The 142,997-nt window shown below is 42.5% G+C and overlaps 4 protein-coding genes and 1 long non-coding RNA gene across 6 annotated transcripts; 1 reads left to right on the forward strand and 4 right to left on the reverse strand.

Moving 5' to 3' along the window:
* Positions 1-260: 260 nt before the first annotated feature.
* On the reverse strand, positions 261-17,531 carry DHTKD1 (dehydrogenase E1 and transketolase domain containing 1). The gene is made up of 17 exons (XM_088526290.1): positions 17,387-17,531; positions 15,498-15,653; positions 14,534-14,745; positions 12,637-12,831; positions 12,060-12,329; positions 10,635-10,806; positions 8,479-8,677; positions 7,703-8,015; positions 6,577-6,661; positions 5,788-5,927; positions 5,129-5,279; positions 4,511-4,617; positions 3,316-3,480; positions 2,815-2,897; positions 1,776-1,945; positions 1,243-1,328; positions 261-556 (listed from the first exon to the last, which is right to left on the reverse strand). Exons 1-17 carry the CDS (start codon positions 17,529-17,531, stop codon positions 455-457), a joined length of 2,751 nt encoding a protein of 916 aa, XP_088382416.1. The 3' UTR covers positions 261-454.
* A 4,711-nt stretch (positions 17,532-22,242) lies between these two features.
* Positions 22,243-73,060, forward strand: UPF2 (UPF2 regulator of nonsense mediated mRNA decay). The gene is made up of 22 exons (XM_088526317.1): positions 22,243-22,322; positions 26,868-27,247; positions 28,303-29,082; positions 34,188-34,348; positions 35,263-35,460; positions 35,726-35,875; positions 38,660-38,722; positions 42,022-42,125; positions 42,634-42,719; positions 48,737-48,845; positions 49,942-50,055; positions 50,824-50,940; positions 54,696-54,881; positions 55,391-55,594; positions 56,187-56,462; positions 57,776-57,959; positions 61,566-61,705; positions 62,760-62,864; positions 63,971-64,069; positions 64,842-65,009; positions 70,579-70,720; positions 72,936-73,060. Exons 2-22 carry the CDS (start codon positions 26,886-26,888, stop codon positions 73,058-73,060), a joined length of 3,873 nt encoding a protein of 1,290 aa, XP_088382443.1. The 5' UTR covers positions 22,243-22,322; positions 26,868-26,885.
* Positions 73,061-87,108: 14,048 nt separating this feature from the next.
* Positions 87,109-100,976, reverse strand: PROSER2 (proline and serine rich 2). The gene is made up of 3 exons (XM_088526308.1): positions 100,780-100,976; positions 88,987-89,239; positions 87,109-88,101 (listed from the first exon to the last, which is right to left on the reverse strand). The coding sequence occupies exons 1-3, from the start codon at positions 100,900-100,902 to the stop codon at positions 87,125-87,127; spliced, it is 1,353 nt and encodes a 450-aa protein (XP_088382434.1). The 5' UTR covers positions 100,903-100,976; the 3' UTR covers positions 87,109-87,124.
* A 19,904-nt stretch (positions 100,977-120,880) lies between these two features.
* On the reverse strand, positions 120,881-122,433 carry LOC148594448 (uncharacterized). 2 transcript variants are annotated; one of them, XR_015913486.1, is made up of 2 exons: positions 122,031-122,433; positions 120,881-121,185 (listed from the first exon to the last, which is right to left on the reverse strand). It is a non-coding gene; the product is annotated as an uncharacterized LOC148594448 (long non-coding RNA). The 2 variants fall into 2 exon arrangements; XR_015913487.1 differs by lacking the exon at positions 122,031-122,433 and adding an exon at positions 121,830-121,929.
* Positions 122,434-124,860: 2,427 nt separating this feature from the next.
* Positions 124,861-132,972, reverse strand: ECHDC3 (enoyl-CoA hydratase domain containing 3). The gene is made up of 5 exons (XM_088526312.1): positions 132,821-132,972; positions 132,278-132,399; positions 129,724-129,821; positions 126,935-127,135; positions 124,861-125,264 (listed from the first exon to the last, which is right to left on the reverse strand). The coding sequence occupies exons 1-5, from the start codon at positions 132,970-132,972 to the stop codon at positions 124,935-124,937; spliced, it is 903 nt and encodes a 300-aa protein (XP_088382438.1). The 3' UTR covers positions 124,861-124,934.
* Between the last annotated feature and the right edge of the window lie 10,025 nt (positions 132,973-142,997).

Here is a 142,997-nt window from a genome sequence, read left to right on the forward strand (position 1 = left end):
AACGAGAACCCCACGACAATGCCACAGAAATGGCTCATTCCCAGGCAGGGAGCAGCATTTATTCAAACAGCACTAGCTCTGTGGAAACTCCACACCATTCTACTCTTGTGGAGACGAGACACCATTTCCACACATGCACCATCCCAGCGAGCTGCCAAGTGCAGGGAAGCACCCTAACCCAGGGTATTCTAGAGCTACCTCAGTGATCTGCGCTGGACTGGATTTTTTCTTTTAAAAAGATCTTCTATAGAAAATACAGGAGGACAACAAGAAATATCTAGAGTAACAGGCATCAGCTGTCATCCTCGTGTATCCCCACATGTAAAGATTGGTTCATCATTGTAAAATTTGTTCCTGTCTCGGAGATTAAGAGTCTGGCTTTTGTTCTTCTTTGCAGGAGAAGGTAACAAACTTGACCCACAGTGGAAGCAGTTTGTCTGTCCGTTGAAAGCCCTTAGACAAATGTGTTGGTAAGAATGTCCTCCTGCTGCTGCTGGTGCAGGGTTCCAATGCCAACTGCTGGGGCTGGTAAAGGAGGTCTGCTCACAAGATGGAGCTGAAATCAGAGTCAGGAGGAAATGATTAATTAAGCACAAACACAGGATTATCTCCATGTGAGGAAGAACTTCTTTCTTGTGAGGGTGCCAGAGCCCTGGCACAGGCTGCCCAGAGAGGCTGTGGAGTCTCCTTCTCTGGAGATCTTCCAAACCCGCTTGGATGCCACCCTGTGCCACGTGCTCTGGGTGTCCCTGCTGGAGCAGGGGGTTGGACTAGATTATCTCTAGAGGTCCCTTCCAACCTCAGCCATCCTGGGATTCTGTGTGTTGTGTGTGTCATGCTGATACTGACTGTCAGACATTGGTCAAGCTGGAATAAGTCCGGAGTTATCCTCCTTCTCCCAAAGAGATGTTTGTATACTGCAGTCTGCCACAGAGAACAGCAGCTTTGGGTTCTCCTCCTACATGTGTCACCTCATGTGTGTTATCTCCTACCTGGGATCTTAGTTCATCCCGTCTACTGAGACTAATTTTTACTTTCAGACTAAACACCTAGTGAAAGGAAGCTCCTGGGCTGTTCATCACCAGTAAATGGCGCTATAAGAAGCTCAAGTAATTTAAATTACAACACAATTTTGGTGTAGGCATTAGCATTAGTTTTATATGTCTGTACCACAGAATTTCAGTTAAAGAAGAGAACATCAAACTGCAGTTCAAATAGTAAAGCACCAAGTGGACATCTTACCTTAACTGCCAGCTGCTTTTCAAACCGTGGCGACACAAAGGACCATGGACCCATGTTCTGTGGTTCTTCCTGACTCCAAATAAAGTCTAAAGAAAGGATAAGGGCACATTACAAACACATTTGTATTTTCAGCAGCTCAAGAAAACCAACTTGTGTGGCACCTCTGAGTTCTTTTATCTATTTTGATTTACTGGCACCAACTTTGAAACAAAGGCTCATGGAGTTACATTCCTTTGCAAGTCATAGTTTGCTGCAGCCAAACCAAAAAGTATGACCATCATGAGGGCATAGGGTGGGCATACTCTTTTTTCCTTCTGTTTTCAGAAGCTACTTTCTCTGGCTCTCCATTTTAAAGGACTAGACAGCGGAGATCAATGCAAAAATGCCCCAATAGGTTTGCTCTGATTTTTAGTAGCAGTTCACAGATGTTAACAACAGTGCCCATACAAGTTCTTTTAGCACAAGGGGTAAACATAGGAACACTAAATGTATGGGGGAAAGGAGGTAAAGTTGAAGGCAAAAGTCTGTCTGACCTTTGGCACGGCTGTATTTGCTCAGCTCCAGCTGTAGGGCTTCCAGGGGGAAAGGACAGAGTTCTTCAAGTCTCACAATAGCTGTGCTGTGTTGTTTCTCTCCTAATGTCTCCCTCTGTTTTACCAAAGCATAGTAATGTTTTCCAGAACACAGAACCACTTGGGTGACCCTGAGAAAAAAACAGGAATGCCTGCATGTTTACTGTTTTACAGAAATTCTGTGCAAAACAGTCCTATTCTTCAAACAAAAAACAACCATCCTTTAAAGACAGTTTTATGGAGCTAATCTGACACCCTCGAGCATCCCTTTCTTCTTTGCCCTATCTTTCCTTCTTGCACAGAGTTGACAAATGAACTTCTGAGCACAGTGCTCCAGGGCCCAGAGGTTCTGTTTCCTCAGCAAACCTGGGGAAATTATATTCAGTGGGATTCAAACTCTTCTAGCTTTTACTCTCTAAAAGCTAAACATGTAGTCTAAAAGCTGGTTATCTTTTCTGCAGAGAGTGAACCAGAGGGAGAGAAGAGCACGACCAGAGGACACTTCTCTCACACCCCAGGGAGGGACTCCCGGAGAGAATCTATTCTCTCCAGCTGCAAAGGAGGACTTGGTGGCCTAACCTTAATGGACAAAGGCAAGAAGAGAAACCTCACTCTGTCTCTCGCCACCTCATTTAGAAATACAAGATGCAAAGACATTTACAGCCTTCTAATTAGGGTGAGGATGTGACCATTAAACATGCTGTCAGACCTTGCTGCTACTGGGACGACAAAGGTCACGTTCTTACCCTTGGGAGCCAGGTTTAATGGCCCAAATACTCAACTGTCATGCACCCAGATATTATATAACTAATAAGAAGCAAACAGAGGAAAAAAGAGAGAGGATTTGCTGTTTAGAAACAAATAAAACACCATATCAGTCACTCTACAGATGCCTCTTCCCCCCAGATGTCCTATTTTTCACATCACCTCAAAACTGAGCTGTTAGCTAGCAAAAGGGAGGATTTAATTTTCGGGCTTTCCTGCAGGAAAGGGAAGTTACCTTTTAGGATCTACTGAGGAGTCCCCGATGACAGGCTTAAATGTTGTCCTTGGAGCCATTTCTTCAAAACTGGACACAGCAGCCTGGATGGGAGATGGTTTTAAGTTACTAAATCTTGTTGCCTTTTTCCTCTGGCCAGTGTTAGAGCAAATATACTGAGACAGGGCTTGACAAATATAATAATAATAATATTTAATTAATAATAATATAATAATAAAATACTATTTTTTCCTCTCCTCCCCATTCCCATTCCCATGGGTGAAAGGTTCTCAGGAATGCAACCAGTCCTAACCCCATTTCTGGCTATTTTCTACCCAATTGTTTATCAGTCTACCCTGCCCCAAACAGACAAAACCCCATTGCTATAATACCAAAGCAGAGAGGACAATAAAAAAAAATATTAATAATAAAAAAACACAGAAAAGGGAAGAGAACAGAAATGAAGAGGAAGGGAGCAGGAAAAAAAAAGAGAGAAAAGAAGAATAAAGTTTTCCAGCTTACAGGGAGCCTGAGTAACACTTTGGGAGATATAACAATCAGAGGTTTCCTGAAGTTTCGGACCATTTGCCGCCGGAGTAAGTGGAAATACTGTGCTGGGGTGGTGGGATGCACAATGGACATGTTCACCTGGTCTCCATCAACTCCCTCTTCTGTGCTGTCACACATCTACAGAAGCAGAACATAGTCATAGCTTTTTGAGAACAAACAGTGACCCAAACATCCAAGACACAAGGCATGCTTGCTAGTGCCTATAGGAGTGGGAGAGCAAATATTTTTATTCTGGCACTGACTGAAAAGGAAGCAACTTCAAAAGAGAAACAGGCTCTAGCATTTAACTGATATATCTTAACCACCAACTTCAAACAGTTTTTAACCAGGACATGACCATTTTTACAACCAAGATAAGGTTGTGACTTTTTCATTAGAATGGCAGCATCCCTCTAAATGTGTAGCAAGCATCTCCTTTATAGCAAGCCATTATTTAGGTGAAACATCTTTCATTTAGTTACTGACACAGCCACCAGGGCACAACAGTGGCTATTTCCCGTCAAAACGTGGCACAGATTTACGTACCAATATTTAGTTGTGCCCAACTTTCTGTAGGAGCATCTGAGAGTGGCTTTCAGATTATAGCTGCCTGTTTCTCAACCCCCAAATAGTTTACGTTGAGAAGTTTCCCCTTAGAGATCTGCTATTGGCAACACAAACATTTTATCTTGCTACAAATTCTATCGTAAAGCAACCCCGCTGAAAAACAGCAGTGGGAAAAGGGACAGCAAGCAGTACTGAAGCACATCCTACAAGGGGTATCTGCAAAGGCCATGTAGCCTGTGCAAACAGCATGCAAATTTAATGTTACCACACACCAGTTTGGGAAGATAAGTGAGATTTCAGTTATCTACAATGGGAACAAGAAGCTTTTATTTTATTATTCGGTCATGGTGTTGCATTAGAGCTGCTATGGCAGCATTTAAACAGGAACGGCTTGCTCCCCATTTCCAGACCTGCACCTTCCTCCCGTTCCAGGCCAGCCCATCCATATCTCATCTCAACAGAAAAAAAAAGTGGATAAGGCTCCAGCTTCTGCTATCACCAGGAAGTACATTGGAATGTGACATTTAGTGGCAGGACTCCCAGAGCACTGGATGCAAGTGCTGCGAGAGGGATATATGAATCTGAGCAGCATGGCAGGCACCTGCAAGAAACGCTCCATCCGGCAGGAAGAGTGTTCAGGGCCTGCTCCGTCGTAGCCATGGGGAAGAAGAATTACTATTCCACTCTGCAGAAGCCACTTTGCTTCACCTAAAGAGACACAATGATGAAGAAAAATTATTGCCACAGAACACACATACTACCTTGCAAAAACTAGTGGGGGCGGTCAGGAAGTTATTAAATGCAACCTTGGAACATGCTGGCATTTAGTCATGAAATTCACAGTCGTGACTCAGCCCACAAGATGATCTGAAGCTTCCCATATTGACAAGTAACTTGGGACTTTTGGAAGTTTTTTTAAGCCTTTAAGTGATCAAATACATATAGAGTAAAATATGCAAGGGGGAAAAATAAAGACCTAATCAACTGTTCTTTTGGAATTATCATCATCTGCCAAGAGGATATCTTTCATTTTGTATGGATTGTCATCACAGAACAGTCACATACAAGCTGGGACAATATAGGCAAGCTAAGGGACTTTTGAGAAGACAGATTTCTTTTCTTGACACATTGTACATTTTCTTTAAGGTCAAAGGATTTTCTACAGATACACTTACTCAAAATGCCATATTTTAAGGGCATTAGCTCCTTGCACACTCACCTCCAGAGATGAAAGTGTCAAATATTATCTGGGCTCCGTTAAAGAAGTCTCCAAACTGAGCTTCCCAAATTGGTAGCAACTTGGGGCTCTCAATACTCATTCCATATTCAAAGCCAAGCACAGCTTCTTCAGACAAGGGACTGTTGCTCACCTAACAAAAGGAAATTGTTGGGAGAAGCCAGTGAGAGAGAAGACAACACAGGATTTACAACCTTGGGAACCAGGCATTCCAGTGTTTTTTTTAAAAAAAAAAAAAAAAAAAAAAAGAATTTTTGAACTAAGACATTAAGAAGAGGGAAGAAGAACTATTGACCTCCACAGGAAAGCAGAACCCATTATTAAATCTTTTTAAGAAGAGTAATTAACCATATACTACACCTATGGATGTACTACAGTAAAACATAAACCAGCAACATCCTCTAGTGAGGCTCTCTGTAACCAGAATGAGGTGCAACATGATACACCTAGATGCTGTGCACATAGATTTCTTCTTCTGATTTACTCAGGGTGTGAGTGCCTTGTCAGTTTGTGCTTCTGGGATTTCTTGGAATATTCAGGCTACATACACAGCCTGGACACACGTCTCAGACGCTTTCAAATATATGCATTCTGTTTCAGTGCAACTTAAAGAGGGTTGCCCAGTGGACCACAGAACCTACCTCTAGGAAACCCTTCTGGTCTGGGGACATATGATTCAAAGGTATGTAGGTATCATCTGTCTCTTGACAAACCAACATTGCGTGTCGTTGGCTAAAGGTTCCTCTGCCAACATCTTGTCCGCTTAGTCTGACATTAAACCCTTGCCAAGCAACAAGCAAAACACTAGATTAGTAAATCACTTAAGGAAACAAATATGCAGGACAGTAACTTCCCACTTCTAAATATCTGTTTCACGTTAAAACTCTTCTTTTGGCTTCACAGCTACATCAACACTGAGTGGGAATTTTTAACAAACAGCAGCTCCAACTCACAAGCACAGGCATTCTTAGACATTTCTCTTTCCTCTCCTCTTCTCTGCACTTGTCTTAGTGATAAGTGCATAAATTTGCTGAAGGAAATTTTGAGGTATGTACACCCAATGTCATACATAAATGGGCATTGGAATTCAGGTGAAAGAGGAGGGAAAAGAAATTCTAGTAAGATGCAGGCTCTTAAAGATGAGCATACCTATATGGCCCCGTTGATGCCAGCTGCAGTGCTAAGCACTATTTTTGGGGAGAGAACGTGCATGTGTGTCAGGGCAATAATTTTTGAAGATCCTGAGTACCCACTCTATAAGGATTAGTGACATATGGGACTGGTATTTACCTTCTTTTAGGACCATGCAGATGCAAGCTGTCTAAAACATACATCACATCCACTACTGGACTTAGAAACGCCTTGCAAGGCTAGTATTCTATTTTATTACCATCAAGAAAAAAAAAATCTCTTGTCAATTTGCTGCTTACCTTGACTCAGAAGTGAACCGAAGGCTAAAGCTTCTGCTGTTGCCCAGTCCAGTTTTTTTCCCTCCTCCACTTTTTGTACTCTTGACTAAACAAGTTAAAAAAAAACCCCACAAAGTTAGGGCTTTGCCTTTTGCCATTTCTATCTCTGCTTGTGACAAAGTGACATTAGAAGCTAGAAAAAGGGTAAGGAGAAACATGCTGTTTTCCTGCAATCAACTTGGTTTGGTCTGGAATACATATACTCTATTGCAGCACATGCTGAAGAAGGTTGTCTGCAGATCACAGACCTGAAGATGATTCGTGTGTTCACTTATACAGTCAATGAACTTTAGATTGACAGATTAGATATTAAAAAATCTAAAAAAAAAAAAAATTCAAAATTCTGTAAAAAAATCAATAAAATCTAAGCACAACAGGTTTAGGCCTTTCAATTCCCAGAATTCTCCCATTCTCTGCAGAACAGAGATTCCACCCAGACAAGGTTTTCTTGCTTTGGGCTGAGGAGACAAGAGCAGTCAGTCTTTCAAAATATTCATTCCATGGCCTCTCTATTGCTGCCAGTCAGACACCAGCCCCTGATCTCATTCATCACAGGGAAACATTTAGTATCAGACCTAAACCAATCTCAACTTTCCAAACAAATTTATCGATATTGGACATAGGGCCTTTCAAACCTGGCCACATGCATTTGTTCATGTATGTATAAACATCTACTATTGGCTTCAGAAACCAATTATTATCATTTTCCTGACTGACTCTCTCACAAGATACTCACTATAATCATGGAGTACAACATTGTAGCAATCTACTGCAACGGTTTCCATTTCTTCCAAGAATAAGAAACTGTATTTTCTACACAATTCTTTTCTTGACTATGACAAAATACTGTTAAGATAACAGTATCAAGTATTTGGTCTGTTTTGAAGAGAAGATAGGGTTTTCTTCAAACACAGGATAAAATGGCATCATCCTAGCCTCGAGGTGGGACAGGCAGAAGAGTATTCCCCTTCATAAGACTCTTTTTTTTTTTAATGACAACCTGTTCCAGAAAAAAAAAGTCTACTCTAACAAAGAGATATCTTTGAGCAATGGGACTAGAGACAGAACATCATTTTGTTCTCCCGACCTGTGCATAGGTCTTCAGAAGATGGCTGTGCATCTGGAGCTCTTCAGGCACCTCTACAGACTTGATGCCAATGAACTGGAGGAGCGGCACCGGCATTCCTGTGTCCCACGTGGTGATTTTAGCAGAAGGCTCAACCAGGCCTTTCCAGTGAGCCTGCAGGTTGGTGGGAGGTGGACTATACAAAGTCATGTTGGCAAGATGATCATTCAGTTTAGAATAGCAGGTTGTCTTTATCTCAGATACTTCAGCCTCAGTCATGAGCCCAGCAGCTACCAGGTGTTCTGCGTACGTGTCTGGGATACTCTTGCGTGATCTGTCAAGAAGGGAATCAAACTCCATAGACATTGAGCCCAAGGACAGTGTCATCAACAAGAAAATTCCACCTTATTATGGCAGATACTATGGAAATTTGAAATAAAGGGTGACTGGGTACATTCTACTCATTCAGGTGAAGTTTGCTTTCCTGGCAGTTTAAGACTGATAATGTCTTAGATGTCCTTCATTTAAAAAGCGCTTGCAACTGGTAGCTACAAAATGTATAAAAAAGGCTTCCCAATCAGAGTGACTCTGCCATCATGCAAATATTTAATCAAGAACTAACATTTTGTTTAAAAGTCAATGAACGTTCATGTAAGAGCTACGCTGACATTAACACTAGTCAGTACAGCAAAGGGTCTTCATTATACAGAGACTTTCTAGCACAGTTCCATGCCACACTTAAGTAGTATAGATACAAGGACATTTTGGGTTCCTCCATGAGGTGATGTAACCTTTACCTGATGATTTTGTACATGCTGGGGTTGGTGAAGAACGGCTCATCGAGCTCGTTGTGGCCCCACTGCCTGTAGCACAGCAGGTCGACTATCACATCCCCACGGAACTGCCGCTGGTACTCAACAGCCAGCCGCGTGGCACGGACAACTTCTTCAGGATCATCCCCGTTCACGTGGATTACTGCACACCCAACAATTTTACCTGCCCAGGGATTCAAAACAGCAATCAAAGAAATGCAAAGAAAATGGACCCAGACAGAACTCAGCAGGGAGACAGACAGCTTGTATGCAGCATGTTTAAGAAAAATGAAAGATGTTCTTAATACAGCTGGGAAAGGAGCTAAGGGTCTTCCCTGAGAGAAAGGGCAATGACGCAACCTGTTGTATTTGGTACGGTTTGAACTTGAAAGTGCTGAATTCCTAGAGTACTTTCTACACATGGCCCTGGAAGTCTCTTCACCTGTAATGAAGGGAATGCCAGCTCAAGGAAAGTGCAATAATACCACACGCTGTCCATTTTAGCAAATCTAAAGGATTTGCCAGCTGTTTGCTCTGATGAAAAAGACAATCATGTGAGGCTAATCTCAACGATATTTGCTAGTGTGTATTTCACTCTAGGAGATCTTGCTGGTTATAAATTATCTGTTAGTCAGGAAGGAAGAACAGTCCAGAACACCAAGCTTCTGGTTTAAGCTTAGAAATGGCATCAGCCTCAACTTCCAACTAAAAGCTGAGTAAGATTGTCTAGTAATACCCAAAATAGAAAAATAAAGGAGAATCTGACTTATAAACTCGCTCAAAAACACATCAGGAAGGTTTTCATTACATTTAATATGCTATATTTAGTATACATCTATTATATATGTTTTAAAGCTTGTCAATGACATGGCAAATGTTAAATGAATATAAAGACTTTGCTATAACCTGACAAGTATTTTATAACATCCTGTAAAGATGTGGCAAGATTTTCCATTGAAATTTAATCTTTGTCATGAAGCAGAGGAGGAGTGCATATTTTTAGTATTTAAATTTTTGCTAGTAGAAGGTAACCATAGAATCACAGAATGCTTAAGGTTGGAAGGGACCTCTAGAGATCATCTAGTCCAACCCCCTGCACACGCAGGGTCACCTAGAGCACGTGGCACAGGACTGCGTCCAAGCGGGTTTGGAAGATCTCCAGAGAAGGAGACTCCACAACCTCTCTGGGCAGCCTGTTCCAGGGCTCTGTCACACTCACTGATAAGAAATTTTTCCTTAAATTCATGCGGAACTTTTGGTGCTTCAGTTTGTGGCCATTACCTCTAGTTCTGTCAGTGGCCACCACTGAAAAGAGGCCAACACCATTCTCCTCACTGCCTCCCTTGAGGTACTTGTAGACACTGATCAGATCCCCTCTCAGCCTTCTCTTCTCCAGGCTGAACAGGCCCAGCTCCCTCAGCCTCTCCTCATAGGGCAGATGTTCCAGGCCCCTGACCATCCTTGTGGCCCTGCGCTGGACTCTCTCCAGCAGCTCCACATCCCTCTTGTCCTGTGGGGCTCAGAACTGGACACAATACTCCAGATGTGGCCTCACCACGGATGAGTAGAGGGGCAGGATCACCTCCCTCGACCTGCTGGAGATGCTCTTCTTAATGCACCCCAGGATCCCATTGGCCTTCTTGGCCACAAGAGCACACTGCTGCCTCATGGTCACCTTGTCGTCCACCATGACACCCAGGTCCCTCTCTGCAGAGCTGCTCTCCAGAAGGTCAGTCCCCAGCCTGTACTGGTGTCTGGGGTTATTCTTCCCCAGGTGCAGGACCTTGCACTTGGCCTTGTTGAATTGCATGAGGTTTCTCACCGCCCAGTTGTCCAGTCTGTCCAGGTCCCTCTGGATGGCAGCGCAGCCCTCTGGGGTATCGGCTACTCCTCCCAGTTTGGTATCATCAGCAAACTTGCTGAGGGAGCACTCTGTGCCTTCATCCAGGTCATTGATGAATACAATCAATAATAACTAGAATTCCTACTCTATTATAAAAATGAATATAGACTAAGTCCCTAGGACCCGCGAGCATTTGCTAAAAAAGCTCAGATCATGAGAACACAAAGCAGATGTTCACACTCAAGTTTTAAATCCTAATGTTAAAATCCAACATTAGACCATTTCCTTTCCAACATACCAATGTCACTACAGTACAGAGATGATCGTCCTCGCTCTGCAGGAGTGGTGTAGCCCAGCTGATTATTTACAATCAAATGGATGCTCCCACCAACTCTGAAATGTGGTAGATTAGAGAGGGTCAGTGTTTCAGGAACAATCCCTTGCCCAGAGAAAGCAGCGTCACCATGAACCTACATTAGAGAAGAAGATGGAGAAGTTATTAAAAAAGGAGGAATAGCAAAAATCAAAACAACTTAATATGTAGGACCTTTTAAATGGAGTAGGTAGAATGCAACCTACCCGGTTCTTACCTCTCATTCTGTCTATTGTTTTAATGATTTGAAACCTACAGTACTGTAACAAATGCAAGGTCATAGAAACAAACACCTTTCCATGAAGTGCGTGACCTCACATCTACTTGGAACAGACCTATAAATTCTTAAAATCAATCCATGAGTGTATCACTAGTACCAAGGCTATAGCAAAGCTGCAATGGGTGTTAGCCAGCACTGACAATGAATAAAACCAAGACAACTGCCACAGTAGGTACTACATCCTGCTGGAAGTTAAACGGTGGAGATGAACTGTAAGTGACCTGTGCCTGCTCACACCTTACTAAATAGAGACAAGAACAGATACATTAGGAAATGGAGTGGAAAAGAAACTGAAGAAAGCACTTAAATCAAATGAAAGGCCTCAGAAGGGCATAAAAGCTAAGCTGTTAGGTTTATAAACAGCAAATAAACATCACAAATTAAAAAGAAATGGATTGGAAGGGAAAGGGAGGCAACTGTGACATCCAGACCAGGTTTCCAAGGCTAAAAATACTGGAATAAATTGACGACTTGCTTTGAAACTAGGGCTAGTTTGCCATTGATGTTCATTACATGTGGCAGGAATACAGTTTTGTCCCAAATTCTATTTGCTTTAGACTTTGCAAATGTTTAAGAGAATGACCACTTGTATTTCTGAATGCAAGACAAGAAAAGTTATCAAGAAACAGCTTCCATGATTATAAAAGACAATTAAAGGAGCAAGAACTTATTCCAGTAGGCAAAAAGAGACTTATTTTAACAGTATCATGATAAGATGGCTAATTGCTAAACTTTTCTATAGATTTTGCTACCTGTAGAAGTTGCTACCTATTCTTTACCTGGTACCTTTAATTTAAAAGAAGGCTAGCAGTGGTAGCTTAAATGCAAAAGCAGTCTAGGAGGAAAAATATACACACAGCTTTCAGTGCAGAGCATCCTTAACCATGATGCAGGCATCAAAATCAGCTCTCTAGAAGTGGAATTGTTTGAATACCAATATTGCCATTTGTATCAACTAGGTATCTTCCTTTCCCTCCCCATTTCTTAAAATAAAAACAGTTCTTCACACTCTACATCAATACACATTTGATATTATATAAACCGTTTCTGTTCATATGTGAGCAAAATACCTGCAGACAAATGACGCTGTCCCCAGGCTGTGCAGAGCTCTCCGGGGAGTAATCGCCATCGAGCAGCGTCTGCTGCCGGCCCCGCGTCTTGCCAACTGCCACTGGATTGATGGCTTCCAAGTGCGACGGGTTGGGCAGCAAGGTAACATGCACTGGCCTGTGCGATCCAAAGTCGAGGTCTACAGAAGACGTGAGGTGGGAGAGAACATCCCCGATGGCCGGTGAATTCTCCGGAAACTCGCTCAAACCCCGCATCTTACGAAACATGAGCTGCATGGGAATAAAGCTAGTTAAAAACGTCCTCTTTCCATGTTAAAAGAAACACATTTTCAGGATTGTATGCCCTCCCACTCCTTCCATTGTGAGCATGCCTCAGGAAAGAGCACAAGCATCTTTCTTAGGCTTCTTAGCTGTCTCCTGGGGAGAATAGGCTAAAATACTGACAGGAAGGAATACGTTCTCACGTAAGTAACTTACTTATTGCTCCAGCTTTGGCAACAAGATACGCCTATGGTGTTAATTCATTGACAAATAAATGAGACACAGACCAACCGTCAACAAGTCTGTAAACCTCTACCTCAGGTGGAAGCTGAAGCAAGCCTGTGAGGAGGTTAAGTCTCCCACGATGAGGCATTCCAAGGATGATATCCGTCACGCCGCTGTACGCGCACATCTTGAACAACTCATGGAAGAAGCCCATCATACTCTCTGCTCCTTCACCACCATATCTCTTCACTGTGGCAAACTTCGTGGCTAAGAAGCGATCAAACTCCTATTAAAAATGGGAGAACTTGTGCATTAGCCTATTTTAAACAGCAACATTCTGTTTCTAAAACACAAACATGATTTCTGCTTGCACCTTTATGGCACACAAAGGTGAATGCACCCTTGAAGAGTCTCAGCTCTTTTTCCACTCACACTTTCTAAAGACCAGAAGCTATAATGAATGCCAGAAATCAGCTAACACCTCTTCTAAGATGCTAATCCAATAAAGACTGCATTAAGGATCAAACTTTCTCTACCTAACATGAAGGGACAAGCAACACTAAGAAAAATAGTAAACTCCTTAATAATTTAACTGTTTTAGATGCTAGAGAAGCACAATGTTTCATTTTGATTACTATCACAGTCCTTGGTACATATGTAGAAGAATGCTTGAGAGAAGGAAAATATATTAATCTGGATTTACTTCAGTTTCCTCTCACTCCTCCCACTACACTCATCTACTCCTAGAGAGCTTTCACAAGTGACAAAGTTTTGGAGCACTAAATGTGTCTACAGTGTTTTGGAGCTCAGGACTGAAAATAGACTAAGACTGTAACTGAGAAGGGAAGACTGAGCAACAGCCAGAAACCTGTGCCAAATCCTGAACACTTTCTAGCTAAGTAACCCTCAATTCCAAGAAATAATGTACACAAAACTAAGCACACACAAAAGCATTTCTTTTCTTTTGGAGGTAACTTGGACACTCTGTGTGCTGTGCTGAAGTCAATATGGGATTTATCAGAGTCCTGATTTCACCTTTCTGCCTCACTAACAAAACCCCCTTAACTGCAAGAGGCAAGAAAGCAATGAAATGTGCCATATACTTCTATTTAGTCACTGGTAAGTATTACATTTAATACTCCTTCCATTTGGAATACTGGAAACAGGGACACCTTCACAGATCCTGCTCTTCTACCTTTGCATCCTTCTGGATAAGGCGGGGAGAGAGAGGAGAAAAAAAGAAAATTTTTCACAGTACAGAAATATTTATATTAATTCCCTAAACCACTTAGATCTATGCATGTTGCAAGTAAAAGTCTCTCACTGTCTTTATAGACTGCATGAGAAAATGGTTCCTTTGCTGAAAACTTGAGCTTTAAAGCTCATAAAACAAAACAAAATGAGGCTGGCAGTAAAAGCAAAATACACAACGTCTAAACTGGAGCACAAAATTTCATAGGGTTCTGGCCAATCTTGTCTTCTGGTCAGTAATATTTAAAACAAGCTGTCTGACCATTGGGTCTGGGAGAATTTCACTTTCACTTAATATTGATCACTCTTGGGTTTGTACAATCTTTTTCATGTCTCCATATGCTGCAGAACATGTTGCAAAAATATGCATTACTAACAGTATCTGTTCTCTTTAGTCATAAAAGCTTGAGTTTGGCACTGGCTAGAAATACTTGTATAGAATTAACTTCTGAAGCAATTAATACTAGCCAAAAGATACTGTTATTTCTTTCAGCAACAGCTGCTAAGTAAACTCAGCAACAAATGCAGTGACCCAAAACCCTGCGTTTGGCAGACAAAACCTTGTACTTTTCTCTCTGACATACTCATATTTCTCAAAGTCTTTCAGGATAGGGATTGTTCTTTTTGTTCTCTGCTTGGATAATGTTCATGACAGTGGAGAGTCCATGATAGACTCCATAGCTCTTCAATTAATTACAGTAATGACTGTAATTGTAAAATAAGAGTGAATATGATACCTGGGACTCCAGCATCAGCTTGCATAAATGCTTTTTCTCTTCAGTTGTAAATGCTTCCTGTTTTAGCTCCTCAAACCTTTTAGCAAACCATTTTCTCTCCTCCAAGGTTGGAAGCTGGCTTGTTTCTATGGAAATATGCCCGCAGTATATATGGTCAAGGTAAGTCAACACATCCTCCAGGGAAGCCTCTTCTTTCCCCATGTTTAGAAGCCCTAGTCAGAAGGAAATGCATTAGCCACATCAAGAAGAGAAAATGGCACTAAGGACTAAAGCGTTCTCTTGCAATTTCACTAAAATTTTGAGAGTAAAATTTCATATTTTATCTATCCTTTATTAAAAGCAAACAAACAAAATCTTTACAAGCACACTCCAGTATCTTAAAGCATAGGCCTGTGATTTACAAGGTGTTCTAAATGCTCTTCTGGAGCATCTTCATGAAGAGCTTGCCATGAATGACATCAAGTCAATGTTTTTTGCAACTCGGGGTATCACTCGATATCTTGAGAGATATCAGCGACAAGATAATGCAATCATGGTTGCATCACAAGTAAATAAACATCCAGTTTGCAGATGGAGAAAATAAAGCATGGAGAGAAACTCCTAATTGCTCAAGGCCACAGTGAAAGCCAGAGAGAGCCAAGAAAAGACAAGAAATCTTGACTTCTGTTCCAGTGCTCTGGCATCTGCCCTGGTGTCAAGTATCATGCTAAAATACAGAGTGCTACAGTAACAAAAGCAATTAATGTATAACCTCAGTAGCTGTAAGAACAAGTGAAAATGTTCATGGTTTCTACAGATGCTAGAAGGTAGCCACTCATTACACCATGACTTGTGCAATAAGCACATAAGCAGGCTGAAGTTAGCAGTTTTCTGTTCAGCAGTTACTGATTGAACGGCTGTTCGATACTTGGCTCCTCTGCAGAGGACACAGCTTCATTTTGTTGTGATAAGATCGCAGACTTACCTGTGGTAACGAAAGGCCCCTGAAGAACTTCTGTCAGCTCTCGAATTTCGGGTACCATGTTCATAACAGCTTGGCCAGCAAATAAAGGATTTATTTTTGCTGCTTTGTGGCCATGTTCGGAGTATGCGGTTATTAAACGAGCAAGACCATGGTCAACTGAACATAAAAAGAAAACAGCAGTACAGCACAGGTGCTCACACTCACAGCACTAACAGAAGAGGATGCTGCCTACTGATATTCATCAAGGTTGTGACTGGAAAGATAATTCTTCCAGTCAGTTGTTTTCACTGCAGTGTCCCACTCACTATCCTCCCTTTTCTTTACAGCATCAAACCTAAACTGCTGGTCTCCATCTTGGTCCATTCCCACCCAAACCATGATCATCAGCAGTCCTGAGAGGTCAATTTATACCCTGTCTCACGACAACAGCTCCCATCATTTCTCCTGTGGCTCCCCTCATAAATAACCCTCTTGTAACCATGCACAAACCATTTTCCATGAAATCTGTCTACAACAACCTGAGAGTGGCCAAGGTATCAACGTGTAAAGTCTTATTTCCTTAGCTGACTCAATCAAGGGACAGGACAGTAGAGTCTCAACAATAATTCAGTTCCTAAAACCTAATAAAAGTGTGGCCAGAAGCCACAAAACAACAGTACGGACAACCAGCTACCATTACAGTAACCACAAAATAGTCTTGGACAGTGGCACAAATATAGAGGAGTTGGAGTTCCTGAGGTGGTAGAAAGGTTCGGGAATGGAGGTTCAGCCCACATCAGCTCTCCTGCACACAGAAATATTGCTCAGGTCTCACATTGGACTTGCTGCAGGACAAACAAGAGGAGAATCTGGATGATCACACAGGATGACAGTTTGATGTCACCTTAAGACTTTGCTCAACACAAAGAAGCTCCTCTCAAATACTATTTCTTCAAGCTATCCATGAAGCAAGTTCAAGGTTTAAAATGGCTTTAAGAAAACAGTGATCTCTTCAAGGACGAGTTTCTAGTAGGAAATCTTGCAGATAACGACCAAGATACTATCCTGATACCACGCTGGGTCAGACATATCACAAATCCAGTTATGTGAACACATTTTTCAACAGACATCGTAAACACAGCGCTGAAACTTTGCTTTGACGCTGAAACATTATCAATGTGAGCAAAACACGACCGACGGAAAGGTCATGGGCACCACGATGCTACCAGCAGGCAGAGAGCACAGACCAGCAAGGGAACCGATAACCAGTAACACCGCGGGCAGAAACTTGCTGATTGACCCACGTGAATCAGTTCATGCTGCGTTTCGGATGGTTTTAATGCTTTTTTATTCATTCCCCAATAAAGCCGCAGCCTTGGCAGCATTCAGGTCTGAATCTGGAACAATAAATACTGCTCCAAAACAATCTTTACTTCTTCGATACTTATTTTTGAGTGACTTCACATGACAATTCAACCGCTCTCCTCCTATCACCGCTCTCCTTCCCTGCCCAGCAGGACGGGTTGAGCTACCCTGGGCGCTAAGGGGTTTCGGTTGCTGCCCCTATGCCGATCATGTCCACAAGGTGCTCGAGTCACATCAGCCACCCCAGTCACTGCGTGGGGACAACGCTCCTACCCTACAAAAGGGAGCTTTCCTTTGGGAAAGATTTTCCCTACTATACAACTGCTAAAAGTGTCCCAGCGAGTGCTGGGTCTTGGCACACTTTCCTGAGAACGGGAAAAAAAACAACCCTGCAGTTACAACCTGAGGAAAAAAACTCCCGATTTGGGGCAGGCAAACCCAGGCCGCGGCGCCCCCTCAGCGCGGGGAGGGGAGGGAATAAAGGGGAGGAAAGAAGGGAGCGAAGAAGGGAAGGAAGGGAAGGAGGAGGACGGGGAGGCCCCGACCTGCTGTGCCGCGCGGCTCGGCCGCGGCGCCGCCGCCCGCCGCCGCCTTGCGCGGCTTGTAGCCGTAGACGCCGCGCTCCGTGCGGTACCAGCGCCGCAGGCCGCCTCGCCAGGGCGCGCAACGAGCCGCCAGAGCCGCCGCCATGGCCGTGGCCGTGGCGCTGCCGAGCGCCGCCCACGGCTTCCCCGGGCAGCGCCGCCCCCGCCGCGGGGAGAGCCCCGAGCCCGCCCGGCCTCCGCGGCGGGGAGCCCCGAGCCCGCCCGGCCACCCCGGCCTCCGCCGCGGGGAGCGCGATCCGGAGGGAAAGGAGCCGCTGGCTCCGCCATTTCCCTCGGCCCCCACACGGGCTCCTCTGGCTGTCCCTGGCGCTCCTCAGGGCACCGGACCATATTCCTGAGGTCGGGAGAGGGTTGGAAGTGTAGCCTTGTCTCCTGATTTCCCATAGGAAGGTCGTGGCGGGCTCCGTGGTCTCTCCTGGGGATCCTCACGGTTCGACGTGAGCCCACCTGGAGTGCGCATGAACCGAGCCGGGAAGAGCCCCGTAACCTCGTCACCTCACAAAACTCATGAGTTGGGTTTTCCATGAAAAAGCTAAGATAAAATCTGTTGCTAAAAGCTTAAATCTCTCTCTCTCTCTCTTTTTTTTTTTTTTTTTCCCACCCATTTTGAGTCCTTGGAGCTGCCTTGTTGCCTCAGTGCGCCAGGAGACGCACTGCTAGAAGACAGAGGCTTTAGGAGCTTCTGTGGGGATCACCATCGTTCCTACAACCTGAAAAAACTATTTTTCTTCTTCAAATCAAACAGTGATTATACGGTTTTGAGATTGCCAGAACTGATTTTAGCCCCTGAAATGGGCATGGCACTGCAGATAGGCAGGGATTTGGTGGCATTTATAGGTCTTGGAGACATTCGTATTCCTCAGGGCTGGCATGGGGCTGTTTTTATGCAGATCTGTAAAAGCCAATTTGTGAGGAAAAAGGAGCAAATGACCTTTAATGCTGCAAAGAAAGAGAATGGATAGTGCTATTGGACAGCTAATGTACGGCCAATAGGGCAAAGCCCAGTAGAAATGTGCCTTCTGGTCTTATTTTTTAATGTATATTGAGGACAAGGGAACTTGAAAATAATGTTGCTGCATCACATGCACGGTACAGCTAAGTTGACAATAAAAAGGAAGAAAAGCTTGATATAATCCAATATTTCTGTCCTGCACTTGAAATACTGCAGACAGATCACATGTTGAAATACTTTTCCACAGTTCTTAAGCAAATATTTGTCAAATAGCAGATATAATGCTTTTGCCTTAAAGCAGACAGAACACGAATTGAATATTTCTCTTCTAAGTTAGCACTGACAGGAAGAGGTCTTAAATATTAAACATCTAAATGATAAAGCTAATGCTACCAAATGTTTAGAAGAAACTAAAGGAGGTGGTTCAATAACAGACTCTTGATCCAGGGAAGTAATTGAATGTTTGTATATATAGGTTCACTTACTGCTTTAATCAGCCCTAAGCACAGGCTCATGGGATAAATACCAAATCAATCTTTTTAGTTTAGAGATTCAAAGTTCAGTCGACTGAGATTTAAAGCACTGAATGTTACTTTGCAGACTTGCCAGCATCAGCATCTTCCCTGGGATACGGCTACAGATGGCAAAACTGCTGTAACTACATCTGGGGCAATAGCAGAGCTCTTTCCTTGCCTTTGGTTCCTGAGATATTAAAAAGGCCCAAAAGGCCCTGGCCGAGAAATTAGGAATGGTTCAAAATCAAGTATAAAACTGTCCACCCATTGGAACTAAACTTACAATATTTTTAACAGAAAATTTGTCATCAACTGGGAGTATTTCTAAAGGGATTCAAAAGGGATTGCAGTCCCTGACGCTGCTGTAATTATTACCAACCTGGACACACTTCCCAAAAAGTAGGTAAATCCCAACAAAGTTGTCAGCTGGAGGTGAGGGATGTCTTGGATCTGAATCTCATGCTTGTCTCATACGTAAGCAAATGAGATTATTTTAACAGAATCAGGTGTGAACTTAGACACCTGGGGAAAAACAAAAGAAAACAAAATGTCCACTAAAATGTAGTCCCTTCTTGGGAAACAGTGATCGTAACTAATCTGTGAAAACTATGGGAATAAAGCAGATGGGAACGCAAAAACTGTTTTGGCTACAAGGCAATATTGAGTACACACACAGATTCTAACTTGATGTTAATGTGACTGCTTGCTAAACATTGTGTCCGTGTTTTGCACTGGTAATTCAGGAAACATTGAAAAAGTTGGAAAGAAGAGCTTGAAGAATTAAAAAATGAGAAGAGGCACTTTATATCTGAGACTCAAGCAAGGACATCTTTTGATTAGTGGGAAAGCTCTATCAGTTTGTAAGTAGGCACCTAGCTATGAAACAGGTAATCCATAAGAAATAGGGTTTTGACCTGCCAGAGCAAGGTAAAACAAGATTTACTTGCATGGCCTTTGCAAAAGACAGTTCCAGTATAGCTGTGGTTGGTGGGGAATGTGGGATGGTCTCTGGAAATAGTAAAGAAGGAGCTATTGTTTTCTTTCAAAACTGAAAACTGAAATCTAAACCAAAGATAATGTTGAGCCTGCCTTTTCAAACTGGAACAAAACAGCTTTGGCAGCACCAACATTTAATCTCCCATTCTCTTTTTTTTTTTTCTGTTTTTTTTTTTCCTCTCTCTCTGCCCTTTTTTTTTTTTTAAAGCACATGGATCTTCTCCATTGTGTTAAATCAAGTTAATCATCACAGTAAATCAACCTGATTTGGAAAGTACAGAAAATCTTGGGATAGCAAGGACACTTGGATGATCTATGTAAACAACAAGCATGACTTCAGCCTTTCAAACATGCATTAATAAACTTTTCCAAAAAGAGATTTTTAAAAGTGTCTGTAAAAATAAGCAACGAAGGAAGAAGGAGGAACAACAGGAAAGGCGAGGAGCTCTGTTATGGAAAAAAAACCTGTCTGGTCCTGTAACAGTTGGCAGAGGAGACCTAAAACTCTGCCTCGTTACACAGTAAACAGGGTATTAAATTTGGGCACCCTCTTGCCTGTGAATAAAAGGTGGCTTTAACTGCTGAATAACCTCGTTATGCACATGCAGGCCCGGGACTGATGCCATGTTGAGTATTTTTGTGCACTTGTTGGGGGGTGTAACCACTGCTGTGACTATGGAAAGACTCCTATTGGAAACCTCAGTGCTTGGAAAAGGGATCGGGATTGTCAATGTCAACTCTGCACCAGATTCATATCCTTAAATTCTGGATTGTGCGGAGTGGGCTTTCTTTCTTGGGTTTGGGCTAATTTAGAGCGGGATGATAGTCAAGCTTGGCCAGACTCGCCGATTATGAGCCTTTCATGTCAATTTGGAGGTTTTGTACAACTAAATTAACAACTATAAATGCTTCCACATATCCAGACAGCAGTACTGCCACCGCAGGAGCACAGGGTGGAGATACCGGAATTTTGCAGTTCATTCTGCCAACTCACACTGGGAATCCGAAAATGAGATGGTTATTTTTGGTGACTCGTTTTGGTATCAGGTCAGATCATCCATGTAATTCAACAACTTGAATTTTGCTTAATTATGGCTTACGGCTCCCCTCCCTTCAAGGCATCATCCAGGGGCAATCAGACTCAAGCAAACACTGCTCAGAATCATAGAATCACAGAATGCTTAAGTTTGGAAGGGACCTCCAGAGATCATCTAGTCCAACCCCCCTGCTCCAGCAGGGACACCCAGAGCACGTGGCACAGGGTGGCATCCAGGCGGGTTTGGAAGATCTCCAGAGAAGGAGACTCCACAGCCTCTCTGGGCAGCCTGTTCCAGGGCTCTGTCACACTCACTGTTAAGAATTTTTTCCTTAAGTTTCTGTGGAACTTTTGATGCTTTAGTGTCTGGCTGTTTCTTCTAGAAATATTAAATCAGAATGATTATTATATTTACATTAACATTTTAACATACATGCCAGTTTGATACACAGACTTGAAAGAGACTTGGAGCTTTAACTACTTAAAAACTACTATCCTACTACTACTGCTAATTGTCCATTAGAAATAATATGCTATACTATAAAATACAATAGAGAACATCCATAACATTACCTAACCACGTGATTTAACTCAGCATTAGGTCATGGTCATTATTTTTTTCATCACGGTGAGGACTAAAGACGTAAAAACCCAGGTTTCCCTCTTGGTACTCTAGGCAGGCAGGATCGTTTCCAGTCTAATTAAGAGAGGAACTCTCCAAAATCGGGGGGAGAGATCACCAAAGGGAGTGCAGAATTGCTTTAAAACATCATTTTGAAGCTATTTTGGGGAAAGTGCCACAGATACCCTGTTTTTTTTTTTTTCACTCAAAACCGTGCTTTTAAGCGTGTTTGTGTTAACAACGACCGGGGTGAGAAACGTTTCCCCCTCGCCTCCGGGCAAACGGCACCCCCGGCTCCCGCTCCTCTCGCCGCCGCCGGGTGACGTCACGGCGGTGACGTCAGGCGGCGAAGAACCGCCGCAGCGGGTCGGGCGCAAATCCCTTCCCCGCCCTCGGCCACTTCCGCCTCCGCAGCCCCCGGTAGCGCGAGTGGGGGCCGTCCGCTCGTAGGACCCCGCCAGGGGCTGCCCGCCGTGCTGCCTGACGCCGGCCTCCGGAATCCACCGCTGGACGAGCGGCCCGCAGCAGCGGCCGCGGCGCGGGTAGGTGACTCCTCGTTGGCTTTCGGTGCCGCGCGCTGGAGAGGAGGGCGAGTGGCGCAGTCTGGTGGGGAAGCGGCGGCGCGGCGGCTCAGGCAGGGTGGCGGGGCGGCCGAAAAGGGCGGTGCGAGGCGCGAGGAGCGCGGGGTCCTCGCGCGCCAGGGCGGGCGGTGGCGGCGCTCCCAGAGGCCGCGCTCATGTCGGCCCCGCGCGCAGGTACCGGAGTGGGGGGGATGCGGCGCGAGGCGGCCCTGGCGCTGCGGGGCGGCCCGGGGGACGCGGCGTGAGGCGGCCCCGGCGCTGCGGGGCGGCCCGCTGTGGGCAGGGCCGCGCGGCGGGGGCAGCTCCGTGGCCGCGGGGCCGGAGAGGCGCCCGAGCGGCCCGCGGGCCGCGCGCGGGTTCGCTGTGCGTTGCTTTTCGTATTGTGCTCGGCGTTAAAGGAAGCGTCTGTCGCGTTTCGGTTCTGAGGAGTGTTAACGTGCCGAGGAAGGTCGGAGGCGTAACGGACAGGTTTCGCCGCCGTTAAAAAGCGTGTCGCCGGGAGCTCCCGCGTACGCTCGTTATCTCCCTAACCCATTTTGTAAAACAGCTGCATAAAGGATTGTTTAGGCGGCTAAGCCGACTTCTAATAGCAGTACAAAAACAGTGGGGGAAAGTTTAGTAAAACAGTCGTTTTTTTCTCTGTATGTGATGCTTATACCGTGATGTTTTGCCTCCCATACTTGTGTTTGTGAGATTCCAAATCACGGATGTTCTCTGTGATAATCTGTTTTTGTTGATGTGAGAGAACTAAGCAGCTCAGGACAAGGTAGTGGTGGTTTTTGTGCTTGTGTTCTGAATGGCAGTTACGGTAACGATACTGGTCTTTAATACCGTGTACTAACTCCTTGGGTGCCTGGAGAATAAGCCTTTATGTCAGTATTTTTCTGCTAAATGTTGTATAATTGTATCGTGTTTTCACAAAATGATATTGATGTGAAAAACTGAATATGAATTGAAAAGCAATAAGTAGTGTTTAATTAAGCTTCAGTTTCGGCAGGAAATAATATTAGAAAAAATAATATATTTTTTCACTAGGGAAATAATCTCTCTGGGTGATGAAACTAATGTGCTGCATATACAGAACTTCTCAATAACTGTATAGATTCTGATAACAGACTCCAAGAGCATGTTGAACTTGTGTCTTCTCTCTGTCACCTCTGGTCTATTTTTGATCTGTGAAGCACTAATTCCTCTGCTCTGTTGGTTTCTGAAGTTCATTTTGCCTTCTCTCGTTTTCACCAGTAACTCAGAAAAGTATTAGGTACTAAATGAAAGTTTTTTTTTTTTTTTGATAACTCCTTGCCATTCCCTTATTTGAACCTAACTGTGTATCTTCAGCCTGTCTCTTTTTTCCATAGGTTTCCTGTGAAACTGAGACTTAATGGTGTGCTGTCTCTCCGTTTGCTTCTTTCCTTCTGTGTCTTTTAACTTCTGAACCTTTTGGCCGGGTTCAGTCAGATCAGACAGCTGGAAGTTTCAGTGGGATAACCTTTCTAGAGATCTTGTGATAATCAGCAGTTGAGGAGAAGGAAAACAAATTAACATTTGCACTGAGCGAAGGCAGCAGCGGCACTCGGTGAACAACTCGCTTCTGTCTGTGCTCCCTTGGCACGGGTGTCCGGAGCAGTGAATCAGTGTGTGCAGCTTGGTGACAGCCACCACGCTGGCTGCTCCATGTAGTCAGTAGCTGCTAGATGCAGAGATACCCAGTGGGCGGCACGGAGTATTGCAATGCATTTTTATTCTGTGATAGATGATAGAAATCCGCTGGAAAGTAGGTTTCTGTAGCACCAATGTTCATGGCAGGGAGGGAGCAGTGCTGTTGCTTTGGGATCAAAATTGAAATGTGCCTGATTTTGCTCAATTCTCTTTCTCTATCCAATCCACTCTCTCTTGCTTTTATAAAAGTAAATATGGAATGTTCCTTTAAAACAGAATTCTGAGTTTCTGTAAGTGATATTCACCTTCTTATTTACCTCTCTTATTCAGTATTCACCCTCTAATGGTGAAAACTGTTTTTTAGTAAGTGACCATGATGGTAAAAATTGCATGTGTAGCTGATTTCTCCCTTCTTCCCCCGTCATTTTATTCCCCATTAAGTTGCTCAATGAACAGCATGTAGGGAACAAAGATAAAACCTCGAGTATTGAAATCATAATGTGCTGGGGTTGTTTGTTTGTTTTTCAGTATTTCTTTAATTAAACAACCATCTTCTCCAGTGTTTTCCTTTTAAACTTAAGCAGAACTTTATCTTTCAGAATATAACACTTTTTTTTTTTTTTTCCAAATGAACATATTGCTTTGTTTTTGTGTTTAATAGGCTTCTTGGTGACCATAAACCTTTAAATTTAATAAAACTATCTTACGGAGTCCCATGCAAAGACTTTCACAGATATAGTCTTGTTTATGTGATCTTAAAGCAATGTTTGAATGTTAAAGCTTTGAAAGCCTTTATATACAGAGCTACTGTAGCTGACTTGAACCTGTACAACTTCCAGTATGTACTCGGAGTGAGAAAAGATCAGTGACAAACTATTAATGAACTTTACTGCTGAGTTTCAAACAAAATATTTAGATGGTTTGAATCTTCTGGATGGATCTTTGAGCACCAGGCCCTATTTAACTTCTGGTTGTAGACTAAAAAGAGTACTAACAAATTTGTTAGTACTTGTGTAACTGAAACCACTTAAATCTACATAACAAATGAGTGCACGAAACATCTTTTCATTGGTACTGTTGCCAGTTGCTATTACAGAGACCAAATCATTAATACATTCTCCATTGATAAGGCTTCACTGCTTTCTTTTTATTTGAAGAAAACTTTCAACTTTTACTCTATCTGAATATTCTGTCTTATTAATTTTTGTGTGAATGAAATGTAGAAGTTATACAGTGATAGGAGTGGTAATTGGGAATTGAGCAAGTATTAGGAATAAAGTCGAGCAATGCTTCTCTAGGAGATTTTTTTGCATGCAACATATGTGCTTAACTCAATATAAATTTGTGCTGCTCATGTATTGGGTGGCTCTATGGGCTGTTTCAGTCTTGTCTGGCCCTCTCTGATCCTGCATATGAGTGTCCAGCAGAGCATCCTTGCTTTAAGGAGACTAATTGTGTTCTGGACTCTATATGCAAGAGTTATCCAGCAGGTTGTGGGAAGAGATTCTTCCCCTCTTTTACAGACTTGCAGGATCACATCTGGGTGCTAAGTACCAGAGAGGCCGCAACTGCATGAGACATGCATTGATCCAGTGCAGTAGACTCAGGAGGACCACCGAGACACTTGGGGTGGAAGTACAAGATGCCTGAAGAGAGGCTGAGAGGACTTGAATTCTCCAACCATAAGAAGAGAAAGGGAGGTCTACCGCTATAAGAAGGGGAATGGAGAAGATGAAACCAGGTTCTTCTCAAGGTTGCACAGACAAGGAGCAAAAATCACAAGCTGGAACTTGGCATATTCCATTATGATATTACAAAAACCTTTTTCATCATGTGGGTGCTGGGGTGTTGGAATGGGGGCATGGAAAGGCTGTGAAATATCTGTTCTGGGAGATATTAAAAACTTAACTCTACCAAACTCTGAGCAACTTCATCTAATTGCACTTCCTTTGAGAAGTGTGTTGAACTAGATGATTTTCAGAGGTCCTTTCATACCTAAATTATTCCATGATTCTGTCCTTTTTTTATTCAATATACTATTAACTCTTGGATTCTGAGCCAAATGCAAACACAGAATAGAAGGCTAGAAATCCCAAAGATGATAAAACTTCTACAAGCCTTATGGGAGAAAAATAAATGACTAGAAAGATGCAAATCAGTATTTTTGATAACTCTTGATTGTAACGTTTCAATTATTTTCATTTGTCCTGGGGGCAGGAAGGCTTATACTGTGCTGGTACTCGTGCTCTAGGGAAGAATGCTTGCAATATTTGAGAAATTTGGGCAAGGGTGAGGAGAGTGAACTAAAGACGAACTTTTCACGCTGAGGGTAGTCAAGCATTGGACCATTTGTCCAAAGAGATTGTGCAGCCTCCTTCCTTGGAGGCTTTCAAGACTGGACTGGTGCAAGTCCAGAGCAACCCCAGAGCTGATCCTGCCCTGAACAGGACATAGAATCTCTCTGAATTATTGTATGATCCTAAACACAACTGTACAAGGTTGGAATATTCTTAGGAGGTGTCTAGAAAGGTTTGTGAGATGAATGTGTTTACAGTAACATAGAATATAAGTCATGGGGAATTAAGTTTTCAATTTTTGACAATGAAACTATTTTATAAATGATTTTTTTTCCTTTTTTGTTTGTTTTTGATATGTTCTCCTGATTTATGTTCCAGTATCTTCTATTCCTAGTGCTGTAGAAGCTTCAAATACTTTGCAATTCATGTTGAAGATAACTTTACATTATATTTAGACAATATTTTTGGGTAATCATTGTAATTTAAATTGGAAACTGTGAGTCTTTCACCTTCGCTTTTATATTGAGCTAAGCATTATAATTTGGAGCATTGTAACAAGGTAATTGGTTTTCGAAACCTCTTATTAGGCTTATTCCTTAGTTCCAGGTTGCCTACTACCTGGACTATTTTTTTTTTCTGATGAATCAAGTATTTGTTAATTATTGTATTCAGTTAAGAACTAAGCGATTATGGGTGGGCTGTGAAAGTGAATTTATTGTATTAAGAGCAAGCTAAACATAGTTTCCTTTCTGTGATTCTGCAGACCTGCCTGGGTAACGCAATGCCAGCTGAGCGAAAAAAAACAGCCAATATGGAAGAAAAAGAATCTTCATTAAATAATAAAGACAAAGATTTTAGTGAAAGGCGACCAGTGAGCACCAGGGAGAAGCCAAAAGATGATGTCAAGGTTGGAATGAAGAGAGAGACTTTAAAGGTTCCTGAAGATAAAAAGAAAAAACTGGAAGAGGAAAAAAGGAAAAAAGAAGACAAGGAGAGGAAGAAAAAAGAAGAGGATAAAGTAAAGGCTGAAGAAGAGCAAAAGAAGAAAGAAGAAGAAGAAAAGAAGAAACTTGAAGAGGAAGAGAAAAAGAAGCAAGAGGAGGAAGTTAAACGGCAACAAGAAGAAGCAGCTGCTCAACTCAAGTAAGTCACTTTCTCATGGTTTAGCTGTCCTGTGAGGATTGTGGGCTATGTTTATAGGTGAACTGCTGGAATTATTTATGAGTCGTGCCTAGTATTATAAATATTACATGATTAACTAAGTACGCTTTTTGACTGCTGCATGGTTAACCTGTGTTACTGCTGGGTTTTTCACTGGTGTTCTCCTTGTAATCTCCTTGTAACCATCTAACGCACAGAAATGGTTGAATAAAGTATGCTTTATTTTGAGATGGAGAAGTGTTAGTGTCCTTAACATGGGAATGCAGGGTCAAAAAGGCCCAGAGAGCATAACGGGAGCAAACCTACTGGGTGTGATTGCTGTAGTTTATTTTTAATCAGTCACAGACAGTTGATGTCTGGATGTCAGGCAAAGAATGTAGTTCAAAAGTTCAGTTTATGATCTTACCAAGGCAATATGTCTTAGTATGTTATCAAAAGGAGCTGCAGTGTTGAAAATAATATATTTAGAACAATAAAACCAAGATTCTGGTCATTTTTGTGTGTGAAATACCTTCAGTCTTACAAGTGACATTAATATTATATATGAAATCTAGCTATATCTTGCAGTTTTAGTGATCTGGAGGAAGAATTTTTTGTTACTTTTTTAACTATAAAACAGTAACATCAAAAGATATCTCAGTTTGGAGTAATGGAGGGAGTCTTATGTTTATATTTTGTAGGTGTATTGAGATTAAAATGTTCTGCATAGAAATCTTTGAAATTCTGTTTTGTAGAAAGTGGGACTTGCTTTTTGCAGAAAAAAATTAGTTTACTGAAACAGATGCATTAGATTATTAGAATTAACTTGTTAAATATAGGAGTATTTTAGAATAACAGATAAAACTTGTGTTTATAACTCCTGGATTTAGAGCTACTGGGTTTCAAACATTCTAGAAATTCTGAAAAATTTTTGTTACTCTGAAAAAAAAACATAAGTAACAAAATAATAAAATAATTTTTGTTATTCTGAAAAAAAGTTAACCTGAAAATCAAGTTCTGCAATAAAATTAGTAATTTTTTTTTTTTTTTTTTTTTAGAGAAAAAGAAGAAGCACATCAGCTCCATCAGGAGGCTTGGGAACGCCATCAAGCAAGAAAAGAACTTCGTAGCAAAAACCAGAATGCACCAGACAATCGACCGGAGGAAAACTTCTTTAGCAGACTAGACTCCAGTCTGAAGAAGAACACAGCTTTTGTTAAGAAGCTAAAAACGATCACGGAGCAACAGAGGGACTCCTTGTCCCATGATTTCAATAGCTTAAATTTAAGCAAATACATTGCAGAAGCAGTAGCTTCAATTGTGGAAGCTAAACTGAAAATATCAGACGTGAACTGTGCTGTGCACTTGTGTTCCCTCTTTCACCAGCGCTATGCTGATTTTGCTCCTTCATTACTTCAGGCTTGGAAAAAACATTTTGAAGCAAGGAAAGAGGAAAAGACTCCCAACATCACCAAGTTAAGAACTGATTTGCGTTTCATTGCAGAATTGACAATAGTTGGGATCTTCACTGACAAGGAAGGTCTGTCTTTAATCTATGAACAGCTTAAAAATATTATTAACGCTGATCGAGAATCCCACACTCATGTTTCTGTGGTTATCAGCTTTTGTCGGCACTGTGGAGATGATATTGCTGGTTTGGTACCAAGGAAAGTAAAAACTGCTGCAGAGAAGTTTAACTTGAGCTTTCCTCCTAGTGAGATAATTAGCCCCGAGAAACAACAGCCCTTCCAGAATTTGTTGAAGGAATACTTTACGTCTTTGACCAAACACCTGAAAAGGGACCACAGGGAGCTACAAAATATTGAAAGACAAAACAGGTGACACTTAAATGTTGCTTTTAATTTATGGAGAAAAAATATTTAATTATGAAATGCCTAAACTTGTTTCAGAATTTGTCACCAGACAAAGGTCCATGTTAGTGGTGTGTGAAGTATGTCCTGCAGTATATCTTCAAAACAACACTCTTGAGTAATGCTTTGAATGGTCAAAAACAACAACAAAGTGAGACTCTCCAAATACATTTTAAAGGGGGTTGGGCGGGGGGGAGAGAAACAGTCTTGAGGCTTGAAAGTAATTCTTCTTTCTCAGCTGTTTTTGTCTTTTTCCCATTGGCGGAATCTGATTTCTCCTTCTCCACCCACATGCATTTCATGGAGAAAATGCCACTATGGCTTTGGCTTGGTTATTTTTTTTTTATTGTACCTGTGTTGTCACTGGTATTGAATAGTGAGGAAAAATCTAGTTAAAGAGTAAAGATCTCTTTTAATGTGGGCATATTTGCATTAAAAATTCATACATATTCCCTTTAATGTCTATATGAAGTATTAGTATTAAAGGATCTGAGCACACACATCTGAATGAAGATCTGAATGATTTAATTTCCACCATGACCATATTGTTTAATAATTATTTGCCTTTCTTTAAAGTTTCCTGAATTGTTATTGGAGCTATTTTAAAAGCCAGCTGCTGGTCTTAATTTTGTAATTATTACATTCTTTTGGAAGAATTCTAAGTAGACAGATGTGGATGCATTGCTGTGTAGACAGGCTTCATCCAAATGCTCAGCTGAAATATCAGTCTAGGACCAGATGTTTATATCACACTGAAATCCAGTGTTTCCAAACCCAGAGTTTAAACACTTAGGTCCACTGTGAAGATAGGTGTTTTGCTGCTGTACCGATCTCCTTTTCACTTTGTTGCATGTTGCATTTCACAGCAGTGTAAACTGACATTTGACCAGGCATTACTTCAAGTACCTTATTTCTTTAACAGGGATTGTTTTATTGGTGTTTTTTAATTTAACAAATATAAACTTTTATACTTTTACTGAAACAACTATAATTGTTAATAAATGTGATACAACTCCGAATCAGGACTGTGATATAGTGGGAAACACTGGGGTAACTGAATTTGTTTCCATATCATTGGCCACCAGTGTATCACTTAACATTTGCTTATAGATATCCATTTAAAAAATGGGATTTTTAAGCAGGATTTTTAAGGAAAAAATACCGATGATTTAGTTCACTGGTGTATTTTTTTTCTGCCAGCTTCTTATAAAGCAAATACTTTCAGAACCATTCGGAAAATTCTGTAAAATTAATGTGTGTGTGTGTGGGTGTATATATACACACACATATATATATAGTTAAAATCTGGTTAAGTTTTTGATGAGTGAATTATGTAAAGTCTGTACGATAGGAAATTAAGTGAAAATAATCCCAGAGAATGTGGAGACCAAGAGAAGAAAGAACTTGAGTGTTTTTGGTAGGGAAACATTCTCATCATTGACCTACTTTGAGCAGGAGACTGGACTCCTTAGGTACCTTTCCAATTTGAAATATTGTATGAATTTAGGTGCAAAGCTTTGTCTTAGGGAAGAAATGTGAAGAATTATTATTTATCACTGGGTGATAATTCTATTTTTTTAATATTAACTTTTAAAATTTAGTTCTTAAAAGTTGGTGAATAGGCTTCCCTTAAGAAACAAGATGACAAAAGGCTTTTCTGTCTGATTTATTTGGCTTCAGTCTGTCCATAGCTAACATATGATAGGTAGTTATGTGCTATGGATGTGCAAGGCATGAAGTCAGAGAGAGAAATTGGCTAGTTAGAGGGCTGTGAATTCCACCGAAACTTTCCTAAATTGCTGATTTTTGAAAAGTGATTGTAAAAAGAGTAATAATCCTGTTGAGAAGACCTGTCCTCCGTATTCAAAACCTGATACTTCACTGATAGAAACAGCCTTAATTCCCATCACTATTTCAGAACTGATGAGCTACAAAGGGAGTGAGCTGCTCCCCGTTGTGCATCAGCAGAATCATTTGTTCAGGTTATGATTTTTTTTTTTTCTCTCTGATAAATACCTCTTGAATTCATCCGTGCCAGGAGAGCTACTACCATTGTGAAATGACTCGGGCTGTATGCACTGGTTGAATTAATTGTAGATTACTATGGTAGTGAGAGCTCAAGTCTTGTGTAACCTGCTGAATTACTTGGTTAAAATTTAAAGGCATTGTTACATACAGAGGTTTCTATGAGTTAATTAGGAAAAACTCTTGCCCTTTGCCAACAGGACCTTAGAGTTAACTAGTTACATAGCTATGGGCACAACGGGGATCTTTGCAGGCCATATTGTTGGAAAGGAACAATTCGGTTCTAAATTTCCAGGTTGGATTTTCAAAAGTGATCGTTAGATATGGAAGAAATCCATCTAAATTCACTATGTTTTTAATAGCGAACTTGCATTGTAATGCTTCATAAAACTTTAAAGAGATATAAAGTAAGATCAAGTAGCTTGAATAGTGCTGTTAGTTGTAGGCAGAAATGGCTTGTGCTTTTTAAAGCTTGTTTGGTATGTTTTGTCTTGCTTAAATTTGTTAACACTTGTCTTGGATCAGGAACCAGAACCTCAGTTTTAATGTTACTACAGAGTGGATTTTTTTAATAGTTGTGTGTTTTTTTTTTTTTTTTTTAATATAGTAGTGCAGAGCCATGTTTGAGACTGCAGGTAGATATTTAAACTTAAATATATGCTTAATGGATAGCTGTCTCTATGGAAAGGCATGTGTTAACACTTACGTGTTTATGTGTGTCTCCTTAATCCCAAGTAAATTGACACATTTGGGAAGTTGTCAGGTGTCTGTAAGCCAAGCTACTGGATATTATGTACATAGGTTTTTAGAAGAGGGACAAGAAGTGGAGCTAAATGGGAAAAAGCAGCTACACTAACAAGGCATCTCTGCTGGGCTTTGCTTTCCTACAGGCCGAAGGGGTTTTGTTGTGTGCCATATGAATGTGTTGCATACAAAGATGACTTTATGTTGAGATTGATCATAATAGTAAAACAATTTAAGACTTAATATCCCTGAAATTATATTGCTTAAACTGTTACAGACTTTTTTATATATACCATTTTTAAAGCATCCTGTTCCGTAATTACTGGTTAATGAAACGTTGCTGATAATGTGATGATACAACCAATTCATAAATTAGGGCGTTCAAACCTCACCTCAAATTATTTTTAGTTCTGATGCCTTCATGTCCGCACAGGATTTAAGGTGCATTCGTCAATAGTTAGAGCTATTAAGTCCAATGTTACTGCCGCTATCCAAGCTACCATAAAACAAATCTGAGACTTGTTAGCCAAGCATATTCTGTCAGCTTTCTTTTGAAAAGTCCCTATTTCATCTGAGCCCATTAATACTTAATTTGGCCCTGTTGTAGTCAGCTCCCAAATGGATCCAGAACACCCCCTTAGTGGGAAAGAACTGACTGTGCTGCCTTGTCTGCACAAGAACCACTGATGCAGAGTGGAAAACACTACAGATGGGAAAGATGCCTTTTTTGGAAACCTTAGTTGGGAACCAACTACAACATCTCTAGTAAGCAACCACTTTGTATGTAGCTGACGAGAGAAAAAAAAAAGACAAATCTTTCCACAGTCTTCTATGGAAAGCTTTGTACTATCAGGGATTAAACGTTGTGTACATCTATTGCAAAGTACTGGAAGTTTTGGGGTTTTCTTGTTTAAAATCCAGCATGCTTTGTATTTCTGCCTTCTCTAGGAATCCTGTATTGTAAGAGGTTTGTTTTGTACTGTTTTGGTATTTAATTCTAGAAGTTGTATAGCATCCTACCTATACCAGAAGGAGGACATAGTTTGTTTACTATAAAAAAAAATACTGACCATAGACTTTTTTTTTTTAAATCAGAATTGCTTTCATCCAGGAGTTTTCAGAGACCCAAAGAATTTTTTACAACACTTGAGTTAGAAGTACCTTAGAAAATGCAAGAGCATATGTATAGCCAAAGCTGTGTTCAGATCAGATTTGTGTTCCCTAAAATAATGGGAAATTCTAGATTATTTCCATCTTCTAAGAGTTAATCATCAGTGCAAGCCAATAAAGTAGGGAGTAAAAGGGAAGCATTTGCAAATTGAGATTAAGATTTGCCTTTCAGAAATGAAAGATAGGTCTGTAACCTGCAGACATAGTAACTACTGTGACTAAATAGTAACTAAATTATATCAAAGCAATTACTTGCATTTAATGTTTACCTTTTTTGAAAGTATATGAGAAACATTTTTGAACTATCTAATATTTAAAATAAGTGAGACTTTACACTTTATTGCCAGATTAAAAATATCGAGAAATCGTAAGTTGTTTGGCCTTAATTGCTGTAAAAGTGCTAAGAAAATGATTGTACTGTTCTGTATGTAATTGTGAAATGACTTCAGTCTGCGTAGAGTACTTCTAAGCAGTGTTTTTGAAAAAAAAAACTCATATTTGAAAGAGTATAAATGGATTTCAATTAAAAAAAATAAACATGACAATGTAAAACTACTGTTAGATAGTATCATGAAATCAGTGCATGTGAAGGAAAAAAACAAATATAACTTCTCTTAATTCCAACTGAAAGCTAGTCTTGGAATAATTTCTTGGGAAAATTAATGGATTCATCTTAATGTGCCACTATTCTTAACCCTGTGGTGGTTGTCCAGTTACTCATATGAGCAATATGAAAACATTATTATGGATGCAAAACAGCTTTTATTCACCCTGCATGCTAGTCGAAAGTGTTCTTGCTGCAGGAGTTGTCTTTTTTTTAAGTGCAGATGACACCTTCTAAGAAAAAAAAGATTTTTTTTTTTTCCTTTTCAGATAACCTTTGTCTTTGGATATCCAAAGAGCATCTCTTACTGTATTGCACTTGGTTATGTTGGAAATGATAATTTGGTACTGTTGGGGAGAAAAGCATTACCCCAAATTTTGCTGTTACCACTGTTTTGCTGTTGCAAAATTCTCTTGGCGGGGGGAAAGTTGGCTTTGCTCAGTGGAGGGGTTGGTTATGGTTAATTATAGCTTAAATATTTTAATGAAAAAGGTTGTCTAACTGCACTCTTAAAATTTGATCCATGTAGGCGCATTCTTCACTCCAAAGGAGAGCTGAGCGAAGATCGGCACAAGCAATATGAGGAGTTTGCAATGTCCTATCAGAAGCTGCTGGCAAATTCTCAATCTCTGGCTGATCTTTTGGACGAAAATATGCCTGACCTTCCCCAAGACAAGCCAACACCCGAGGGTAGGCCATCTTCCAAAGCAAGTCAGCAGGGCACTGGAGGGAGGGGTGGCCAAAAAACTGTTGCTGAGGTGTTCTTCCCATTGATTTCTTCTGGTTAGGGCGTTCCCTTTAAAGGAAACTTTAACACTTTGCAGGTAATAGAGGAATGAACGGAAAATAAAAGCTATTTTTTTTCAATTTACATTCTATTAAATAATGCAAAGATTTTCTTTAATACTTAAAAAGCTAATATATCCTAGAGTTTTATGATCAGATATTGTCAAAAAACTTAATTTGAAGACTGTTTTGAATCACGATGATGTTGTGAGCAGGAAGATACTGTTGTGACAAGCCACTAGGTGGCTCTCTGTAACAACCTCCCTAGTTGTTTAATTTGCAAAGTGAATGACTTTCAAATTTTAGATTTACAGAGACATTATTGATATCTTATCAAAGTGATATTGAGCCTAATAAAATCTTTTTCTTGAATGCCCTGATTTCAAATATTGCACTTTAAGAACAGAGGAACTTAATGGGATACCATTTGTCATGCTCACAGTGGTTGACTTTTTTTATACTAATGTGGTTAGGTCTGTTGCAGCTTTTTGTTCTAATACCACAGAATGTATTCATTAATTTTCCTTGTTTCAGCTTTCGTACTGATACTGTCTTTTTCTGACAGTGTCAAATTTACAATTTTTGGAAACCTTGATGCATATAACATTAAAATCACATTATTAAAAACATATCAAGATCCATGCTATAATAAATGGTGGGTCTAAGGGTAGTAAAAATGGATTAGGATGACTTTAAAGGTGTGTTTTTTTTGTTGTTGTGTTTTTTTCTCCCTTTATTGGTATCTTTCTTTTTAAGGTGTAAAACTTTGTGGAAATCACTTTCTAACGGTTTCACTGCGTTTTTTTTTTTTTTTGCAGAGCATGGGCCTGGTATTGACATTTTCACACCTGGCAAGCCTGGAGAGTATGACCTGGAGGGCGGTATCTGGGAAGACGAAGATGCTAGAAATTTTTATGAGAATCTCATTGATTTAAAGGCTTTTGTACCAGCAATTTTGTTTAAAGATAATGAAAGGTGTTCCCAGAACAAGGATTCCAGCAAGGATGAGTCAAGAGGTAAAATGCACGCGTATTTTTTTGAGTCTTCTTTTAACATATCTTGTCCAACAGATGTGCAAATTGCATGGAAATAATGCATCTCTAATGAAATAATTTTTAGTGGTCAGAAGAGTACACCAAGCCAGGTGAATTTTTAGGGAAGGAAATGTGTGGGATAGGGATTATCTGAGTATGGTATGTAGTTTTAGCTGCATGAGTCATCCTGTGTTCCAGTAAAGACTGAGCGTACTTAGTAATTTGTTTTTGCTTAACTTTTAACTAGATTCAAAAGATGCCAAAGATAATAAGGATGCACCTGGGAATGAAGATTTGGAGTTGGAGCTAGAGAATTTGGATATTAATGATGATCCCCTGGAGTTAGACTGTGGAGATGAGGCAGAAGATCTTACAAAGAAGCTTCTTGATGAACAAGGTAAAAAGATGGTTTTAGGAATTCTTTGTTACTTTCTGCTTTGCAGCTGTTCATTGGACCTGGTGTTGGTCACTAAATAAATAGATACTTCAAGAAGATTTTTATTTTATTTTAACTCTAGCTGCTAGGAATTGCTTAGGCATCTGCTTCTTGCTTCCTATTCATCTTAAGCTGAATGTTTTTTTGACCTAGCAAGACAGTCGCATACTAGTGAAAATTATTGTACTGAGCTTTATTTAGTGAAAGTTACTAGATTCCTTTGTATCACTTTCTAAAACAGACAAATGTAGAGGCCCCTCTGAAAAGTGACTACAAAGCAGTATGTAGGTATTTGTGCATGACTTCTCAACATGTATGGTACATTTAAAAATGTATCAAGTATAGGTTCAAAGTACAAGTAAAATATGTTTTTTATTTGTAACTCATCTTAAAATCTGATTCAGCTTGCTTTTCCTCCTTGTTCATCGTGGTCAGTAACAGATTTTTCATGGTTTGGCTTTATAGAGGAATCTGGTTAGACCTTGTGTGTTCTTCTAAATATACATGAAATGCTACAGATTTTACACCTGTACTATCTACGTCAATGTTAAACTTACTAGGGGGAACAGCAGCAAAATGTGTATTGAATTTCTTTTGAGAGTTATGAGACTTTGCTGTGCTGCTGAATTTTGGAAACCTACTGAAAGCAGCATCAACTGAGGAGCCAAATTGATGGAGGGGCAACAGATGCATTTTCTGCAATATTCATTTGTATTACCAAGGATCAGTGCAGTTTGTCCTTTGATTTCTGAAGCAGGAAGCTCATCTCTGCCCAGAACGCAAAAACATCACGTATCAAGTCTGCAGGATGGAGGTTCTCTGGTATAAAATGATGAGATCAGATAAAAATTCTCTTTTTTATATCTAATCATCTTGCTTGAAACTGCATTGAGCTTTAAAAGCCAAGAAGTTGAAGTCAAAAGTTTGAAGTCATAGAGTTCACAGCAAAGGAGTTTAGGGCTTGAAGACTACATCAGTGATTAAAGCATAGATTCATCTAAACAAGCTGATCCATGGGTCTGCTGGTTTGAACATCTTGAGCAACCTCTGAAATGCCAGTCTCTCTCTGCTGATGATAGATGCATTTTAGGGCATCTGGTCTTTCAAGTTACATGACTGTTGTGTGCTAGAAGCTAGATCATAGAATAATTGAACCATTATGGTTGAAAAAGACCTTCAAGATCATCAACTGTAAAGCCATCACCACCATCCCTGCTAGATAAATGGGACTTAAGGCCAGGGCTATGGTGGTCTGTGCGGCTTTGCAAATGCAAAATGAAGACAAAGCTAAATATATGAGGGTAAGACCCTGAGAAATGCTTAAGTGAGGGAAGCCAGTCTGCATGCGTACAAATGTATAGGAAGGATTGCTCATGCTTTTCATTGCAACAGGTAGAGTAACTTTTGTGACACTGCAAAATGCTGACCATCAATACTGGATTTTTTTTTTTTCTTTAGAAGCAGCTATTGACTTATTAAACAAAATCTCATCAGAAAGGTTGATTTAAAATGTATCAGAATGAGAATTCTTTTGTCATTAAACAGCCAGCCCTTAAAAATAGCCTATCACCTTATAGCTTATGAAGGTAATGCCATCTGGTTCATGGTGTAAGGTTTTTTAAGAGGGAGAACTATTGCTTCATGTCTGCCTTGATTCATCAGCTTATTTTGTGAAACAAGTAGTAACTGGGTTTTTCAGACTTATTTCTCTGTCAGATTTGCTTCAGAAGTAATTGATGGAAATACAGCTTTTATGATGGCATTTGCTGTCATTTCCTCAGAAAACTAGGCTAAAAGTCAGCATTGTGAAAGCCTTACTTGAAATGCAGTGAAACAGTGAATTCTATTGTCGCATTCTGAATGCTTTCAACTGGCAGTACCAGGTACACATAATTAGTAAAGATCTGAAGCGAGACATTGTTACAGGTTCTGTGATGTATGTCCATTTGAGGCATAGCTGATTAACTCTCCTCCCTCCCATCCTTACTCTTCATAATGAAAACTTGTTTTGATTTGAAATTAGGGTAGTTAAGTGTCTTTCAGCTGCAATATGCAGTGTTAACTTGTTCATATAAGCTGAAAATTTTTGAGTATGTATATTTGAGGTAAATTAGTAGTAGCATTATGGGGAAAGCCAGTGAAGAATGAACATCTTTTGTTAAGATATTCTGAAAAATATAAACCATAATATTCTGAGATCAATATGAGTTTTCAGGATAAAAAGAGAGGATGCATGAGGTATTGTAGGGTTTTGAATGCAAGACTTAAGAACAGTGTTTTCAGTTGTGATAACCTGGGAGTGTGGGTTTCACTGGCAGAGGGATTAAGCTAAATTATGGAGGAGAAGTAAAAAGAGAAGGGGAGAACAGGTACAGACTCCAGGCAGGCAGTAGCTGTTGGACGACTTCCATTACTTCTGCAGAGCTCCAGGTTCTCTTCCTATTTTTCCTGCTCTGCTCAAGATGGAGGGAGATAAGATACCACCTGGATCTCAGTTTTCTCAAGTGCATACTTCCTAGCAAGGCTGTTCTGCTACAGCGTCCTTCTCCGCAATGCCTGCTTCTCCACTACTTTTTTCTAAAATTGAGAGGCTATAGTCAGCCTAAGTTTAAAAATATGACATATAACAGGAAAGTTGGTGTTCCTAAAGAATATTATTTACCAGGAATTCAGCTAATTTAATTTTGTTTCTATATTATGTTTATCTTGAGTGAATCTTAATTTTCTTATTTTCAATATGCTCAGGCAAGAGAGAGGGAGCAGATAGCACCGGAGCTGAAAATAGTGACGGAAAACAAGCTGAAAGAAGTGAGTTTTGAGGTTGTTTAAAAAAAATAAAGAAGAGTAAATGGAATAAATAAAGCTGTGTAAATGGAGACAAAGTCAAATGAGGAATGCCCAGAGTAGAGGCTGTCCCAGGGTACTGGGATCAGGGGGAGTTTTCTTTGATCATATTGATGTATGATGTTAATATATAGAGACCACTAGGTAGCTGGCAACAGAGAGAATGCTCAGAAGGTGAGTGTGTGTGTGCATATATATTTCAAATAAGATATTTGTTTATTAGGAAGTATTTTGCAGATTTAGATGACCTGGGAAACTGGGTTCTGGGCACATTACTTGGTGAGGCCTTGATTCAACCAGGTATTTAATATTATGCTTTTGCTTAATGGTTCTGCAGGAGGGGGACCCAGGCAGCATTTTTCTTACAGTATTGCTCAGTAACATCTGAATGTTGCTATATGGTGGCTTCTGCTTGATGAAATTAATTACAAAGGCTCCTTACACAGCAGGGTAGATACTAGCACTACAAAATCATTTCTGTGGTTGCCCCTGTTGGATGAAACCCTACCAAGGAGGCTGAAGCCTTCTGGCAGGATGGAATTTCTGGGGAGGGGGAGAGGTCAAATGGCAGGACTTTCTGTGCAGGTACACCTCTGTAAAAGTAGAGGTGATGTTGATGGAAAAGAAGCCAGTGTTTTCTGAAAAATTATGTGTATACTTAGAAGGGAAGGTGAGTAACTGTTGTTACTGAGGTGGAAGATTATTTGGCACCAGTCACTGCAGGAATAAGGACTTTGGAAAGTCCTTGGTGGCTTCTGCTTTCACAGTTCTACTCCTTGAAAATTGAAGGTTTGCCTGAATTTCTGTTTAAAATAAAAATTAAAAAACACAAGCAACAAATAAACAACAGTCTTATGTAATCTTATACAACAGAGTCTACAGTGATCTTTTGGCATGATTTGTTATTTAAATAAGAATATTTAAATTCTTATCTCAGTTATTAGATATTGCAATTTATGGTACATTTTTAAAAAAAGTTGGTGTGTGACTTTTAAAATGGGGGGATTCTGAAAGACTGGAACTCAAGAGCAAGAACCAAGAGAAAAGCGAGAAATTAACTTTTTTTTTTTTTTTTTTTTTCCTGATTTGCCTTGCTTAGAATAGTTGTTCCCCTTGGAGGAAGTTCTGACTTTGTCTCTTCCTGATATTACCAGAATTTATTATTTTTTTTAATTTTCAATTTTAGGTTGCAAACATGCAGTAGGTACTACAGCAAGTTATGTCTGCACAGAAAGAATCCAAGAACTGTGGTGAGAAAGAAGTACATAGGAATTTGAAATGAGAGTACCTATAGCCTTCCAGTGAAGGAGAGGACTGGTCAAGGAAGGGAGATACTTGGAACTGTGGGTTGAGAGTGAATGAGGCAGCACAGTCTTCTGAAAGATAGTCTTGAAAAGTGTCTAGATTGGTAAAGGCTGTTTGTCTTTGGTCTAATGTTTTGGTATATGTCAAGAGTGCTATGTCTGGTGGAACAGAAAACTGAAAGAAGGCCAACAGACAGCGGTAGAGGAAGAAGGGGAAGATAAAAGACCCTTGAACAGGAATGGGAAGATGTGGCTGAAAATACCTAAATCTTTTTGAAAAGATTTGGTAATGTCTGGCTCGAGAGGATTCGAGTTAAATCTAAATGAGTGGATGCTAAAATCTATGATATGAGTGTGTGTCTGTGTGTGCATATGTAGACACACAATGTCAAGATATTGGTCAGAGTCACTGTTCCATCAGTGATTTAAAACTCCAGGGTCCTCTTTTCTCTGAACATTTGGAACTCTTTTCTTCCTTTTTCTCCTTCCTTAGAGCCTTTCTATGTTGTTCTTTTAACTTCTAAAGATTGGCAAGTGAGGAGGCGCTCATCCAGCTCCATGTCCAGCAACGTGGAGGTGGGGTGGCCAGCAGTGTTCCTCAGGAACAATTCTGAGCATTTCCTGAACTGAGCTCCGATTCCTCCTCCAAAGCTGAAGTGCTTATTTCTACTGATGTGTTCAGAGAGCAGTAGGAAACTGTTCAACTTGGTCTCATTCAGGACCTGCAATATAGCATCTTTGTCTCTTGTACCTTAAACTTGTAACTTAAAGGACTGAAATCCCTAAGTTCCTTTTTATATTACTTTACCCTACTGCATGTAAAGGCCAAGTGGCCTTCCCCAAGGGTTTTTTTAGAGAGAGAAATCCCACCACACACATTCTCATTTTAAAATTGTACCTGCCTGTCTCTTCCTCTCCTTTAAACATCTCCAGGTGTTCTCATTCTTGCTCAAACCCGCACTCAAACTGAAGGGAATCCACCTTTTACCATCTTTCTTCTTCAGGAAGCAAAGTTCTCTGTATCGCTGTGGCCAAGGACAGATGTTGTCCAAGACTTCTAGCTCAATGTGTTTTGGAGCCAACTAAGTTGTCCTCTGAGATTTATGTAAATTCTGCAACTTAGAAGCATACTCTTTGTTTTACGTTTGGAGGGTAGGTGTAGTGGGATCGGTCTGGTGATGTTTTCATGGCTGATGTCAAAATCTGAAGCTAACCAGCAGTGTTGTCCTTTCCTTTTGTAGTCTTACTGACATATTCCATAAGTAGAGGTCACTGTCACTGCTTTGTACATTGCAAATCACAGCACAGTGTTTGCTTGAAAAACAAGTTGCACTTACCTTGCTGTTCCTACGTGCTCAACTCTCTGTCCTAGGTGCTCTGTGGTTCAGTACCTTTCATTTCTCCACAGCCAGAGGAATTAAGTTGGCCTCTTCCAGCTCTTAAGGTCTCAAATGAAGGGATGTCAAGAGCATAGTAGGTGAAAAAATGTCTTGGTGGATATTTTTGGTCAAAAATTATGGTTCTCATGCATGGAATACATGCATAAAAATAGAATTCACCATTGCAAAAAATGATTGCTTGCTTGTTTTTCCCCGTGTTCAGGCCTTCTTATGGTCCTCATTATGTCATCTAAATAAATTACCATACTTTTCTAGGAATAGATATTTGTTTTTGTTTCCCACAGTATAAATTAGGAGGTAGGGATCTTTCATTTATTAGTATTTCGGCAATAGGTGAAACTTAAGTTTTTGCTTTTTCGACGTTGATCTGCATAGGCAATCAATGGATCAATCAATGGAATTTTTTTAACATAAAGATGAATACACCATTTTATATTTTAATTCTATAGATGATCATGTTAACAGCTATACATTACAAATGTACTATACTTGGGGGATGTAATAGCAAACCATGATATCACAGCTTTAAGTTGTGTGTCACTTTTTTTCACTTTTTTAGAACAAGAGGATGAAGAAGCCAGTACTGGATCTCATTTAAAACTTATAGTAGATGCTTTTCTTCAGCAACTTCCAAATTGTGTCAACAGAGACCTCATAGACAAGGTACAGTCATTTTTTCCCAGTTTGCAAGCATCTGATGCTAGTTCAAATCACTTGATCAGAAATACAGATTTAAACTTTTGAAGTCTTGCAGTAGCTGAATTCATTTTTTTTAATACGGAGGAAATATTTTTTTCTCCCCCACTTATTAAGCCCTTAGTAAGAGTTTGGTTTCCATCTGCCCATTTTCACAACTTACAGTTTATTTGAACAAAAATAGACTTATTTTTCCTCTATTATTACCTGACAGATTTACCATTTACCTGGAGGTTCTTTTTTACCTCATGCTGATCAAAGGAATCAATCCAATTCCAGTATTTTTGCATGTTTTCTAATTGTGTCAGTTCTATGCAGAATTAAGATTTTTTTTTTTTTCCTTCATGGTTGTTCTAAAAGCAGCTGTGTGTAACATGAGCCTGGCTGTGTAAAAGATACTCTTCTAAAAGCATGCTTTGTTGCTGTAAATAGACACTTGCATTTAAAGGTGAAATTTTGGCTTCTCCCTTTATAGGCAGCAATGGATTTTTGCATGAACATGAATACAAAAGCCAATAGAAGAAAATTGGTCCGAGCGCTTTTCATAGTTCCTAGACAAAGGTAAGAACTGGAGGGGAGAAATGTGGATCCAGCTTTGGTTATTCAACATAGCCCGTGTTGTGTGTTCTCCCCCTTCTTCCCTGCCAGCAGTAAATCCCCCATTCTAGGGAAAAAAAACCAACAAGGAACATGTATTTAAATCAGAACTCTCTCTTTTTATAATCCTCTGAATAGTCAGAGCACAGTATAGTTTAGGAAAGGGGGCATCTTGTGATATAATGACGTGGTACGATGGGTACAGTCAATAGCCATTAGACTTTATTGCGTTGTAGCTTCTGGAAGAGAGCTGGTTCTTAGCTGGCCAGCTTGGAGAATGCCAATGGAAGAGTTGGAGTGTGGCCTCTCCTATGTAGTTTTGTCCATGTAAAGCTTTGCCGTGTTTTTCTCAGCTCCCTCTTTGCATACAAAAGGTTCCTGCACTTACATGAAGAGCCTTGATTAAAGAAATAATGACAAATACATAAGAAGCATCATGTACTTGTGTCTACTCTGTGCTGAACTTAAACCTTAAACAGATGCAGTTTACATAGGTGTAATTAAAAGGAGTTACTTTTCTTGCTTTGCTTTGTCCTGTTCTTAATTTCTCCTGAGAGGTTGCTCTGATGCAGCTTTTGGTTTCAGGGGTTTCATCATTATCTTGGATTTCCTGTTATAGTTCACACTACTTTGATTCCATCCCTTTTTAATATTGTGGGAAAGAGAGTCATGTTTTGAGTGCCTATTTCATAGTCTCCAGGAGACTCCTGTGGGCTATTAATTGTTTTGACTAAACAAGCTTGGTGTTTTGTTTCCCTTGAATATAAGGCCTTTGTTCCTGCATTGTGTTTTCAACCTTATTTCCAGCCTGTTTCTGCAACCTATTTGTAATGAGCATCTTCTCTGCACTTCTGACTGTCTTAAAGCAGTGGTTTGTTGCTGAATCACATTAACCCAAATCTACCTTGACATCAGTTGTAGAGTTGGAAGTGCTTATAATCATTCACTCTCTTACTCAGAAAGTATGGATTTGAATAATCAGTTTTCCTCTATCACTATTTAATACTCAACTCTCAGAGCTTGAAATATGTTCTGTGTTAGTCTGAAGAGCACTTCGTTAGATCTAAATTTATGATGTAAAGGAAGGTACTTTTATTATTTATCGACAGGCTCATAATCACATCGAGAGAAGAGCATTTGCTCAGGACTTTAGAACCATGCTATGTGCAGCAATGTAAATCAGCAGGATAATTTAGACTATTATCTTGAGCTCTTCCTTAATGGAGAATTTTCCATGTGTGTCTGCAAAATGGAAGTGATTTAATAGTTGGCCTTCGAACATGCAGTAATATTTGTACTACTGCCCTGTATTTCTTCCTTATGCTGTAGAGGCCGGGTTGTTCATATTGATCATTAACTCTTGGAACCTGTTAGAAGATGCATTAGGCTTGGTTTGCATAAACTGGAGCGTACTAGATGATAATGACCTGAAGGAACTTGTTAACATTATGCACAACAGAAGTAGTAGCTTTAGAACAGAACAAGACAGTAGCTTGTAAACTTGCAGTGTGGTTTCACAAATCCAAGGCAAGGTAGAATTCCCAGCATATTGTGCCATTATAGCAAAAGGAGATGTTCCTTGACCAGGGCTGTATGCTCTCCACTTTGCCACTGATTCTGTCTTACTGGTGATAGCTATCCCACTATATTTTTTATTTTATTTAAAAAAAGGGAGAATGGGATCAGCTGAACAATGTTTCTGTGGAAACTCAACCCGTGGTATAGTTTCAACTCATAGTATAGACTTAACCTGCGGCTACTTCTGCTGGCTGGCATCTGCTTAATAGTCCTGTCTTCTCATAGTTGGAAATAATCCTGAGGTTCTCAACCGACTTACTCGTTATTTTTCTTCTGAATATTTTGTTTCTTTGTAAAATATTTTCTTTTCCTTTCTTTCATACATTTTTCTCCTGTCTACTGAGACCCACTCATCTAATGAACTCTCCAGTTCCAGCTGTAAGATGTCTGCTCTCTGACAGGGCAACTAGGCTGGAGAAACAGGTTTTGCTAATTGAGCTTCTCCTTCTGTACGGCAGGCACGATGAAAACACCAGCTGAACTGCCTATATATGCAGATGGTTTTAAAGGGCAGTTTGTCTGCCTATTTGTATTTCTTTATTGCAGTTGGTAAAGGAGCAATTCTGCTTTTTGTCTTTGCATCAGTATTTGTATTACTTGTGGAAAAACTCGGTTTGTACATAGAATACAGTGCTGGCAGTTGCTATAAAATACTACAAATTGTTTTAGAGAAAAATACATAACACTACTTGCCTTCAAAGTTTGCATGCTGTGCATTAGAAGTATTTTATTTACATCAATCTCTTCACAGAGCCATACTGATATATTTATCCTCTTACTACTTCACGCACACACAAAAAGAACAATTTGGGGGTTTTGTTTTCTTTGTTGTTTTCCTCCACCCTAAATTCCAGGAATTTATACAACATCCTCCAGCTACTCGAGGAACAGAATGGAAGAAAGCGTGTTTGGGATTTTTTGTCTGTTTGCTTTCTTTTAAAGGTATTGAGGAGCAGTGTCCTCATAGGATGCAGATAAGTTACATGTTTTTCTAACGTATTTAGTGTCCAAGCATACCAGATAATACAGCTCAGATCTAGTTATTGCTGGATGAGATGAGATCTCATCCAAGATGAGATCTTGGCAGCCAGGATGAGATGCATAAACAGTAACTTGCGCTCTTGTGAGAGGTGACACTTATAGGAAGCATACAGGCACGACAGCTGCACTAAGAATTTACAAAACTGTGTTTCTCAGTTTGAGAACGACTGTGAACACTTCATTTTAGGTCTGTTATCATGCATTGGTGTCAGCGAACTTTCTTGCTCCCATTAGGGTTGGATAGACTGGGATAAATAAGTGATTCTTCAAGAAAACCAACTTCATTTGGCAAAAAAAAAAAAACTTTTTTTCCCTTAAGTAACTGAAGGTTAGTGTTAGAACAGTACAACATTACACTGCTCTGTTGACTACTTATGCATGGATAGTGCTTAAATCTTCAACTGCAATCCAGACCTCTAGCCAAGGAGAACAGAAAGCCCTTCTTAAAGATTTTGGATGCTGGTATGCAAATGGCTTTTGGACTTGCGTTGAAGAATTGATTTAAATTGATTTAAATACTAGCATTGTAATTCAGAGCAATATGATTTGTACTGAAGTGACAGTGCAGTGATTTAATCTGTACTGCTTGCAGTCTCCGGGCAGCTTTGTGTAATTCTTATTAACCTAATGAATTATTTTTCTGAACAGACAGACATAATTAAGACTACTTATTTGCCTTCTGTAACCTTCCAAGTTTTTTGTTTTTGTTTTGCAACAATAAGTTTAAAATCTCTTAAATCCTAAACAATTCTAGTCAAGTATCTTATTTACTGTTTAGCATTTGATTTTGGTTATTTTTCCATTGCCATACGTAGTGATCTGTGAAGTTAATTGTTTACTAAACAGGAGGAGGTGCTTTTCATGGTATGGCAATTTTAACACTGTCATTGCTTTTTCTTCATTCAGAACTTAACCTCTCTATATCTGTCTGTAAACCTCTGTATATCTGTTCTTCAACTTCTGAACTTGAGACAATCCTCCCTAGTAAGGTCATTTTGTTCAGCTGAATTTGTCTTGTCAGTGTTTGAGGCCTCTCCTTGTTTGAGAATAAAAATGCTTAAATTGGGAGTTTATGCCAAAACAGAGAATAAAACAAAAAACATCTAATCTGATAGCATGAAAGCTCCATAGTGCAGCTTTATTCCCACTGAATAAGGTGGGTGGCAGTTTGTGCCTGTTCAGGACCTGGGAATATGTTTAGTTTGTTGGGATTCTGGCTGTGCTCACAAGGCAGGAGCGCCGTGTCTTGCTGTTCCTTCATTCTTCAAGCTGTCTTTCCAGTATGACCACAGGTAATGAGCACCCAAAATGTCCCTTTCACTCTTTCCTAATCCCTTTGTTAAAAAAAATTCTGACTGCCGAAGTCCTAAATAACCTGCAGTTAGGGATTTAATTGAACAAAATTGTTGCATTGTTTATAAACTAGTATTTAACATTATCCAGAAAGCAGTTCACTAAAACTTGGCCCATGTGGCCCTGAGAGCCAGGGTTGACTGGATTTCAGTCCAAGATATCTGGCCAAAATGAAAATGGTCAAGAGTGGAGGCTTTTAGTTATGTTCCTGACGTTCCTGGTGGTTGGGATGGACTTCACAAAGTAAATACCTCAACTGTTGCGAAGCACAGAATGAGCATGCTTCGTAATGCCGTCGTTTGGCTTTTTTCCATGAATTTCTGCCCCCTCTTTGTCAAGAAATCCAAAATCTTCTGGAAGTAAAAAAAGAAAAATCAGATTAGAGGAGCCTGAACACAAGTGCCAGTAGATGGTGCCACTTGCACTGCAGTCTATCCAGTTTTAAATGCTGATTTTTTTCCCTCTCCTGGGCGAGTGCAAACACATTCAGTGATTGCCAGTTTCACAGTAATTGACCCCAGGCTTTTCCACCTTATATTTCACCTGTGTAGAAATATCCAGTCATAGTATTTTTCCCCATGAAGAAACCTTTTGTGTTCTGAGTTGGAGCACCAACAATGGGCTCTCAGATTGAGTTTTTCCCCAGGTGTGTTTGGTTTACAGAGATGAAATTATTAGCTCTCAGCAGGCAGGTACGTGCTCAGATCAGAATACAACTTTCTGCTGTTTGCTTTGAAAGAAATGCCATAAAAAATCCCCTTGATTAAAACATGCACCTCAACTCGACCAAAGTCTTCCTTTAATTTAATTAATGTGTGTGAAGCAATGAGATCTTCACTTCTCTGAGTTAATAGCTAGACATTTAATAACATGATAGTAATTTGCAGCAGCTGATCTTCCTTGACTGTGGTTTTTCAACAAGCTTGAAAAATGTAAATACTGGTTCTGTTACTGGTTAACAAGAAAGAATAAAACTCTGTTAAATAGGTAACTGGGATACCTATAATGTCTCACCAGGAATTTTATTAGCAGGTCACTTTATACCTGGAAAGAACAAAGCTATATTCCAGTTTTGCCGGACCATGATGTAAATACATAATGATCCTTTCTGTGTATGGATACTGAAGGTCGTGGAAACGTGCTCCAGCATCGCTCTCCCCTCTGCTGCTGCTGTTGTGCAATATGCTCTTTATTTTGAGAGGGTTGTCTTGCTGCTCTCCTTGTCCTTGGCTCTGATCTCATTCTTGTAACAGGGCAAGCTCAGTGTGTATTTATTTCTAACGTGCTTTTCAGAATTCTCTGGCAGTATCTTTATTTTTTTGGTCTGGTAGTAAAGGCAACCTTAATCCTTCATAAAGTGTAACCTGAAGAAAGGTCCATTTTTCCCATACTCAGAATTTCTCATTTTAATTAAATGTAAATTTGTTTCATTCTAGTTATGACAGTATCTTTTTTTTTTTTCCCTAGAGTTCATCCTCTATTTCCACCAATACAATGTTTGTAAATAACTTTTTTTTTGACAATTTCCTCGCTATAATACACGCTTGTGCGTGAGACTTGCACAATTGGTTTCTGCATCTAAAAGTGGCATATGTGCACATCTAGGCAAAGCAGCTCTGGGTTACGTTCTCTCTTCTATTATGTGATACTATGAATCAGCATTTAAAGAAATTTCTCCCGTTTTTGCAAACCAATCAAGTCTGTGTTTTGGTATTTTGAAATTTCTGAAAGATAATAGGGGGAGTGGAGAAAAAGCTACCAATTCCATAGTTAAGACAGCAATTGGCATTTCACTTAAAACAGTGAATTTGAAAGCAGATCAGTTATGAAGCATTCTAATAGGATGGGGTAATACACCTTTTTGAATTTTTATTTTAAAATGATATTGCAACTTACAGTATGAGCTGGTGAAATATATGTACATAATTGTCAGTATATACCCAGTCATCCTCTAGAACATAAACTAGCTTTGCATTTTGTTTATTGGTGTGTGTAACCTCTGTTTGCAGGTTGGATTTGCTACCGTTCTATGCCAGGCTGGTGGCCACGTTGCATCCTTGTATGTCTGATGTAGCAGAGGATCTTTGTTCCATGCTGAGAGGGGACTTCAGGTTTCATGTATGTTTTGTTACTTTGGTTATTTTTGTGTTCAGATTAATCAACCTGAAAACTTTTTCCTCAGGAAAAAAAAAATAGTCCTTCATATTTGGTAAATGCTAATGCTAAAATTCAGTGATGTAATATTACTTTTTTTATAGCCTATTATATGTGTACGTATATATGTATGTATATATATGTACATATATATATGCTTTGTTTGCTGTGTCATCTTCATTCTCTAATGTTAAATAAAGTGAAACCAAATTGTTACATGATAAAACAATGACAGCAAAACTGGAAAAAAAATGTGCTCAACTGCAGAGCTCTTCTATATTTAATAACTTACAAATAGAATCAGATTTGGCCTGTACTAATGGTAGCCTTTCCCACAAGGTTACTGTTGCAATATAATTAATGAAAATATCCATTAATTCTAAAACATCTATTCTTTTTAACAGGAACAACTAATGTTCAACTGTGTGATGAAAATCAAATTTTTCATTCCTTGCAGATGACTTTGAATGTTAATTCTACCACTATCTTTTAAGTGTTTTTTAATAGAATTAGTTACATTACTCAGTGAAGACCCCTTCAGTGTTTTCTGAGGTTTACTTTACAGATTTTGAAATCCATTTTTCTGATAGCCACTGAAGTAATACATGAATTACTAAAAATAGTTCGAGTCCTTTTTTTTAAGCTATCTAAAATTAACTGTTTGTCCTCAAGAAAATAACGGGTATTGTGGAAGAATATCATAATTTGTATTTTGCTGAACATGATTACACTTAGAAATAGAAGAGCAGTGGTTTTATTGATTCAGAGTCTAGAATACCTGACTGCTAGTTCACCATTAGCAAAGGGGAATGGCCAAATTAGTGTGTTTCCATAACTCCTGGTATGTTAGAGGACTGAGTTTTCTGTGAGGTGAGGGGAAAAAAGTTCCAAAGCTTCTGACGAAACAAAATAGTAGAGAAAGTTTTCAGAAATCCAAAGATTAGAGTATAAGGAACCAAAAACTTCTCACTTCCCAAGCTTGCAAAGTACTTTGAGCTGAAAGTAATCTTGAAAGGTATTTTTGATGACCTAAAATCAAATGCATTGTCCCTTTTTTTAGGTGAGAAAAAAGGACCAGATCAATATTGAAACAAAGAATAAAACTGTGAGATTTATTGGTGAGCTTACCAAATTCAAGATGTTCTCAAAAAATGATACTCTCCACTGTTTAAAGGTAGGGGTTGTAATATTAGTGTGTTACTGTACCTGCTGCGAACGCATATCCATCCCATTCGCCTTCATGTTCCCACTGCTGGTGTTATCAATTAATTCATTGTACATGGTATTTTAAATCTCTGCTGCTTCTGTCTATAAAGGTGCTTTATTATAGACATTCTTATAAATTGGGAAGCTTGAATTCAATGATAGCCTGAGTTTATTAAAATATACTTTTGTCTTTGGACAGTAGAACCAAATTACTAATGATTTTTCTATGTGAAGGATGATAGAGTTTCTATTTATACATCCATTATTTGTTGAAAATAATATTAGTGGTATTATTCATATATTTGTTGCAAAACTGGAACTGGGGTTTTCTTTTTGTTGAGTTGATTTAAATTGATGTTGTAACAAATAACCAGTAGAGGCAGGGTAGGAAGGAGAAACCATTTCACTGGTTGCAGAGAGAGGCTTATATTTTATCCTAGCAGGTACTTTTGAGGAACAGAATCAATCTTAATCTCTCTCTCAAAACATAAATCTCTAGGTATGTCATCTTGATTTGTATGCTGATAACTATTCAATTGTATTTTGGATCGTAGAATCATAGAATGCTTAAGGTTGGAAGGTGAAAATGAAGGAGTAGAATCAATTTAATATTCCATATTCCTTTTGAAGAAAAAAAGAGGAGGGGGGGAAAAGTGTAAAAGTGGAGGAGATAAACATATTTTTCCACTACAGAAAATTGTGTTACAGTAATGTTTTCTATGTGAATATGCCCCAGATGCTTCTGTCAGACTTTTCTCATCACCACATTGAAATGGCCTGTACTCTGCTGGAAACCTGTGGAAGATTTCTGTTCAGATCACCAGAATCCCACTTAAGGACCAGTGTTCTTTTGGTAAGAGAAGAAAACTCTTATTGAGAGGAGAGCATGTACTGAACAAAACTAATTATTTCTTTTATCCTCTTGCTTTGCAATGTGCTCTGACTATAACAATCACTGCAATTAATATCTTAAAAGGCAGCTAACAATATTCGATGAGGAACCAATGAAAATCTTCATTAAGTTTTATCATCCTACTAAACTTCAATACAGTTTTAGTGCCACAAGACTCCTATCTTACCTTGGAGATTCACAAAAACTGAGTCAGGTACAAGAGGAAGAAGAATCATTCTTTTCTGAAATGTTCCTTTCCATGGCAGAGAGGATGCTGAGAAGGTCTATTTTTCAGATACGTTTAAGTCCTAGTCTGCTTGGTGATACTGCCATTTGCCTGCATTCCCGTGGGCTTGTATCATCTTACTTTATACAGCCTGTCCAGTGCTGTCTCGGCTCTCAGACTGCGCCTCCAGAGAGAACAGTGCTCAAAATATTCTAGAGAAATCTAGTTGCCCTATGAATCTGTTCCCCACTTCAAATAAAACATAAATAGAGGATTAAGTCTCTAAAGTAAAAGGATACTGCATTCCAGCTACAAAAAATACGTTTGGGTGATGTGTAGCTGTACACAGATGGGGCAAAAAACGAGAATGCAGTTGAAGGAGTATAAAGGCTGAATCTGAGAGGGTGTGTGTGCGCACGCACAAAAGATGCTATTTGAGGATGAAAGGGCTAGCTGATAAACCAGAAGATAATGACACCCTCTTTATTTCCAGTTAAAGTAGCCCAGGTAGGAGGTTTCTGTTCTCTGGGAGCTATAATCTGGAGTTATAAATATGAAGGACAAATTTATGAAGGCTTGAAGCTGTTATAGAAATTGGGATTTGTATTTAAGGTGAGAATAGAAGTGTCATCTACATATCTAGGTAAGTACCAGCAAAAAATTAAACATAATGAAAGGATTAGCATTGGGTCTCTGAAATTTGTAGTATATGAATTTTAGCCTCAAATAATGTTTCTTAGATTGAGAGCAGGTCATAAAATTCAGTGTCCAAAGTAAGGGGCCGATTCAAACATGGACCAAAAAAGTGTTTTAAGATGGATATCAACATTAGAAAATTGCATTAAAATGAGAATCTTCTTAAGCAGATACAGACGAGCTAATAAACCACTTTGTATTAGAAGTCTGACTAGACTGTTCAGAGTTCCCTTCTGACCTTCAAATCTGTGCAGAAGACTATAGACGTATCTGCAGTATCAACAGTAAACAAGCTATTTTTAAAGAAATTATTCTCTAGCCTTGGAGAAGAAAGGGAATGATGTTTCCTCTTGTGGAAGTGAGTGGTTTAAGTGTTAGAAATCTATGTAGAGGCACAGCTCTTCAAAGCTGTAAAATATCACTGCATTTCTCCTATCCTCATCTCTTATCTTAGCAAAGACTAGCCTTACACTTGATAGGTCTTCCTTGTATCCATGTCCTCCCTACTCGTTCTGCAGAGTTAATAGTAGCAGCCTTTGCTGCATCCTGTGGTGTATTGGTCTTTTTTTCTTTTTCCCCACAAAATTCCATTTCTTTCTGAACCTTTTGTTCATCTAGTTATAACCTTGACTGTGATACTGTTCACTGCAGTGGCGTAGTTGCAAAAAGAAGGGAATGAACATGTTAACTCCAGGTTCTTGGCTCACAAGAATGTAAGGGGATTCCTGCCAGTTTATTTCTTTGGTCTGCTGAGGTCCCTCTGAAGAGCAGATCAACCATCTGCTCTATCAACCACTCCTGCCACTTTTGCACCACCTGGGCACTTGCTGAAGATGAACTGAGCCCTATCAGCTCTTATCTCGGTGCACGTGTCTTCTAATACTGCCCTACAGTCAAGACAGAGATCTGATTTTGACTTAAATAGTATTATACAAATTGGATCATAGGTTTATGGTACTGATCAGTGTGGACTGTTGAAAAGATGATTCCCAAGGCAAATTAATTGGGATCTTGTGGAAAAAATGAAGTAGATGTAAAGCCAGTCTTACCAATGAGTGTTACAGGTGGAGTTAAGGCCTGTTGATCTTCCAAATAATGATTAGCCTTAATCTTCACTGCAGAATAGGTTGTATGTCTAATATTGAAGATAACATTACTTCAGCAGGGTGTGCAAGAAAGTAATAGCTAAAAATGGCTTTTAATAATTTTTTTCCCCTTCAATTAATTATGTTGCACAAGACAGGTGCAGACTACCTGATTTCATTCTAGAGAAACACTTAATTCCATTGAATGATGTGGTGTTTTGCAAATTATTTAAAGATGTCTTAACAGTGGGGATGAAAAAAATCATTTTAGAGGGTAACAATATTTCTGTTAATACTTATTTTTATTTGGGACAATGTTTAATTCTATTACTTGTTCTTTTTGGGACATCTTTCAAATTTGGTGTCCTTTATGCAATTTTAAAATATTACTGTGAAGCCATCTTGGCTGTCAGATTGGTTTATTGATAAGTGCATTGCTTGGTGCTTTAGTAGGAAGATCAGTACTAAATTAATATATGATTCTCATTACTTAATCATGTTAAATTATTGTGTTAGGACATTTTGTTTAAAGTATTTTTGGTTTAACAATTTATTGATAAAGTTCAACTCACAGCTGTATCAAATTGTCTTTTCCAGCTTAAATAAAAGTGACATTGCATTAATTACATTTATAATTTAAGCTGCATAGTGGCTCAGTGGTGGGGTGCTTCTCTGTAGATCAAGTGGAACCAACTGACTTTCCTCACTGAGTGCAAACAGCGCAAAAACCAAATCTAGGTACTTGCTGAAGTGCTGTGCACCTCTTAAAAAAATAAAGCATAGGTAAAATTGCTATCCCTCAAGAGAAGTGTCCAATTTGGAAAGAGCGAGCCTTATTAGGTAATCAAAAGAGGTCATTTGTGTCATGGACAAGGTTAAAAATGAAATGCCTTGGGGTTTGTGTCTGATTCGGCGCTTCCAGGCAACAGATGCACACAGTCTAAGGAGGAAAATAGTCTCTATGTTGGGTTGCAGGGTTGTGCAAAATTCTTCTTCCTCATGGAATTAGCGGCCTAAAATTGACATTTAGAAGCTATTTGGGTAAACTCCTTGCAGAAGAAACCTGAATTTATTCAAGTTTAGTAGAAAACTCACCAGGACCAAAAAAGTACTTTTTAATCACAATTGTAGGAAGAATTGTAGAGCTTTAATTGACCTGATTTTGCTGAAATGCATCTTTAAGGTCCTGTTTTTGTTGCAGGCTCTTCTGTTTGGGTAAATGGCAACAGTGGTTCATGTAATAAGAAAAATGCTTTTGCTTAAACCATCAGTATGAACTTTCTTGAGTCTTGTACTGCTATAAGATGCCAGCTGGCTTTCTTGCATTGATTCATTATGCTTGTGCACAGCAATCAGTATTTTAGCTACTTCCTGTTAGTCAAGTGGTTTGTAACTCTAGTGACTTAAAGTCATGTTTTGTATAAATAGGAACACTTAGATTTCCGATGAAACTTCAAATAACTCTTCTGAAACCTATTTGGGGGGTTTCTTTGTAAAAATAGGGATTGTAAGTAAAAGTGATCTTAGAAATAACAGCACAGAACTATATAGCTGCTTTGTCCTTTCATCTCTGTACTCAAGGTTTTATTTATTTATTTATTTATTGGAACTCCTCACGTTTCTTTATTCTAAACTCAGCAGTAAAAGCCTTTGGTTTGAAAATTGTTGCATCTCAACATCTTAAAGTGACTGTTTGGATTTGTTTCCAGGAACAAATGATGAGAAAAAAACAAGCCATGCATCTTGATGCACGCTACGTTACGATGGTGGAAAATGCCTACTACTACTGTAACCCTCCTCCAGCTGAGAAAACTGTGAAGAAGAAGCGTCCTCCCCTGCAGGAGTATATTCGTAAGCTGCTTTACAAGGACCTCTCCAAGGTCACCACAGAGAAGGTATATCTGATATCTTTGTGTCTTGAATGAACTGATTTCCTATTAATTTTTGGAGAGGCAGGGGCAGTTCTTTTTTTTTCTTTAATTGCAAGGTAAAGGGATCATTTTTATCCCTGGTGATTAATGTAGTTTTATTTCTTCTACTGTACTACATAGGTGCTGTAAACGTGGACCTACATTCTCCATAGCATTAAAAACAAGTAGAGAATAAATTTATCATCTTTGTTAAATGTATGATCTTCAGAGTGAAGAGAAGAGACCACATATATAGAGATATAAGAGCAAAGAAATTCTGAAACAGATTTAAACAGTTTGGTTAGTAGCCAGAGGACAGCAGTTTTATTGCAAACCTGAAGTTTTCCATAGCTACTGTAGAAATGGAAGATGTTTGGAAAAACACTTGTAGATGCATGTAGGGATTTCATCCCAACCATGAGAGAGAGGAAATGAAGGTGAATAACAGTTAAGAGGTAACATTTCCAATAAACTTATCTTAAAATTCTGTGTAGGTTCTGAGACAGATGCGCAAGCTGCCTTGGCAGGATGCAGAAGTGAAAGACTATGTCATATGCTGTATGATTAACATCTGGAATGTGAAATACAATAGCATTCACTGTGTAGCCAACCTCTTAGCTGGGTTGGTCCTTTACCAGGAAGATGTTGGGATCCATGTTGTGGATGGAGTGCTGGAGGATATTCGCCTAGGAATGGAGGTAAAAAATATCCTTTTTATAAAGCCATACTGATCTCTCCATTATGGAAAGGAAGAAAACAATAAAATAGTCATGCTTACAGAAAAGAGTCCTTACATTTTGGATTTTTCTGACTCATGACTTTTCTACCTGTCTTTCAGTTGTTTGATTAGGTTTGGTTCATTTAAAAAAAAAAATCAATGCAGATTACTGGGATGATTGTTTTGCCTGCTTACCATGGTATGGGGGTACAGTTTCTTCTTTCACAGTACAGTCACATTCATGCAGCCTCAAGTCACTTTGGAAAATAGCCCATGTTTTGATAGAGGTTTTAATTAAACTTTTTCTGGGGAATGGAAATATCACAGGCTTCAGATTATTACATGTATTTGAACACCTACAATACTTTCTAGCTGGCCACATTTCATAACTGTCTTCACTACTTCTAAATATTGAATTATACAATGCATATAGGCCTACAAGTCTTTTATCTTAAATTCTGACAATTGTTTATACTGTTTTTTCTAAAAGTGTATTTATAGAGATTCTATTACTATTTAGTATCTACACTAAAATAAATGTGTGGTTTTGGGGGGCTTTTTATTTCTTTAAGGTTAACCAGCCAAAGTTTAACCAACGACGCATCAGCAGTGCCAAGTTTTTGGGAGAGCTTTACAACTACCGAATGGTAGAGTCGGCTGTAATATTTCGAACTCTGTATTCGTTCACGTCCTTCGGAGTGAACCCTGACGGCAGCCCTAGTCCCCTGGATCCTCCGGAGCATCTGTTCAGGATTAGACTAGTCTGCACCATCCTGGATACCTGTGGACAGTATTTTGACAGAGGATCCAGCAAACGAAAACTTGATTGCTTCCTAGTATACTTTCAGGTATAAATGAACTGATTTTTTTTTTCAATAGCTTTCTTTAACAACTTAATGTATTTAAAGTCACCATGTACTTATCTACCTTTCTGAATGCTTTCTAGAACTGTAATTTTTAAAATCCTCTCAATTTTGTAGCTGTTTTATTTCAAAGTGAAATACGTCTTCAGTTGTATAAGTGAAGTGTTGGTCCAACAACTGCAGAACATGGGAGTAGCAGTTGGTGCACTGGAGGTTTAGGACAGCCTTTCAGGGGCTTTTTGCCAAGTGGAGAAATAGGTTGATGGAAATGAACAGCTTTGTGCAGAAGGGGTTGGGTCCTTGGATGCTTCTCTAGTTGCTCAGTACAAGCCACAGCAGAGCAAGTTATGATCTAGACGTTAGGGTGGCAGGGGAAGGTTTCATAGAGAAAGGGTTTAAACACTAGAACAGGCTGTCCTGAGAAATGTGGAATTCCAGTCCCTAGAGTTAATGCTAAGTCTTATTGGACTGGCTTCCATTTTCCTTCTGCTTCTTTCTTTAAAAGATGCTAATACAGAGATATTAAAAATGAACCAAATTACAGTGGTGGTGACTTATCTCACACCTTTGGGGATGCATATGCCTAGTTATCTAAGAGATGGAAAAAATTTTATTGTATTTTAAACCTATAATAAACCATTTTAAACCTAAAATAAACTTGGCACCAAAGAAGTCATATTCTTACTACACCCTAACATTTGAATAAGTTGTTCATGCTCTATTTTCAGATACAGTTTTGTAACTTCTCTGTTCTCAAATTCTACTTTTTGTGCTAACTTGTTAAAAATCTTTGTATAACTGGATGCTAAATCTTCACTTTATGATAGCTGGAGTGTTAAGCCTCTTGCTCTCTCTGTGTTTTCTCCCTTTCCTTGCCTTTTATGCTAAGCATCAAGGGACTGAATTTTCTTTAAAATGTGAAGAGAGAGGATTTGAAAGCTGAAGTGGATAGTTGCTAAGGACACATCTCATCAAAAGAGTTTGTCCTTAGACGCGTTCACACCAGCACCTTTTTGTTCAGTCTTTCGTGTTTTCAGCGGTTGTTACGATATCCTCATGTCTGTGGTTCCAACTTAAAGGCAGGGTTAAAATGAAAATCCATGTTTCAAAACCAGAAAAGACTCATATAATTTATTTAGTGCCTTCAAAATATCTAATAGTTATATGAAATGAAAGATCAGTGATTTGAGATGTTCTATATTTTCTGCTGAGCAAATGTGGCTAGACATAACAAGGTTAAATAAGTCAAATGGCTTAAAATGTCTACACACAACTTATTTGAATACTTTACATTCTAGCGCTATGTTTGGTGGAAAAAGAGTTTGGATGTTTGGACAAAAGACCATCCATTTCCTATAGACATTGACTATATGATCAGTGATACCCTGGAACTGCTGAGACCAAAGATAAAGCTCTGCAATTCTCTGGAAGAAGCTATAAGACAGGTACAAGACTTGGAACGAGAATTCCTAATAAAATTAGGTAAGGATATATGGAAAAGTAGTTGTCTATTAGACAAATCCTGGATTTCTTAAAGTTATTTCCATTGTGTTGATATGTAACTTTTGTCATTCAAATCAACTGATCTAACTTGATGAAAATTTTTTTGGTTTTGTTTCTTGTGCATTTTCAGATGTCCAAATAGAGTCCACATAATTCTAAATTGATGTGAGTAAAACAAAAATGGTCAGTACTATGATCATTTGGTCCATGTATAATATGGTGAAAAGGATGAGGAGGACCTTTTCAGGAAAAATAATTAGGAACTTTTACTGGAGCCTGGAGTATCTGCCCACCCCATTCCTGGGACTGTGGGTTGATGAGCACTGATCTAAGCCACCTTAGTGCTCAGCTTTCTTGGTTGTTTGCAACGTCCCTAGTTCTGGACTTCACCAGAGCTGCTGTTAAGGAGAGCTTTAGCATGAAACTACAGTAAAATAAGGAAAAAAACAAGTTTTGCTTTTAAAATGATGTCAGGATAATTTTGTGTCTTCTATTTCCCTTCTTCTTTTTTTTTTTTTTAACTGGGCTTATGTTTCAGTAGCAGCAAGAGGGTGATATTTTTCATGTAACTGAGCTTTGCTTGGATTAAACTGTTTTTTTCTTAAAATGTATGTAGTAGGCAGTGTGTTAGCTAGTAAATCCTGCTCAGTCTTGAGTGATGCCTATTTATGAACTGTTCTAAAACACCTGTGTTAAAAGTGGGTGTTTTGAGGATCCAATGCCAAGTGTGGAGCATAGCTCGGGTGAGGGAAGCCTGGTTGCTGTTAGTGTAGAGCACTTGTTTGGCTGGTGTTTGTCATCATATTAACCTTAGTCTTTTGTACACAGCTTTGTTAATAGCTATTGGAAACAAGAAGCTCATTTCTTATTAAATGGATCTGTTTTTCTAATTTTTTTTTATTTGCTGACCTTTATTTTTTTTTCATGGCAGGCTTTTATATGTAGATTTGGGGTTTTTGCAAGTGTCAATTATAGCCTTATGAGCACTTCTAGTTAGGTCCAATTTTCAGAATAATGTTTTTTATCCACTGAGATGACTTTATGCAGTTGCCAGGTTAAATGTTGCAACTTGCATTTTAGGAGGAATTTGTGTTTAAAATGCTCTTTATTTAGTAGACATGCTTCAAAAATAGCTATATAATAAATAAGATGCAGGTGAAAAAATCATTATGGTGTGATCTCAATTACTAGCTTTGATCTCAGATGTAGCCAAGCAGTAGCTTGGAATTGGCTACGTAAATTTTAATATTGTTTTGAAAGATGTTCAGCATTTTCTTCATGCAAATCGTGGTGGCTTCTGCTCTCTGAGTCACTGCTGTTGCAGGAGTAGGGCTCAGTGTGGCTTAGTAGGGATTTCTCAATGAGTATTCACCAGTGTTGAAAAATAACCATTAAAGAAGTTTGTTTTTCTGCCGCTTCTCATTTGCAATTAAATCCTTGTGTGTGCTGGGCTGGTGCTGGGCGCCGCGGTGGCTTCGAGCCCGTTGGCTCCTGTGCCACCCCGGTGACTTTGCGCCGGGGAGAAGATACCAAGAGCGATTCCAGCAGCTCGTGGGCCTGTGCGGAGCAGCACGGGTTTTGAACAGTGTGAAATTTCCAAATTGGGAAAAAAAAGGATGCTTTGAAACCTGTGGTGTGTGAAGAAGCGAGTGTGTGTGTGTTCGCGCAGAATTGAAATCCTCACTACATACCCTATGGCCATGCATGGAGTTGTCTTATTTCTGCTTAACTTAAACTTGGCTGTAAAGCTCATCTTTGACCTTAGCTGTTGGATTTTGAGATCTTTGAAAGAGATTTGGCTGTTATCTGCATGTCACATCCCACTAAGGCACCCACTAAGGAGGTGACACAAAAAGATCTAATGTCCCCCAACAGCTTCTCTGCTGAGAGTTCGGATTTATGGTTAAGAATGGTGAACACCTGCACTTGCTCTTGAAGCTGAGGAATGATTTGGGTCATAACTGCTATATCAGGGTGCATAAACAGTACCATTTTGTACTGTTTTGAACTTAAAGGTAGAAGTAGACTTGAAACCATAGTATTTGATTACATGAATGCAATGACAATTAGATCCTCCATTGATGGATTCATGGTGTATGTCTAGATAGTAATGCTTGTTTGGTAGAATGTTTGGTCTGAAAACCTCCCAAATGTTGAAATGTTTATACTGTATGTGCTACTAGTGACATTGTTACAGTGTTGTTACAACACAGAATTGTGCAATAAACTGGGTTATATCAAAGCAGGTTTCTCTTCCAAATGATCTGCAAGTTGATAGCTGTGCAAGCCTTGCTTTCTCAAAAGGAGTTTTACAATCCTAATCCTGCTGGGTTTTTTTCCTTCTCTCTGAAAACTTTCAGGACAAGTCAACAAGAGTTAGGAAGTAAAGACAGGAAGTTCTCAAGGGCCTGATGGGGATCAGTCTTCAGTGAGCCGAGCTCCACTACAAGTCCCCTTTTATGGTCATAACTATTGTAAAACCAAGAGATTCTTCTCCAAACACATATGTACGGACACACGTGCAGAGACTGAGCGTGAGTGGCCCATGACCACGGTCTCCAAGTCTCAATTCACTGCATTAGAATATTTTTTTCATTGTAAAGAACAAACAAGGAATGCCAGGAGCACACAACTTACATATTCTTTTGCTGTTCCAAAGCCCTAAGCTAACGGTTAACCCTAAGTACAGAGTGTGCACATTTTTGAAATCTGAATGACAACATGTATAGCGAGTATGTTTATTCCTTAACTGAATTTTTGAAAAAATAGTGCCTTAGATGTGTTCTGTTGCAGAAGGCTGGCATAAGCCCTACTTCCTGCCAGCTCAGGCCATGATCCTCTGGAGGATTAAGTAGCTTTGCAGGTCAATGTACAAAATTTAAGTGTGTATGAAAAGAGTACTGTGTACTGGAAGTTTCTTCTGTCTTGCACTGATGCCAGCAATAGCTGTTTTTCAAAAACTGTTTTTTTCAGAATTTCAGAACCATGCTCAATTTTTAAATATGTTCTCTGAAAACAATTTGATAATCTATCTCAAAGACTAAATTGGACACTGAAATGCTGCTTAATTCTCTTGTAGCTGTGTAACGTAATGTGATGCTCTAAATCAGAATTAAAATTACTTTTCATCATGCTCTCCAAAGCCTTTAACATTTCAGATGTTGGAGTCCTGGTGTTAAAACTTGCTTTTCACTTGCACACAGGACCGTTCTCTCAGTAAGTGCAATGAAGACACTAGATCAGAGTCCCTTTCAGGAATATTATTTCTCACTCTTTATGCAGGGCACTTTAGTTCATCCTCATAGATTTAAATGTGTAACAAATCTTTCTGAAAGGCTTCGTTATGGGCTGAGAAATTGGCTCTTTCAAAATGGCTAATAGACCTATAGCAAGTTAAAGTACCATCATCTGTGATTTCTATATTGACAAAAACATTGGAAAGCTTGAATACCTACACTGTTTCAAAGAAGCATTTCTTTGAATGCTTTCAAGTAGTTTTTGAAGAACTCGAGGTGTAATACTGCTTTAATGGTACAGGCAAAGGTTGTTATTTGTTCTGATTTATTTATTTATTTCAAATTTCAGGACTTGTGAATGACAAAGATTCCAAAGATGCCATTACAGAAGGAGAGAATATAGAAGAGGATGAAGAGGAAGAAGAAGGTGGAGCAGAGACAGAGGAACAATCTGGAAATGAAAGTGAAGTAAACGAACCAGAGGAAGAGGTGGGCTGTTATTTTCCTTGCTTTGCGTTAGCCTTGCATTTAAAGAAAAAATCAACAGTCAATGATTTGAGACTAAATTATAGTCACGTATATATGCAAAGTCAATACGAAATGAGGTTTATTCCAGAAAAAATATAGCAGAAACTCGAACCTGACACTGTGCTCAGGGCTTGCGTAGCCCTAAGTTTTCTGGAGTAAATCACTTCCAGAGCCCTTCCTATATCTCCCGTAGCAGCAAATGTATTGACTAGATCTCAAAGCCATCGTAGGAAAAACAACAGATGTCCAAAGTATGCCTGTATAATATGAATAAATAGAAGATTTATCGTGTGTATCAACCTTCCTTGTTTACTGTGCCAGTAATCTTGTAAATTAAAGTGGGCTAGCCAATAGAAAAAGCAGGCGTGTACACAGAAATTCCCTCTTGTCACTGTGACGCAGCAAAGTTGACATGCTAATGGTAGTATTATGGGAAAATGAATTTATTAAGGAAATAGGGAGCAAACAGAATGTTTTATTGTGGCAATTGAGACAGAATTTACTTGATAAGATGATTTTAATATAGCTACTTTTTCTTGCAGGGTTTTTTTTCGATTAATCTTTAGTGATTTAGTGTGTTTCTGTTCTCTCTTGTCCCAATTTCATAATGTTTATTCCCCAAAACACCAAATAAGACTGGGTTCAGGCTCTGAATTACTAAGAAACACTAAAAATAAAACACAATATGCAACTCTGCTATAGTTGAACTCTAATGAGGGGGAGATGTAGAGAATGTTTGTGAGGAATTGGACATAAGTGGATTTTTTTCAAGCAGAAAGGTGTGTTGGAGTGTTTTTATCACTGGGAACGGACAGCACTGCATTGTCAATGAAGATGAGTAAATCAGCTGTAAAGTGCTTTGTATTCTAAGGGATGTAAATAACAAATATGTGTAACTACCTTTAAAATAAGCAGAAATTATATTATTATCACATGATTGGATTCAATGATCTTGAAGGTCTTTTCCAACCATAATGATTCTATGTTTCTACATTATAAATACTGAATATTCCAGGAGGGCTCTGACAATGAGGAAGAAGAGGGTGAAGAGGAGGAGGAAGAAAATACTGATTATCTTACGGACTCCAATAAGGAAAATGAAACAGATGAGGAGAATACAGTATGTGTAATTCTTATTTATTTTTTACTTTTTATTTTCAGATAAGATGCAAAAAATCAATTTTTTTTCCTGAGTCTTTTTTAGCCAATACTGCTCATCTGTCTTGAAAAAGAACATAAAAACTCTACATACTGTTCTTTCAGATGCATTTTTGAGCTTATTTTTGTATTTACAAGCTTTCATTATTACATTCTGTAAGCATTCATGCCGTCATGACGCTATTAAAAGATGTTGTGGTAGGACTGTGCATTTTAGCTGGACTAGACGAAGCTGTGTGATAGTTTTGCCATGCCAGGAATGGTGGCAAATTGATATGGGACAACAAAGTAAATCGGTTGTTCTGCACTACATCTGTACTACAAGTGAAAAGCAGAGAAACCCCGAAGAGCAAGATTCTTGTAACAGAGGAGGAAGAGGCAGATCCCAACATCTATAGCAAAAAAACCGAACAGCTCCTGACTTCCATAGGAAGTAATGATCATGACAGCAACAAACTGAGGTGCTAACTTGAAGAGCTGTAAATAAAAGTAGGATTTTTTTGTGGTCTGTGCTGTTAAGTGTTCTGAAGAGACTTCAGTGTTGCTTAGTGACAGGTGTTGCTGACTTAGGAGAACACTTATTTGTAAGCCTTGGGGTAAACAGTGGTGCAGGTCCCACTGTATAAGCCTTATCTGTGTACCAAGAGGCATGTTAAGTGCAATTTTTGTCAGATGGAGCTTTCCAAATGCTGAAGGATAGTCATTTTCCTGAAGAAACTGGCTCATTTACTAAGGGTTTCAAGGAAAAAAAAAATGACATGTAGGCAGGGGAAGAGAGAGACTTTTCTTTGTATTGTCGTCACATCAAAAATGACATATGCAGGTATGTCAGAATATCTTCCATGTTTCATCTTCGTAACTGTAGCAGTAAACTTCTGAAAATATTTTTGGCATAAAATAGTCCAGGTTGGAAGCCTTTTGTTCTAACAATTTATTTTTACTATTATTTTTTTTAATCGTGATTATATGTGTCATAGAACAACGAGATTATTTTTCCTTTTATTTCTAGGCTGAATGTTCGTGTTTCTGAAATGACTCTAATGCAACTTTTTTTTTCCATTGTCATAGGAAGTAATGATTAAAGGAGGAGGACTCAAGCATGTCCCCTGTGCAGAAGATGAGGACTTCATTCAGGCCTTAGATAAAATGATGCTGGAAAATCTTCAGGTACAAATCTGAATTTGGTACCTCCTCCATAAACGTGACTTACTGCCTAATGGGCCATTGCTGATTTTTTCAGAAAATAAGTGTTCAATGCATAGCTTACTATACCAAGCAATATGGATTCTTTTACTTACCTCAGGCCTCTTCTGTGCCTTTAACTGTCATTTCTGCACAACTGTTGTCTGTTGCTCCTTCTCTGAATAAGGCTTTGTACTGTCCACCTTTGTAGACAAAGTCTCTTTTGAAGTGGGGAAAAAATATGAAAATCATAACAGGTTGATGGCAGGCTGCTTTTCTTTTTTGTTCTGTTTTGTTTTGCCTTATAACCTATTCTAGGTAGAAGGGCTAAACTGAGCTAAATTGTTAAGCTAAAACAGGTGCATCTGTTTCCTGCCAGATGAGATAATGGAGAGAAAAGCAGAGATAGAGGAATTAAGTCAATCTGGAACAGTGTCAGTATTCCTGCAAATATTTTAAAAGCCCCAAACAGACAAAAGCCTCAAGGAAACAGAATACAATAAAATTGATATTTCATCTGTGAATACTATTTTTAAAAGGACATTTTTCAGACATTCCTTCATTCTTAAAAAGAAAAAAGATGACTGAAGCCTTATAAATATAGTAAAGCATTTAGAAACACCTTCATGACAGATCCTTGCTGCACTCAGTTACAGACTTTTTTCCCAGTCATGAAAACGTGAACATTGCCAGGCTTTGGGGTATTTTTAGCATGTGATCACTTGCCTTTTTTTTTCCTTTTTTCTTTTTTAAATAGCAACGGAGTGGAGAATCTGTTAAAGTACATCAGCTGGACGTTGCCATTCCTCTGCATCTCAAAAGTCAGCTAAAGAAGGGACCCCCACTTGGAGGTGGGGAAGGAGAATCGGAGTCTGGAGACACGATGCCATTTGTCATGCTAACACGGAAAGGCAACAAGCAGCAGGTAAGACTTTACATAGCTATTGCTAACATTAAAAAATCACAACACTAACTTTTCACAAGTTACTCTCTGACTTTTAAAGTGCCAGAAATTTCCTGTAGCCACTGAAAGTTAAGGTGTAGGAAGTGAAAGGAGACTGGCTAGCTCTAAATCTTGAAGACTCTGCAAATTTTGCTGACAACTCTTTCAGCTTCAAATCAAGATACATTTTTTTTTTTTTTTGCTATATGCAAATTTCTATACAACTGCCACTTGGCAAAATTTGCTCAGCTTGGAAAACTGTTGTTAATTTTAAAAGGCTTTTTTAAAGGGTTTCTTCTAGAGTGAGTCTATGCAACTTAAATGGAAATCAGGTTAATAAAACCTTTACTTCAAGCAGGAAAGCTTTACATTTGTCTTGGCTCTTCCCTTGCATGTGTTTGAATTTTCTTGGGTATGCAAATGAGCAATACACAAATACCTAACACTTGCTGAAAATGCTTTTCTCATCATCATTAATGGTCTTTAAAGAAACCTTTTTATTTCATTTGTGCTCATTGATGATGAGAATGAGGGACTCGAATTAATGGGGAAAACAGAAGCGAAACTTTATTTTATTCCATAGTATTTCAAGTACTTAGACTTATGACATCACTGCATGACTTCTGTTACCTGAAAATTGACTGCAGTGTAGAACAGTTGAGGTACATAAAGCTGCAGTGGAATTTTTCATGTGAATGAAAGACATGTTAAAAATATAATTAAACCTAATCTCTGTATGAAACTAATTTGTGTCCTCACTTATATCTGTGCAGTTTTTCAGGTAAATTGGATTATAGAATCACAAGTCAAAAGCCCAGAATACTCAAAAATACTCAGAAGTACTTTGAGGATTGCTCTATCATCAATACTAGTAGCGAGTAGTTGGAAGGAAATGAGGAAAACCTGTCCAGTGTCAATATAGACTAGCTCTTTTGAGCAGGTAGTTATAAATTGTTTGAAAATTGATCATATTTTAAGTGAAAAATGTGTGAGGAGATAAACCTCATGGTGCTGTTTTAGGCACTGTTTAGGTTGAAATTACTTTTTAAAGTAACCATATGCTACAGGATATTTTAGCTTGCGTGAGCTTCAACTTATTTGAAATCCACCTTTGTGCTTTGTTCTATTTGTTGCATTTTTGTACACGCTGTGATCCACAAAACATAGGTCAAAAGCATCCCTAAGACTTCAGTGTTTTACTGTGCAAGGGTCTAGAAAGAAGGGGCTTTTTGACTGTGAAGAACTGCTCCCATTAAAGCTGTGATGATCTAATGTTTTAAGTGGGGTGAGGAATGGTTGCAAATTGTCTTTTTCTGTTAACTGTAAAACTGCCATTCAATTTCTCTGCTCTGGGAGAGACCTTGTGCAGGTAGAAATCACCTTTGGAAGGCTTATTTATTCTGTGTAACAAGTAGGTGTCATAAAAATAGTAGCTTAAGAGGAAATAGCAGATAGCAGAGTAGCAGGTTAAGCTTCTGTAGACTTCTCAGAGTAGTTTGGGTTACCAGCTGCAAAAATGCTGTACAGGGCCTGGTTGACCAGCAAAGGATGGAAAGTTGTTCTGGCATGTGCTGCAAAAACAGGCAGGCCTGCAGACAGAACAGCTGCCGAATGCCCAAACTTCAGTGCAGTGTGAAGGTGCAATGAAACAAGGATACATCTGTAAGAGCTGGTGTGTCAGTGAGGAAAAAATCCCATAAAATGATGGAATGTTAGTCATGCAAAATGACCTTTCATCTGTTAAATGTTTGTTGAGAGGAAAATACAAGGGCCAGAGTTCTCGAACTAAAAATATTTTACCTGATCATTTTCTTGCTAATGCTTTCACTGGAGAGAGGGTGAAAGAAAATATTTTTAACTTTGCTTTATAATCTCATGTTTTGTGCAGAAGCTTATAGGAATTAATGCCGTATCTGTACAACGTCTTCCACATTTGGCTTCCTATCTGTGCAGAAAATGAGAAGGTTGGTTATCAAAAAAGCCTTGAGCCAGTCAGGGTTTGTGACTGCTCATGTATGTGCTCGAGGGGGTTGTTTTTAAAAGCTTAATTCTTCCCTTCTGCAAATACTGTGCTAAGTAGGTGCTTTTGAAGCTATTTGACTTGGGTACATCCATACTTGGACCTAATAGTGACTATTAATTGATTTTCCTATTGCATTTCTTTGGTTACTCTGTTTCCTGGGACTTCAATGGTGCATCAAAATTTTGTAGAAGTTTTGATTGGGGAGCTATAACTGTTTTCACAGAGCTGAAAAGGGATTTGAAACAACTATATTCCCCCAAAACTGCCTTTGGCATTTTCAGAGTTTTTATTGGGAATATCTGCAATCATCGAGAATTTTAGGAGCTTCTTACTCCGCGTGACGGGAAAATATTGCTGACAACCAATGACCTGACAAATAAAGCAAAACTTGTTCGGGAATCTCATCCCCCTGCCACTTTCCCCCAGTATTTGCTTTTGGGAGTAGGCTTTTCCTGCCAAACCTCTGTTTGCTTTTTCTAGAAATGTAAAAAATGGTTGTTTTACAGAATACTTCAGTTCCTGAGTCAATGAAAAGCTTCTTTGTCCGTGGTTCGTGTTCAGACAAAATACGTTAGTAGACAGCTTGAATAGAAAAAAAAAAATAAGCAGGAAAGAGGAGGTGGAGTTGAGAGGAGAGTAGTTGTTTCTTACACTGCTGAATTTTAAATCCGAGTGAGCAGACCGTGCACTGAATTTTGAAGGAATGCATGTGTTGTTACTCTTAACCAATAGCTGTCCAATTCTAGCTTTTTAAAAATGGCAAACAAAATTGGCTGACAACCCAGAGGCTAAAAGATATTTCTCATCTTAGTCATTGCTAGAAAAATAAGCAGCACCACTGCATTCGTGTCAACCTGATCGATTCTCACGTTTGCAGTTGGTTTGATCTCTCTGTTTGTCAGAATTGCCTTGGAAAGCAGGAGCCTTCACTATTTAAAAACAAATAAAAAGAAGAAAGAATGTACATGTTGATGATAACATGTGCTGTTATCATCCAAAGGTTAATGTTTGTCCGGAGAGGTCCGGTCGCTAACTGCTCGGTTCCTGCACCGGTGTTGAGGCAGGTACAAAAGCAACATTGTGTAGCCCACGTTGTGGCCCATGGCTCTTAAGAACCTCCCGACACCCCAAATTAATGATCCACTGCGGGTTGATAGGAGCAAGACACCAAATTTATCTTATTTTGTCACGCTGTGATTACAAAAACACACGATAGCCAGGATATCAGGTAGAGCAGTGTCTTGACCTGGCTACTATAAGATGTTGTGTGACAAAAATCTACAAAGCTAGTTGCAGTAAAATTGTTTTCCAAATGTTTGGTGGAATGAGGAGTAATCCCCAAACTCCAAGCAGACAAGGGGAAATGCCGGAATTCAGACCCCATCATAAGTCATCGGGGCTGAGCTCTCTCTGCTGTTCGTTTTTATCAATGTCTAAGCAATTTTACACCAAGGAGATGTGAACCAAAAGGAGATGTAGGTAGTAAGGGACCCTGACAGCAAGCAGATAGCCTTTAGTTTGAAAGATTTCAGAAAGATTTTTAATGTAATAACCATCAAAAAGTATAACCTACCCTCGAATGTTAAATTCTTATCTTCCTGACATTCTTTATCAGTATTTTAATTTACTCCAGTCTCCTGAATGCAAGAAGTGTTTTCAAATGTTTTCAAGTGTGCCATCTTTTTCAGGTGAACGTGATGTCCCTAAATTCTCTTTCCACAGTTTTTAGAAGTTTTCAATATCAATGTTTGTAAATGGGAAATGTTTCACTTGCTCAGTAGTCATCAGCTACCTTAGTAATTGTCACCAATGGTTTCATTTCACACTGCAGCCTTGAGCCAGAGTGCCTAGAGCCTAATGCTGTGGTGATACAGTGATGTCTTCCAAATCTAATTCCCTCCTCCTTTAATTCATGGTTTCTTTCTTTTGGTTTAAGCATTCTGTCTGAAAACACTACCAGTTCCATTAAGCTGACAAATGCAGAGAACGGGCAGCAAATAAAGGGTATATTAAGACAGCCACATCCCTAAGCTCCTTGCCTGGGAACTGATTTTCACCCTGAGATGCTGTTAATGGATTAGAAGGTTATTTGTATAATTGCTTTAATATTGAGAATACATGCCATGTTGTTTAGTTTGCTCAACCATTAATAACTACAGCTTTCTTTTTTGTAATTCAAAGAACTTCCATTTTTATTCCTCCCGCTCACATAAAAAGGTTGCATTTATATTCAAAATAACTGGTAGATACCTTGCTAATGAGCAAAAAAAAAAAAAAAAAAAAAAAAGTCCTTTAAGTCTTTTAATTGATAAAGTTTCACTGCATTCAAGATTTTTTTTCCCTCACATCTTCCAAGCAGTTGTTTGCATTCTTTATTTTCAGGGCTTGCATTTGAATACTCAGATCCTCTTGCATTCCTCGTTAGTCCACTGCCAGTGGGATGCTGCTGTCTAAATAGCTAAGATGAGGTTTCATAGTAGTTATTTCATGAAATAAAAAGATGCTGTGAGGATTTTGCTTTGCTAGAGGTTCTTACAGTATGTATCTCTTTGTTAGCAGCTTTTGTCAGCACCATTGAAAGCATGCCTACCAATTTGCCTGCTTCCATTTTTATGGACAAAAGGATTTTTAGGTGGCAAGAGCAGGTAGCAGGATTAATAGCAATTCCTACAACCACAGGGTAGTTTATTTCTAAACACAGTGCCGTAATTGAAGGGGAAAGTGGATTTTTTTTTCCCTAGCTATATTCACAAACTTTAAAGAGCTTCTGAAAACTATCACTTCTCTGACTTGGGATAACTTTAAAATATTTTTCTGTGAAAATAAAACCTTGTGGTTTTTGGAGGAAAGACAAAGCATCTTCCACCAGGGCCTTTCCTGAAAGGTGTCCTGAGACAGCAAGTTTGCCTTTGATGTAACGTAAGTCGGCGGTAACGTGTTGATTGTGTCGTGTGGATGTTCAGGGAGGAGGAGAACAGGGAAGGATTAAATTTGATTACATTTGACACCGTAGCTGTGTCTTTCACCATAAACACTAAGGAGATGGAATCATTTATAAAATGTAAAGACAAGGAATGGCAGAGGGTATTTGAAACCTTAAAGCATTTTCCTCTGTAGTTACAAGAGTTAGCAGTAGGAGATCTGATTGCTTTAGAAGGTAGCTGTACTGTGCACCTTGTAACTAATAAGAATTAAAACATATAGCAGTCCGTTCCGTGTAAGAAATGGTGCAGTTTGTTCCCGTAATCATCTGGCTTAATAGTCTTTTATTTTACAAATACATCTTCTTCTTCTATGAATTATATATGTCTTCAGCACATCTAGATATTAGTTATTTTCTCATGCTTCATTTTGTGGAGTAGATTTGAAAAAAAAAAAAAAAAAAAAAAAAGCTTCCCAGTTAAAAAATAAATACATATATATATTGCAGGAATCATCTCATCACGGCAGCCTAGAAATACACGTAACAGTCTCTCTCTTGTCCTTCAGTTCTGTGATGGGTCCTTAAAGGCTTGTTTTGCTTTGCAGTTTAAGATCCTAAACGTACCAATGTCTTCCCAACTTGCTGCGAACCACTGGAACCAACAACAAGCTGAACAGGAGGAAAGAATGAGGATGAAAAAGCTCACTTTGGATATCAATGAACGGCAAGAACAAGAGGACTACCAAGGTCTGAGTGCAAAAATATTATTTCTGATAATTTGCAGTTTGTGCTGAGCATTAACTTTATTTTATGGAAAATGTACACTGTAGTTTCAGTAATTCCTACTTACTCCCTGTATTCTGGGATTGTAGAAGTTCACATAGCTTTTTTTATGAAAAAGTTTTTAATTGGGCCACAATAAATGTCCCCATTTCTACTCCATTTGGAAATGGGAGGAATTCTACTCAGTTTTGAAATAGGAGGAATTGAGACTTTTTTCTTCAAAATTAAATAATATAACACAGATTGTCTGAATTTCTAGAAGAAAAGTGAGTTGGATAGAGAACGATTTCATTCTGTGTAACCTATCAAAAAAAAGCTTTAATTTACTACTAGAAAATAGGTATTTATTTTTATGCTAAGACTAGGTGGTACCTTTTGTCTCAGTAGTAACAAAGATCAGCTCAGAGTCATATTATTAAAGTTTCTGGAAGCCTGGCAAATACATAGCATGAGAATATAATTAATAGAATAAAGATTTAATACTAATTATCTGATCTGAGTTGAAAAAATGTATTTATATGTTTGCATGTGTGTGTATATGTGTGAATATATTGTTGATACACAATATAAAATGTGTAAATCAAATGGGCTGATAGAAGCAAATGGTTAATAATCAGCTATAGCCAGTGTACTTGATATATTTTTTCAGATTCAACCTTCCTGGGTTTACCCTGATCATAAGCAAAGCCAAACCAAATAAAGCTGATAGCATTTTCAGTTCCCTTTTTTCCCCCCAATGATATTTCAGTCTTGTGGTAATCACAATATAAGTAGCTAATTATCAGGAAATCCTGTTTAGTGAAAGGTCATTGTTCATCAAGAAATAGGGGATTTAAAATTAAAGCAGCTCTGATTATGAAAGCACTATGGAATCCAATACTTCCAGGATTTTGAGTAACAGAAGTCCTAAATTCATGCTTTTATAAAGGATTTTTCTTCCAGGGGAATGTGTGCAGAGCTCTGAAATGGGAAAGTATCATAATATTTTTAGATTTTTTTTTTTTTAAATTCATTTAGTCAGCCTGACTAACAACTGACGCTGTGCAGGGGGCAGTGGGCTGGCTCCGTGCAGGACCTCAGCGCGGAGGCTGCGAGTTGCCGCCGGGATGGTTGGACGCTCTCTCTAGCAGACGATGGGTGTGCGTCTCCAACGAGATGAGCGGAGATTAGGGAACCAGACGGAGCAGACTTTCAAACCTAATCTGTTTAACAGCTTATTCCACTTTTCCCCACGTTTATGCCATGTGTGGGTTTTGCTGAGCGTGGAGGTTCTCGTGCAGGTGGGCGGTCGGCAGTGCTTTCAGTCAGATGTGCCAACATATGGCAGTAGCTTTTGGATAGATTCCTGGGATAGATTCCTAATTCCATCAGATACTTAATAACCACTAACTTAGTCCAGTCAGGAGCCTTTTTTTTTTTATCATAATTATTTCTCATTCTTGGAGAAATTCATCTTTACCAAATGACAGAAGCCTGATGTTTCTACCTAGCTCTAACTGCCCAAAGGCTGGATCTTCAGAGCTGAGCTGGTGAGTGCAGGCTCCCTTTGAATCAGTGGGGAGACCTGGGTGCACACAGAGGGAGATGAACTCAGTCCTTCAGCCAGCTGGCATGAGATGGGTCAGCTGAGCCACCCTCTCCAGGTGTTGGTTTGTCTCTTGTCCATAAAGGGACCCTATTATGGATTTAGGCTTAAATACCTGCCTCCTAGATGCCTAAATTAGGACAAGTCTCTCCCAAGTCTTTCAGCTGGCAGCAAACCTGGGCAGTTGTTACTATTTTGGAGTAGCTTTACGCTGTGGCCTGTCATGCTGCCTTTATCCCCGGTAGTCGGTGGTGGCTTATGCATAATGGAGGAAAAAAGGTCATGCGTGCTCCTTGCTGAAGCACTTGTGATGAAAACCACTCCTTTCCGTGCCTCCTGTGGGAACACCCAGGGACATCTGGAAATGCAAGTTCACATTACAGAGTAGCTTGAATCTGTCAAAGCTCTCTATGCAATTTTAATAACTTTAACTGTTACAGATACGTGGGATAGTGTAAGGAATGTTAACCTGCAAGGATAGCAAAGTGTATGTAAAATGTCTTAATTCATGCCCTTGAAAAGGATTTATTTAAGTTTTTCCTTGAAAAGACCTGTACAAAACTTATTTAATTTTGGTTCTTTCTGAAATTGCAGAGATGTTGCAGTCCCTGGCACAGCGTCCAGCTCCTGCGAACACTAATCGTGAGCGACGGCCTCGTTACCAGCATCCGAAGGGAGCACCTAATGCAGATCTAATCTTTAAAACTGGTGGGAGGTAGGACAATCTTCCTTTAAATGTGGCAATTCTGCTTCTAGGCAAGTCATTACCTTCATAATTGAAACAGATAATGATCTGCATAGTGTGAGTCTGTTAGCACTTTCCATTTGGAAGTATTCTGTCCAAATACTAGCAGCTCTATGCTTTGTGCTTCTATTAATCCATCTATAATTGTTCATTGAGAAGTTTGGAGGACGCAGGGTTTTTTAGATGTTAAGTGGTTTAGTAGAGTTTGAGCCAGTGTTGTTAGGGGGAAGGCGATGCAGGTTGTTGTCTTCCCCCTTTCTGTGTTCAAAAATTAGAGATATTCCTGTGTAATGTTTCAATTCTTTGAGCTTGATTGGGCTTCAAAGAGCTAAATGGGAAGAAAATGCAGTGCAATGGGGAGAAAACCTTTGATTTACAGTAGGCAAAAATGTACCAAAATCTCTGTTAACATTAAAGAACCATCCCAGGTTGCCTTTTTTGTCTGAACTTCAAATGAATTGGAGCTAGGCTGGCATTTTATGAAATGATCCTGATTCTGCAGATGAGTGCCTAAGAGCTGATAGAAACAGTTAGAGATCATTGAGCAGAAACACAAACATCCAAAATACTCCACATCTGGGAAGGATCACTCTGGCAATAAGGGTAAATGGAACGTGGTTACTGCTCCTAACGCCAACTCAACACCCAAGAGCAGCAGCTGCCCATCAGGAGAGGGTTTAAGCTGCTATCAGAGTTGTCTTAATAACTCGTTGGCTGCTAATAGTCATTCTGCAGCTTAATAGATCTCAGCACGTACATTCTCACTTAGAGTAGACCCAAGTAGAGACCGTTCAAATTAACACTGCAGCAAGCATCAGAGTAATGGAGATACAGGTGAAATGCAGTGTGTGCATGTTTTGCTTCTGCTTGTAAGTTAATCCTGAGGGGAGACATTTTTCCGCTATACTGTCTCTGGAAATGGGAGAGAAGTTCAGCAATTAAATGCATTAACCCTGTGTTCTGGTAACATTGCCAGCTTTTCTTTTTCTGGTGCATTTTATAGCATCTTGATGAACTCTTACTCCACTGAACATCTTTACAGGTACAGCATGTATTTAAACCAAACTTTTTTTAGTGCAATTTAAAGCAAATATATTTTTAAAGAAAAGACTTAACCAGCTATAACTGAATAAAATGATCAGTGCTATCCGGGTAGCTTTTTTTAAATATTGCTATGGCCTAGTAGTGTCATAGAAATGGCAACTCCTCAGTTAGTGACTTGCAGTAACATGTGCAGATGTAATAAATAACTCTGCAGTCGTCTCTTACAGCTCCATCTCGGTCACCTCATACCAGTTGCTTTACACACGCATGAGAAGCGCAGTGCAGTTGCCCTTCCAGTGCAGCAGCCGGGCCCCTACAGGTGCCATTCGCCAATTTTTGTGCAGTTCTATTGAAATCTCTTTACTTTTTTTCGAGTTTTAGGGAAAATAATTTGGGGCTCCCAGTAAACTAGGTCAGGGTGGCCGGAGAACAGCCCAGCAGTGTTTGCTGCTCCTCGCAGTCCTGCTCGCGGTGCCGGTTGTGCAATTTGCTCTTTGTCCCTGCTGATCTCTAAGCTCCTTAGAGCGGGCTGTGGGGTGGCCTTTCACAGAATCACAGGATGGTTGAGGTTGGAAGGGACCTCCAGAGATCACCCAGTCCAACCCCCTGCTCCAGCAGGGACACCCAGAGCACGTGGCACAGGGTGGCATCCAGGCGGGTTTGGAAGATCTCCAGAGAAGGAGACTCCACAACCTCTCTGGGCAGCCTGTTCCAGGGCTCTGGCACCCTCACAGGAAAGAAGTTCTTCCTCACATGGAGATGGAACTGCCTGTGTTTCAACTTGTACCCATTACCCCTTGTCCTGTCACTGACCACCACCGAGAAGAGTTTGGTCCCAAAGATTGTGCTCTGACTTAGAGGGACAAGCTTTGAGGATCCTTGTTCAGGCTGCTCCTTGCCAAGGAGGGCACCACGGAGGACACCAGGATAGTTTTGTATTTGCTGTGAGCCAGATTTTCTTCCTATGAGCTATTAATTTGGGTAGCTCTTTCAGGAAGTCATCTGTATTAACTTGAGATTATATCACTCGTGTTGAGTGAGATATTTTGGGCTTCTTCCTTATATATGAAGGTAGGTTAGTTTCCTGGAATAGTGACTCAAAGCTAAGTAATTTTAGTATTACTGGAAATAACTACGTCTGCTACTTTCTTTAAGGCCCATAAGCTTTTGTTCTGCATTCCCAGGGGTGAGGGATGGCCCGAGCCGGGAAGCCTCCCGGCTGATCCCATAGCAGCTACAGCCCAGCGGGTTCTGAAAGTCGGTGTTTGGATGGGGAGTTTCTAGAGCTCTAGGTAACCTTAAGAGCGTGACGAAACAGATTAAGTCTCTCCCCTTTTGTGTCAGTAAACATGGCCTAAATATCAAACATATTTTAGCAAGTGTACCCAAGTCTGCCTTCAAAAGAAATGGTTGAGATATCAAGAAAGGCAGTGCCAGGGGATGGTTTTGGTCTTGAACAACCTGATCTAGCTTTGCCATTAACCCTGACTTCCCAGCAGGAATTTGAGCTGCCAGAGAGCCTTTCCAACCTGATTTTTTTTTCCATGGTTCTGTTTTGCTCTGCCAGGATCCTGGAGGTTGTTATGAGTTGAATTTTCACACAAAGAAATAAATTTGGCAACTCCTTCACTCATGATAAAACCCAAGTAAAGGGAAAAATGAATCAGTGGCTGTTCCTATAATGCAGCTCACGTAAAAGCTGCGGAAGTTTTGTCCCTTACGGAGTGTTTCCGTCATGATGAAATGCAATGAGATTTATGGATTGTTACCAGATTTAGTCCAAAATGCTGCACCAAAATCGGAGCTTATTGCAGTCTGTTTGTAACTGCCTGTTTATGCAGCCTCTGGTTTTGAGACCTGCTTGTCCTGCAAGCAGAGGGGTTTCGAGGGTCTCAGCTAAACCTGACGCTCACTGAGCTTAAAGCAAACGGGCTGTGACTCCACTGAGGTCCAAACTCTATTGAAAGCAGTAGCTCCAAGACTTGCTTCTATTCTGAAACTTCACTAAAGAGGAAGGGTCTGCATCAGAAGGCCCCAGGGTCGGATGTTTCAAAGAAAACCTCAAATAATTTTCCATGTAGGACAGAGCCAGCATTCCTAAATCGTGTTCGAGTTCATTGGTAATTTCAGGTCTGTTTGTGTCTGACTTACTTCTCTTTAACCCATTTACTAAAGAAGAATGAAGCATAAAGGTAATAACAGGATGCTAAGATTTTATTAGCCAAATATTCTCATAATGGTGATTTAGTAATGCTGAAAAATCAAAGCATGGGTAATAAGGAAGATGTGAATTTAACATCCAGATTTCCTGCTTCTGGTGCAGGGCAAGACCGCTTTCAACGTCACTCGCTGTCCAGTTAGTATATTGAGCATTAATATATTTCTATTCGGTGATTATTGAAATACTGCTAAACCCAATTTCTCCTATTCTGTGAGCCCAAGTCCATCTGACCATTCCTGACCTGTCATCTGCTCTGGCAGCAAACTCTGGGTGGGGGCACAATGTCCTTTTGAGCAGTGACAGACTTGATTCATCCTGCTGCTTTTGAAGTCTGGGTGCTTCTCCTTCCCATCCACCTTGCCTGTTCTTCCAAAAAATGGACGGAGCCCCAGAGCAAACACAAAATTTGGCTCTAGCAGAGAAACAGGAACCTCCTTTTCCAGGTCTTCAAAGGGAAGAAGGAAAGAAAACTGGCTTTTTTTTTTTTTCTTTTTTTTCTTTTCCAAGCTCTGCTCCTTCTTTTGGCAGCCTCCAATACAGCTGAGCAGGACACAAGGGGTAAGAGAAGGGGCCAGGTCTTCAGCTCTGTGGTGCTTTGGGCCCCCCCTGCACGTGGGGGAAATGAGTCCAGGTGAAGAGACCTGAGAACAATAATAATTTAGAGGGAAAACAAGACAATTATATTTACGAGCACACCCATTCATCAAAAATCTTTTGTTTTAACAAAAGATGCTTAAACATAGTTGTATGCTTAGAACTGCAATTTTGTGCCCATTTGGAACTACCAGTCCTCAAAGCACCTTTTGATAGGGCCTGATCTGTGTACTATGATTTTGGTTCAACTTTATTTCAGGGTATTTTATGGCTTGAAGAGAGTATAAAATTTGCACAACATAAAACACAGATGCTTAGGCTAGTCTAGGTTTTCTGGATGCTCTGAATGTGGAAACTTTACAGCACCAAAGTTACTAACCAGGATTCAGAAAACGGGCAGGGCACCTTAGAGTTCCAGTAGTACAGAAAGACAACTGAGAAATACAACTGGAGTATATTTATACACAGGTAAATTGATAACCATTAATTAAAATCCAGTGTTGCTGTTCACATATATGCATAAAATGAAATGGATGTAAAGGGATGCGAGCAGATGGCCTGACATTCTGCAGCACAAAACCTCCAGTTTTTCCCTTGTAGCAGCAGCCGTGTATCTACACCGAGTCTGCAAGCATTTCTAATTCCTGCTGTTTCCTGCCATCCTCATTGAGGCACAGTGTGTTTGTGGGCTGTGTCATGAAATACTGACTGTCTTTGGCACCAAGGGCTCCGGTCCCCTCGCAGGGCTGGTGTCACTTCGCTTAACGCTCCCCTGCCGAATAAAAGCCACTGTGTGTCCAGGTCACAGGCCCCACAGGACCCGAGCTGGCACTCTGTGGCATGGGAGATACTTGAATTTAAACTTGCCAGGGTGTAAGTTAGTGCTTGCTGCAGCATTTTCCTTATATCAGCATGCAGAAATGCAGTGAGGTGTTTATTCTGCAGGGCTGGTTTGTGGGGGACAACTGAAGGCCAAGATCAGTCTCCTGGAGTTATCTGTGCTGCCCGTGCAGCCTGGAGCAGGAGTCTGGGCTTCGGATGCTCCCTGGCTCTCTGCTGGGCAGGGAAATGTCCTTCCCTACCCCTAAGAGCTCATGCAAGAAAGCAAGAAACTGTCTTCTGCAAAGCAGCAGAAGGAAACCTTTCTGTGAAAGAGCGTTGTATCTAGAACAGAAAAAAACGCATTTTAGTTATTCATTGTGATTCCATTTCATGCTCCTGTTTTTCTTTAATGTGATTAGGAGAGAGAAAGGGAGCAGACAGCAGCGGAGCTGAGCTTAGTCGTGGCGAGCAGAGCAGCGAGGGAGGTTGAGAGGAGGTGTTTGGAGGAGAAGGAAGCGCCCGAACGCGACAAGAAATAAGTGGCTCCCGAGACAGAAAGAGCCTTTGTGGGTTGGTGGAGACGTGAAGGGCGTAAGGAGACTAGAACCTCGTCTGGAAGATCTCCCATGTTGAGAAATTAGAAGAATTCTTGTGTGATATGGCCAGCAATGCGCAGAAAGGACTTGATTTCACAAGTGAGAGAAACAATCCTGGACACATCTCCGCTTTTGACTCATTACCTCGTCTTGCTGACTTAGTCTCCCAGCCTCATGTGTCTAATGAACTTTTCATGACTTCCTAACCTATAATGTGCGTTTTCTGTGCGTATTTCTGTGTGTTTTCACAAGTTCCGGTTCTCTTTTCCAGACGTGGTTAAGTAATTGTAGTGGGTGAAATGTATTTGAGTTCCTCAGCTGCAGAGCAAGGTTAAATATAACAGGGGTTATTGGCAGGGAGGGAGGTTGGGGAGCGAGTTCAGAGACTTGATTCATTTTGCACATTCAGTTTAAGGGATTTATAATTATGTACATCCGTAATTACTCCCTTCTTGCCCAATACAGGTTTGGGCTAATTATTTTTTCATTGAATGGAAGGAGGGTTAATTCTTCTTTTCTCCTCTCTGCTGGCAAGGTGCTATGCTGGTACAGGCAGTATAGGCCCAGCTTTTCCTTGTCTAAAGCCTCGTTTTTGTCATGACTCACTTTTAAACCACAAAACTCAGGATTTTTTACTGTTTTCTGGTTAAGGGAGACACCTAATGCAAAATGTGCTTTTGGAAACACCACTGCTAGTTTTTGTTTTACCGGCAGCATCTTGCCCTGGTCCTTTGGAACAGGATTTTACTGCCTTATCCTCCACCAGCCCCACGTTGTGGCCCGGCTCCTTGGGGTGAGAGCAGTCGGTGCCAGCTCAGACCCGCGCAGCCAGGCCTGGCCCTGCTCCCTGCCTCCACGTCGCAGGGTGACGCTGTCCTAAGGGCACACGGGGGGTAAAGCCCACGTTCTGTAGCTCACGATGGTTCACGTTGCTCAGTTGCAGCATTCTGCTAGTTACATTTCATTTTCCTAAATGTATTAAAATTAAAGTTCCTTGCTTTGCAACCCTACAGCCAATGTTTTTGATGTTTTGTGTCCCACAAAGAGTTGGAGTGTAATATTGCCTGGTGCTGACACACAGGTAAAAGCAACCCGGGAGCATGGAAGCCAGTCCCACAGCTGAAGCTGCAGCCGGCCAGCGGCCCAGCATTTCCTGACACAAATACATAGTCCAGTTGAGCTAGACACGCCAGCGTGTTCAGACAAATTTGATGTGTAGGCACCAATGTAAAGTCTGTGTGGTGGAAGAGTTTATGTAGCCCAGCTGATTCTTTATGATTGTAAATATTGGCTAATTTATACTTCGGTTTCCACCACTAAAATTTAATCTACATCCTAGAATTCAATTGAACACGACCCAGGTTGAGGGTTCTGCTGAGGTTAGTGCCACTAGATGAGCATTGCTTCTGCATTTCCCTGCTTTTCATATCATGTTTCTGCAAATGGCCATGAGGGCTCAATGCATGTTTTTGTTCTTGCAAAATACGAGTGTCATTTTTCCTGGATAGAAGTGTTTTCAATATACAAGAGATTTCTAGAGATTTTAGTAGAGCCGTTGTCTCTAAAATGTTGTACCGAACAACTCTCCGACTCCAGAAAGCTCTTTCTAGCCTTCTAAAATACTTCTGGGCATTAACAAAACTTGCAAAAAACCAAAAGCTGTCTGAAATAACTTGCATTTCTAGCAATGCGCAGGATGCCTGTGCTCCTCGGGCAGTTGAGCCTCCCTCGTGGGCGAGGAAGGCGGCTGGGTTGGAAGCGATGCTGGAGGCAGCGGGTGCTGTTCTGGTGCAGCTGCTGCCCTTGGGCGGGCGCAGAGGCTCTAGGGCTCAGAGCTGAAGAGAAGCAGGAACCCGTGAGGAGGAGGAGGCCGCAGCTGCTGAACCGTGAGGATGAGGAGGCCGCAGCTGCCGAGGGTCCCGTCCGTCGCCGGCCGCGTGGCGCTAACCCGTCTCTCTTGTGCTTCCTTGTCGCAGGAGGCGCTGACCCGCAGCCGACGACGTTCCCGTAGGTCCCGCGCCTGCCGTTGTGGATAGCGGAGTCCTCCAGCAATGGACACATCTCAGCATGTCAGTGTAGAGCGATCGGAACCGACACCTGGGCCGGGCTGGGGCCGCGCGGCGCCGACGGCCGCCTCTTCCCCCCTCCAACACCCCCACGGCGCGGACCACGTGGGAGCTCCCCGGCCAAAACCAACCTCAAACCCATCCGCATTTTGTGACGGGACCTACGTGCGGGCTCGTCTCCTGGCGAGGCAGGAGGGCCGCGGGCGACACGGGGATTGACCAGCGAAGCCCAGGACGGACTCGGAAGGAGGACGGATGACGCTGGGGCGGGAGGGCGCGGGGGAAACCCGCGTCCTGAGCGCGGCGCGAGTTGAGTTACGTCCTCCCCGCTCGAGCAGCCCCTCGCAAGGGCCTTCGTTGGGGCTCCACATCTGCGGCGGGAAAGCCTAGAGCAAACAGTAAAATCCAGCAGAAAACCCTGACGCGTAGGACGGCAAAACTACGACGTTACCAAACATCAGATTCTCCTCAGAGAGAGAGCTTTTGGCTAAGGAATACGTATATATATATATATAATTATTTTTTTTTGCTATAAGATAAGCAGGAAAGAGGGGTTGGGGTGGGGAGGGGTGAAAAACCTCAGAGCCAAGGAGGTAAAATGTCTACCGAGGTGTAAAACCAACCGTGACGGTGATGAGCGCGGGGGGGTGACCCGAACTGCCTAGAGCAGCCTGACACCAGCCGAGGAGCAGGGCTAAAACGGAGCCCCCGGGAGCGCCCTGGGGGACGGCGGGGAGCGGAGCCCAGCGTCCTGCCCGTCCTCATGGGCTGATAAAGCCTCTGTGTCTATTGAAACAAACAAAACGTTTTAAAGCAAGATTTAAATAAGTCTGGAAACGAGTAGAATTTCTATATTTTTTTCCAAGTAGAAATGAGGTTTCTTGGTCTGTTTCTGACAATCTGTTATTTATTAGCATAGGTTTTTGTTTGCTTTCATGTAGAGGTAGTTCATTCAGTTAAGGAGCTCATCTGTATGTTACTAATTCTTTCTCCTTTTTTTTTTCTAGCTCTTTTAAAATTCTTTTTACCACTGGTTTTGGTTTCTGCATGTAGGAAGAGACGTGTAAAATTGTAACGTTTCGTACAGAAAAGCCGCCCGATCTTCACCAGCTTCAGAAATCTGACCTTTGCCGATGCTGCAATAAAGTGTTGTCATTCAGCCCCGCGTCCGGCTCCGTGACTGCTCCGGGAGCAGCTCCCGTCTCCCCCGTCCCCGCAGGGCTGCGTTTCCCTGGATTCCTGTGGAATTTGCGTTGCTGTTTGTAAGGAAGCGGCTGCGCAGGCGCCAACACCCCATCTTAAAGCAGGACTGAAGGGCCCTGCGCAGTCCTGGCCGTGCTGGGACCGTCCCCAGGGGCTCGTGGGACACAGGGTCTCCCGTTCCAGGTCTCCCTTTCGCATCTCCCGCATAAAGCAGGAACAGGCCCTGGAGCTGCTCCCTGCTCCGTTGTCTGATTTGGGGCTGCTGCATTAAATGGCGGTTCTGACCGAGCTCCCTCCACTACGTGCTCTGCAGCAATAAGACTTTATCCATGGGTACAATTGAATTTCTAGTTTTTCCTAATGGAAAGCTGCTACTTCCATGATTGCAAATTAGGCATCTAATTGCCATCCAAATTAAAGGGGCTTCCTTTTCTCCGCGTGCTGCTCACACTCGAAGCATTCAATTCAATTCATCCAAATGCAGTAACTGCACAGAAATGGAACCCCCCAGTAAGCGGTAGCTCTGGGGGGTTTGTGTCAGGATAACGCAGTAGTTGAGGCTGGGTTTGGACCTATGGAAATGCGTTTGCAGGGCTGTTCTGCAGAAGAGAGGCTTATTTTTTTTTTTCCTTGGGGATTTTTTTCCCTTGGGGATTATTTTCCTTCCCCCTGCAGCCTTCTGGGCTCCCCTGTACAGAGGCTCTTGTCACCCCTCGGAGGCACTTCCAGGCGAATAGGAAACTGTTTGGGAAGGAATCAAACAAGGGAGTAAATGTCAACACGTTCGTGTGTGTTGTTGGGGCCGGGACCTTGGCTTTTATGGGATTGGGAGGTGAAACACGCAGTGTTTGTGATCCTGGTGCGAAGAGCAAGCCCTGGTTTGTTGGAGAGGCCCCTTTCTTCCTGCTCGCCATTAACTGAACCCAAGCAGAGGTACAGTAAAAAAAAACGTTTGAGACACTTTAAAAAAGAATGAGGGTGAAAAACCCCCAGCGGTTGGTCCTGGGGCTTGGTGCAGGGGTCGGTACCGCCCGGAATGGGAGCGCAGGGTCCCTGCGGAGCGGGGGCTCCCCGGGACGGCGTCCGGCCAAGCTGGTCGTCCTCCTGCTCCCACCAGCAGCCAGTTTTATCGTGATTATTTGTACATATAAATGGTTATCACGTATGCACACGTGTAATATATCTAATCGCATGCACGTATATATAATAATACCTTTGTATTGCCCTTAAGCTAATGACGAGGGAGGCTGCTGCTCTCCTGGGACGTAGCTGCCCGCCCCAAGCTGCGCCCGGCCTCTCCGTTGGGTAATCGGATAAGTGGCCATCGGACAGGAACCGCAGGAAGCCGCCCCTGGGCGGGATGGGGACAGATCTCACTAACAGGGTGGGATGGGAATGGATCCCACGGGATGGGGATGGATCCCACGGGATGGGGATGGATCCCACGGGATGGGGATGGAGCCCACCTAACAGGACGGGATGGGGATGAATCCCATGGGGAGGGATGGAGCCCACGTAACGGAGTGGGATCAGGATGGATCCCACCTAACGGGGCGGGATGGGGATGGATCCCACGTAATAGGGGCGGGATGGGGATGGATCCCGCGGGATGGGGAGGGATCCCATGGGATGGGGAATGGAGCCCACCTAACAGGGCGGGATGGGGATGGATCCCATGGGGCGGGATGGAGCCCACGTAACGGAGTGGGATCAGGATGGATCCCACCTAACGGGGCGGGATGGATCCCACGTAATAGGGGCGGGATGGGGAGGGATCCCGCGGGATGGGGATGGATCCCGCTGCCAGGAGGGACCGGCAAGGTCCTCGGCTCTCGCCTCCCGGCTTCCTCCGCAGCCGGATGCGGGAGGAGGCTCCTTCCCCTGCAGCCCCACGGGCCTGGGAGGGCTGTTCCGGTCCTGGCTGGGAATTCGGCTGCTCCAGGAAGACGCCAGATCCCGGTCCCTCCTGCATCAGCCCTGCTGCTCCGGGGGGACGGCGCTTGGGGAGCTCCCCCTTCCGCAGCAACGTCGCTGTCGGGGTCGATCATTCACACGGCTCCTCCCGCCCCTGCCCTATCCGATTCCCTGTTTATTGGCACTGGGATTTTGCCTTCCGTAAAATTGAGCCGTCCTTTGGTTTCTGCCAAGGCAGTTCCCCGGCGCACGTGGTGCAGAGCCCCGAGGTTTATTACAGGCTGTAGGAAACGCTTTGCTGCGCACGCAGTGCCCATTTCCTGGCCCGAGTGCACTAGAAAACTCGTGTCATAAATAAAGATGAAACCTGATCGGGCAGCCTAAATCCATTTAGGAAGGCAGGAAATGTTCCACGGTAATGAAGTGGGTTTGTGCCACCAGATCGTAAGACCCTGCTGCTCTCCTGCCCTGGCTGTGCCGAGCGGAGATGGCAACGCGTTGGCGAGTGCTTCCCGCGGAGGTTGATCCATGAGGGCTCCCTCCCGCCAGGGCTTGTGCGGCTGCTCCTTGGGAGCAGCGATAAAACTCGGAGAGCAGCTCAAGGCGCCTCAGGGCAGCTCCTGGTGCTCAGACCAGCCGCCTTCCTGGTGCTGGAATCCCTGAACTTGGTGATTCAGCAAATGCGCAAGTTCAAGCGCTACCAGCATGCGCAGGGCTTTGTATTGCGTGGAAAAACGATACGGACGCAGGGATGCGAGGGTTTGCTCCGGGACACGAACATGTTTCCCTGTCCCTGAGCTGCAGCCTCATCTGACAGTTGGCAGCGCAGCCCAGGGGCCCCCACTGCTGCTCCAGCACCTCCTGCCTTGGGAGGGTTGGTTGGAGGGGCAGCGGGATCTGAGGAGGGAAAAGGCCCAGGGAGGGCGAGTGGACCAGGAGCAACTGCCCGGGAAGGGCTCCCCGTGTGCGGCCTCCTGCGCCGGGAAGGGGGAGGTTTCCACAGCTGGAGGGAGCCTGAACCCCAATCCAAAGGGAGGCTGAACCCGCTCCCCGGGCCCCTTGCTCCAGGGGAGGCCGCACGGAGGCTCCGGCCCCGCTCCGGCCGCGGTGCCGCGCGCGGATGGGAGCCCCGGGAGGCTCCACGTGTCGGTGTCGCCGCGCTGCGAGCGGCCTCCTGCTCGCGGGGATCCCTCCCGTGCCCGGGGCCCAGGCCCTGCTCCGGGTGGTTCCAGTCTTTCCATTGCAGCCTTCTCTGCTGCCAACACGGGCCGCAGGAGCAGGGGCGTCTTTAGGGACTATTTAACACTTCTCTCCTCCAAGGGAGGATGTGGGGACCACAATTCCTGCAGCCCCCTGCTAAAGGGAGGATTATTCCATATTCCTGTTCTCTCTTGCCCCCCCGGGCAGGATGACTCCTTGGCTCCCAGCTCCACTATTGCAAAGATGACAGTTATTAGATTCGCATTAACTACTCAAACCAATCCCATCTCTCCTCTCTTTCCAAGGAAGCTGCGTGCCAGCAACTGCCGGCAATGGACAAAAACCCACTTTCCATCTGCTACCGTTTCCATCGGGTTCATCCCAGTTTAATTAGATGATTTATCAAATTTGTGCAAGACAGTGACACACAACACCATGGTGGCGGGCGAGGGAGTCACAGCAACAACATATACACACAAAATAAGATACACAAAACAGAACTAAATATATATATATAGGTTATTAGCAGCTATACTCTTGACTTCATAGAGGAAATGGCTTTACTTACTACAGTGTCAGGCACAGTGAGGGCTTTGCTAGTGGAAGGGCAGCAGTGAGATCCTCGCGGCGGCTCCTCCTGCAGGAATGGATCTATCCCGGGCAGCCCAACCTCTCCCTGCCCGCACGGGGAGGATGGAGGAAGCCCATGGGGCTCGCTCGGCCTCTGGCCCCTCCGTATAGAAGCTGGGGAGCATCTAAAGGGGTGTTTCAGCAGGGGTTGTGTCCCAAGGGCTTGGCCAGGCTAAACGTGGTCACATTTTCACTCGTGGGAGGAACACGGGCCCTTTCCCCGTGAGAAAGCCCCGAACGGAACCGAGGCAGGTGCCGTAACAACGCGATTAAAAATACAAGCAGCAGGCAGATAATTAGCAAAAGAAGAAGAAATACTTCAGCGTTGGCAGCAGGTTGACAGCCCGGGAGGATTTTCCTCCACGGCCGCTTCCCGCGGAGGCGCAGGCCGGCCGCGCATGGGCTGGTTCTGCCCGGCCGCTCCCCGCCGCTTTTCCAGCACTTACTACTCAGGGAGCCAGGGAAAATCCCAGGAAGGGGGTGCCGGAGGCCTTGGAAGGTGCGGGAACAAGTGAGGGGTTTTTTTTCCCTTCAGCAGCGAGTTTGAGTGCTCTCCAGCATGCAGGGGGAAGGGGGATTTTGAGGGGGCTGATTTTGGCATTTTGTCTTTAAAATGGCTACTTGTGAGGTGTGGGGGTGAAGGATAAGAGAGTTTTCTTTGGGAAGAACAGCTTTGCCACATCCAAAAAAAAAAAAATAATACCAACCAACATGTCAATAGCTTTGGTGGGGGGAAGGAGACTGTCTTTAAAAGCACATGCACTGCACGAAGGCAAGAAGTGCCAACCTGCGCCGCTCGGGAGCTGTTTGCTCGGCAACCCCTCTCACCCCCGAGGATTTGGGGCAGCTCTGTCTGCGCTGACAAGGGCAGAGCCAAATAAAGTCGTCTCTGCAATAGGGCTGCAGGGGCGGCCAGGCTGCAGGGAGGATGGCGAGACAGTTGTTGGAAGTCACAGGGCTCAACACTGCTCGGGGTGGCACGGCCCTTTCTTGAGGGGTAACGGTCTCTTCCTGCAAACCCGGGGGAAGGCCAAGCTTTGACGCACGTCTCACATTCGGTACCAGAGCTGCACTTGTTCCTACGGCTCCTCCGCTCGCGGCATCGTCGCCGGCGCAGAGCCGCGGCGGCTCCGGATTGTCGGAGACGGTCAGAGAGAAACGGCCTCTGTGGAGGCTTCAGCGAAGCTGGGCAGGGAGCAAGGAAAGGGAAGATCCGCCACAGGCAGGGAAGGGAGCGGAGCCGGATAACACGGACAAGACAAACGGCCGCAGAAGCTGGTCACGCTGGGCAAAGCCTCCAGTCTTGATGCATCTCGAGCTCCCACGAACAGACACCCACGGGGGTGCCGGACAGACGAGCTCTCGTTTTTGGCTTGAGAGAACGGAGCAAAAGGAAGATTCCCCTCCGACCGGCTATGTACAACAATACTGCACTGTACCCTTCACTGACAGGTGCCCTCTGCTACCGTCCAGCATCGCTTAGATGAAGTTCTTTGCAGTCCCAAGGAAGGAGGAGCGAGCGCGGCGGCGGGAGGAGGGCCAAGAGCCACCCCGGCGCCCGCCCCACGCGCGGCCTTGGCTGCGGGTTCAGCACTAGCTCTCAGGCCACAGTGTCTGGTAGCTCCCCAGCTGCCCGGAGCAGAGGACTCCCCCTTCTTCCAGTCCCTTCACTCCCAATCCTGTCGGGATTGGGCTAGCCCAATCCCAGCTACGACTTGCCCCCCGCTGCTGCAGGATTCCCGCGGGGATTACGCCGTCTCCTTCAGCAGTCCCAGCTTCCGGAGCGCCTCCCTTCTGGCCTCCTCCGTGGAGCCACGTCCAGAAAACCTCACCGTGACCCCCTGGGGCCGGAATCCCGAGGGCCGAGGCAGCGAGCCCGCCCTCCTCCGCATATCCAGGGCTAGAGCAGGCTGCTTGTGATCAGGAAAATCCTTCGCCGTGTTTTGCTGAGCGACCTTGTTGGTGGCAAGAGACACCTCTGGTTGGATTGCTACAGTTTTGCCCAGAGGAAGGAAAGGGCTGGGCTCGCTCCTTAAGATCTCATGGATGTTCTGGTATCCGTTGGGAAGAGCGTCTGCCTGCTGGGCTTGCCCATCGTCCGGCTGCCGAGGCCCCGGCGCGCGCTCCGCGCGGCCCTGCGCCGGCCTCCCTTTGGCGAGGCCGAGCTTGGCCAGGGCCTCGAACCGCGTCTGCTCCGAGGAGAGGTCCCTGAGCGAGGAGCTCCTGCTGCGCCCCAGCGCGTCGCTCCGGGGCAGCCTCTCCTCCGGCTCGGCCGCCGGGAAGGCTCCGCCGTGGATGTTGGCCAGCACCTGCGCCCTGCGCTCCTGCACGTTCACGGCCGCCCTGGAGATGGTCTCGCTGAACTCCCTGCCGCCCGCGTTGGTGATGTTGATGTTGCTGGGGAAGCGGGGCAGCCGGGCCGCGGGCGCGGGAGGGTGTCTGCACGCGGGCGCCGCGCAGTCCCCGTTGGGCACCGGGGTTTTCTTCCGTTCGGGATTGCCCTCCTTGGGGGCGCCGGGGAAGCGCGTCCTGCCGTCCCCCTGCTGCTGCTCGGACATCTGCTGGGCCACGATGAGCGGAGTGGGGACGGAGCGGAGCAGCCTGGGGTGCTGCACGGCCGGCAGGGGAGGAGGAGGAGGAGGAGGAAGCATCTCCCGTGCCAGTGGTGCTGGTTCAGCAGGCACCGCTGCCTTAGGGCTATCGGATCTCCAGGCAGAGTCCAACACTTAGGAAAAACAAAACACAACAGCAATAATCTCATTAAGTCCTCACACCGGAGGGAACATAAAGCTTTCTTTCACTAGGATTAGCAACCACCTGTACTCTCCTCCCCCAGACTTGCTGCTCAAAAATTGCCCACAGTGTCAGAAAAAAATATCTCAGAGGAGAGGCTACAGTTCAGGTAACCCAGGTCTGCAAGGCACTTGCTGGAAGTCCTCCTTTTTTTTTGCCATTAATCCACACTTTGCTTGTTGGCATCTCTGTGTTTCAATGGCTTCTTCACCTACAGCATTTCTTGCGTTCTCGTGGTGTTTACAGCAGCCAGGAGGTGCTGCGTCACCCAACAGTGTGCACCAATGCAAACAAACCCTCCCGAAGTGGAGACTCAACCCACAGTGAGGAGAAAAACACCCCATGTGCCCCTTGTCACACAATTTTTATGTCTTGGATAGGACCACATGCCTTTAAGCCCCCCACAACATATCACTACAAACAATTAACTATCTTAAAGCGCTTAGAGATTTCCTAAGGGGTCCTTAAGGAAAAAGCAGAGCATTAACACATAGATAAAAACCAATCTGCCTTGCTGTGATGACTCTGTGTAATACTCAGTTTTGTTGCAACTTAGTCACTGGGTAGAGATGGAGGTGGCAGCCCAGCAGTTTAACCACGTGCAAGAAGGACTGTGCAGTACAGAGGAGCAGGAAGCAACTCAGCAACCCCTCAACACCAGTGCTGGGTTAACCACACTCCTTAGGGCTCCTGGCATGCAGCAGAGTCAGAGCAGCAAAGCAGGAAAGAGCCACAGAATTTCTTTAGCTGGTTCTGATGAGAACTTGGAGATGCCAGGGCTAAGTCACAGGAAAGGGAAGTGAAGGGGTGCCACTACCTGGTTCTGCATCTCTCGTGGGAGGCTCTTCGTGGTCGCTGCCGTCGGGCGTGGACTGCACCAGGTCAATGATATCCTCAGTCTCGGAGTGGCTGGAGACGTTTTCTTCTGTTGACCTTGGAGACTGGGAGTGGAGGCCGCTGTCAGGCAGGGCTGGTTCCTCCAAGGCATCATCTAAGGCATCGATGGTTTCCTCAAAGAACATGAGAACATCCTTCTCTTCGTGAGTTAAGTACTTGAGCCCCTCATCATCCTAGTGGGAAGGCGGAAGGAGAGAGGAGGAAGGAAGAAAAGGAAGAAATACCCATATAAATTACAATATTAAGGACAATAAAGGGTAAGTACAGCTATAAAAAACATAGCCTCCTCTCTACAAAAAGAGGAAGGATGCAACAAGCACCAGCAGCATCAGAAGCATCTCGTGCTTCCTGCTCCTTTCCCACACGGAGGGCCACTGCAGGTCAGCAGAAGTCAATTCACAGCGTGTTACTTTTGGCTGAAGAACAATGATAGATATTTTATTCTTTACAGAATTTATTCTTTTTCGTTCAGACGACAAGTGTCCATTTGTATATTTTTCTTACAGAAAGATGTGTAGACAATAAATACAAAGATGTATTTCCTAGCAGCAGAGTGCCTCGGGCTATTTTCTCCAGCAGGAAACCATCCCATAGAGTGCAGAAATGACAAATCACTACTTGGATCATCCAGTCTTCATGTTCTACGAGTCACTGCTCTCAATTAGCTTGATTAACCTAATATTGCTATGGGAGACTAAGCTGCAGTGAGCAAACTGCCCCACCACCTACACCCTGGGAAACACTCACTTTTCCAGAAGTTTGGAGATGACAAAGAACGATTAGGAAAGGCCCTACATTAAGACAATGGCTACAGGAAAGACTTTTTCCCAGGAAAGCTATGTAAGCTCCGGAGCTCAAGTGTTGTTGAAAAGCAAGTGAGTTTTCCCCTTTTCCGCGTTGCATTTCTCTCCCAGCGTGCACGAATTGGGAACGTTGCCATCGCGGGGTTAATAACAGGACACCGGCAAAGCAATAGCAGACAGAGTCCGTTCCCATCTCCACTTTCAGCTTCTCCAGGGATATAATGTTAAGCGTGGAGGTAACAAGGCTTTTCCATGGAGGATCGGGTATTAAGGGCAGCAGATATCTAAGAGGTAAAGGCTTCCTTGCTAGGGCAGCAACTTGCTTCAAACCCCTGAGCCTGTTCAAATCATCCTACATGAGAAGGACAAAAGTTTGTACAACTCTATCTGTTAAGTAAAACCTCTAAATCCCTGCTGAAAACTAAGTTTTACCTCCATCCCAACACTAAAAACAGGAACAATGTCCCTCTGTAGAACAGTAATGTCCGTAGATTAAGAACTATGAAGTGCTTCATTGTACCAAGTGGCAATTAAGCACTTAAAACACTGCGGATGGGAAAGCAAACGCTTTTGGGCACTTAACTGCCTTCTGCATGTGGTCAGCAGAACACTTTCCCTGTAAATAGAAGGAAAAAAAATGCAGATCTCGCAGCCCTTTAACAGTGTTTGGTTCTCAGCCATTCCAGGACAGCTGTGCTCACATGTGGCTGCAATCAGAGTCACAGAATGGCTGAGGTTGGAAGGGACCTCTAGAGATCACCCAGTCCAACCCCCTGCTCCAGCAGGGACACCCAGAGCACGGGGCACAGGGTGGCATCCAGGCGGGTTTGGAAGATCTCCAGAGAAGGAGACTCCACAACCTCTCTGGGCAGCCTGTGCCAGGGCTCTGGCACCCTCACAGGAAAGAAGTTCTTCCTCACATGGAGATGGAACTGCCTGTGTTTCAACTTGTACCCATTACCCCCTGTCCTGTCACTGGCCACCACCGAGAAGAGTTTGGCCCCATCCTCCCTACATTCTCCCCACATATTGATGAGATCTCCTCTCAGCTTTCTTTACTCCAGGCTAAACAGGCCCAGCTCGCTTAGTCTTTCCTCAATGACAAATGCTCCAGTCCCTTCACCACCTTCGTGGCTTTCTGCTGGACCCTCTCTAGAGATTCAATGTCCTGCATCTAGCTGTGGGTGCTCGTAACTCCATTTTAACATCCAAACTGCACTGTCAGAACTTACTGCAACTTACTCCAGCTTGAGGGAAACCGCTGCAAAACCTTTCAGCTGGATGTCACGAGAAGTTGGTTATTTAAAGCACTCACTTCAAAGGCTGACGTATTCTGCAGCTCGCACCCACCACATGGCAGAGTTCACTTTTCAAAGCCCAAGGAAAGTTTTACAGCTGCTGCCCTTGAAAAAGCCAAAACGCAGACAAGCCTTCTTTTCTTTCCCTCATGGATGTTGCAATCTCCTTCCTTCTCCACCCAAATACTCATAGGGCTGCTATGCCTCACCAGAGAGAATGGCAGGAAAAGAGTCTTTGTTGGGTCGGTCAAAACTTGAGGCCAACAGGGTGCGAAGAGGCTCTGGCTGCGGCTGGGCTCATTTCGACAGCCAGATTTTCAGGCAAAAAAAAAAAAAAAAAAAAAAAAAAAGAAATGGGGGCAGTAAGAGGTCTGTGGTGGCGGCATTTCTGAGCACAGTGCAGGTATTTCACGGCTCCCACACTGGCTTAATATCCTTTGGGCAAGAGCTGGGCAAAAGCAGCATGCGGACTGCAGCAAAGGCCTTTGGAAGCCCTTTGCAGGACTCGGCTGGCCACCCTCCCCAAGCCTGCAATGGGAGCAGCTTCCCACTCTGTGGAGGACCTGGAAGGAATTCCCAGCCCTTTATCCTCGGGTCTGTGGGAAGGGGCTTTCCTAGGTTGGAAAGGCCAACCTCATGGCAGACCCAGACCAACGGCCCCACATCTCCTCAGACACCAAAGAGAGCAGCCCTCCGCACGTGACCTCCCACCCAGCTCGAAATCACGTCACCACAGGCAGGTTTCACTCATAGAGATGGGAAATAGTTCCACTTTAGACACCCTGAAGGTAAACCTGCCCCTATTCAGGTCTGCCAAACCTAGGGAACGCAGAGAAATACAGCAAGCAGTGACAGGTATTCACAAGGTCTGAGAACAGGGGGTTATTATTAAAAGTCCTCTCCTATAACTGAAATCATAGCAGGAGCCTTCGGAAAGATGGAATGAATTTTATTATGGTAAGTGGTGCCAGTTATAACAAAGGTTAACGAGCCCTTGCCTCCCATCCACCACATCACACACATGTAACGCGACCCAATTTAAAATTAAAAGCCAGTGTCATCAGACAGACAAAGTTTGGAACTTGAAAAGCGTCTTAGCTGAGGATCAAAAACGCTGCTTGGACACCAGAAATTTGGGACACAAACAGCTGCAATAGCCGAGTGTGCTCTGCTGGTATTAATATTTTAGAGCTCTCTGCAGCCAAACGTTTCCTGCCCGGGCCTAACAGGAAAGAGCCTGCACTGTGACGGAGTTTGCCACGAAGAGAGCCCATTTCATAGAAAATATTCCCTTTCTACCTGGCCTTCAGAGGCAGTGACTACCCAAGGGCCACAGAAAGCTGTACAACACCAATTCTCACACCAGGGTATGTCACAAAACCTAACGTTTCTGCCATGTTTCAGTTCCCATCCAGAGCTGCCTCTGACACCTCTCCAGGGGAAGGGAATCCAGGAGCTCCTGGAGCTGCCTCCTGATCACAGTTGATTAATTTGAAGTTAGTTTACACCCAAATTGCTTTCTAATGAAGCTGGCTGCACCTACCAGCCCTTGAAGAGGAGGGATGGAGCAGAATGAGAGGTTGTGCTCTAGAGCCTGGAACAACTCCGTGCACATCCAGACCCAGAATCCCATGGATAGCAAACAGAACGGCGGGAGAAACCCCAAGACATCTGAAGGGGTTAATTTAAAAAAAAAAAAAAAGCCTGAAAACTGCCAGAGAATCAATGATTACATTTCAATTAGCAAAATACCCCCAGAACACTGGATTCAACTGATTCAATCATTTCAGAATGCCAAAGATTTCCTAGGCACCGTGCCACGGGTGAGCGGGGAATGACTGGAGGCTTTGTAGGAAATGTGAAGGGAGCAAACTGTTCCAGTAGGTAGGATGAGACGGATGGAGCAGCACTCAGATTCCAGCCTGCTAACAACACAGGAGAAAGTTCTACTTGGGGGGAAAAAAAAATACAGAACACAAAAAACCTGCATGCAGGAACAGTATCAGAACAGGTACAAAAGCTTCAGAGCAAGGAAAAAGGAAAAGTGCTCCTGATTGTATTTAGAGAAAAGGGAAGCAGAGTGCATTGTACAGCTGCCCTCCTTCAGCTGGAAGCCAGTGAATGAGGGCTGAGGACGAGGGTTACAGGATCACACCAAAAGTCCAATTAACTCGTGGTGGTTCTGCCGAGAGCCGCCAGCGATGGATGCATGGGGTGGTGAAAGAGGTGGATGCACTCGAATCCCGGCCCCCATCTGCCCGTTCCCAGCATCCCGGGGGTTAAGGACAGCCCGGTTGCATCCACACCTGTGTATTTAGCAGTCCATGATGAGCTTCTCTAGCACCGAGTTGTCTTGTTGTTCCGGCACATTGAAGTGGCTCCTGCCTTTAATCGGACGCGTGTTTGACATCGCTTCCTTTGCAACCCTCTCTGGTGATTTCTGATAATACCATTTCATTTGGCACAGAGGTCTGTAATACTGAGCGCCGTTTTCCTTCAGTTTAAGACCATAATTGTACCTGTGCGCTTCACAGTAGCTGGCAGTTATGACCTGTTTACTACATACTTTGCTGAAACAAAATTACCAAAAAATATTTCCCGACTAAGCTACCATTAAAGTCATAAAGGACTGGTTAGGGACTAAATGCTGCTTGTTCTCTTTAAAAAGAAATCTAAAGCAACATGTATACTCTGAAGATCTTTCTGGTTATCAAACGCTTGGCTGAACTGCTTGCATTTTTTTCTTCATTTTCAATTTCTGTTTTGAGAAAATACTGAGGAAAATTTGGAAGGGCTTCCAGATGAAAGCTACTAACATGGTTTCTGTAAAGCTAATTTCTCCCAAAAGAATTACTGACTTGAGCGATAGGTATAAGCAGCAACTGTGATATATACCTTGGTTTAAACCTTTACAACACGATCCCAAACAACACACTCACTGACAGATAAAGAAACTGAGATAGATTAAGTTACTAGAAAATGGCTGCATAAATTGGGGGAAGAAAAGGAGGAAGAAATTGTAGTTTTTAAGGAGCAGCACTATGCGTCCAAAATTGGATAATGAAACAAGAACAGTCCCGAGGAGATTCAGCCCTGCTCTGGCACTACTTGATGTGTCACCAACAGAGGCAGGGAATTCATTTCATACCTGCTCATGTCCTTATGCTGCAAGAACTGGATAGGACAGAATATTTTTTTCTGAGCCACATCAATGTGCTGGAAGTCCCAAAGATGAAACTCAACTGAAAAGCCACAAGGATGAAAATGCAGAGTGAGGGACAGTTACCCAAGCAGTAATTAAGGCACAGGATCTGCAGTCAGTCTAAAATCTGCTCTGAAGAGGGGCAGGGAAATCGGTGCTGTTGAGCTTTGCAAATGTCATTCTGGGATATATTAACTAGGGTGATGAAACAGCAGTACATCCTCACCTAGAGCAGAGTTCAGATGCAGTCGCTGAACTTCGAAAGGAGGCAGATGAGCTTTGCAGGAAACTTAAAATGGGGTATGTTACATGGAAAAAAGCAGGGAAATGTGGCTAGCAGGCAGCCAGAACCTTGTATGTATTTTAAGGTGTGGAAAGCTGATCACCAGTTTCATTATAACAAGTCTTCTCCATGGCCACTGGAGGGGAGACAAGTAGAAGTCTCCCTTGGAGAAGGGCAAGAACAGGGATGGCTGCTCTGGAAGTTCAGGAACGCTGACTAGGGATGGTTAACGACAGAGCTGCCTTCCTGCTAGGACCTGCTTTGGAGCAAGAATGATGCCATTTATAGTTCCTAAAAGCAGCACAGAGCCATGCAACACCTGTAGCAACATTTGGAGCAGCCCATTTTACAGGCAGGCATGGTTCCCTGCTCTTCAGCCCAGGTCCGTTGTTTGGGGTCACAGCAAGTGCTCCTCAAGCTCATCTCCCTCTCCACTTCTTGCCCTGCTGATAGGGTGAGTGACTCAGTTACAGCTCCAATGTCCACATCTTCAAAGTCGTATTAATATCAGTTTAAAAAGGATGAAGTGTCCATGCTTTCCCCATGGCCTGTAAGGAATGTCTGCCCAAAGACAGTCAGAAAAATTCTTCTCATTTTTGTGCATCTTTATTTGGCAAAGTATGTGGACAAGGTGAAAGAGGCTACAGTGAAGTAAAACCTGCAGAATATCAGTAGCAAGGGGAAAAAACAAAATCCCTTACAGAGGCTGAGACAAAGACATAGTAACAAAATACACTTAAACCAACTTAAATGCAACATATATATGCAAATATATGTTGCATTTCCTTTATCTGTAAGCCTCCAAAAAGGATAGAGATCATAGCAACTAATTTCTAGTTTTTAATGGGCATTGTAACTGCAAAATGACCCCAAGTTAAATGGCCGAGCAGTAGGGAAGAGTATGCCAAACCAGATCAAACCACTCAGACACTTTTCATATTTAACCAATCTGTACTATAAAAGGTAGTGGAGAAAATCCCTTTCCAGTAACTGAGTATCATGCCTTGCTAGAGCTACAAAGGCAGCTGGTTTGAAGACAAACAGTTTGACAGTCAGAGTCTTGATCACCCCAAAAAACACCCCCAAAGAGTGGTGACTAGCAGTGACAGTAACTGAGCATCCATCTGAACACGAGACAAAAATAATAATCCTGGAATCATAGAATGCTTAAGGTTGGAAGGGACCTCTAGAGATCATCTAGTCCAACCCCCCTGCACACACAGGGTCACCCAGAGCACGTGGCACAGGACTGCGTCCAAGCGGGTTTGGAAGATCTCCAGAGAAGGAGACTCCACAACCTCTCTGGGCAGCCTGTTCCAGGGCTCTGTCACCCTCACTGTTAAGAAATTGTTCCTTAAGTTCCTGTGGAACTTTTGGTGCTTCAGTTTCTGGCCCTTTCCTCTAGTTCTGTCAGTGGCCACCAATGAAAAGAGGCCAACACCATCCTCCTCACTGCCTCCCTTGAGGTACTTAGAGACACTGATCAGATCCCTCTCAGCCTTCTCTTCTCCAGGCTGAACAGGCCCAGCTCCCTCAGCCTCTCCTCATAGGGCAGATGTTCCAGGCCTCTGATCATCCTTGTGGCCCTGCGCTGGACTCTCTCCAGCAGCTCCACATCCCTCTTGTACTGTGGGGCCCAGAACTGGACACAATACTCCAGATGTGGCCTCACCAGGGCTGAGTAGAGGGGCAGGATCACCTCCCTCGACCTGCTGGAGATGCTCTTCTTAATGCACCCCAGGATCCCATTGGCCTTCTTGGCCACGAGGGCACACTGCTGCCTCATGGTCAGCTTGTCATCCACCATGACACCCAGGTCCCTCTCTGCAGAGCTGCTCTCCAGAAGGTCGGTCCCCAGCCTGTACTGGTGTCTGGGGTTATTCCTCCCCAGGTGCAGGACCTTGCACTTGGCCTTGTTGAATTGCATGAGGTTTTCCATCACCCAGTTGTCCAGTCTGTCCAGGTCCCTCTGGATGGCAGCGCAGCCCTCTGGGGTATCGGCTACTCCTCCCAGTTTGGTATCATCAGCAAACTTGCTGAGGGAGCACTCTGTGCCTTCATCCAGGTCATTGATGAATAAATTGAACAGGACTGGACCAAGGACTGACCCCTGGGGGACCCCACTAGCTCCAGGCCTCCAACCTGACTCTGCACCGCTGATCACCACCCTCTGAGCTCTGCCATCCAGCCAGTTCCTAATCCACCTCACTGTGCACTCATCTATCCCACAATAAATAATAAAAAATAAATAATAAAAAGTACAGCAGTTTGTTAGCAGTAACAAGCAGTTCACCAACACTCAGAAGAGATGTCCACATAGCTGAGGTAAGGACTAAAGTTTTATCAGCAGATATAACTCATATAACTGCTTATTGATGCAGTTCTGAGCCAGCACAGCTCACCTGAGGTCCACCCAGCACTTTCTGGCATGACCTCAGCAGGTGACAGTATTTTCTTAGCATGTTATTCACACCTAGAAACTGCAGCAGTTACTCCCCGCCCAGCAGAGATAGGCAGAGTAGTTGCAGGAGGGAAGCACTGGAAACCAAGGCCTGGCTTTAAGAAATGACCCTTGTGAGTACTGGGTCTGTGGAACAAGATAAACGGCTCCAAAAAAGCTAAAACCTGGTTTTATCTCCATGTTATATGTCCTCACCTGGGTTCTGCTGGCAGAAGTCAGAATTCCCAAGCAGAGTGGAACAAGTTTGTTTACATTCCCACTCGGATAGTGCAACTCGGACAGATTCCACGTATGGAGAAAGCACATTTCCCTCACACCTTTGCCAAGAATACGTTTAGACACCAGCTCTATTGGAAAAAAAAAACAGGCCAGTTGTCTGTACAAGTTTGTGTTCTCAAAGATCTTCTATGATCAGAAGTTACATAAAAAAAAAAAGGGGCGGGGGGGAAGAAAACCTAAGTGATGGCAGGAGACAAGACCATCAGTGTGAGCATCCTTCCCATCTCAGTGTAGGATCTTATTTGCTCTCGTCTTCAGACACTGCGATAAATTTAGCAGCATAAATGCAGACGTGAACATCTATCATTTATATGGAAAAATTCTACTGCAAACAAGATAGGACACTGCCACCTTGTTTGCGCTTCAAAAATAGTATTTTGCTTCAAGGACTGCAATTGTTCTCAAAGATTAACTCAAAGCACCATCATGTAGAAGATGGAGCTGAGAAATCTGGGAAAACAGAAAAAAAAAAAAAACAAAAACAAATTGACAACAACTGATTAGTCAAAAGCCAAGTGGATTTAATTCTGTTTTTAAGTCTATTTCAGCACACAAGAATTCCTGCCTGCCTCCTGATCATTCCTGACCTGGTAACCAGTCCCACAGCACACAGTGCCAGTGCAGACTTGCAGCAGGCAAGGAACAGCCAAACCAGCTCTAAGTTACTGGCGTGGGCTAGAGCCAGGCTAATTATTTGTCTCCGTTATCACTTCCCCAGGTTTGAATTCCACAGAGATAACACATACGTTTCATTTGGTGACTAATGCAGGTTGACACTCCGAGAAACCCAAGAGCTCCCTTTTTTTGTAATCAAATAAAGAGAGAGCTGCAGCAAACCATAAAAACCACTGCTGCACTCTTCCCCTTTGCAAGGCCATAACTAGAACTCAAAATAAACCTTGAAATTCCTTGTTGTGTCTCAGATGAACAGATCCACAAAAGCAATAAATGAAGAGACAGATAAATCTGTAGCTGTTTCTGTTTCAAGCCTAAGAAAAATCTGGCTTACTTATAAGAAAGGAAGTGATTTTTTTTCCCCAATAGCGCTAACAAGAAATTATTTTTCCATCCCAACTTACCTTCTTACATCAGAACTTGTGCACCTTTTGCACCTTTTTAACAGAACTACTGAAGTAAGAAGTTAATATCTCTTAGAATACATTCCAGCAATCAGGGTTTTGATTTTTTCCCCCTCTTTTACCAGTTCCCTGATCTGCTCAGTGGAATGCAAAACAAAATCCTGCTTTTAATACACAGTTGCACAAGGATATTTATATATTCATAAGGATATTTATGTATATTATGTCTTTATATATATAAAGAATACAACTCCATCCTGTGGATTTCTAAAGCCTGTTTCAGTGCTGAACAGACACAAGGTATCAGCCAGCAGAACAAAACAGTTTTCTGAAGACTAAAGTCTTGACCACCTCTCACTTTACCTTTTTGTGTCTATTTATTCAGCCACAACTGGCAAAACTTCTTTTGCATCACGTTCATAACTCAAAGCTGCAATTACAGCTTTAGTGAGGAAAGAATGTCAGGAGTGGCATTTCTTTGTTGAAAGCACTGAGAAAACAGGTTGAAATACGTGCAATGGATTCCCTTTCTGAAGCCACTGAAACCTAGGTGAGCAGGGCACTCCCTCCCCTCGTCAACAAGCAAAAAGGAGCCCCCACTGCCCAATCTGTTACTCCACACTTGCTAGTCTTGTGCTTTATCAGCCCTGCCACCCGTTACGCTGCTCGAAGAGCCTCTGCTGATCTCATAGCACCAGAATTTGCCTTTTCAGCCCATGCTTCCCTCTCTGCATGCACAAACACATGCAAGACACTGCAGGACTACAGACTTCGGGAGCTGCTTTAGCTAATGCACAAGTCTCAAGGGAATGGCCCGAAACCGCAGCCAACTTTTACTCCATCTATAAATTACTCCATTACAGATTAGGAGATGTTTCTAATTCAAGCTGATGCATCATCACATGCATAACCACATGGTGAGACCCAGTTAGCTTAAGGTAACTCGTGTCACCTCCGAAGGCACTGGTTTATACAACGCCTACTCTTTGAGTAGCAGTCCAACACCTGCTACCATCACTAATAAAACCCTCTGGAAACATGACTGGCTACTAGCTCGAGACACTGGAAGATTAAAATCAATGTACTGCATAAAATTAACTTGCAATGCTTTAATAAAGAAGTGTAGCTCCCACTGCAATTCTAAAATTCAGTTTCCTCATAATAAATAACATACTGTGATTACTCAAGACAAAAATGATATAGCTAGCTTTGTCTTCCAGCCCCAAGCCTTCCCAACTTGTTCCTAGGGTAGATCAGAAACAGGTAAGGAACTCCATTTTGTAATAGTTTTGTGTTTTAAGTAGCAATACAAACAGAAGAATACAGCAAAATAGTAATAAAAATATTACGACTTATAAACAACCAAGAATGAACACCTTAAGAATTACCTCCAGTTCCCAAGGAGTTTAAGAAACATGAAACTCTTAAGCATTTCTCAGGTAGGCAGATAAACACATATATTAACCTGTCTGCTTATTTTCAGCACTTATGCTTTTGCAGCAACAAAGCACTTGACTAGAAGAAACCTAGGAGGGACAGTAGAGAGGAAAAATATGAAAACAATATAATTCCGTGCTTTATGCAAGACAAATGCAGTTTCCCACTCAGGATAAGCATGTTGACTGCAGTGCTGTTTCCTCAGTTACAAGCAGGTGCTTTCCAAACAGCTGTGATAATCAGAAAACACACGAGCAGCCATTCCTGCTTTCTAGGCTTGGTCTGTCACAAAGCAAAACACAAATTCATCGTCTGAATCATCCTGCTAATCGTAAAAATGCAGCAGCGCATCCTACTCCCTCAATTACTCACATGCCATTTAAGTGGCCACACACTCATATTCACTAACGTGAAGACAACTTTGTTTATGGTGATATACTCGTTACTCACCTAATTATATGAAGGTGGAATAAGCTGAGACCTTTGTTCACAAAAGTCAACAAGAAGCTTAAGCAAGAAACAACACAAAGAACCAAGCACTATCCTCAGATCATTTTACAGGCAGAAATGCTCACTGAGCTCTATGGCACATACTGGCAGCAGTGCCAGTGCAACACGTGTCCCTTAATGCCATGGAAAAGCAGTATCTGGATAGAAACACTCCCCAGGCTACAGTCAGACCAGACTAACAAGTCTTTGCACCGGATCCCAGCAGTTATTTCTGGCCTTCCAGTGAATTAGCAACCAACATGTCAACCATTCATGACTAGAATTGTGAAAGATCAACGCTTAAGAATTAAAAATACAGTGGTGCAAACCAAGCTACTGATGTAACTTGTTTCATTAAGCATAAGGCTCATTAAACGCTTACCGAGGCAGCATTTCTGCACCTGGCTTGGGTGCTGCGATTCTCTGCACCGTCACCCATCTCCACGTGATTCAGGGTGACTTCAGATGCCATTTCGGAAAGGTCCGACAGGAGATTCCTGGGCATCACAACCTCCTGGACTGACTGATCCCCAGGCAGCGCAGAACGTCCTCAGCGTGTCACGTAGGGCTGGACGTTGTACTCATTTCTGAAAGCAGAAAACAGTGTGTTACATTTATATTCCTTTTCTAAAATACTTTAAAGCGAAAGGGGAATAAGTAGTAGAAGAAGAGATCCTAGACAAGGTAATAAGAAGCATACATTCAGTGATCCAAAACACACATCCACCAACTATGGGCATCTTAAGTCTTATTCTAAAAAGCGACTTAAGATTTGATGTAACAGGGCTCTGTATCCCACTTCATATCCTTCCAAACCAGATATCTCCATTTAGAACCATGGACTCTACACACACCCTGCCCTACAGGTTCCATTGGGTTTTCCATCATTAACAGAAATAAGATCCAACAGGTTGAAAGACCAACTGCTTCAACAGCTTCATCTTCTATGAGCTATTAGGCAAGAATTCTGTTTATCAGATCACTTAAGGGAAACCATCCAACTCATTTCCCAGCACAGTAGCAGTTCAGTTATTTGTTGGTCAAGTGGTTTCATGCTGACTACTCCTGGTGAATGGACCCATGAACAGAATGAAGTGCCATTTTTATGCCATCACATTACACAGCAAAATTGCATTTTAAAAGTTTATAGAGCTTTTATTTCACTCAGCCATGAAGAAACAGCACTTTCACATTTGGAAGAGGCTTACGGGGAACAGACATATGCACCAGCATTTACTGGAGGCAAAAGCCACCACTTTTTTAAAGCCATTCTGATGTCCAGTTTTGTGACACTTCTCTGATAAGTTACAATCTCTCAGACAGAGGTTCTTCCTTCATTCTCCAGTTACTTACAAAGTAACTTGATTTGCAAAAAAATCATCCTTCAGTAACAGTGCAAGCTGGGGAGGAAAGGGGGGAAAGGGGAACCTCACCTCGCTCCAGCACACCCAGACATCCTTTGCAACATGACCTTGCATTATACCACAGAGTGAAACACCTTGCTCCTTAACAGCCCTTCTTTCCACCCATCTGCCTAAGAAAAAGCAGAGACACGTTCCTGGAAGCGCTCAACTCGGAGGTACCACGTTATACACAACAAGCCGGCGAGTGGATCCTGCTACCCTGACCTGCACAGATGGCCCTGCTTCCCAAGAGCTTCTCCCTTTATTGTGGTTTGAGAGGCGACACGAGAAGCAAAGTCATGTCCGCATTTCCAATTCAACTGGGTGATTCCTCCTTCCTCCCTCGCCCTGCGAGCTGGGAAACCGGAGCCTCCTGGTAAGCTGATCAGCGTTGCAGAGCAGGGCGATAGCATCGAGCAACACGGGCAGCAGCTCCAGCCTGGGGTCGCTTCCTCCCCAGGAGCACGGGCTGTGACATTATGAGAAGCACCCACGAGCCCTCCCTCACGCAGCCAACGTGGGTCTTGCAGGAGTCCCACCAGGCTTCGGAGCACAACCCACACAAGCAGAGTGGTGGGTCTCCACAACAAAAGGCTCTGTATGAGCATTTGTGTGAACACTGAGTCTAATGATAAAGATTTTGCCTTGCTTTCACATGGGAAAGAACATCCTTCCTTTCTCCTATTAATAACGTTAGCTATAAATAATTACAAAGCATCCTGGGGATAATGGTCTTGTGGTGATGCCGCAGGGCTGGAAACACGTTCTCAGCCGTGGTGTTTGCAATCACACAAGACAGACCCGCTGCTGAAGCTGCTGCAGCCCTCATTGCCATGTAGCTGATCTTAAACCAAAAAGGCTACACTATAGAAAATTAATCTAGAGAAAAAGCACCCGAGTCGAAGTGCAGCAGCGGCTCCATCTCCAGCACCAAGAGCTGGGGCCCTAGAATGGTGACACACGGTGTCAACGTGTATCAGTGAAAAACGTGGCCCCTTTGCCATTCACAGAAGAGACACCCACTGACTTTGCATTTCTTCCCATGTCCTTACAAGTGAGATACAGATGGAGAAGATTCCTGCCCAAGGAGAATCCATCAAGAAGCAAACATTCCTACAACTCCTAGCAAATCATTCCTACAACCTTTGGCATGAGGCAGGTATTATATCTCACTGGCACTTTTAAGCTGCTGTCTTGGTTTTCCTCCAGGAGTCCTGATACAAGCTGAACAGGCCAAGGTTGTTCTGCTCCTCAATGACAAGCAACAACCAGATTTCTAGAACAGCTTCCTCACGAGCACTTTATGCTCTACCACAAACCTTTCATGACAAGAGGTCGTAGCTCACTGCGCCAAGACTGCAGATATCAGGGACAGAAGCTCCAAATAACGATGAGTTTCTTGGCTTCCAGTAAGTTCCTATCATTCATCCCAAAGTTCAAATTTGGGTGTTTCACAAAGCTCCCAAACAAGGAATAAACCCAGGGACCGCAGCTGGGCAGGAGCCTCCACCTCAAGAGCAGGCAGCAGAGCCTACGGCTGTGGCCCTGCCTCGGTGCTGGAGTTTCCACTTCTTTAGAGGCTCTACTCATTCCACAAAAACCTTGAGAGCAGTGTGACAGACTGAGCCTGCAAATAGGGAAAAACACCTTCCTCCCCTTTTTTATCACTTCAAGAACATGCATCAACAAGACTCAATCCCACTCCCTTAAATATCTTACTTCTTGTCCCCCCGCTATGGTCTTATGCTTTAAGGAAGAAGCTATTCCTACATATTCATACAGCAACTAGCACCAGTTGATTGCACACTACCCTGCACTGCTGAAATACATAAAACACACAAATTCCCTTCCTAACCATGCACCATGCAGACATCCCCTCAAGTTTAGGCAAGTGAAGTTTAAGCAAGTGAAATGCTGCTGATTCAGGGTAGAAGTAGCCAAGAAGGTAACCAGCTTCAAAGGGCCTCCCCAGCAGGTTTCTGTGGGATCGGAAACCAGCAAGGATTCAGAAATAAGGAACCATCCTCAGCGAGGGGGAACAGCGGGACAACAGGCAGCTGCTCCGCTTGACCTTCAGAGAGGCATTAAAGACGTAAGTTGTTCACCGCAGGACCCATTTCTCGGCCGATCCAACGCAAAAAAGCAGTGATATTTCCACGGTGCTGCCTGTAGACCATGCTACAAGAGTGCGGAAGCCTTGCAGGAATGTAATATTTGGCAAGAATACCCCAAATCCCAGCTTACAAGCCAGCCGAGCGCGGCTCTCCTGGCACACGTGGCCGCTCCCCCGGCGCTCGCCCTCACGGGACATTTCAGGCAGCGTCATTAACAAGGCACCAACGTTAGTCACGGGCTGGGCGGAGGGAACGGAAACGCTCCGGAGCCCAGTTTGCCCTCGGAGGAATGTGCATCACATCAGTGCGCACGCGAAACCCCCCTGCCCAAACGCAGCGGCGGCTGCTCAGCATCAGGAGGCAGGAAAAGCTCCCGCTCTCGTCCAGGGACATCCACCTGAGCAGGAAGGGTCCTCAGGGCCGGGCGCGCAGCCTCCTCTACACCCGCAGATATCAGCCCCAGCCAAGACTTCCAGAGCGGAGGTTGAGTTTGTTTGAACAATTTTAGCCAAGGAGAAACTCTGGGCACTCCCAAGGCAACGAGGGACGTGCAAACTACAGCCTAAGTAACACGAACGTTAACAAACACAGGCTCGCAAACGCCAGGGACAGGAGCGCAAGCATCCCCAATATTTGCTTTTAAATGTTCTGGTTTTGGGGCTTCAGAGTGCATGTGGGACAATTTTTCCAGGTTTTAAAACTAAAATTTTGCAGCTCTCAAGTCTGTGGAGGAAAAATAAAAACAAAGATTCCCTCAGTCTTAAGGAACACACTGAATGTCATTCATGCAGCTAGAAAGTGCAAAAGCTGCCAACAGTAAAATAATTAATCCTTCATACATAAGCATTTAAAGAACTAGATGGGTAAGGCACCAATTGAGCCAACCTTAAATCCAGCTGACTTTACTAGGATATTTCAACACATGCTTAAATGGTAGGCCAAATTGAATCTTAATTTGCCAAATTGAATCTTAAATTGAAAGCAGCAAACCACTTAGAAAGGAAACAATCACAAACCAGCACTTTCACTGCCTCCTTCAAATAATAATTCAATTACTATACTGAATATACCAAATCATGAACTGCTTAAAACCAGTGCTTAAGGTCTCATCTATGACCAAACTAATACAAGCCTCAAAATAGCAAAAAAGAGGGCTCAATATCAGGCTTCATTCTTAACTGGTCTGTCTGGATTTTCAAGAATGACCTTTCCAGTTTTTGGGACACTTACACTATTGACATTTTGTTAGTTTACCTACCAAAGGTGACTGCACCAAGGCGAGAAACCTGCAGCAAAAGTCAGTATCTCCTCCTCCTCCTCGTGCTTGGGAGATGCTGCTGCTTTTAAAAGAAACACTGGAAACCCCGATACAGATTTCTGTCCTAACCTTACAGGATTTGAGGACATTCTGCATGTTGGTCCAGCCTCAAGAAAGGATTTACCTGGGGACTGGAAAAAAGAAAACAAAACCCCTGTGTCCTCAACTCACTGCACCAGCTTCAGCTAATTCCTGCTGCATAAAGCCAAGAAAGCCACTGGCAAAGGCTTGCACATAAAACAGTGGGTTGAACCACCTAGGAATATTCCCAAAGTGCTTTCATTTCCCATGGAATTGCAGTAACAGAGCCCCTCCCTGCTCCAACTAAAAATAAAGCTATCTCCAGTGGCAAGTAATTACTTTTCTTTAGATTAGTCTTACACAAGGATAACAAGGCTTTCACTCGCAGAGTACCTTTGAGATTTGACAACTGGTATCTACTTAAAAGGAAAACTATAGAAAACACTGTCTGGTCCAACATTAGACGGGACTTTTAAAACATCCAGGAGATGGCTGAGGTCTCCTTTGACTTCAGACACACTTATGCAAATCTCAAACAGGAGAGTGCCCAAATCTTTTAAACTTACTTCTTTTAACACCACCCTGATGCTAACCAGGGGAGATTTCCCTCCAACAACCAACACTTGGGAAACATGAAGGGCACATCAGTGATTTCAAGCCTGGACTTCTCTGTAATTAGCCAACTTCTGTCTCGTTCCAGTAGCATCACCGGGGTTTAGGGTTTCATTATGTAACTCTAAGTCACTGCAAAGGTGAGGCAAATCCTGTTTTACAAAGTATTTAGGAAAGAGATAATTTTTAGCCCCAGTACCTCTGTGTCACTCTCGCAGCTGGATTTAGGTCATTTCCCTGCATTTCAGTTGGTAAGTGCTGTGATAGCACAGGGAGAGGGGCAGAAGCACAAAACTGAGGGGTTTGCCTCAAAAAGGAGCTACTTCAAAGCCTATTTCCTTCCTACAGCACAATATGGAGTTCTGCCCACCCAGCAGAGCTGAAAAGAGCACTGGCAAAAAAAAGCAGCAACTTCTTCCTTTGGTCTTTCATTAGTAAAGCAATAATCAATCCATAGCAAATCGAGAAGGATACATCTTCAATACCAGAAATGAAGATTCTTACCTTTTTTAAAATAGACTTGATGACAGCATTTGACAGTTCCTCCCTGCCTGCCTCCGAAACCCACGTTCACATCCTCCTTCCAGTATTCTGGAAGGTGTGGCAAGGAAACCTTGTCAAGAACTAAGGAGTTAAGTGGCTTCGGGCGCGATATCCAACCAGCACACCCATCTGCCAGCACTCCTGGTTAATATTTCTCTCAGAGGCATGCACACAAACAAGGAAAAGCAGCTACGACCTACGGGAGCAGAACAGCTTTACCATCCACGCCATAAAGAGGCATCAGGCAGAATTACCCTGCTCCTTTCCAGGCTTATTCAGTCTCTGTTTTTACAAAACCGAAACAAACTCTTGATTAAGAGGAAAATCCGCTCCTCTCAGTGGTAATTAGCATTTTAGCTTCTTTGAGTTAGAAGTGATCAACAATTTACTGTTTAATCACTAGCTCCCCCCTTACATAGCAGTAGTTATTGCAAAAGCAAGGGAAAAAAAAAAAAAAAAAGAACACAAAGGTACCTGTTTCGGTACAGTGAAGTCCATCAGCAATTATGCATTAGTCAAGGATATACAAAGAGTGTTAAAATAATACCTTTTATTGACCTAAGCCAGAAATTGAAAAAACTGCTAAGACTCAGACTTACGCTTTAGTGAGAGAGTTTGGAAATAAAGTCTTTCCTTCTGTTCCCTTTATCATAAAAATGAGGGGAAAGGAGAAACACACTATATTTTTGAGACTTTACTACTAAAGCCTTAGGGTCCTTGTAAAATTAAAGCAATGGGGCAGGGCCTCCCCTATTTCTTGCCTCTTTTGAGCTTGCTGAAGCCGGACTTGTCTCTTGCTACCCTCTCGCACAGGACCCGGCACAACACAGCTCCGTTCTGAGCTACATCCTCCTGGCACGACGCTAAACAAAAAAAACTATTAAGAAATGCCCGTAAGAACCTGGATTTCTGGAAAACCCAGGTGATGTTTTTAAGGCTGTGGCTGCCCTTACACGTTACCCGGCCTCCCCCTCCGAAGCGGCTTTTCCCGGTGGGATCTCAAGGAGGAGCAGCCGCCTCGCACTGACCATCCCTGGAGCGTGAAGCTCCTGGCGTGGGGCAGGGGATGCTCGGCGCAAGGCACCTGCGGCCGCTCAAATCCACTGAAACTGGGAAAATAAATCGTGTCGGATGGGGAAGCAGGAGCTCCCTCAGCGAGCACCACGCTGCCGAATCGCAATAACGCGCTGCTGTGAGACTGACCCTTCTCTAACTTTCCTTCGCTCCACACCCCTTTTCTCCCTTGGGAAAAATCAAAAGAGAAAAAAATGGAAAAGCAGCTCAGCAGCGGGGAGAAGAGGAGCCCAACTCCGCGCAGCTCCCGCCGAGCCCGAGCTCCCCGCAGGCCGCGGGGCCCCGCGGCGCGGCCGGCCCGGGCTCCCCGGCGCCCGCACTCACCGGCTGCGGGAGGGAGAGCGGAGGGATCCCGGCGCCGTCCCGGGAAGCGGCTCCGAGCAGGTGCCGCCACCTCAGCCCCTGCGCGCGGCGCGGCCGCCCCCCGGCGCGGGCGGTTAAAGCGGGCGGGCCGGCTCGGCGGCGGCTCCGGCTCCGCCTTGGGGCGGCCGCAGCCTTTGTCCCCACGCCGCTGGGCAAGGCCGAGGCGCCGCGCTCCTCCCTGCCCGCGTGGGAGCGTTAATGAGCTCCGCGCAGCCCTCCGTGCCCCGCCGTCCCCCCCGCCAAACGCGGCAGCCGCCCCCTTCCCTCAGCCGCCGCCGCCGCCCAAAGCGCTGCCCAGGCGCCCCGGGGCAGCCGCCATCCCGCTGCGTCCCCCTGCGGAGGGCGGCGAGGCGGCGCCCCCGCCATGGCCGCGCGGCGCGGCGGGAAAGCGGCGGCCGCCGCCTCGAGGCGCTGAGGGGCCGGCGGGAGGCGCCGAGGGAGAAGCTGCACTGGGGGACCCGCAGCTTGAAACAAGCCGGGAGGAAACGTTACGGGTGACAGGGATGGAGCAGGGGGGCGAATCTGCCGGCCTGACCCCCTGCTGTCGCCTTCCCCCAGGTGTCATGGCCCGCGTGTGCTTGGATGTGCCACCCCCAGCCGCAGCAAATGTTGCCTCTATATTAATCACATTGTCTTTCGAATGCCCTTCTCCCTGGTATTTATCTGTTTTATTCATGGTATTTTATCCGCCTACACAGGCTGCGGTGGCAGAAATGCCTCTGGGGTTGGAAGTGCCTCCCAGTGTGGGAGCAAGAGGCATTTTATCAAGATACAGTCCCACACGATGGGAGATGCAGAGCAGGGGAGCGGGACGGGGAGGTGGTCCCCAGCCTGCGGCACGTTCCCTGGAGTGTTGGGAGTGGGGGACAGCAAGTGGTTGGGTGCCCAAGGAGAGATTTGGGAGATTTGGGGTAGCTTCTGTTACTGTAAAATCGGTGTCTGATCTAACCTGCTTGTTGGGACTCCTGCAAGTGAGCCACTCCAGTGAGGGCAGGGCTCACATGGGAGACAAGTCACGTCCTGAGGGAACATGTGTCTCGAGCCACCAGGCTCCTGGGTGTCTGCTTGACCTATATCACATCCTATATAACATACTCTGAGCAACAGCACAGGAAAAGAAGGTGCCTCGTTTAGTCAAGAAGTGAAGTGGGAGTGATGCCTATGATGTATAGCATGAGGACCCTGGTTAAGGGAAGCGTTCCCACTCAGGAAGCCCACATTCAATTGAAGAATATATTTAAAGTCAGGCATGTACTTTGCTAATTTCCTGTGCAGGAACATTAATAAGCAGGTGCAAAGTGCTTTGGTATTCATCAGTGTGGGACGTTAGATAAAAGTATTATCCTTACAGGGTATTTGTAAGTATATGTTAACTCACCTTGCCTGAGCTAAAGCTTTCCTTGCTGAGAGGGAAATCACTCGAGGCAAGGTTATCATAGAGTTTCAGTCCTTCATCATTTCCACAGTATCATTTTCTGTATTTCTTGATGTCTCCTTAGCACCATGTGATACCAGGTTTAGTCTCACATAAAAAATATGTGCTCTTGACAACATTTTTCTCCGACAGGTGTGGCTGAAAGAGTTTTTCTCCTTTTGATCACTTGTGTGTTTTCCTTCTTTCCTCGTTCTTCGCATTATCAGCTAACTTTATTCAAGGAAAGGGGCTGTGTGTTGACACATTCTGTCCTGAAGGTGGGGAAGTTTATGGTGTTCGGTTCCAAGTGCACAGCCTATTACTCTGCGTTATGGAGAACTTCCCTCCTCTGCACAGTAAAAACTTGTTATACCAGTTTAAAAATATGTCAAGCATGCATCTCCTTCCTGTACCATTAATCATTAATTAACATGCGATACTCACATTTCTGGTTGCTATTTAATAAAGCAAGTGTGCTTCCAGCCTCTTCTATCTTTTATTCCAGTATTAACATCACTGCATACCCAACTGTTGGTGTGTGCGGTGAGTCCGTCCTGCAGACCTCCTGGAAATAGTGCCAGGACCTGCGCCACTAGATGAGCCCCGTGTTTGTAAAACTCCCTCCTGGCAAGTTGACTCCTTTTCCTCCTATTACAGGCCAAAATTCAAGTTTCTTCTTGCAGAATGTGCTTGTTAATTTATTCCTGTGAATAGCAAAGACTAGACACTTCAAACTAAGGAACTGTGGTCAGAGAGGATCTTATTCACCCATTTTCATCTTTTTTCACAAGGTTTTCATTTTGGATTTTTTTTTCTCTCTACATGTGGCCCAATTTAAGTCTGATTTTTGCAGGGGCAGGGGGGTTGTGTTTGTGTTCTGATTTGACAAGTAATTGGTAGAATTGAGCAATCAGAATGAAAGTGTAAAATGATGGATCTTTCACATTATACAGAATTTGAATTTCAGTACGCCTGGAAACTGGCTTGACAGTTAAAATTTGGAACCTGCTTTGGCCATGCATTGTAAATAAAGTTATAAAGGGGTATGTCACATTTTGAACTTGAGGCAAAATAGACAGAGAATTATGTGCACTGGGATATGACATAACCATGGAAAAAAAAAAGGGTTTAGCCAAAGTGTAGGTTGAGCTACTTTTATGGTCCTTATTGTTGACTTGCTGTTGTCACACACATGATACTATGATTTGTTATGTGTACGAAAGCAGCAATTAGAAACCTCAGACAAGATCGTGGCTTATTGTAGCACGTCCTGTACAAACACAGACTGCAGGCTGTGTAGTCAGTGTTATTCTTATTTATGATCAAGCCATAATCCCACAAGAGATACACTTCATGATTTATTTATACAGCTTTTCCCTATGATTTTCCGTGTCCTTTTTTGGCACAACACAACTAGAGCCAGTGACAGACTGAGGTGCTGCACCGCACTTAACTTCTCAGGGCCAGAATCAGTTCAAAAACCCTGAGATGAACTTGGCATGTTCAAAATCTGTGACTCGGCAGAGGGACGTCTCAACCCAGATGTCACTGCTGTCTCAGTTGTGCCACTTCAGTGCGGTGCTGCCCGAGCTGGGATCTAGATTAAAATAAGCAAAAAAATCACTCTGGGGGAGGGACCCAGGTAATTTCAGATTTGAGTTAGAGTTTAGCGGGACAAAAGCTGTAGGTTGAGGGAGACACATAGGAACCTCTTAGAGCAGATCTGCTGCAATAGGGGTAGGAATATGGAACTCCAAAAATGGTGATCCAAGAAAATCTGCAGGCCAAGTAGGAAGCCATAAAGACCTAGTAAGAGAACTACGAAAATTAATTAAGATGGAGCATGCTGGCCTTCTCTGAGCTGAGCAGCCTCTGTTCCTGCCCCAAATATGATACAGCCGGGTGACAGGGGTACTTCTGTGGGAAGTGAGAGATGAGTTTGGGCAGGCTGAAAGTTAAGGGCCAGCTGAACCTCCTAGACTGGCACTTCCTAGATGAGATACCATCGCTTGCTGAAAAATGACCACGATAGGATGTGGAGGGAGCCTGTCAGTGTTTATTAGGCATTCTCCAGGAATTCTTCCGGTTGGAGTTTATGCCAAAAGGATACCTAATTTCTGGATCCTGTTCCAGTTTAATTGGGAAATAGCCCCGAAGCTGTTTTGGCCAGGGCATTTCTGTATGTGCAGGAGCAGAGCTCTTGGCATCGAGAGCTGTGCTCACCAACCTTCCTCCTGCCAGGCTTCACAGGCCTCCTTCCAGCTTCTAGATCCCCCAGGCTGCTGCTCCCCTTTTCTCTCTTCAGCACTTTATCCCTTTCTGGTACTGCTGAGGCAACCTCAGTGTCTCCAGACCATTTCTTCTGCCTCCTCCATCCTCCCCCTCACCCACTATTGCTTCTTGACCAAAATCTCTATATTGTCTTAGTGACTTCCTACTGCCTTCTCCCCCCTCTCCTTTAAGTTGCTTCCCTCTTTTTTCCCTCCAGATACCCTGAGTCTAATCTGTTATGATAGCTAGGACTGAATTTCCACTTGTTACTTCTAGTGTTAGTGCACCTCACTGGTGGGACAAGATTTGCAGGTGTGAGCAGACCTCACAGAAGATGAGTTTCTCCTCAAAGCACGGGGTACGTCTTGATGGGGCTGCTTGTCTGCAGTGCACCTGGGGAGAGAAAAAGAGCAGCTGTGTCGTCTTTTTGCAATTCAGCATCTCAGATGCACTTAAATCCTGCTTTAGGCACCTAAATCCTTTATTGGATCCAGTCCTTAATCTTCCCATTCATCAGATCCAACTCAGTGCAAATACTTCCCTTTTCCTAAGTTTTGTCAGAGGAAGGACTGTCTTCTGTTTTTGCAGGATCCAGTTCCAGGTGGTCCAATTTCAGCAGGCTCCCATAGCAGTAATATGACAGAGAGGTACACCTGGTAGCTTTTCCTTGGCTTCTTCTATATAAAACTTGTTTTTTTTCTGAGGTTTAATGCTCTCCTGTGTGTCCTGATGAGTACAACTAATTATTTACCAGAGTCGGTAAGTTTGAAATGAGTGTGACTTTCCTGTGGGGAATGGAAAAATATGTTAAAGAAATGCACAAAATGATTTATTGTAAGTAAAATACATAAATTCAAAAATAAACTTGTCTTTTTCATTGTTGTTTTAGCCTTCTGTTCCCATTCCTGTTCAGATGGAAAGTTAATTCTTCTGATGGCCTTTTGTTGGCCCATGACATGAGTTGGGAACATCTTTATTTCCAGGTTCCAAGGACAGGATGTCCTGTTCCATGGCGAGCTGCATTTTGCCAGCTTGCTGGAAGGAGAGCACAACTGAACAGCTTCAGGAGGAGGACAGCAGCGTGGAGGGGTTTCTTGTATGTTGGTTGAGGGAAGCTCTCATCGCTGGTATCCAGGATGTTCTGTAGCTGTTCAGGAAAGGGCTTCTCTCCAAACTTTTTGTTAGGGCTGCCGGGCTCTGTGCAGGGTCAACTTCAAGTCAGTAAAACAAATCCTGATAATTTTATTTAGAGTTGAATCAGGCTTTTACTAGATCAAGAAAAGGATTTACACTTCTGCAGCAGGATATACATGAACTTTAGACATCTAAAATTCATTTGCAATCCAAACAACCTCTTCTTATCAGCCGTCTAGCCCTGCATGTACCTCAGCTCTATAGGTGCCGCTCTGTTTGATCTGGAAGTTCGCTATTTACCCATGCCGTGTGAGGTGAGCAGCAAATTTCAGCAGAAACGTAACCCTGTTGAACATCATGGCTTCAACATTTCTCATCCTCGGTGTAGTGCACACTCAAAATGTCTGCACGGTATTTGGGGGCACCTGCTGATATTTACTGAGGAACAGGGTCGCCATGCACCCTATCTTCAGAGAAACTGGGCTGCTGTATAACCGTGGTTCAGAAAGTGAAAGCAAAGATAAAAGCTTGGAATCAAGAAGCTGCAGCAAGAAGATGAGAGAGGAAAACCCTCACCTCTAGTCTCTTTTCTTCCAAGGACAAATTATGTATTTTTCATTAAACAATCAATAAATAAAAAATTCCCCATCGCAGCAATCCTCTAATCTCATGGGACAAGGTTATTAGGGGATAATCCTGGGCTAAATGGCAGCTCTATGCTTGAGCATTGGTTCTCCTAATGCTATTGGGTACAATTACAGAACAGGGCCTGGAAACCACAGCCTTTGTTCTGCTTTATTGCTTAATTGTTTAATGAAGTATTCATCAAAGTGAGTGCTTTGTAATTCTGTAGTTGCATGCAGCTGGCAGTGGCAATAAGCAAAGAACTAGCTTTTTTTTTTTTAATAGAATAATTTGTTCTTTTGCTAAAAGAAGATGCCAAAACACCCAGTTCCAATAGTAAATAATTTGGGAGATCTTCCCCGAAAAGGGGAAATCTCACCCTTAAAGAGTTAGTGAAAAAAACCCACACTTTTTACTGATTTTTCTCCTCTTGATGCTCTGCATCTTTTTCTCTTGGTGCTCTGCAAAGAGAGACGGAAGAGGTGGGTTTACAGCTGGTTACTAACAGTGCACCGACAGCTTAGTTCCTAATGTCAGGGTATTACCTGCAAAACTGGGGTGGAAGAGATTTTTGACTAAAAAAACAGTAGACCTATCAAGAAAAAAATACAATATTTTAGTCACGATAAATAATCACAAAAGAACATAAAATAAGTGTATTTTAACAGCTTTTTCATGGGTTTTAAGAGGAAAACAATAGCCATGTGTTATTCTTGAAAATATTTGTATGTTTGTATGTCCAGGATACGGTGTCAGACTCAACTGTCCAGGATGTGCAGGTGCTTCTCATGTAACCTTGACCAGATCATTAGTGATGGTCAAGCAACCAGGGATATCAGTTCCCTACCAGTTATTGCTAGGCAGGTCTTCTCCCAACATTTCAGGGGGTTTTGATCACTCTTTTGAAGTGTTTATTTCTCTTAATCAACAACAGAAGGAGCTTAGACAATTAGCTCTGGATTTGGATTTCATTTTTGGCCAGGCACTTTGAATGCAGGCACTAAATATGAGGTCAGCTCAGGAAAGAATATGACCCTGGGAACAGGAGAAAATAATTTCAGTCCTGGAGGCTTTTTTGAGTTTCAGCCATGCAAGGTGTCTTGCACATGCTAAACGTTGTAGAAGTGTTTTATGAACAAGGTCAGTACAAATCAAACTGGTGGAGTCTAAGCACTTCTCTTGGTAGCCCTACCTCTTGCAACCCACACTTTGCTGGGTCTCACCTAAAAGCCTTAGGAGGCTTCTTCATTGAAGACACATTTCTAGAGGAAAATGGTAATGAAAAGGTGGATTGTAGCTTGTTCGCTTGCTGGTTTCTGTGCAGATGCTGTCGTTGGAGCAGTTCTTGTGAAGACCATGGAGAAAAGATGCCAGGAAGGAAACCATCACATACTGTCTTGTGGAGTGTCAGTGAAGAGTATGGTATAGTGTGCCTCTATGTAGATACACATATATTTAGCAAATGCATTATTCCCGGAAAAAAAAAATTAATTACTTTTAGTAACTGGTTGCATTTAAAGGAATTGTAGTGCATGCCATTTTTTGTAATGACACTTTGTAGCTTGTTTTCATGAAACCACCATTTTCAACATCATTTAACAAACCATTACAGGCCTTTTAATAGATTACAGTCGTTAACCTTGCCTAGGGCAGGATTTAATTCGGGCAATAGAAAGGCTGTCCTCTAGGCAGGAGCGCTCGAGATCGCAGGAGTGTCAGAGTTAACGTCAGTTCAAGGGTTGACAGGAATAAAACTGGCTCGCTGCATCTTTTGTACCTCTGCAATATTGACTGGCTCCTGCCTGTGCCAGCCTACAGAGACTTCTCATGCAGCTTTTCTCTGTGCCCTGCTCCAAGCTGCCTCTGTGATCAGTTCTGGTAGCTTGAAAAGCTAAAACATGGGAATATCTTGGCTACACCTTTGGCTTTAAGGATTAACCTGCCTACCCTTCTGCATGGGAGTCCTCTGCAGAAGGAGTTCTGCAGAGGCACTTCTCTGACTCATGGCTTTTAGGGACACCTCCTGCAAGACACTCATGGAATGGCCACACGGCAGCCGTGAATCAGTCCTGAGCAATCTCATTATCACCTGATTTCCTAATGCCACTCCATATAGACTTCTGCTACCAGCCATTTTTTGCATCCTCTATGCAACCACCACCTTGATGGGCTCTCCATCCACAAAAAAAAAAAAAAACCTGACAAGCTGCTCATGACTCTTATTTAACATTTTGTTTCCAAATTTCTATTACTTGCTTTTAGAGCTATTACTGGCTGTGACTCAGTTTCACTGGTGGCCGGAGTCTGACCGGGCCTCCGTGTGAACTGGCTGAAACTGCCACACTGAGTCAGAGAAGGATCAAACGTGGCGAAGAGGAAAAGCAGGGCACAGCTGACCTCTGTGGCGGCTGTGTGATCATACAGCACCACTGAAGGCTGCCTGGTGGGAAGGCATTGAATCACACCGGGTGGAGATGAGACTGCTCTGAGTGGAGTCTGAGTAGAAAAGCTGACACAGCAGCCTCTCGATGACACCTGCAGCTCAGTCAGCCCGCAGGAGTTGTCCCCTGGCACAGGACTGATGTAAGCTCTGCCCCACTACCTCGTGCTCTTGGAGGATCGGCCGTTGTTGGGCCCCACTTGTCACCTCCTGCACTCAGCAGTGTGCAGGTTGACCTGCCTGGGTCACTTCACAGAATCACAGGATGGCTGAGGCTGGAAGGGACCTCCAGAGATCATCTAGTCCAACCCCCTGCTCCAGCAGGGACACCCAGAGCACGTGGCACAGGGTGGCATCCAGGTGGGTTTGGAAGATCTCCAGAGAAGGAGACTCCACAGCCTCTCTGGGCAGCCTGTGCCAGGGCTCTGTCACCTTCACAGTAAAGCAGCTCTTCCTCACATGGAGTTGGAACTTCCTGTGTTTTTATTTGTACTTCATTGCGGAACTGAATGCTGCTCACTTGAATTCCTCTGCAGTTTCAGCAGGGCCCAGCATTTGTGCTGTCTTCATGCTTGAAGCAGTTACGAGTGGCGAGCTTGGACCGTGTTCCTCGACCCTTTCCTACAGTATGGGAATGGAAGGAAGTTTGTTTAATTCAGGCTGGTAAAACAATGAATGTTCTCTGATATTCCAGGTATTATTAATGGCATGACCGGGGCAGTGATGCTTTATTACTTTTTGTGAGGCCAGGCATAAAGCCGAAGCTCAGATAAAGAGACAGCTGGCATTTGTATACCTCAATATTTACAAAAGTCTAATGATTACCACTGCAGACTCTTGAAAAATGCTCACCTGCCCGGAGGGACTGGAATGACTCTGGCAGGACATCTGCATTACAGTTGGAACGTTGTTCCTCTGGGGAGAGGACTTGCAATAATATGTTTTATTTTTAATAGCTCCTGCTGTACTTTGGCATTTACAGTCCATCTGGACTAACACTTTCGGCGGACTCTGGGCCAGCAGTGTGACAAGCCTATTAGTTAATCAGGCAGTGACTAGCATGGTTGATTACTTTTTTATCATTCACTATTCTTAGTGTTTTATAAATAGCTTTATTGCACCTCCTTTACAGGTGGGGAAATTGAATCATGGAGAGGAGAGATGATGACTCCTAGGTCAGCTGTCGAGAGGGTGGAAGAGCCTGGAATGAGATCCTGGTCGGCTGAGGGAACTGATCTCCAACCTGCTGCCCGTTCCTGCGAATCAGGAGAAGTCCTGGAAAAAAAAAAGTCCTGGAAGGTCTTTGCAAACCACTGAATCCCTCCAGAGCCTCGTACTAACGTGATGCAGCACTGCACAACTACAGGGTGTAGAACAGCCAGGCTTTCCCTGTGCTCAAACGAGGGGTCCAGCTCCCCTAACACATCTGTGTTTCTTGGGTGCTGTTAGAGTACAGCAGGGTCAACTCTTGCTTCAAGAGATCTTTCTATAATTTTATACCAAACAGTCCTTTTTGACTACACATTTCAACTAGTCAACCCAGCATAAGCAGAGCGTGCAAAGACAGGAGTTCCAAGGAAAGTGGAAGAGCATTTAGACCTGTGCAAGCTCTTGACTTACAGGAGTGCTCCCTCACACATGTTGGGCTGAGAGCTGCGTGACTAAGTAAGTCGTGGGCTCCTTCCTTTGAACAGTTTGTAGAAAAACAGAGCAGAAAAACAACACTGACATGAACAAAATAACCAGGATGTGGTTCAGCATGTGAGCTGCTACTGCCCTCTACTGACAGTTTGCTACATCGTGCTTTCTCTTTAAAAATAAATATTTACTGCTGTAAATCAAACCAGAAATTCCGAGGGTCTTTCAAAAACAGAAGGATCTTCTCTCTGGTGGAGATTTTGGCTTGGCATTGCTTGATTGTGTGCATCTTCCCCTACTGTTCTAACTTGGATGCTGTGAATCCCTCATCGCTCATCAAACATGAGTGCTGGGTGAAAAGGCTGTTGTGCAAAGCACTGAGCACACACGAACTGAGAGCTGTTTTGCCGTGCAGAGCTAGGGGAAAACATCTACAGAGACAAGTTGGGCAGAGGAGATGAACAAAAAGGTTGATCAGCCCCATCTTGTGAATGGATGAACTGAAAGCTCCAGCTGAGCTCATGAGATGGCAGCTCCCTTACCCGCCTGGGCGCTGGAGATGGGTTTGAGGCAGAAATGAGGCTCTAACTGCAAGGACGATGGATCACGCTGCTGACATTTCTTGAAGGCTACATATTTGCTCAGCTCAAACAAGGTGGCCCTTCAGGCAAATACTAGTTTGGGGTAAGCAGGCCAGAAGCAGCGGCCTGTGAGAACAGCAGGTTGCACTAGACACTCTTACATTTTTTTTCCCATCTATGAAATCTGCTTGTCCAAGGTCATATTGCAGTTTTGTAAGAAAGCCAGGAAGTGAATCCAGGGTTCTTTGGTTCTGGTCCAGGGCTTTAAACACATGGGCTTTTTCTTTTGTTTATGTTGCAGAATTATTTAACAAATGGCCTACAGGAATATATTTAAATATTACTGTGATGAATGGGACAGGAAGGGCTAAGACACTTTAATAGATTTTTTTTTTTTTTTTAGCCTATGAACTATCCCTGAGCTCTTCACTGTGACTTCTACTGTCGCAAAATTTACTATTTGAACTTCAGCAATTTGGTAGTAATGAGGAGATATCTCAATAAACCGGTGCTCTATTTCAGCTATCCAGTGGCTCAAAAAGGGATCTCAGGCTGTCCACAGGAATAAATGTTACGGAGTTGCCTACTCTGAGTAAATATTCACATAGAAAAAGCTTACAGGAAAATCTATAGATGGCAAAGAGGATGTTGTTATCTTTGATAACTTCTGCTATACTACACTATGTATATTCTTTTCTTTTTCATAGGCTGTACAAAGGATGGCAGTTTTCTCTCTTTCCCTAATCCAAGGCATGGAGGCTCATGCTTTTAGCAATTAAGACCATGGTTTCCAAGCCCAAGTATGAAGAGGAGACATCAGAATTCCAGTCCCTGAACTGTAGTGGTGTTTCTACATCTAGTAGGTTGTAGCAATAATAACATCAATAACACTAAGTAACATTCTTCCATATGCTACATCTCTTAGGAGTTTTGCATGAAAACCTGATGATTTTCCACACAGTGTTAAATACTCTGGTGTTTATGGGAACATTACAAGTTGTTAAGCTGTGGTATGTTGTGTTTTGTAAAGATTACTGTATTTGTGGAGCTATATAAGAATTTCAGTATTCACTTAAACCTCTTCCTCACTGCAGAGGGAAGAGAAAAAAATGGGAAACTTGTTTTCCAGCTAAGGACTCAGAAACAAAAAAGCAAGAAAAAGCACAATCATTTAGAAGATATTATTTCTAACATGATCTAGTGAGGTCTTGAGAGAGAAGGGAGGCTAACTCATAAATACTGGCCATGTATATGTTTATATTATATCTTACCCCACAGAATAGAGAATTTTGCTATAGAAGAAAATCCATGAACTGTATATTTAATTAAACAGGTGCAAAAAAATGGTCATACCTGGCATGAAGACCACGTTAGGAGAATTACTATGTGTTCATTTGCTTTCTCCCTTCCCCCATGTTCTACATATGTCTTACTAATTCTTTATTGCTTTTTCCCAGAAGCATCACTCAATGTCCAAACTGAGGATGATTTGGGGCCTGAAAACAGTGAAGACTGCAGCAGGTATTTATCACATTACCCTTGACATTGATATGGGGGGAGAGTTAACAGGGAAAGCATCACTCATCATCTTTCTAAAAGTGATTTCATCCACTTCATCCAGAAGGTCTGGAACAAAACTGGAGCGGCACTTTGGAAGGCCTAACGCCTTCACTGTCACCGTCACCTGAGCCAGCCTGAATGTCAACGTTCTCTTACTGCAGCTAACTTGTCCTTAAAAGCTCCTTTAGCGAGCAGACCACGGCTGGGGCTTCCGTCCTCTTAGCCATGACCCATTTCAGCAGAGCGCATGGATCTATGGCTCTAATGAGTCAAGTTGCAGCAGTTTAAGCTGTCGGCATCCGTCCCTGATCGGCCTCTTCTGGAGGTGGCCTCTCTTCAGCAGGAGGGATCAAGCGGTACCTGTAAAACACCCAACAAGTTAAATTTCATTGCTAAGTAAGTTAGTTTAAAGAGTTTGGCTGTGATTTGACATATGCTGCAGGAATGTTTCCTATTTTCAGTTAACTCGGCGTATTATGAGCTTTAGTCCAGGCAGATTTTAAACACAGGACCTCACTAAAAAGAAAACAATAAAGTCCATTCTATTAAGTAACTATGACAGAACTATTTAAAATAGCAGCGTCTATATTGCTGGCATTGTTCAAAAGTCATGGATCAAGATTCCAAAACCTGTCATGCAGGCTTAAATTTTAGCAGTACAAATTTGGTTCTTTATTTCATCATCTGGATTTTAGATTCTAGGCCTTTTGTTCTAATAACAGCAAAAAAATCACAAATACAACAATCCTGAGATGTTCCCATTATCACATGGCTCCAAGCCCCAAGTGTTTAAAGGAAATATTAACATTTTAAAAGTCATCTAATGAAAATTAATATAGCTGGCAACATCAAAGATTAATGAATTATTTTCACCTTTTCAAATAATCAGTGGTGTTAGGGACACCTTTCTCTTGCTTTCCTTTAAGAAAAACTATAGGTTTGACAAAGTACATATTCCTAATATTGACAAAAAGGAGCCAGAAAACTGCATTACACAACAGGGAGTATAAAATGTGTAGCTCTCTAATGTTTCTTCCTCTTAAGTGAGTCTCCTTTAAAAAATGTGTAAATCATTATGGGAACCCATCACCCAGCGGATAAATTCAGCATTAGTATAATCTCGGTGCAATGCCAGTGAAATCAAGACAAATGAATCCCACTCACTGCAGTATGAGGTTTGCACAATAGCTTTAGGTCTTCATGGAAATTTAGCCATTTGTCCTTACTCCTCATCACTTGGAGGAGGCAGCCGGCATTTCCATGAAATTATTTAAATGCAGAATTATTAGAACATTTTGCAGCTACAGAGATAGATGGGTTTTACATAAATCCCTGCTCTTTGTGGCAACCTGATGTGATATTGAGCAAGATAATGGTCCGAGAGAACATTGCCGGGCTCCTAATGAGAAACTGTTGACAGTAAAATTACCCCAACATTCATCAAAAAGCCAATAAATGTCAAGCATGGGGCCTTTGATGCAATAGCTCATCATTCCTGTTCAGAAGCTTCTGCAGTCTTTTGAGAGCATGCAGTCACCCTGCATTTCTGGTGATTTTACTGAAAACTTTGCTGCTGAAGTGCAAGGAGCAGGTGTCTGTGTCCTGGATGTCACCGTTACAGTGCCACCGGCTTCCTGGGACACCTTGAGCAGAACACGTTTGGCCTCAATTTCCCCATCTGTAACACAGGAATGACAAGAAAGGAATTACCCACAGGCAATTCAGTGAAGGACACGGTGTTGTCATCCAAATGTTCAAAATCCTGGATTTGGATCATAAAAACTACAATGCTGACTTTTGCCAATGAGTTAATCATGTATTTTTTAACTAAGCCCAACTTCTTGTGCCCTGGTTTTACATATTTTCAAGTTTTTCCTCCACAACCACAGGTGCTTACTTCAAAACAAAACTAATTCTTATCCGCTCAGCTGAGTTCTGGCTTTTGGTGGCCTTGAGAAAGTCAGAGATCATCATAAAGCCCCTACGAAGCCCCAGGGAACCCTAAGTCCTAGTCTGCCCTCCAGCTCTGTGGACTGTGGAAGATAACAGTTATCTTGACCCTCATCCTGGCCTATGGTCAGTGGAGTGAGGCAGAATCCATGAGTTGGGAATAACCTTATGCTGGATATTACCATAACGATCTCCGCACGTTGGCTTGTTTGTTACCTTGTTCCTGAGCGGAGCTACATGAGAGGTGATGACACCATCACATGCCCCGGTTTTGCCTGTACGCCTTGCCCAAAATTTAATTCTCCTGAGGCCTCTGCTCCTATGGCACTCTGAGCTAGATGGCTCGTGACATTCTTTGTGGCAATTCCTCACTTGCATTCTCTCCACCATTCTTCCACTCCAGCTTCTATTCTTCCAGCTTTTCCTGGGTATACTAGTTGCAAGCTTGTCCCTTTCTGTCATTTGCAACAAAAAGCTGCACCCTAGAGGCTCTGCACAGGAGAAGACTTGGTTTCAGAGCTGGCTGAGCGCGTGCCACACGCTATTGGGGTCACTTGAAACTAGGCTAATTACCTGGCAGACATTGCTGCAGAGCAGATTCTTTAATAAAAATGAATGGGGTGACAAGGGACAGACTTCTGCTATTTTAGGACAAACTCTCCTCGCCGGCAGAAGACAGTCGCAGCAGTAGGGCTCCCAATCTGTCACTTGGGTTGCTGTTTCTTGGCTGTAGAACTTAATTAACAATTCTGGAAGCGCTCTGTTTCCCAGGAATAGCCTGTAAATCCATTAAATTAAATAATAAAGGCAGACATGGACAAAAAGGAAAATTCATACATATCAGAAATGGAAAATACTGCTTGGTTTGTCTATAGAGGCCAGTACAGGAACGTTCTAAAGCCCTCTGAAACTTTTCTCTATCCAGCAATTCAAGCAACAGGGAAATTTTCCTAGGGACAACAGCAATTTTGGAAGTGATGATCACCAACTATGTAACTGCTGCTCCATGTGAACTGATAGAAACAGTGACCACTGATTTTAAGATGTCCTTACAAATGCTTTTAAAGGTCTCAAAGCAGAACACAAATGTTTGTCGTGCCTTGCAGCACAGCTGTGAATTAGTCTGAAAACCCCAACGTGGGAAACCTGCATTCTTAGGAATGTGAACTCCACAGTACGGTCTTCCTCTGCCTCCATAGATTTGAATCGTGATGGGGTTCAAGGCATCGGGGGTTTGGTCTTTTGCACGGAGAGCCAGTGCCAACAGGGTTTCTAAATATCTGAAAATGTGCTCATCTAAGCTGTGGCCAGCAAAGCCATTTTATTACTGCACTTTGGTGAAGGGCTCTATTCTGCAAAAATCAGATAATGTACTTATTCCTAAGAGCCTGGAACAAAAGACCCGGTAGAGATTTGCTGAGTAGTTGCAAGGTACCCATTAAATATAAATATTTTTAAAAACAATTTACTCTTTCCTAATGCTTTTAGAGCAGCATGTGGGAACACGGTCTAAGTACAGCATCTTACAGTATTAAAAAGGACATCATGAAGGTCAGCTGGTCCCAGATTTAATACTTCTCTCTCACTTGTTCATAAACAGTTAATGATGCATACAAACCCTGTGAATTTATATAAAACTTATCCAACTCTTTCTTAGTGATTACAATGGAAGTTTATATTTTTAAAACAGCTTTTCCCAATGATCCACATTTTTTCACATCTGGATAGAGGCAAACTATTTTCAATGGCAAATTACAGTTAGCTTCCCCTTTTTAAATTAAAAATAGCAGAATTGAAAATTACATTCTTTTTGTGCTGAGTATACACAGTGGACCAAAAAATAAAAAGTTTTCTGGGGCCATACACATATAAATGAATATTTGATACCACTGTTTCAATTAAAATATACAGACCAGTTAGAAAGGCAAGAGGTTAACTTCTTCTCCAACCTGGCCTGCCTTGTCCCAGGATAAGCAGGAACAGAATTTGACTGTATTGTTCTTAGCCCGGGTGTCCTTTAGTGAGCCCTGGAGATAACTAGCCCAGATCTTTACCGGGTCCTTGGTTGACTCCAAAGAACTGAAGAAAAGTTGACACAGAGACCAACTGGGAACCAAGACACAGGAGCAAACATACCTGAATAAAATGTCTTTTGATGCACGATACCTTCACATTGTGTGTTTTAATAGCTCTAAGTAGGATTCATCTGACCTAAGACATCTAAGTCTGAGCTAAGCACTTCAGTCAACTTTTACTTCCACAGAAGAGAAAAAGAGAAATCCATCTAGTGATTCATCTGATCTTTCCTAGATACCTATTTAAAGATGAAATGATCTGAGTATGTAGAACCTCAGAAAAAAAGACCCTTGCTGAAATGTCTTCCCATGGTGATTGCCATGGACTGATACAGAGGCTCATATAATTCAGTATCTTCATGGATAATATCCACAGCAAATTTGCAAATGATACTAAACTGGGGGGATGGCCGACATTGAATAGCCCAGCTTTAATTGAGGAACCTTCAAGGACTAAGGAGAAATGCAAGTTCTGCACCTGGGGCAGAACAGCCCCACGCACCAGGCTGGAAACTGACTTGCTGAGCAGCAGTTCTGCTGAAAAGTGACCTGGGGTTACAGTGGATGCCAAATTGAACACGAGCCAGCAATGCACTCTCATCACAAACACAGCAAAATGTACCCTGAGCAAAACTGACCGGCTGAAAGTGCCCATCAGATTTGAAGGAATTTTTTAATTCTCCCCAGCTGAGCACTGGTGAGGCCATCTCTAGAATACTGACAGTTCTGGTTGTTGAGAAGTTGGAAAGGGTCTGGTGGAGAACTAGCTAGATGGAAATGTAGAGTGTGATATCCGAGGAGAGCTGAGGGACTTCTTTAGTCCAGAACAGAGCCTAAGGCTGGTCTAACAGCAGCCTGTGACTACTTGAAGAGCAGTCACAAAGAAGACAGAGTTGAAATTTTATTAATAATGGCATATAATGGAACAAGGGTTACTGGCTAAACCGTGGTGCTTCAGAGGCTCAGAATGGCCATTAGGAAATAAACTTTTCCATGAGGAAAAGCACCAAAAGAGCTTACCGAGAGGGGCAGGGGAATCCCTTCCTGGGAGGTTGTCACAACCTCAAACCTGTTTAGTATCTGTCCCCATGGTTCTAGATGAGAATTTCTATTTGTTGTTATTAAGAGAGGAATAAAGAGAATCCTGAGCACTCCTGTAATCCCTGTGATGCCCTAAGTAACGTCAACACACCAAAATTGTTATCTGATGAGTTTCAAGGCTAAAAAGGCCCATGTATTTTGATATTTTTAAAAATTTATTGTATATTTAAATGAAATTTATTGTGGCTTTGGCATATATCAGAAGAGAAGTTTTACTTTCAGTAACAGCAAAAGTATAGTTCTCAAAGGCAACTGTGCAGAGAATCATGAAGTGCAGCTAAGCTTAGCTTAGAAACAGGATTCATTTCTTCTGGTCCAGAGAATGCGACCAGACAGGTTTACGCTTCTGAATAAAGGCTTCGATGCCTTCCTGCCCATCTCGCAAAGTCAAATTGTCTACCATGACCTGGGCAGTCATTCTGTAAGCAGTGTCAAGGTCCTGTGTCATCTGTCTGTAAAAGGTGGCTTTCCCCAGTGCCAGGACAGACTTGCTGCTTTTGCATATCTTGTGAGAGATTTTCATGGTCTCTTCTTCTAGCTTGTCTTCTGGCACCACCTTGCTGACAAGGCCATGCATTAATGCTTCTTGGGCAGAAAGAGGCTCACCCGTGAAAAGCATCTCTAATGCCACCTGAGCAAACAAACAAACAAATCATAGTAAGTATATTCAGCTTCATTATTGGTTTGGTTTCCTTAAGAAATGTCAGGTCCTTCCTTCAAGTACAAGTCACACATTTTCTGGCCTCTGAAACTGCCAAGGAAATGTGAAGAGGTTTCTACAAGAGAAGGACTGGATCTGCAGTGGGCTCTTTTTTTGTCCCCAAGCACTGCCCACTTTTCAGAACTGTTCTCCTAGGCTGATGCATCTGGGTTTCTTTTCAAAAGCTCAGAACCTCTAGTGATTGCAGCAGGAAGCAGAAGAGATGCAGATACCATGTCAAATAGCTTCACGACTTAATACTAAGTCAAATGTCTGAATTCAGTATTTTAAAGTGAGAGTACAACAGTAAATAAAAAGAGATTTTCTAAGTCAATGCATAGATTTGAAAACATATGTCTTAGTTCAAGTTTGGTCTGTGTGTTTTTAAAAACATCCCTCTTATAACTGAACCTATCCCAGGCTCCTGTTGCTTTCAACGTCCTATACTGAAGGTTTCAAATTAAAATATCCAAACACTTAGCTGATTGTTTGATGCTATACATATACACTGAGAAGTTTTTTTTTTTCCCCTGTGACTCCAGAGGCAATTGGCTGATACCATTAGGCTCCATTATCCTCATTATCCTTTGCAGTGTTAGCTACAGACAATCATCTTGGCAATATTTCCTTTGATAAAAGGTAAAAATCAGTAATCCTGAGAATTGCAGGAGGAAAAACAAACAAACAAACAAACAAACAAAAAAAAAACAAAAAAACCTTGCTACTCTGAAAAGCAGCACAAAGAAAAGTACATACTACACATTTTAAAAGGGTAACTGAAAATCACAAATACTAATTCAGAAAGAGCTATAACTGCACAGTCTAGCACACTTTCTCAAAACCCAAATAGGCTACATTTGAACATGATGGCATTACAGAGAAGAAAAGAAAGTTTTTATCCAGCAACTGGATCTGTGCAGATAAGTCCTTGCATCTCAGCAGCACCTGCTGGCCTTGAAGAATGAGTCTGCCACCCAAATCCAACGGGATCAGAACTTGAAATTTTATTTCTCCGTTAAGGCTTTACAGCTCACACTATTGTTTATGCAGCAAGAGATGTGCAGTCACAATCGGCAGGAAATAAAGTAGGAGGGAGGTATATGACGGTTTTAGATACTATTTAAAGCATCTTGATCTAAACCCAGGCAGAGCACGCTGACACTGAAATGTCACTGCATGGCAGGGACCGATAACCTCCGTAGGAGCGATATCCTGAGTTTGCAGGGGTTTCTCATCGGGGGAGAACATCTCTGTCTAAAGCACAGAGTTGTGTGCTGGAAAGGGAAGGGGCTGCTGTGCTGCTGGGAGCCCCTGCTGACTTCAATCAGAACAGGGAGAAGCTGCTTTCCCTGAACAAAGGTCATCCCTTCCTTTCTTTGTCCCAGTCCACACAATTTGTTCCAAGTATGTCTTTGGCAATTAGGTATTCTGCACATTCTACAGCAAAAAACGAAGTTTAGGTAATGCAACTAAAAGTCCTAAGAGGATCCTATTCCTCGCAAAACTACAAAAAAAAAAAAAAAAAAAAAAAAAAAAAAAAACCCACAAACCACCACCACCACCAAAAAACCAACACCACGCACACTGGGAAAGAAACCTACCTTTCTTGGAAGAGATCTGCCTAAGGCCACAGCTGGAGTGGAGCAAAACAGCCCAATGTTTACTCCAGGAGTAGCAAACTGGGATTTCTCACTTGCCACTGCAATGTCACAGCTGGCCACTAGCTGACAGCCTGCTGCTGTAGCCAAGCCATTGACTTTGGCAATCACAGGTACTGGAAGTTTCTGGATTAAGGTCATAACCTGGGTACAGAAAACAAAATATTCGGTTAGCAGTTTAAGCCTGGGGTGTTCCAAAATTTGCAGTTGGTTCACATACCTGACATCACCACCTTTCCCAGCTCTATCAATCGGAGTTCCATGAAAGATGCAACCTCTCCCAGCAAACCTGCCTTGGTTAGTCCTGCTAGCTCCGATGGAAAGCGCAAAGCTGAACAGCAGGGACACTAGCACTGGATCTGCAAGCACCTCGGGTGTCTCTGCACTGTAGGGCCTGTCAGAGCTGAAGTGTAGCCAAGACAGACTATGCCCACCTTCACTACTGCCTGCAGTGGAAAACTGACTGTGTAATAAAAGTCTCTGTGGTGAGGAATTGTGCACAGCAGGTCATATTTTCTGAAGCTGGATAGCCAGCTTTTAGATAGCTGAAGTTGAGAGACGAATTTGTCCAAATTTTTCTAGCTCAGTTTCTTCTTCCATAAAGTAGGGATCAAACTCATCTAATTGAATGCTTACAGGTACAAAATGCTATTTAACTGATTACTGTCATTACGTGGATAAAATAATTCTCATATTAGCACCATGTAGGCAAGATAACAAGTTTTCATTTGTTAATCCATTTTCTCCAATGGATGAAGCCTAGTAAGTCTTATGTCCCTTAGGTAAAATGACCTAAATTCTTTGGAATTTTGCCAGCCTCTGTCTCAGTTTTTCTACTCTTAAGAACAGTGTTCAATGCATCTTAAAGCAAACAAAAAATGCATAAGAGCATGCACGTACATGTGTGCAGAGGAACATAGAGAGCACTATTTGTGATTTAAAAAAAAAATAGGTCAAATGCTGCTTTAAAAAATCCCTGGTATTTCTGGGTTTGTTTTTGAGAAGCCTCTGGAGAAGTGATATTCACACCTGCCTTGTACTTGTGCGTGGAGAGTGCTTAGTTCTTGCATTATACATTATTCCTATATAATGGCAAATCGGAGGCACAGGCAGCTGACATGGCCTGCCCTAGATTACCTGTCACAGATAGATCTGGAAGCCAAAATTCCTGAACTCCAGTCCAATGCTCTGGACTCACAACATGACATTTAGAATAGATCCACTCTACTTCGCTTGGTATCTACATTTATAAAGACACACTCAGCTTTCCGAAAGCCTTCAAAAGCACCTGTCTTTCTCTACGGAAGAAAAAGCGAAGTCAATTAGTTTACCAGACCAATAAATGTAGATATGTTAGGATCCTTCATAAAGTCTAAATTAATTTCTACATTTCCCATTTCATCTGTAAATTGCCATTACTATTTATCATAAGACCTTCTTCCTACAGAGGAATAACACCGAGTTGTGGTTTATGAGAAAAACTTAAATCCCTTTAGGATTCTCAGGTAGGAAACGTAAGGCACTTATCATTGCCATCATCATCAGAAAAGGGATTACATGAAATATCATTTTGCCACTAACATTTCATTTCTTTGACAATTTCATGGTCTCAGAAATATTTATCTGAAATGCAGTACTTCATTTTTTAGTTAGAATGATGGCTTCCTTACTAAATTCACTATATAGTAGGGCACTATTCTCACAAATAAACATTCAACTCTGCATAGAGATAGGATTTTTTTTCCTTCATTAAATCAAAACCTATTTTGCTATACTAGCCATTATTCCCGCATATAGCCTTGATGCTAGAAATATATCAGGGACGATTTAAATTCCTTTGATTCTTGAAGTGAGAAATTGACAAACTCCTGATTTCATGCTACATATGATAAATTCTACATTTCTTCTGTCTGATCCTTCCTAATCTGTGACCCAGAAACTATATGGTTCACTTTTCTACTGACAGCACTGTAGTACGCTACCCATACAGAGATAAGCACAAGCGTGGCTGAATGACAAATTAGTCCTGTCTTCAGAAGGGCACAAAGGTCCCGATTTAATATTAATTTTCCAGTTACAGAGAATTTCAAGTGAGGAGTACAGGCAAAGCTGCAAGGATTATTGCCACATACTACACTAAAGGGCCTTCAGTGGTCTAAAATTATTTTTTGTAGTCACGCTGAGCATGACTAGGGGTCAAATTCTAGTTGGCTTTTTGCCATTCTCTCCAAAAAAGCACTTGAATTTCCTGACTTCCAGGGCCTTTCCTCTGCAACAAGAACTTGTGTGTTCTGCTCACCAGCCAGTCACACAGTCACATCATGTTACTTGATGTTTCAGCTGTTCTTGAGTTATCAGCTAGGTGCTGGGAAGGGATATTAAATCCCAAGCGGAATGAAGTTGGATAATCCTGTATTTTTAGGAAGGACACTACACAAATACCCAGCTGCCAGGAAACCTGGCCAAAGTAAATCACATGCAACAACTATATCCATTCTAGGGCACCTATACATCAGCATTCTAGCACTTCTATTTGCAAATAGAGAAAGAAAAACAGGGGAAACATCATTTCACCAAGCTTAGGTATTGAAAGAGCAGAATGAAAAAGAACAGGGAATCCAGAACAACCGCCAGAATCCAGATGCTGACCAATGTTGCCCCTACTTAGACCAATTTCAGTGCTTGGTCTTACTACCAAGCAAAAGGGATTGCATTTGGGAAAACTCACTTACCTCTGCACAAAGTTCAAACACTTTGGAATGATGCTTCACATCTTCTTCACTTGACAGTTCCCTCAGGTCGTGACCAGAACAAAATATGGGTCCTTCAGCTGTAAAGAATTTCATGAAATGGAAGTTAAAGAAAAAAATTAAATGTGAATTGCTTTGAAAAGCAGAGGTAGAGGCAATAATCAATGCCCTACTTCTAAAGGTATGGAGTTGTCAATGACAAAAAGAAGGAATCTGGGAAGGGCTGGGGAAATTTTACATTTTTTAATTTTAAATGCACATAGCTCCTAAATATTGCACTCTGAGTTTTGCATATTAGTTTTTATTTACCACCATGAAGCATTTAACCACACTAACACCAAAACCCATTATTTTTATGAGCCTAGTTTGTCTTCCACTTCCAAGTTAACTTGTTTAAAAATAAGGCACTTTACACCCCCGAGCCAAGGTTTTCATAAGATGTGGTGCTAACTTGCCTCTTAGCTCAATGTAAATAATCAGCTGGAGCAAGCAGGGACAGCTCTGCTTTCAGACTATAACCACTGTTATTCCCTGTTCAAGGTAGTGCTCTGCATCCAAAGTTAAATCATTAACTTCTCTTAAATAAACATGGAGATTTTGTGCTGTAGCATTCAAGGTAACAAGGGACCAGAAGATCTTTTGGCTTAAGGAGAACCAGAAAGGTTGTCAGGGCCTCTGTTCTTCCACTGCTCAAACCATCATCTAGGGAATTCCATGTGTTTCTAGCTTTTGTGGCTTTGCTGATTAAGGTTCTTTTACTGCACAGATCTGTCCTGGACTTAAGTGCTGGAACCTGGGCTTCTCCAGGACTTGGTCAGGAACAGAATAAGATCCTATGGATCTAAGTTTTGGATTTGCTTGTCTCACGTGGCAGCATAGATCAAAACCCTGTTTCTAGAAACACTAGTTTCACAACAGTGTTCCTCTCTCACTAAGGTATTTGCTGTAAGAATCAACTGATCTGAAGCTTTTGAAGCCTTCAGAGCTTTTTAGGTATCTATATGGATATGACAGTTACAACTATAGCTGTGCAGTCTATCCTGTATATCAGATTATTTTAACACTAATGTAACATTTAGAAATAACACACACCTAACAACAACTTGGTGGATGAGTAACAAATTATCTGGAAACTAATCATATCTGTTTCCGCCTCATTAGAGAAGAATCCACTGCAAGGTACGTGTCAAAGATTCAAGGCATCCCCGACAAGTCTTTAATTTTCTTTAGAGTTCTTCGCATTCAGTAGTGCAATCACAAATCAACAGAAATGTGCAATTTATTTTTAATTAAATTTTTTTAAAAAGAAAACAGATCAAACTGAATTTCCAAACAAGAACCTGACATGTGTGTTACTGTTCTTAAAATTTTGAATGTACATTTATTTCTTCTGTGCATTTAACTATCCATTCTTGGGGAAGAAAAAAAAAAAAAAGCTGGTTCTTCACTGGATCTAACCAGTGTAACTGATTCTTCCAAAAGCTAGAAGTGAACAATAGATTTTCAGACTCAGGGAAAAATGCACCTCTGAAGTTAACATACTTCTATTCTCATGTGCATGCACTTAGGCGCTTGTGCACAGTGTTTCCCTCTCAGTACAGGAAACTAAATCAAGCTCCTAGATGTTCAACAAGGGGGCAAAAAAAAATCATAAAATATCACAGGTAAAAAGATAACTTAAGGATACCTCAACATTTACTTTATTTAAAAACTTTACAGATAAATACCTAACCAGAGAAAATTTATAATAGGCTCTGAGAGATAATGTTCTACATCTGCAGCTCAACAGTGACTGCAGTATCAGTATTACGCTCTCATCTTTGCAAGAGAGGTTAAAAACAGTTTTGACAAACTATTGGCAAGGATAACATAGGATCATCCTATAATTTGAGCAGGCTTAGACCAGGAGAATAGACCGCATGATTTGAAGAAACCTTTCATGCTTCTTTATTTGGATCCCACAACCCTGCCAGTGAAGGCAACAAAGCTGATAGAAGATCAGCCTGTTTCTTATACACACACACACAAACACACACACACAAAAAGGGATTAAAAGTGTTTCTTCTCTAATTTAACAAGCATTAGATCCTTCTTTTTACTCTATTAAAATTATCTTTTATATATAGTTTTAAAAACAATTATTTCATCTACCTATTTAACAAAAGAAAAAAGTAAAGCTTATGGGCACATACGACGTAACTTGACTGAAAGAGTAACACTTTGAAAAGGATTTCTACAGTTTCTTGTTACCAGTGTTAATTATCAACAACAACAGAGTCAAAGGTTAATGTCATCTTCCAGAATGAGAAAATGGGAATATGAAAGCGGAAAGGGGGATTAATACAAAAGATCAGCATGAAAGCGAAGTCTGAATGTTGAAAACACAGATCGTGCACCTTTTATGCTCCTAAATGCATGTCTCCTCTATTTTCTGTTATTCGGTGATACAGTTAGCTCTAAGCATCATATTATCCTGTTTCTTCTTTTGCTCTCTTTCCCCTTGTTCTCTCCCTCCTCCCTTTGCTCAAGGAAATACCTGAAATGACGATAACTCTGAGATCTTTGCTTTTGACGTCATGCAGCAGGTCCTCCCGAAGCGACTGCAGCATGGACAGCGACAGTGCATTTCTTTTCTTTGGATTGTTCAAGATAATGTTTCTGCAAAAATAGAGAAAGGGGTGCTATAAAAACTGCATTCATAGCCCTAGCGATAGGAGGGGTGAACTCCTGATGCAGGCAAACTGTGTTTGTATGTCACAACCCCGTGAGGATGGGACTAGGGGCCTTTTCGCTCATGAATCCAATGAACCCTCAACCTCATTTTATCCTACATTTTATGCTATGCTCCCTTTTTGTCCCCACAGGCACTACTTCTGGGCAGTTTGTCGGCAAAGCCCTGTCCTCCTGCCGCCGCTCCACTGCCACGCCGGGAGCCGCCAAGGTGGCCAGGGAGGAAGGCCCCGGAGAGGCCGCAGCGGCGGCTGCTGCTGCGGCGGGAGAGCCCGGGCGCCATTTCGCCTGTGCCGCCCCGCAGGGTCCCCCCGGCGGCCGCGGAGCCCCGTGCGCCGTGCCCGCTCACCGCACGCCGTCCGCCTGCCGCGTGGCGGTGAGCTTCTCCGCCGGCGGCCGCCCGCCTCCCGCCGCGGCGGCGGCGCTGCTGCTGCTACAGACCGCGGCGCGGCGGCCGCCCAGGGCGCCCCGCAGCCGCCACAGGCGGGCGGCGGCGGCCATGGCTTGAGGGGCGGCGCCCGCCGCTCCGCGCCCATTGGCGCCCCCCGCGGCGGCCGTTACCCGCCTGCAACGGCCGTTAGCGCCGCCCTGCGGCCGTTAGCAGCCGCTTTCACCCAGTAGCGGCCGTCACCGCGCGCCCTCCCCCCGGGGCCGTTAGTGGCCGTTACTCCCCCCAGCTGCCGTTAGCGCCTCCCTGTGGCCGTTATCAGCCATTAGCGGCCGTCACCGCGCGCCCTCCCTCATCCCCATTAGCACGCCCCCGGTAGCCGTTAGCAGCCGCTAGCGCCTCCCTGCGGCCGTTAGCAGCCATTAGCGACCGTTACCGCCTCTCCCCCCCGGGGCCGTTAGCATCTCCCGGGGCCGTTAACTGCCGTTGCTCCCCCTGGGGGCCGTTAGCACCGCCTTCCCCGTCCCCCGCCCCGGCCGTTATCAGCCGTTATCAGCCATAACGGCGACTGTTACCCCCCTTCCCCGGTCCGTACCGCCCCCCTGCGGCAGTTAGTGTCTGCCGCGGCAGCCGTTAACGGTCGCTAGCAGCCGTTATTCACCCCCGCCACACACACCTCTGAGGGCCCATCACCCCCAGCACCCCCAGGAGTTGGAGGAAGCACCCGCCGAAGCCCCATGTTTGCACCACGTTCTGACTGCAGGAGTTTCCCTGTGTGGGTAACTCAGGGAAACTGAGCTCAATAAATTCCACACGCCTGTTGAGGAGTAGTTTTCCTGTGCTTTACAGCACACAAGTTAATTACAGTCTTTACCACTGAATCTTGCGGTTCAGGGATTTGAAGGTGCCGCTGCTTCCCCGTGTGTGTTAATTGCTCCTGCTTTGAAACTGCAGGAAAAAGTGGCTGTCTCCTCCCAAACAGACCTGCACGTTACTGACAAAATCAGGAGTAAACTCCATTTCTTCCCCCAGAACAAGCCACCAGCTATAGTCTCTGGGTTGGACTGCTGGGTTTGGACATCTCTAGAAGAAATGTGTTTTACAAGGCGTAAGATGGAGAACTCTGCTGGCACTGGTGCAAATGGGTAAAAAGTCAACATTAACATATTTGAACAGAAATTAAGAGGCGGAATTGCAGCCATTAGAGCAGTGAAATCGTAAAAGCCTTCCTTGTGACCAAAGTCACGTGGAGTCACATGGATCAAACCCGGCTATTTTAAGATGGAGCTCAAGAAGCTTCTGAATGGGATTATATGATGTCTGGGCTAGGATACCTGGGGGCTGGACCTGGGGAGGTAGCTCCCTTTCCTTGTCAGTGTTTCTACAAAACCCCCCAAAGTCAAAATCAATAGATGGATTTACTGCACAAATTCCCCGTAATTCCCTGTAAATATGAATCTGTGTTACTACCTTCTTCTCTCCCTGTTACTATGTGTGTGGTTGTAGCATTGCAAGGTATTTCTAGGTCCAAATGTGGATCTGAGTTTCACCAGTGAACCCCCACAGTTTCTTCTGACTGTACTAGTAATCGCAGCTTCTCAGTTCTCAGTATCAGCCTCATAAAAAATACTGCAATTCGGTGCTTAATAATATATTTACTTATAAAATAGTAACAAGCTTTGTGTGGTGATGCACTTTTTGCTTACTGTTTTTATATTGCCTAAAGCAGTAATCATCTGCCTGATCACTGTTTTGTGGCTCTACTGTAATAAAAATAATGTTTTTATGTGCATTCAGTAAGTGTGGAGGGCCACTGAGAGCTTGGCCTCGGCTGGGCTTTCCCTACTTTCCTGTTTTCATTTTCTCAGGGTTCTTTGTGCTTCATGGTCATACACCAAAAAGTTCTTCCAAGAGTTATTTTTTAATATATGATGGCAAAAAAAAAATGCCCATTTAGGAGAAAAACAGATCTTTATAAATTGATCACAAGTGGTTTTCGGAGTCACTCCTTGTCATAGCAAAGGCCCATACACAAAGAACACCCAAGAACACAAGGCATGGACCGGCCCCGCATCTGCAACCTTTTCACCATCTCCAATGAATTTTTTTTCCCATCTTCTCCAAATAGCTTGTTTTTGATATAAAGTATTTCCTGCTCCCTGGGAATTCTGTTCTTTTCCACTTTGATTGGCAGCCTCATGTTTCCTTTCACACCCACCCCCACTACAGACTTCTTTTTGGCTGCAGTTTCCCCTTTGCGTTAAGCAGACCGGCTGCTGCCTTCTCTGAGAAAAGTGTTGAAAAGAGCTTTCCAATTTCAGACAGACTTTCCTTTTTATAGCATGTGCTAGCAGCCTTGTGCCTAGGGCTGAGCTGACATTTCCAACTGGAGACAAGCAGGAGCCAGCATTGCAGGCACCAGACAGGGCTTTTCTTACCTTTAGTTTCATTGCTTTTTCCTACAAGGCATATGATAGGGACGTAATGTTACCCCGTCGTTAGGAGCCTACACTTTGCTCACTCTTGTCTCAGAACTGCTTGCCTTAAACTCGGGCCCGGTGCACAGGAGTTGCACGGAGATGTTGCACTGCACAAAAGAAGCAGTTTATGTTAGTCACACAAGGACATGTCACATATTGGTGCAACTTTAGAAAAGAGGGGCCCTCTTCATAGTCATTCAGAATGTGTTATAGGATAACGATGATCAGACTGTTCTAAAAGCTCAGTTTCCAAGAGAAAGTGGTATTATTTATTAATTACTGCAACTCAAAGACAGTTTTAACTGTATGACTGCTGTGAGTCCCCAGACAGGCCATGCCCTGTATGGCTGTGACAAAGCCGCCAGTGTCCTTACAGCTGTGATGCTCCGATCCTTTTCCCTGTCACTGTGTGGCAGCACTTCTCCACGCAATGAGAGCGGCTTCCCTTCAGCTTGGAGACCTGGACCCTTTTGTCACCAGAACCTCTCCCTATTCTTTATTTGCTGCTTTTCTCTTATTCTCCCCACATGGGTTTTTCATCCATCATTGTCCCCACTTCCTGTTAAGGAACTTTCATTTAAAGGGAGTCCTATTTCCCTGGTTTCATTGTTAGGTTTTTCTTATATACTTTCCAATTATGAGAGTCTTAGGATGTGGACAATGATCAGAATTACAAAATACTTGTGATACTATAACAGAACTGTAAAAAAAAAAAAAGAAAAAAGAAAAAAAAAAAACAAGGTATTCATTCCTATCCTATGTGTATGTAACTTTATGTTCCTAATTTAGATACTGGATCTCCCAAGTTCCTTATTTAACCAAGGGAGAGAAATGCACTAAATTAGACGCCTGCTCCGAATGGCTCCCCAGGCTGCCTGCTTCTCTCTATTGATTACACAGGGAGCAGAGGGAAACCAGCCAGATGCCTCTAGCAGATGGTGTGAAATCCCTGCTGCCCCCATGAAAGGGTACGAGTGCTGATTGCATCCCAGGGAACTTTTGGAGTTTGCTGGAAGCTTGGAATAGCAGCACCCTCCAAGCTTCCTTATCCTCTTACTTTGGATCTCGGGATACACTTCCAAGTGTCGGTGTGTCTCTGCTGCAGTTATATCTAAAACAACTGCTGTGGAAGAAGAGGTAAATTATAGCTGCTAGTGGGAGCCAAGAGCAAAACTCTCCATATTGGAGAGTATCTGCTTTCACTTGCTTGGCTTCGTGCCAAGTCACTGCTATCATCATTAACTTGCACTACAAAATCACTCCCACTACCCACCTTGTCTCTCCTTTCCGAGTAACTTCCTTCAAATAGCAAAATATGTTCAATTTTTCTGCATGTTCATCTGCCTCCTGCTCTTTGGCCAATTCTCAGTTCTCAATTCTCATTTCTCAGCATTCGTTCATTCCTTTTCACCCCATGAAAACCATCAGTGCCATTAAAACTGCCAAAATTACTCATTTGTTTTCTTCAGATTACAGAAGTCACTATATAAGAATCGTACAAGTGTGAGTTATATAGGGAAACAGGAGGAACAACAGCACCCTAATAGTGCTGTTCTGTTACACAAACCTTTTCCCCCCAAAATCCTGCACGCTGCACAGTGTAGAGGGGAGATGGGGGCACCAGGTCACAGTGCTGTGGGCACAGGGAAGCAAGAGCTCTATCGGCCCCAGCTTTGCTGTTTTCCTTTTCAAGGCCGTACGTGTTAAATTTGCAGTGTGTTGGCACTAAGGAAGAGGCGACGGCTTTATTGAAAGCAGCTGTCTGATACTGTGAAGAAACATCCTGTAACTCTCCATGTCAAAGTGCTCGTGGTTCCTGTTTCCAGGCAGAGGAAGTATTCATAAATAACGAACAAAGAAAATTATTCTCTATTTGGAGAATGTTAACCCGCAGATGAAAAGGGATCATGATCTAGGATTTTTTGTTTGTTTGTTTGTTTTTGAAGAAAAAAAATAGTTGGCGGAATGATGATGTCCGCCAGCCCCCCAGATCTGTCAAGGCAGTTGCGGGGAGATCTTTGGGTCTATTCTCTATCCAGGCAGGAGTGTTTGTAAGACAGGTGGATACGTCGGATCTCTGAGAACCATAACCTGCTGTCAAATGTAGCTGACGCTGGCAAGGAGCTCAGCAGGGACCAACACTGTGATCCTATTTCCAGGGGAAACGAGGCTTAAACAACCTTCCCAGTAATGCTACCATCTCCTCCATGCAAAATTCCGCTATCATTTTCTTGTACTACAGTAACACTACAGTAAACTACAGAGATATTCATCACTATATAATTGTTTTTATTGAGATTTGAGCTTACTATACTGGAAGATTCTTAACACAGTACTGGTGTTATCCATAATCAATGAACATTTTAATGAACTAATTACATTAGTGAATTTTTAGAGTTCCATTTACTTTAAACAGCTGATTGACTAATTTATATTTACTTCCCCTTTTTCATTCTACTTGTACAACCAGTGTGGGCTTGGGCTTCACAAGACAGAGGAGAGAATATGCAAAAACTTTTCTCTATTCTCATCTGTTAGGAAGTCTAACGCTTCCCTGAATTGCACCCTGCTTAATTCCGCTAACATTAATTCACCTAAATCTGGATATATTATTTGTTCAAGTAGAGCTGTATAGTATGCAAAACATGAGGGTTTGGCTAGGCCTGCTTAAAATAATATAGTTTAGTATATGCCTTATTTTCTATTTTAAAACATGGCTACCAGCATTTCTCCATCATGTGCTCTGTCCTGGAGGAGGCCAAACAAGACCATTTCTAGCTAGTGCTTTATTTCAGTTCCACTTTTTTTTCATTTCTTCTTGTTGTAAGTTAGGGCATGATTTTTGTGCTCTGATTCTTGCCACATTCAGCTCTAGAAATATGGGTACCTCAACTGGTATCACTGTTCCCAGCAGGAACCTTCAGGGAGGTGAACAGCGAGGATTTGGATGTCTGAGATAAAACAAAGCTGCTTATATGAATTAACTGTGTCTGTGAAGTTTTTCAAGTTCTTCACGTTTTTCAAGAAACCCCGGGCTTAGCTCTTGACAGTGGCACAAGGTTTCACTTGAATTGCTGAGGACATAAAGGCGCCTGACTTTGCAAATCAGCTGAATTCCGGGTTTATTTGAAGCTGATGGCAGGATTCCTCCTGATATCACTGGCACCACATTTTCATCAACAGTCTTTCTGCACCTGGTACAACATTTTTCAAGCACTGAAACTAGTGGCAAATCATGAGAGTTCATGAAGACTTTACTTTTCACTTTTTGGATACGGAGCACCAAGAAACACTGGGCAGTTTCACAGCCCCACCTGTACAAAATAGAATCAAATAGCACCTTTGTTCCCTAATGCTCCCAAAACTGCAAAGCAACGTAAGTACGTTAATTTCCCATCTTTTGGGGAGTAGAAGGTAACTATTATTCTTCATCACACATTAATGTTAATAGTAATTGAGGTCTAGATCAATATATAGAAGTGAAATCACAGGGATATTAGGCTGGTAAATCATATTTATTATATGAGTGCCTCAGGATTGCGAAAATATGAGTTTCTCCCCTGACAAGACACTACTCCCTGCTCAAAAAGTGCCCGGAGAAAAGCAGCTTCATATATACATGCAAAGTGTCAGCAGCAACGTGATAGCAAACATGAAGTATTTTGCTAATACGAGACTAGTTATGAAAATATAAACAGAAAGAAAAGAGAAAGGAAAACAGATACTGAATAGAGAGGTTTTGGACTGCATTAGAATATGAAGACTGGAGTGAGGCTGATATAAAGAGATTTTGAGGGAAGGAGGTGGAATAAACCAACAGTGAATGTAGGTAAAAGCCAAGCCCAAACTGCACAAGCGGCTCTGGGAACAGAGCTCTCCTGCCTTGGCAGCTGCTCAGTTGGTTGTTTTTTCCCCATCTAAGAACTGGTTTCCCCAGAAGCGGGGACTACTTGCATTTTACATGTGAGTCAGGACATCTCCTATTTTTTCCTTCTTTCTGAACTTCCTTTCTAAGAAGACATAAGGGTTGGAACATGCACTGTACATGCAAGGAAGTCTGTAGTTACATATTGAAAATATTGGCCCAGTTCAAATTTAGGAACCAAAACTAAATTTAGCTGGTATCCATGAGCTCAATAAGAACAACTTTACGCTGTTTTAGATTGAATCTGTCTGCTCATGGCCTCATGGATCACCGTGACACAAATATAGAGATCTCTCCTTATTCCTTCACTGCATCAGCTCTGTGCCACCCTAGGGTTTGTCCTACATCAGGGGAGTTCTCGTGTAACATATGGAGCTGCCTAGTGGTTTCTTCCATCTGCTCGTGTCTCCCAGAGCAGGGATTAGAATTTGTCTTGAGGGATCCCCATTTTCTCAGAGAGCTTCATACTGGTTTATATGGATTTACATGCATCCAAGTGGATACTTTGGTCCTGTTCAGGTTACCAGATCTGCATAACTTACTACTGCTCAGAAATAGTCTTGGAAACCTGTTATCAGGATCAAGAGTCCCTAACTTCCAGTAGGAAGAGGCAGGTTTTTGACAAAGGTTAATTCTCATCTCTGTGTCATCAAGCTTGTTGCTCCCCTTTCAGTTCAGCCCAAATTTGACAGCTGGGGAAGATGTGACAGAAGAACTAATCTCTTAGAACTAATTTCTTTGCGTGGATGCTTGCCTTGTAGCTGTATTCTGTCCGAGATTCTGACTAAATCAAAAGGCCTTGTTTGGTTTTTAATATAATTTCATGGACCCAAACAACTGCAGTCCCCCCAGACAAAAGAAAACATTGAATGATGCTGAAAATAAAATTGTAAGGAATGAGATGTTATTTTAATGCATTTTTAAAAGCTACTGCATTACAAACTTCAGGTTGGCTGACCCAGCTACAGGGTAGGAGCAGGCAGTAGATGACTCCACCTCAGTGTCCCTTCCAGATATGTTTTCTATGACAATATGATGGGGAAAAGGGAAATTATCGGCAATATCCAGTGTGAACAGAGAAGCAGATTTAGAGTGTTGCTTGATTACAAGGTATTTGTCTGACACTCATCATGGCTGTACGAGAATGCCTTAAATTAGCACTGAAAACACTGAGTTACACAGACTCTCTGGCAGGAACACTGTGCCGCTTATGTTTCATAGCACATTAAGTGCCAAATATTAAGGCCTACACGAGCACAAAATGTCATCACCTGATGGTACTAGAACCTATAAATCCCTGAATTTCAATTGCAGCAGAAATACCAAGAATCATTAAGTTCAGTCATTAATTAAAGTATCAGCCATACATCAGACTTCAAGACAAGGTAAATATTTTATTCTCTGTAAGGACAAATGATCACAAAGTGTATTTTATGTACTCAAAAATAGATAATCCTCATCTATTCCTGCAAATACAGATCATATTTTGGTATGTGAGCAGCTGAGTAGGAGGTATGTATGTATTTAAAGAGAAGATACCACATATACAAGGCAGGTTTTCACTTGGTTCTTACACTGGTTTTATGCTCATTTCTCTGTGCTGCTCAGAGTATATTTTCCAAACACATCAGTTCTCTCCACTTAGTTCATCAAAGTCATTCAAATGCTGGATTTTAAACCTGTGTTTCTACAAAGTGGACTGGGAACAGATTCATTTACCTAATGTGCGGGCTAGGCTCAGCTCGCAGATTAAGACACCTAAATTTAGGTGTCTGTACGTAGGTGTTTACCTGCGAGCTGGTTGTCATAGCTCCCATTAGAGTCACGAGAGGCACCTACATTTCGTTGACTTAACGGCTCTCAAAATTCCAAGTATTGATTAGATCCACACTCCTTTTATACAGTGGGGAAAGGCAGAACTTTAGGTAACTAACTTGCATCTAGGCACCTACTTGAAAACAGGTATCGTTAGGTGTCTCATCCCACAAAGCAAATCCCATTATGGCTATTTATAAAGTAGGCATCTCAGGCTGCACCAGCACTTAGTGAGTATGAGGAGCTGGTCAGTGGAGTTCAGGGTGTAATTAATCTGATTAAATATGAGTGTCTGTTTTATAATGAGGTGATTCATGCCCTAAACTCCTTTGACTAGCTCTTCAGCAACTATAATAAGAGGCTAGACACCCGACTTACCTGTAGGCACATACACTATAGACGTGTAAGATTAAGTTAGACAAATTCTACCCTAGGTGAAGGCCTAAGATTAAGTTAGACAAATTCTACCCTAGGTGAAGGCCTAAGAACGGCTGCAGAACTGAGCTCAGCAGGCCCTGGAGAAGCAACCTCACAGAAAAGGTGGTTAGATAGATACTTGTGGCCCCAGTCTTGCCCAGTCTGCACTTGCCAGCCTTTCCAATGCTCTTCTCTTAAACCTGGACAGGGAGAAGAAAGTCCCTTTCTGTAGGACTGGGGGTCTGCAAGGATTCCTTCTCCCAAGGGCAAGGAGTAGAGAGGTGGCAGATACAGGACACTTGCCGTGATTGCACCTTTGCATCTCAAGGCAGATGTTCCAGAGCAAAATCACAAAAAGGCTGACGCAGCTCGTGTGACAGATTTTCATTATTGTATGAAGAGTGACAACTGCTGTGTCATTTAATTAACGGGTACAGTGGCTACGTTGGCCCTGTCAGAGAATATTTCTAAGCTCTTTGTACTAATTTTATTTGAGAGACAGTACAATGAAGTATCTCCATTCTCTACTTTTTCCTAAAAACACATTTCACCTTTATCTTACCTGAAGTGGGAGCAGCACCTCATATTTCCCATCACCTCCCTGGCTTATAATTAAAATTCAATTACTGGTTTAATCCTTGGCTGAAAAGAGTGTATACAGACCACAATCTGCTTTGTGCAGTCAGTTACAAAAACAGGATGTGTTTTATTTGACAAGAATGAACTTCTAAGACACATTTTTTTCTCATAGCTTTCAAATGTATTCTCTTCCTTAAAATACAGTCAAAATAAAATGCCTTTTTTTCCATGGCTCTCACACAAGGCACTTTATAGGCACTAATTAGCTAACCCTTGCGGTCCCACTATGCACTGGATACACTTGACTTACCTCCTTGCTCAGCTTCCAGGCTTATTTCTCTCCGGTGTGAGGAAAGACTCTGAGTGCTTCCTGAGCTATAATTATTAAGGGGACACAAACAACATATATTTTAATGTATTACCTATTTTTTCCTTTATTTCAGTGGTGTGCCATACATTTCCTCTGTTTTTAAGTACTCCCCAGTGAGTCTCCGGTTTGCCCGATTCCATTCATTCTCTCTTGAAGACTTTACACATTTTAAAATTCACTTCAGGAAGATTTCATAACAAGGACTTAAGGAAAATAACATAATCTTGCTTTAAAACACTTCCTTCCTCTGTTTTGCTAATGAATTCTAACAACTGGTACAGAACTTACTTCATTGTTTAAAATGTATTTGTTTCTTTTAGTTGTAGGGCACATGAGATGGGGTTCCCCTCGCGGCTCTTCTGTGATCAGATCAGGAGATCCCAAAACTTCTGGACTGGGCTAGACACAGCCTCGACAAACCACTTTGCTATTACAGTGAATTGGGATACGAGTCTTGCACCTCCGTGCAATACGCAGATCTGAATTTTGCAGCTTGAGTCATTTTCTAAAATTAGCAAAAAATCTGGACAGAAATCCAACCTTCTCCTCCTT

This window comes from Tinamus guttatus, unplaced genomic scaffold (assembly GCF_059628265.1).
Source record: "Tinamus guttatus ecotype Peru unplaced genomic scaffold, ASM5962826v1 Tinamus_guttatus_pri_ptg000245l, whole genome shotgun sequence".
Classification (NCBI taxonomy): Eukaryota; Metazoa; Chordata; class Aves; order Tinamiformes; family Tinamidae; genus Tinamus; species Tinamus guttatus.

Excerpts from the sequence above, each read along its gene's own strand:
- UPF2 (XM_088526317.1), top strand. The coding sequence starts at position 26,886 with ATGCCAGCTGAGCGAAAAAAAACAGCCAATATGGAAGAAAAAGAATCT. Across the intron at positions 35,461-35,725 it reads CAGCAAGGATGAGTCAAGAG|ATTCAAAAGATGCCAAAGAT; the intron begins GTAAAATGCACG and ends ACTTTTAACTAG. Across the intron at positions 61,706-62,759 it reads TAAACGAACCAGAGGAAGAG|GAGGGCTCTGACAATGAGGA; the intron begins GTGGGCTGTTAT and ends TGAATATTCCAG.
- DHTKD1 (XM_088526290.1), bottom strand. The coding sequence starts at position 17,531 with ATGGCGGCGGCTCTGGCGGCTCGTTGCGCGCCCTGGCGAGGCGGCCTG. Across the intron at positions 14,746-15,497 it reads GGGGCCTTTCGTTACCACAG|GGCTTCTAAACATGGGGAAA; the intron begins GTAAGTCTGCGA and ends CCTTCTGACTAG. Across the intron at positions 1,946-2,814 it reads TCCTCAGTAGATCCTAAAAG|GGTCACCCAAGTGGTTCTGT; the intron begins GTAACTTCCCTT and ends TTTTTTTCTCAG.
- ECHDC3 (XM_088526312.1), bottom strand. The coding sequence starts at position 132,972 with ATGGCCGCCGCCGCCCGCCTGTGGCGGCTGCGGGGCGCCCTGGGCGGC. Across the intron at positions 129,822-132,277 it reads CAGAGTTATCGTCATTTCAG|CTGAAGGACCCATATTTTGT; the intron begins GTATTTCCTTGA and ends AATTCTTTACAG. Across the intron at positions 125,265-126,934 it reads GCAGATCTCTTCCAAGAAAG|GTGGCATTAGAGATGCTTTT; the intron begins GTAGGTTTCTTT and ends TTGTTTGCTCAG.
- PROSER2 (XM_088526308.1), bottom strand. The coding sequence starts at position 100,902 with ATGCCCAGGAATCTCCTGTCGGACCTTTCCGAAATGGCATCTGAAGTC. Across the intron at positions 89,240-100,779 it reads GGTGCAGAAATGCTGCCTCG|GATGATGAGGGGCTCAAGTA; the intron begins GTAAGCGTTTAA and ends CCTTCCCACTAG. Across the intron at positions 88,102-88,986 it reads CACGAGAGATGCAGAACCAG|TGTTGGACTCTGCCTGGAGA; the intron begins GTAGTGGCACCC and ends GTTTTTCCTAAG.